Source organism: Neolamprologus brichardi, chromosome 18, assembly GCF_056152115.1.
Source record: "Neolamprologus brichardi isolate AB-2024 chromosome 18, ASM5615211v1, whole genome shotgun sequence".
NCBI classification, from domain to species: Eukaryota; Metazoa; Chordata; class Actinopteri; order Cichliformes; family Cichlidae; genus Neolamprologus; species Neolamprologus brichardi.
Genome location: NC_142121.1, coordinates 20,267,156 through 20,385,200, shown reverse-complemented (window position 1 = coordinate 20,385,200; position 118,045 = coordinate 20,267,156). Strand labels below are relative to the sequence as shown.

Genomic DNA, 118,045 nt, shown 5'->3' with positions numbered 1-118,045 from the left:
ATCTACTGTTCACTTTCTGCACATGCAGGACTCTGCAAGAGTAGCTTCCTTGTATTTTGCTAGGAAAATGGATAGAAATTGTATTTTTCTGTGTTCCTAGTTTCATCATTTTTGACAATATCTTCAACACCACTGACTGAAATGCAAGGCTTTACATAGCTCAAGTGGAGTAGAAACAGGTATACAACAACCAGCCTATTTACCATTCACCAAAGACATTTATGACTTTTTTAAAATCAACACAATAAGCTCTCACCAAATATCAATTTAGTGTTTTATTGTATTGAGTTTTTTAATAAAGGTATTGGCAGTCTTACTGGAATACATCATGACACATTGTGCGTATCGTTTTGGACAAAGAAGATGTTTTTGTTCTTTAGACACGTCCCACCAAGAGATGAAACACATACATCTTTTTGTAATACAGACACTGAGAAGTATATAAAAATATCAAATGCATGATGGATAATCCATGTAACATAACAAGACCCATGTCATAATAAACACAATTACCCACCATAGAAAGTAAATGACAGGCATAACCTGAATTTTTCACTTCCTCTCTGTCCTTGGTCAACAGCAAACTCTGTACACTGGAATAAATCTCTGTAACATTGAAAGATTTGTACTTGAAACTTAAAGCAAGCATTTGGTCAAGGTTGTGTAAACAGTCTGAAAAGGCACTAGATTATATTATGATTTGTACATCTCTTTGTGCAGTAGAAAGAGAAAAGTGGAATACTCTACCAGAAGTAATATGTTGAGCTTCATTTTAGAGAACAACAGTGCTAACATTTAATGATCTTCTCATTAACATCTATTATGAAAGAATACCCTTTGATGTCTGACTTTTGTTTTTGTTTTGATTTTTACATGCATGTCCTCCCTTTCCTTTTTAAGCTGCATAGTTCACACGATATCATGTAACATTAAAAAAAATCATGATCTGATTCCAGTTAGTGAGCTACATTTTCAAGTATTAAGAAATTCATCTCAAAAATTGTCAAGAAGCTTAATGATTTACAAAATACCTCCACCAAGCACATTAACAGCTACACTGTTTTAAAGAGATTTGGAGTATTGCTAAGAAATGTCTGGGCTGCACTGGCTTGTAGGTTTTATTTTGTTTTTTTGAATCTAACTGATGTTGAAAAAGTCAAGTCGGTGTTTTTTTTAAAAAACCTCTGACTCATGTTGTGCCAAAGCTTGAGGCAGTGTAGTTCCACATGGACCCTGGAAATGGTACCTGTGCCACATCACACACACACAGAAACACATTGAAGGTGAGAATTGTACGTCTGAAGGGCATTTAGGTGGTCTAACTTCATCTTATTTAATGAGGACTGAGTTATTTGACTGACTTACATGAAATATTCTGATTTCGGTGTTGTATGTATATTAAACTCCGCCACTGGAACACCTCTGGATGCAATACGAGGGCCAAACATGGCTGCTGGGTAAACAATAGAAGATGCTCCCACCTATAGGAAAACAACAATCAACAATGACCTCCAGTGGCAACTTTTATGAGAAAAACACAGGTCGAGTAATTTCTTAGCAAATATTGTGTTACATGACAATACTACACAGGAAGAATACAGTATTTATCACACGTGCATATTGAAATTAAAATGACTCACCACAAGACAAAGATCACAGGTTTCAATTTCTTTTTCCACCTTGGTAAGAATGTGAGAGTCCAGCGTCTCCCCAAAAAACACCACATTGGGCCTCAGCAGACCATTACACTCTCTTTCTGCACACCTACAAAGAGCAGTATAAAACCTCATGTCCTCCAGTATAAAGTCCTCATGTTAATGGTCTCATACCTTTTCAAATTCTATCCACACTGACAAAGATGTGGCCAGAAAAGCCAAATGCTTGATAATTAAAGATGATAAAATCTAAGAATTTGCAGTTTTCTCAGGAGATGTCAATGTGCAACTTTTCAGCCATATTTTCAGTTACACCTATAAGCAAAACTGGATTTGAAGTATTTATAGCGCACTGCTGCCCCCCAGTGGAAGAACTGATCTGACTAACAGGAACATAGGAGTTGAGTTTAAACTCATTCAGCAGGAAAAACCTGCAGGTCTGGAGCAGCTCAAAGAGATGCAGGAGGTGGGTGGAGATGATGGGTAACCTAAACCTTCACAATAATGCAGATGGCATGCTTCCCTTAAATGTGCATTTTCGTAGCTTTTGTGTTTTCTTATTAAAAAGATTCCATGTTTTCAATATTTGTTTCCTTCCTAACAAGCACATGCTTTTCGAAAGGGGAGAAAGATTTCCCGGTGAGGTTACCCACACAGAATTACACAAAAATATGTAAACGTCACACAGTGCATAAACAGCAAAGCTGACAATTGCTTAGTGTTTGCATAATCATATGCAATTAGAATAGGTTTGCTTATTAGACTGGTGCAGAATGCAGAATTTGAGGAAACTAATTTTGCGTCTGACCGACTACAGTATATGCAAAACAAAAAGCTTAGCAAATCTGTCTGTCAGTGTTATTAATATGGCATGAAAGTAATCCCACCTTGGCAGCTTATCCACAGGAATCTGGGCATCAGGAACATCTGGGCCAGGGTCACTGCACATTAATACAGCAAAGACTGTGGGTTAAAGAGTGATCCATCCATGCTGGAGGTTTATGTTGATTAGTGTAAGAGTTGGTATTTCAAAGGTTCTGTTACTTACCCTTTGTTTTTTAAGGGAGCACATATGGGGCTTCTCTTGTTCACTGACACATGACCGCAACTCATACAGCGCGTCTCCATCAGACTGCCTGCAGTTACGCACAGAAAACACAGCTGTTGCACATTAGAGTGCTGGGATCACAGAAAACATCTCGTGGGAACAGACAGAAGAACGATTTTAGCAGGTGAGTCAAACGTTTTAGCACTCTGGCCACCCTCAAAACAGTATGAAAATAGAGAAGCCAGACAAAATGTTCCTCTAAAAGGCCAACTTAACACTTGAGCAGGACACTTCTTGGACTTTTCTCCACTGACATTAAATTACTGACTAAATCTGTGGGCTTGAGAGACCAACCACTATGAATCAGATTTTTCCATATCCCACCAAAACCACAACAGCGCTGTCAAAGTTTCCACTAATATCTGCACAAGGAGTTGTTTTAGGATGACTGTACATTGTTAACACAAACTGGAAAAGTTGTTCAATTTCAGAACTTAAAACTGAGTGTGAAACTGAAGATACCTATAGGGTGAAATTCTCTTAATATTAGCACACAAAGCTAGACATGGAGGTAATGAGTCACAAAAACAGCAAGCCCATTCTGACAGTGCAGTTCTCTGCCAAGGCATGCTGTCATGCTCCAGCTTGCAACCAAGTTTCACATAATTCCTCCTGGTAGTTTTTGCATAATCCTGCACGTAATGAAATTAAACAGCTGCTATTTGCATTTTGTATCTGTTGTCACTTGCTCTGCTCCTCACCGTGAACGTTGAGCACATGTTTGGACCCAGCCTGACGGTGCAGGTCATCTATGCACTGAGTGATGATGACCACAGAGCGCCCCTGCTTCTTCAGCCGAGCCTCGCATTCTGCTAAAGCCAAATGGACAGCGCTGGGCTTCTTGTTCATCACAAGCTCCCTTCTGTAATGGTAGAACTCCCAGACTCGAGACGGGTCGCGAGAGAAGGCCTCTGGCGTTGCAAGGTCCTGAGGACAGATCCACATGGTTGTGTTTTAAGCACAGACTTTAAAGCTCAGAAGGCTGCCATCAAAATGCACAATCCAAAGGCATATTTTACTGGAAGTGAAAACACAAATACAACCTAAAAAACAACAAAAAAAAAAATGAAATAAGAAAAGAGAAAAAATAAAATGCATCCATGTAAAAGTGTGTGTTGCTTCTTTATCAGTTACCTGAGACAGCCACTTCCTCCACTTCTCATTCTTTCCACGAAAGGTTGGTACTCCGCTCTCTGCGCTTACACCAGCTCCTGTTATGATGGCTATGTGCTTGGCTTTGGAAAACACCTCACGGAATTCAGACATGTCTAGGAAAATATAATAAAAACTACTTTTACATCGGAGCAGAAAGCACAATGCAAGCGTTGAAACCCTCCAGACATAATGATGATACCCAGATGAGTTAAGAAAGAAAACATAATCATTTTAATTTCGATAGAATCAAGCAGCCTGTCTTCTCTTCAGTTACCGTGATGCACTTCCTACTTCTTAATTAAGTGCATCAGGATTTAGTTGTTTGCTTTTCATGAACTCACTTCTTACTCGGGTTCTATATGTCACCGAATTATGTAACTCAAACATTGTACTATGTAGTAATATGCACACGTGTTCATTTTACCTGAGCTGTGTTTCACTGCATCAGCCAGCGGTCCTTTGGTCACATGAGAGGAGCACATTCGAAGCCCAAGAGCAACGACAGCTCGATTTCGGAGAAGCATTGTCACTGGAAGACCAGATAAAGATAGAAAAAGGCTGAAAATCCAATGTGTAACCTCCCGCATGCTCAAACAAGTTGTTTGAAGGGACAGTGTAAGAGTCACCGTTTAAGCACAGTATAAAAGAGAGGTTTTGATCTAAATCATAGCACATCAGTGAGTGGAAGTGTATGTGTAGCTGGTGGTTAAGTGGTGTAATCCACGTAAACATGGATTACAGGTCAGCAACAAAACAGTATGATGCAACTTTGGGAGTCCTGGGTGGTGTGACAGGGTGAGACATCCTCTGTGATGTGTCACAACACATGATGAATACATCTTACTGCCATCAGGAGGAAGGTCTTTTAGACCTTGTAGCATAACTCTGATGAACAAATCCAGTTGATATGAGTGTCGCTCACTTTGCTGCAGCACTTATTGTTTTGCTTTAGTTGTATTTATCTGACAGTCGCCACAAGACACAAATGGCGCTTCCGAAAGGGCAATAAATGCAAAATTCAGGGCCTGTCTTGCTTTATATGCTAGTGAAATATAAATACAAAAAAGGCACGTAAATGAATGCAGCTGCAAAGTAACTCAGATAGCCTGCCTTTTTAGGCCCCGATAAGACACGCGAATGTCGCGTATTAAACCCAAAGAAGGTTGCCAGTTCTTCCTACTTTGAGGCCAATGGAAAATAACAGAAAATGACAAAAGTGAGCGCCCCTTAACCTGAATAAACTACCTATTACGTTCAAATAGGTTTAACGAGATGTCCAAAAAACATGTCAAAAGGTGCTTAGGCTAATCTAGGCGTTAAAGGCTACAAAGATTTTGCACAATCCGAGTACGCGTTACAGCTACTTACTGCTGCGGCTCTTTGTCGCTCCGTTTCTTGCAAAAATAACCCAAAGAAGCGTTTCAACCGAGGAATTAATGAAAAGAAGACGTTGTTAACTGCAGCTAACAAGTTGCAAACTCATTAACAAACTCCAAACATCAGCTGCGTCGACATGTACTCGTTTTAAAGTCGAGGGGAGGAGTAGCCACAGGGATCAAATCATGCTCGCTGTCAAATAAGCAGGAAGTAGCCAGTCCATCCTAACATGTATCTGTTGATACTACAAATATGAGCGTGTTTTAAATAAACTTGCTACAATACATTTATTGTGCTCACCTCGCTGCGATATAAACCTTCTACCAGAGCAGAGTGCCACAACGAGTTTGCTTGTTTACCTGTACGCTTGATTATCGGGAGCAGCCGCAAACGTATCAAACTGTCGTAAATAGTACTCGCGAGCGTGAGCGCCACCTGCTGGCGCGTTGGCGAAATTGCAGTTCATTCAAGATGATTCATTCATTCTCAGGTTTAACGATTCAGTGGTTTCAACTTTTTGCGCTTAAAAAATAAAAGCTCTGACAAACGGATAGAGATTTTATCAAATAAGATTATTTCAGATATATTATTAGTAATTATTTTGGTTCGAAAATTTTTTTTTTATTTCCATACAGCACAAATGTATTTAACCGTAATATAATTGTATACATCGTAACCTATAAAGTCCTAATCTCTTCTAATTTGAGATTATATGTTTCAGTTTTTACATGTGAAAAAATCTGAATTGATCAATGATAATGAAATGATCATATCATGGCTTTATATATCCCTTCGCACTGTGTAGTGCATGCATGTCATAACCCACCAACGCCTCTCTCTCTCTCTCTCTCTCTCATTTGCTCTCTCTCTCTCCCCCTCTCTCGCTCTTTCGCTCCTTCCCGTCATCAATAGCTACCTCCCAACGTGTGAGAGTGGCCGTGGTTCTGCATCTGCCCCCAGTCGGCCAGAGCAGTCTCCACTGGACACTGGGTGAAAATTGATGGCGACCACTCCAGCCAACAGCACAGACCGCAGACCGATAAGGAGACTCCGCTCCAAGAGTGAAACACCATATCTTATAGAAGCACGACTCTCCTCCAGCATGCGGACAGGTAAGAACACATCCATCCAGCCGTCATGCTCTCAGATCTTCTTGTTGGATGTTTTTTCTCTCCCCCTTTCCAGATGTCGTTGAATGATGTGGGTGGAGTGAGGAGATTACGGTCTAAAATACGCTCCTGTTTTTATGCGAATGAGCTTCCACAGAATGTGTGGATTTGTAGGACAGTTTTTTGGGGTGTGGGATTTAATCCTCAAAATCTGTTAATGGGTAGCTTTAGATATTTTTTAAAGGGAGGGAGAAATGTGAGTGAAATGTTATGCAACTTTGTAGACTAACGCTGAGGCATGGTGTCCGCTGCAAACTCCAGAATACAGAAAATATACAGATTTTTACATTTTTATTTATTTATTTATTTATTTCATAGCTTTAAATAGCAGTCTCGTGTGGATTTTGATTTCGTCAGCGTTTGGTAATTGCTACCACTGTAATTCAACGCAGTTACATAACAATGAAAAAAAAAAACATCTTCAACGTGACCCTGTAGTAGCCCCAGCTTTGGCTGTGGTGCACAAAAATCAGGTGGGATGTCCGGAGTCTTGTGTATTTCTCTTTCTCGGATTCTAATCACTGCGTTATTAACAGCTGTCATTGATCTGAGATTGTGCTGGTGGTGAACAGCCTCCCGTCTCCATCACCCTGTGCGAAGTGTGTTGCATCCCCTGTTACCATGGTGATTTGGCATTTTATGCTGACTGAGTCAACCGGATTCAGATCTTCTGCACTACAGTGTGATTATGATACACTACAAAGATGCATCCAACAGTCTGTTTCGGCGACAGATCTCATCACAGTCACGCCAGTTAGCAGCCTACTATGAAGGATGTTTGATAGCTTGTTTTGTATCACAGCCAAAAAAATGTGGTTTTCTCTTATTGGTCTCATTAACTGAATCACATGCCCTGCTGTTTTTCTTTTTTCATAAAGCTTCTATAATAAGCTGGCGAAGTTCCTATTGTCCTGCTGTATCAGCTTGCTGGCATCACACCCATCATCCACTCAGCAAAATGTATAGGGTGCTGAAGCTGCCATGTCTGTAGTGTGTAAGGTTTGGATGTTGTCCAGATGTCCATGTATTGTAGCTTTCAAAAGATCCTTTCTTTATTTGAAACTACCACACAATGGCACATATTTTCACCTGAATATCACATATATCTTTTTAAAGGATGGCTTTAGATGAAATTACTGTGCTAATGAGAAGAAGTTTGAACAGTGATAAAGCAGTGTCGCGTCATTATGAAATCATGTGTTAGTAATTCATCAATGAATCATTTGGTTGCAAAATGTCCTAAAATGAGTGAAAATACCCAATGTGGCACCTTTAATTCCTCCCCCATCACCCCGAGCAACACTTCCAAATCTCAAAGAGTAAGACATTCATAAAATACAGGAAATTTGCTTGGAAGAAAATCATCTACACATATTATTCACATATTATTATCATTATCATCATTGTTTCCCAAATGTAAGATAAATAAAGTGTTTCTCATCTCATCTCATCATCATAGTCCTTTACAAGGAAAATAAGCAGTAAAATGCTCCCATAAAGAAAATCTTTCCTGCCTAATACCACAACCCCTGAAGTCCTTTGTTAGATTGTATTATATTTAGATTTTGATTTGTTCAGATCTTTACTTTTTCTTTTTTCACTTAAATTAAGCTTTTTCTTTTCCCACCTTTCTAATACTTGCTTCAAGGCTGGTTTACATGTTTTGGCTGCCGCAACAAAGTCATTTCCCAGCTTTTTGGGATAAACAAAGTACATATCCTATTTGAAAAGCCAAACCTTGAAATCAGTTAATGATCGCTTGTTAAGAGTATTTTATGCAGTTTTATGCTTGAAGAGCGGAGCATGTGCAGTCTCACATCAGGACAGCTTGGATTCCATTGCAGCTTGTCATTGCACGGCAGCTGTATTGACAGCTCCCAGGTGTGCAGCGCGAGCCCAAGCAGCACCGGATGCTCACTTGTGTTTTTCTTGACATATGAAAAAGAGGGGAAAAAAGAAACAGTTCGAGTCTATTTTGCTTTCACCAGTGAGTGTTTGGCCTGTGGAGACGAGCCTGTTGTCAGTGACAGGACACTGTCAGTTGTCTCTGTGCTTCATTTTTATTTTCCTACTCTACCATCGAGCTCACACAAAGCATAAAGATGGTACGGGGGCGAATTGTACAACAGTGCTGTTGACTCACTTCCACCTGTAGAAGTGGAGCAGGATTTAGCTTGCTTATTGCCAAGGAAACCAAAAGTCTTGTGCTTGTGCACCCAGGTGCTTAATAAAGATAAATGACCAGGGCTGCCAAGTATGTGAAGCAAGTACTAAGCAATTATCTCTCTGTAGTTCACAGCAAGACATTGAATAGTTACCTGTCATGCATTTAAACTCTTATAATGGTTTAAACACACCCCAGTTCTCTGCACAGAAAGCAAATATGGCAAATGAAAAACAAATGTTTTGGCTTTGTTGTTGTTTTTTTTGTTTCCTTTAATAAATGAAAGAGAGCATAATGAGATTATGATCAATACACCACTAATCCTGTGCGGCATTATTATGCTGATTTGTGTTCATTCATGTCTGCAAAGTTTATCTGGGAAGGTTTATCTGTGCAATCATTAGAAGATGAACTGAAGGTTCATAGCTTGTCTTGCTTTATCCCCTAAGACTAAAAGTAGGTTTAGCTAGCCCATGCATGGATCAGGCATCTCCAGTCTTTGCTGCAACTTTGACTTTTACAGAGATAAGGCTGAGGCTTACAAATAAGAGGTACTCTAAGGGTTTGTAATGGAATTAGGGTTCACGTATGAAACATGGCTTTATTGCACTGACCTGTTTAGAGCCAGCACTTATCTAATTTGCCCTGCAGTTAAATGGCTCTGCACACAGACATAATAACATAAAGGCATCAGTCACCGCGTTGCTGTCAACGATAAACCACGAAAGGGGGTGTAGGTGCTGACAGACGGCTGACCTATGTGTCAAGACTGATTCCAGTCTGTACCGCTTGTCATGATGCTTTATATTATTAGGACACACACACACATACACACACACACAGACATGCGTGGTGTCTGGGATAGCAGCTGTGAGCTGACAGAGAATCATCACTGTTTAGCTAAGCATCCTGTCTATGGGTTTTTAACAAAAAACAAAAAAAACAAAAAACTAAACAGAGATTTGTGTTTGTGCATTCGTGTCACTGTAAACTTTCGTGAAGACAAAGTGTGCATACATGTCAGTTCTTTGTTAGCGCTTTGCCAGCTGACACAGCATTGTTTAACTGGAAGAGCTTGCCTTGTTGGTTTTTTATTCGCTTATCATTCAGCTGCTCGACTACAGCCCCATCTGTTTTCTGTCTGCTTCACACAAGAAAGTCTCCCAGTTAAAAGGAGCTGGCGCTTCTGATTTTCTACTAAAATATCTCTGATAACTGATCAGACTTCTTTGGATTTTCTCACATCTTTTCCATCACAATTAACCTATCATTCTGTCTCAGTCCCTCATTTCTCCATCATCTTCCCCCTTTTGTTGAAAATAATTGATCCCCATATTTCTATTGTCAGATACAATCTGTATTAATACCAGAATACATTGATAAAATCACAATTTGATATTATGGAGCAGATAGATTTTTCACTTTTCTTAATTTTTCACACTGTTGAGATGTGTTGAAATGTTATCCACACAGAACTTGCCTCTAGCTAATCATTTCATAAACACTTAGAACAAAAATCCTGCTTATTGCAGTTTGGATTCCCGCTATTATCTTTAGATATTTTTGTGGGTGGACTTTGTTTGTTCTGTTTTTCTAGACTTAACGCACAGTCCAGCTTCCTCACCTAGTTTTCAAAGATTTTTATACCCCACAATAGTCTCAGCACACCCACTGTACAAATATTAGTTATGCCAAACAGCTGGATGTTGTGTGGGGATGCCTGGAGGCTGGAGCTCCCGCTCTTATACCTGGCTTGCATGTAAATAAACTCAGACTTGGCTGCACTGCAGATGTTGGTATACTTTCCTCGGCTTTTGTGCAAATTTTATTTAATGTTTATTTGCAGTCTTACCTGTGCACAATGTGCATGCTGAGGCTTTTCATTCTAGACATTCTTGCAAATTCAGATGTACAGCCAAATGTGGAAAGACGCAAAGAGAAGCAGCGTTAACATTTCACTTGGACATGTTCTGTCTGTCTCACAATTTGATGTTTGAGCCTGGTTTCTGTGCTGCAACCACATTAAGCTAAAAAAAGCCAAATTCAACTCATTCACCACCCACCGCTCTCTACTTCTCTCTTTCCGTGTTGCAGTGCCTGCTGTCCTAAAGAGTACAATCAATACACAGATGCATGGTGGGACGGGGCAAATTTTTGCTGCAGAGCTCTGCTCGCCAGCTGGGTTTACATGACAGCTTTTACAGTATGTCTGCACTGGACTGGAGAAATGTAACTGTAGTTTTCCTTGCAAGATGCCAGCAGTTATTTTGTCTTACCTTTTGCTATTTCAGCATTTAAATATGCATATTTGTTTCCACAGTAGAAGATCTAAGCCAGTTTAATGTAAAAGGTGACTGCAAGGACAACTTCCACCAGAACTAGCAATCATCAATTCAAGCTGTCAGCCTTTTTTTTTTTAAAAGGAAAAGTGAATTTCTGATGACCTAATGGGGCTGAAATAAGTGCAGAGGTTGTAGAATTTGAAATGCTTCAGCTGTCTGTAGAGACGTTAGAGGGAATTAGCGAATGTGTTTAACAAAGTAGTGATAATAAGCAGCAAGAAATCTATATCAGTTCTCAATCTCTGTCTTTTGTGATTTATCGCATAGCCCCCATTGCAATTTCTGAAACGCGAGCATACAGAGCGTGGCTGACATTTTAGACCATCTTATGAGAGACTGAAAAAAACAACAGGCACCCATCTTCTCTATTTGGTTGCAAATGTGCCTTCTTGAGCTGAAGCATCTCGGGTCTGAATAATACATGAGTGGGTAAATGAGAGCAGAAAATAGCAAAGCTATATCCAGAACTCTTACTGGATGTTCCTGCTCCGTGAACCATCAGTGAACCATCAGTGTCACCTGGCCTGAACACCTGCCAACCTCTCAAGCAAAAAAATAAATAAATAAATAAAAAAATTAAAAGACAGGCAGGTGTCTTCTACGACAGCCTGCAGGAAGCTGCAGCTCTCTCTCTCTCTCTCTCTCAACAATCTTTCTCTCTCTTTACTTTCTTTTCATCTCTCTCCCTCTCCGTGTCACACTTGGAAGTGTGGAAAAGGCTTCTGGCTGTGATATGCTTTCCACATGCCAGCTGAGAAATAACGCATTTTTCTAAAAGCCTCGCAAGCCGAAGAACGCTGCACGATGATGTACTTATGGGCTTTATTTATAGTAAGTGTGTATGCACATTGGATAGAGATGGGTAAGGATTCCGCTGCAATAAAAAAGGCAGCATGGCCAAGGACCAATTATTACTAGACTCGAGAACCCTGTCTGAATCACAATTACTCTCTAATGCTGCTTTGAAAGAATGTAAGGCCACATGCATCGACTGACTTTGCGTATGAAGGAATAAAATGCAAAACACAAGCGTAGACTGCACAAAGGATCCAGGAGATGGATGGGTGGATGATATCCCTGTTATCTGCAGTGACAGTAAAATGTATGTTCTCAGCAGATGGTGTCAGCCAGTTGAGAGACATAAATGTAATCTGTTAAGTGGAGAAGGCGAATGTATAAAGACAGAAATTTGATACAGGTGTCACAAATGCAATTCCCAGAGTGCACCAGCCCTTTAGGATCTTTCTGCTGAGTAAGTGTCTTCACAGAGTAAGAATCCCCTCAACACTGCCGCAAACCTGGGACTCAGTTCAATCAAAGCTGCATTGCACCACTCGCCCTCCTTTAAGATTGCATCCTTTTTCTAATGGTAAACCTAAGCTATATTGTGACAAATATTTTTAAACTAGGTGAATATTTATTCCAACAAAAATATTGATGGAATAATTTTTATGATTATTAGTTGTTATGTAGTCCAAAAAAAAAAAGGCATCCTTTTAATTTTTGTGAAATTAATATTCAGCAGTTACTTTATGTTATAGTGCAGAGCTTATTTTGGAATGAAACTATTCGAATGGAATAAAAAGGTGTTGTGTTTTCCTTAAGAAAACAATATTGTAAATCATGCCTGCATTTTCCAGGCAGTTATGTAAGTCTCTGAACAGATCGTCAAATAGCCCGCGGGATAAACTGCTGAGATCTGAAAAAACAAAAGCTAAAAAAACAGAGCAATTCTATAAAATTAAGCGATCGAACTAAGGGAACAGTTTACCTCTCTCCTTTCTCCGGCGGTCCTCAGAGATAAAGTGGAAATTGAATTGAACTGAACTGAACTGAATCACGTCACATTATAACTGCAGCGACAAATGTTCGACCCAGTGTAATGCAATCTGGCATTATATTGTTTTCTAAGGCAAATATATTCTTTTAAAACATCAACTGTCAACATCTGTATATGTTATATATGTGTATATGGATATACAGCCCAGCTTCAACTTCCCAAATGTAAGAAGGATCTCTTATAGCTAAATAATGCTCCTTTTTTGATTAGCCCTTTAAAGCCTGATCCATGAAATAAGAAAATGTTTTTTTAAAAGTAATTTTTTTGAAAATGGATTGTTTAGTGAACCTTCTGACTAATTACAAAAATGAATATTAATTTGCATATATGAGTTTCAGTTCGTTCAGTTGGGATCCTATTTGCTATATCAGGCAGTTGATTTCAGTTTTTCAGGCGGGGGAGGATCACGCTGCTGACGTAGAAGAGAAAAACTCACAAAATGTCATGAATCAAATATGATACACTTGGCTTTAAAGGGTTAGGTTCATTGGCAATTTCCAGCGTTAACATCAAGATGGGTACTGTACCACCTCATTCTCTCCCGGCACAGCGAATTCAAATGACACCATGAATAAATGCCTCAAAGCAGAACATAGACTGCATCATTTTTTATTTGTTTATTAACAACAAACAGCTACAGTATAATCACGTACTAATTCTCAACATGTGAGCTTTAAAAAATTCAAGTACAAGAACGTTACACTTTTACAAAAGCGTTTGTATTAATTTAATATAGACTGCTTTTATCAGTGCTTAAAAAATATGAGACACAGTAGTGGGTTTTTCATCCATACTGTAGTTGTTCGGGGAGTCGTAGGGACGTTTAAAGTCTTCTTCTTCTTCTAGCTCCTCCCTTTATGGGTTGCCACATTATAACATCTGCCTCCATCTCACCCTGTCCCTAGTTTCCTCTTCTTCCGCACTAACCCTCTCCTTCACTAAATCCATGAATCTCCTATGTGGTCTTCCTCTTTCCCTCCTGCCTGGTAACTCTCAACAACTCACCTTCAACAACCTTTGTCCAGTATATCCACTATCCCCTCCCTCTGCACAAACCATCTCAGCCTTGCCTCTCTAAACTTTTCTCCAAAGTGCTCAACCTGAGCTGGACTCATTACTAATCTTGTCCATTGTGTTCACTAAAAAAATAAAAATCGTAACATCTTCAGCTCGACCACCTGCAATTTGGTTAGCACCACCATCTCCAAACCATACATCATACCAGCTCTCTGTACCATTTTGCAAAATCCTCCCTTTCACTGTTGCTGTTATCCCTCTGTTGGGACATTCAGAGTCACTATGATTAATTAAAGATATTGTCCTGTCCCTCAGCCATTCATAATGCAGGCACCACTGTAGTGCGTTACACCTTAAACTTTGAAAATATATGGCAGCGGTCATTCAGTAGGTCATCAGCAATCAGGAAAACTCTTGATGTGAAGTTTTTTTATATAACTGAGCTACCTGTGCCTGAAACTAAATGATATTCGTCTTAACTTTATCAGAGCCAGAAGATGCCAGAGGGGACCAAAGCTCTTTAGCTGAGCGTCCCCTCTGTAGTGCGCTGCTCTCTGAGAGAATGACAGATGAAAGACTTAGTCAGAGAAAACTCCGAGCGTCTGCAGACACAGACAGCAAGAACATCCAAGAGGAGTGGCACAGTCTGCCTGCCACTAATTACTGCAGAGCTCATTGGGGATTGCTTTGATTTTGTGGAATTTCTTCTGTTTCAGTTTCCACTAACCTGCTCTCAAGTACTGTGATGTTTTTACAAATATAATCAAACTGTATTACAAAAGACTCTGTGCTGGTAGTGAAATATGACGTACTCTGTCCTTTTCCTTTCTGCTAGCTTTATTAAATAGGATTAACATCTAAGGTGCTCTTACAACAAGAGATTTTAAACAAAAGCTGCTATTTATCAAATAGCAACATAATTATTTACTTGACAGACAAATTAAAAAAAACAGTAAAAAGGAAAATCTGAAACTCTGGGACAGAAGAGGCTGGTGGTTTAGACAACCAATGCAAGGAAAGTTTTACAAAGTCGTGTGTTTGTCCTGTAAAACCATAAAAGACAGATACAAATGTTCAGTAGCACAATGTGCTGTCCAAATCGTTTGAAATTTGAAAGATGCAATCATTAAAGCCTGTTGCCTGTCTTCATTTCATAAGAGAGGATGTGTGAAAATGTTCATCATTATAATGGAGATGAATATGATATGTCAGTGTATTACAATCTGCCTCTGGAAGATGAAATTAGGGCAGTCCTTGGAGCACCACTGCTCCCTGCTGGTGCAACTTTCACTTTTTGCATAATTTAAATGTTCATACACTCAAAAGTGTTGCAAAGCTCTATTAATGAAAGCTCACTGTGTTAGTTACTGATTAAAAATATGTATATTAACTGAATATGTCATTTACATAAAAGAGATACATTGCTTGCAAGAGTTTTATGAACATTTCATCAACTGACTGATACAAGAAAAATCATTAGTTGCCAAACACAGGTGAACAGCAATTTGACTGTCACTTCTATAACACATTTATTTAACAAAGAGGTGGAAGGTTGTTTTGGGGTTTTTTTGGTGTGTGTGTGTGTGTGTGTGGGGCGGGGGGGGGGGGGGGGGGGGGGTTACCCTTGTGTTTGAGCTGAACTGCAAATATCTATACCATGGGTGTCAAATTCATCCAAGTTTGTTAGTTTTCACGTGTAAAATAAACCCCTCCAAACTGACCCCTTTTCCTTTAGTGTAAAGAAGCCCAAGTCCATTCTAACAAGCATCGCAGGTAATAATAAATAAACAGGTAGTAATGAAACTTATGATAATTGATGTTAGGTCTAAAGTGATTACACAGAAATACTGCTGTTGTAAATCAAACAGTACTTGACTGTTGACTGACTAATTTTCCTTTTTTTTTTTTTTTTTTTTTTTTTTACAGAAAATGTCCTGTTTTTTGTTTGTTTTTGTTTTTTCTAAATAACTGAGGACCCATACGTGTGTGTGTGTGTGTGTGTGTAAAGAAACAGTGAAAATATATTTCTGTTATATACAGATTTGTCTGTTACTTAATTTGGTGAAGTACAGCACGTTACGTGTCATTTAGTTAGTGAGAAGGCTTTAAAACTGAGGATGATTCATAACCCTGGCTCTGATGAAATCATCCATTTTTAAGGACACAGTGCAATTTTTCAGATGTTTTCAGGACCTCGAGTATTAATGTCTCAAATTTACAATGCAGACAATTTGCTTGAAAAATTATTAAATTTACTTGTCGGCTGTTAACTTTTGTTTCTGCTCTACAGTTATTAGGTTTCTTCATGCTGTGAGTAAGTCATTAAAGATAATTCAGCACTTTATAACCCTTGTGGATGTGCACTTCACAGGAAGCAGTCTTTGTGACTTCCCATTTGGAATGAATTCATGTAGAATCACTCCAATTAAGAGTCTGGCTCCGCCTTGTTAAATTATACAGCTTTGGGTTTCTTGAGCCCTTGGAGAAATCTTGCAGAGATCTGCATATTTTAGATTTACAATCCCTGCAGAATGAATCATTCACATTGTCAGACTAAATGTTTTAGTTTATGTGCAAATCTGTAAATGGATTATAAAATTTGTCATGTATATAGTGCAGAAATATTATATGAGAGCTTTTCAGGCATTTACACAAGACGATTATTTACAGATTGAAAACAAATCATAAGTAGTTTCAATACGTCCACAGGACCGACTTCCAAACGTACCTTTTCTCTGTGCTCACAAAGGTGAGATTTTCTTGTAAAGGTTTTGACGCATCTCAGACAAATGGGTGCTCCGGTTCTCGTCCTGCATGTTTGTGCTGATGCCACTTGTATGTCTTTTGATGGCATTTCTTCCTGCAGATATACCATGGGTAGCCCCCCTGTGCACTTCACCATATGTGTATCAAACAGTCTTTTGTACTGAACCGTTTCCCACAGTGAGAATGGTCTGCTTGGTCTGGTGCAGAATTAGATAAGCGAGAGATATGAAGTGTGAACATTTTTCATGATCCTTTAGTAGTCCTGGCTTGTGTAACATTTTGGCAGTCAGCACGCTTTTTTGTTGTTGTTCTGCTGATATCAAACCAATTTGCACGACCACAAGAAAGTATCAGGGATACAAGTCTCTAACTTGACTTGGATTAGTGTCTTACACGAGTTTCTGAAAGTCTCTAATCACACATGGTGCTCTTGATGGTGTTAGCTTTAACCAAGTAGCCCTCTGCAGCTGCTACAGTTTCTTTTTCATTCTATTTAAATTCATTTTTCTTCTTTGTGTGTCTCACATTTTTCATAGTTATCAAAATCCTTCCAGCAATAAGAACAATGACAAGGACTCTGCGCTGAGAGGTGTCTAGTGTGTCTTATCAAGTTAGAAGTAATTTAACAAAAAATCCCACAAATGCAGCAGGTTTTGACACTGTTGTAACATTTGAAGGTCCTGCTTCACTTAAGAAAACTTGTTGTTTTGGCCTGTTGTTGTTTGGGATGATGAGTTAGGGTAGCAGAACTTTGTTGGTCTGTCACACAAGTCTTCTGGTCTTCTTTTAAATATTGTTGAAATCTGAAGAGTTATTATGTGTTGGTGCCACAGCCACTGATGGTAGCTCATTTTTACTTTTTAGAATAATTTTTCCAAATACAAATCGTTGGCTTAGGATGCAAGTTTATCTTCTCACAAAAAATACTTTGGCTAGGAGAACCCAAGCAACCAGTTCTGTTTATCACTCAGAACCAAAATCTTTTGAACAAAACACTCAAAAAGGTTTCTTGTTGCCTTCCTCTGCGTTTGTAAATGACAAAACTATTCTTTTTGTTTGTATCGTCATTTGACTAGCCTTCATTAAAAGGCTGAAGTGTTACTTCAATGGAGGCTCTTGATGTTCACTCAAAACAACAGGCTGCTGCCCTACATTCCTTATCATTTCCGAATTTATCTTTTCTTTCCTTTTTATACTCACTTCAAAGCGAGTTATGCTTCAGCTGATCCTTAGCAATACACATGAATCATGACAGTCATGGCCTTCATCATTGTCCAACTTTAGTTGCTGATAGGATATGACGCAGCTGTAACCAGCTGTAGAATAAAAATGGCAACCTAACCACCAAAAACATTTATTTTTGAAACTCATGACAATTGAAACACGTGACCTCAACCCAATAAGTTGAGCATGAGCGTGATTTTCAGACACTGACATTACTGAATGCAGAGAGACCCACAAACAAGCAACCACTGCAGTGAAGGTCTAGCAGAGCATGTCAACAAAGGAAACACAGCATTTGGTGATGTACATGGGTTCTCAGATCAGTCAGTTATTGACTGCAAAGGATTTTCATCCAAATATTAAAAAACAATTTCTAAATTTTAAAATTAAGTTAGTCTGTCTAATTACGTTGATACCTCTGGAAATTCGAGACTATGTACAAAAAGTTCTGTAATTCCAACACAGTAAAGCTGAATTTTAATTAAATTCAACTTGAAAGTCTGCACTTCAATCACACCTTGACTGTTTGATTTAAAATCCACTGAGCTGGTGTACAGAAGCAAAACTACAAAAGAAAATGTGTTACTGCCCAAAAACTTCTGGACCTAAATGGTTGTCTCAGGATGCCTTTGAATGGCTCCCAGGGAAGTGAATGAGTTATATTTACTTACTAGTTATAGATGTGACAATATTCAGTAAGCACATAGTTTTGTTGTTGCTTTTTACTCTAAACATGGTTATGTAAAATGTAGTAAGTCGAGTATTGGTTTTAATTTAAAAAAAACAAAACAAAAACCCTTTCCTTGCAATACTTATGCACATTTATAAATACTCTATCCAGTGACTGTACATTTATTTTATTAGGTTTATAGTAAATAATAGGAGTTTTTTTTCTGTTGACTGCTTGAACTTTTTTTTTTTTTTCCAAAATCTTCACATATTCTTTCTCCATGAGCCCTTTCAACTTGATGAGATTCCCAGTTTCCAATGCACTGAAGCATCCCCACAGCCTAATACTCCCACTGTCACGGGGCCGAGTGGCCTGTACTGAACAGGACTCAGCTGCAGAAACCCAGAGCAGAGACAGCAGATGAAGTAACAATTATTTATTAGGCTTAAGTGCAAAAAAAACGTAGCAAGGACAAAAAAAAAAAACAATAAGACGTGGAGTTTGACGTGGCGTGGCCTGGGAAACGTGGCTAGGGTGAGGGAATGGGACCTGAGATGCAGAGTGGAGCTGAGCAGGGAACAGTCACACTGAAGAGAGAAGATAGTGGAGTTAGGGAGGTAGTGGAGGCAGCTCTGAAGTGGCAAGTTGTAAGAGTAGCAATTCTTACTTGCAGTAGGGGACATGGAGTGTTGAGAGGGGGGTGATGAGAATCCAGGGGAGGCTGAGTGGCGTGGAAAGGCTGACCTGAGATCCGGGGCTTCAGATGGAGTGTGATGGCAGGAGGGCAGGCAGGTGAGGCACAGAGAGATTTTCAAAATGATTGCTTGGTATCCTGAGTCTGGAGGTGGAGCGTGAGCCAAGGTGAATACAGCAACTGCAGCATAAGAGAGTCTTGTTAAAAAGATAACTCACAGCAAGAACTTGAAGTATAAGGGCCTGTTACCAACATGTGTTGATGACAAACTGGCAGTGAACAAACATCAACATGTGGCTTAAATCCCTCTGGCTTGATTGCCTGCAATAGGCTCCAGGTGTGCAGGAGCTGGAGGAGTTGGCCCTGCCCAGGGGCGGATCCCAGGTAAGTTCAGGAGCCTTATGGAAATTCCAGCCACCCACCGCAGACCATGACACCCACCACCATGTTTCACTGTAGGCACCCTGTTCTTTGGGTGGTATGCCTCTCCATTATTTCTCCAAACATATGCAGTGTCTCTGTGGGTGAAGAGCTCTAATTTTGTCTGCCCAAAGGACAAGCTCCAGGTTGTCATTAGCATACTCAGTCTGGCTTGAACATGCCTCTTTTGCAGAAGTGGATCTCCTCTTGGTCTGCAAACTCACAGTCCGTTCCTGTGCACAGTTTTAATGATTGTCTGCTCTGTAACTACAACTCCTGAATTGGCTAAGTCATTCGTTAGTGTCTTGCCAGATGATGTGGGGTCTGTAGACCCATCTCTCACTAGTTTTCTTTCAAAGACTTTGATATCTTTTGCTTCTTACGTCTGCCTGTCTTATTCTGTACTGTGTGGCTCTCTTTAATTTCTTGATGTTACTTCTCACTTCATTTCTTGACACTCAGAAATGCTGTGATAACTTTCTATATCCATTTCCTCCTTTATGAATGTCAACAATTGTTTTTCTCACGTTCAAACTTTGGTTTTTGGCACAACGCTTTCTCTAATCAAAGGTGAAACCTGTGTGTCTCACGTTTCACAAGCTTTAAACACTTGAAGTTAAAGCACATCACTACTATAAAAATGTCAGTTTTTCAGGGGGGTTCAAAATATTGACTATGGTCATTTTTCTTTTCTGAAATAATTCTGTTATTGTGTGCAAATAGAAGTAATTTATGCTTTCTAAAGAAAACTACCACGTTTGGAAATGCTATGCTGAAAATCCCTTCCTTTATTAAACTAGCTCTTGGGAAATTTTAGACAAAACCTTTTCACTTCATACCTGATCATCTTTACTTGGCTCTGGGTTGATTTATACTGCTAACAAGCATATGGCAAGACATATGTATTTATATAATAATTTTATTTTTTGACATTGTTTATTGTTTTTCAGGTACTGGCATCAGCTTCTTCAGATTAAAATGTGACTTTTTTCAATCTAGCCAGCAGAACTGAGTTATCTTTAGGGCCAAGCTCCATTTGGAAGATTTTCTAACAACAAATTTACAAAGAGAAAGATATAAAAATATAAGACAGACAGATGTTTAACAAGAGCCTCTACCCCTGAATCCTGCTCTGTAAAGTGGCTGTTCATTCTGCTCAGTTGACACTGGATAGTTTGTGGGAAGAGCAACTGGATCTGAAATCCACACTGAGGCACATCTCTGGCACCACCTGGTGGCATATGTTGTTCAATTTTAGTTGGCTGAGGAGGTCAAAATGGAAATGTGCATGTTAAGTGTGAATGTGTGAAATGCGTGCGCTGGTCTAGTTCTCATCTGGCGTGAAAACTAATTATCCTTTCACTTTATATTTATGTTTAGACACCATGAACAAGATTCAGGAGAAAAGCAGAGAGGCCTGCTTTTGTGCTAATGTGCATATGAAAAATGTGCAATGCGCTGTGGTAGCGCAGTACGTGATCGACAACGCTTGGTCTTGTGCCTTTGAGGATTATTGCTTCTTTAGTTCTAATAGGTCAAACTATCAGCCAAGCGGTTGTAGAAAAATTATTCAGACACTTAAAGGGGAATTACTCATTGCCAGTAATTATGCAGAATGGCTGCTTGATTATCATTACTGATCACTGTTACGTTTATTACCAATTAATCCATTCAGCCAGCCATCTTTCCCTGCCCTTTCAGATGCAGTAGACAGTTTAGGAACTTACTTATGAAGGTAAATATGTTGCAAAGTGGGAGGGCTTGGTAATGACTGCCAGTTATCTTTTATTTGTCCAGTTAGGTCATTTTTAATTGGACCCCTTCCACGTTTTCATCAAGATTGGGTATTATTATTTTATATTCGTATTTAGTCCTTAACTTGCACGTACAGTGCATGGTAACTAACTGTACTCTGTGTGTGTGTGTGTGTGTGTGTGTGTGTGTGTGTGTGTGTGTGTGTGTGTGTGTGTGTGTGTGTGGACGTGAGGAGCTCAGGCACTATTTCCAGCACTGTGGTAATGAATTCCTCCAGCAGAGCGTAGTACATCACAGCTCCCTGCTTCACTATCTCCCACTGAGCTGCAGACACAAGCTGCAGAGGAGGGACGATAAGAAGCATGGAACAGGGAGGCAGGGAGCCGAGCAGCACAAATGGAAACAGCAGAAGGATTTTGGATACTTGCAAACGGGGGAAACTCGCTGTAGTGCTGCATCACCTCGCACAACTTAGGCGTTTATTGATGAAGCGGTAATGCTTAGTTGGGTATTGAACACTCACCTTTAATATCTCGCTCACTGCGCTGTAGTGGACAAAAATTTAATTAACAAAACCTGATTTAGCAATGAAGATGGCTGCTTGCTAATAACGTCGTAGCTATGGCAAAACTGGAATATGGAAGCCGGTGGTCAGAAACACATCGCTTCTCCTTCGGAAGTAACTCTGCGCACTGCGTCTTGGCGCACAAACGTGCACGCGAGAGGGTTAAATCATCATATTTCCCCAAATGACAGACAGTGTTCGTGATATTTTAACATTTGGAGTCCATAAATGTCGCTGCACAGTGTAAATGTTTGGTGACTGAAACTGAATATTTTTTGTGCTTTGAATTTAGAGTTGGCAAAATGCCAACTGACCCCACTAGATGGCAGCATTGCAAAGACTATTGCATGGAAAAAGCTGGGCAGCTCTGCAGTGGATGCCTCCTACTGCAATGATTTCATTTTAGGTTCTTCTGTTTTTGTTTTCTAGCAGATTGCAGTGTCAACACAGTGCAGAATGTAACACCTGCATGTGCTTTTCTAAAGTCTTTTTTTACTGTGAGTAATACTCATATTTAAGCAATTACCCAGCTGCTTTTGTTAAGTTTATGCAAGTGAGTAAATTATATTTAACTTCACCTACCACATGTAGCATATCCTGGCAGCACCTTTCATTCAAAACTTATCAGTTTAATTAACAATAAAGAAAGATTATGGAGACATTGCATGATAAACAAGACAAGAAGGGAAATGAAATATGACAGAAATGAGAAGTGAGCAGCTTTTTATTTTCAGTTTACTAGAGGGTAGTTACAGGCATGTTATCACAATCCCTGACACTTAGTGACCACTTCTATGAACACTTCTGTCGGTTTAGTGGCTGAGCTGGTTAGTATGCGTGCGGATCTGCACAATTATTACAAAAACAAACAAAATAACAAGTGCTCGTGTTTTAAATAAATTAACATTGTTTCACACGTGTTGCAGTCTGTGAATTTTTACATAATCATGTCACATTACTCTGTTGCCTGCGAGAAAAAAGATATGGCTTAATTCTGAAGGTGGAGCCAGGAACTTCATAAAAGAGTTGAGATTCGGTTCCATAAAATCCTTCACATTTTCCCCGTGGCAAATTAAAAAAAATGTGCAAAAGCCAAAGCGTTGCACTTTTACCATCTTATCTTCTAGATTGTGTCAAGGAAATGTGGTGCTGTCTTACTATGAGTGAGCGAGGCAGATAATAATGCAGTGAGAGAATGACAGATGGGAAGAGACAGAGAGATACGCAGAGAATGGGAACAGCAGATTTGTAGTGACAGGCTGCTCAGTCGGAAGTTGTAAGATTGTTTAGCCTAAAATCTGCAAAGCAGCCATGGAAACCAGTTTGAACCAGAATCCAAAATATGAAATAAACAGAGTCACAAAATTCTGTCTTGTGGAAAAAAAACAGCAACTTAACAATTTATACATCTTGTAGAAAGTGTTATAGAAACATCATTTTTTTAAAGTGAGGTTGTACTTCTAAAAAATAGTTAAGAGTGCAAAAATACTGTGTTTTTGCTCTATTACATTTTGAAATTTTATTAATCCTGAAAAATATTAAATCAATGTGAAATTAATACCAGCACTATGGTTAAAAATAGTTTGGGGTATGTTTATCTCTGTGGTCTTCTTTAAAACAAAATGAAACAAAAGTTCAAAAAGAAGCATGAAAAGCATGAAAGAACCAAGGAGACCAATGATGTTTAGAAAGCAAAATGTTCCTATCCTTTGTAGTGTTCTTTGGGCCGAAGCTTTTTCAGTGGCTCAGAGGTCTGGACTGCAGGACAGGTTGTGTCCAGTTGCAATAAGAAGGACTTGTTTAGCTGTTTAGCATTCATGATGCGCACCTTATCCCTGTCATTTTGTCCATACATTCACAGATGCTGGCTTTTTTAACAAGCCAGATTGACCCTCTCCCCTTCAACCCTGATGAAGCATTAGCTGTGATTTCCACACAAAAAAAGGTTGTACCAACAAGGTGACTCCCAAAGACATATTAGCTGAAAACTTGTGATAGCTCAGCATGTGTGGTGTGCAGTGTCTTTAAATTATATATATATATTTTCAAATTGGCAAAAACTGGAGACGTGGAGGACAAAAGAAGAATTGGAAGGCCTGAAAACTATCTATAGCAGATGAACAGTATCAAAAAGTCATATCGTAAGAAACAGGAATAAATCCAGGAAATACCTGGCACAGGATCTGAGAGATACATATGGACCTTCAGTTGATCCATCTACTGTTCACTGAAGCTGCTCAGAAATGGTCTCAGGGAAAGGATCGCTGTCAAGAAACCATTCTTGAGAAAGGGAAACAGGGAGATAAGGCCATGCTATGCCAAATTACACAAGATCTAGGTTGAAAATTAGTGTTTGGCTGCCACTGTACCATTTGTTTGAGGGTTGCTAGCATTAAATTCAAAATGAGCTCATATTCTTCCCAAAAACAATGATATTTTTCACTTTAAACATCTGATATGTTGGTTTTGTACCTTGCATTGGCAGTTATAAATAGTGTTTGAATGATTTGCAAAGCATTGCATTCTGATGTTGTTTACATTTTACACAGCCTTACAAGTTTTTTTGGGGAAAAAAGCAGATAACTAAAATTTACTGAAACTCCTTGGCAAACAGTGCTGTGAGCCAGCATTTCTATCAGAAGGAGCATGAGTCGGAATAGACTGGCAGACACTTCTCAGCAGCTGTACCTGAGGTTATTCTGACAGTTGAAGTTTATTGTGAGAGTTTGTGACAAGTGTCAGGTATGTTGTCATCAACATGAAAGTCTTTTTCTTTTAAGACTCACAGTCATCTTGGAGATTTATGCTGAAATGCATGGAACACTGTGTTAGTGTCCTACGGCAGCTGGGATAGGCTTCTGCTCCTCGTGACCCTGAACTGGATAAGCGGTTGAATGAATGGATGGAAGCCAAATAAAAAATTAAAAAAGAATTAAAACCCTATGGTTGTGGTTCAGTTAAAGGAATGAACAGTAAGCAACGTGGTGTGTCATTTTTATTGAATGTCACTGCTAACACTAGTGGGGTTATGCAAGAACAAGTCCCAATAAGCTGAATATAACTATGGAGCCAATGCATACCCAAGATCCATAACTAGAGTTATCATAGACAGCGACCAGTGAAATGAAACAAGTGAAAAAAATCAAACATTTAAACAACAAAAACTTATGAAAGATAGCAAAAAGACAACCCCGTCACAAAAGGCATGAACTGTGGTCAGCTGATTAAAAGTGAGTCATGTGAAGCCCTGACCAACACTGCGTCACACAGTAGTTACATAACAACACTGACACACGTTATTATTCTTTCCTTGCAGCCGACATATAGCCTGCCTTTGATTTGTTTCTTGTAAGACAAAAGCTGAGGATGAATTACACAGGCTAGCATGCATGAGTCTTGGCACACATCACTGTTGATTAAAGCGCATTTTGTGTTCCTCTATCAGAATTATTTGGCTGGGCGGCAGTAAACAGAGTGAGTGCTGTTATCAGGCCGGCACAGGAAGAAAGCAACACAGGTTTCTTGAGTCTATCAGGGCTGTTGCTCCTCGTTCTATAGCGAGCACGCATGTACTGTACAGAGTCCCACTTTGGTGCAATGTTATCTTCCTTGCATAGTAAGGGAGATAATTTTGTCCCTGCTATCTGCTAAACCCTGACTCTTTGTTGCAAAATGTTTTGTATATTAAAAAAAGAAAAACTCTGCTTCATGGGGTCCTAAAGTTTAACACATATCAGTGCAAACAAACTTTGCACCAAAGAGAGGCAACTAAGAGCAACTACTGCATTGCACCGTGGTGTGAGTAAATCTGCGTGACTCTGTCCCTCATTTCAGAGAGCGCTTTGATGTCAGTGGAATAAGCTGCAGCTCATTGAAGGAACATCAAAGATACCCCCCACCCCACCCCAGCTTCACAACCATGCGCTGCTTTGAAACATGTTTGGAAATGCCGTGGGGTTCCCGTTATCTTTTCCACAATTAAAGGCTTATTAACCGCCCATTAATACTATCAATTATTCCAGAATGTGAACAGTAACTTTGGGGATCAAGGGCGTAGCTATTTGGAATTTGTGATTTGAAGAAAGGGTATCATAATGCCTCTTTTCTTCAGCTTGAGCCCTCTCATTCTGCTTTCAGATCACCGATTAAACTCCCTTTGTTTGTTTCTTTAATTTGACCTCTCAGCACTTGTCTGGTATCATGCCCGCATTAGATCGGTGTTGGGGTTTTTTCTACAGTCATCTTTGCTGCCCTTCAGTAAGTGTGCACATAGGTGTGATGGAAGCAGCCTTAAAGTGCTTAATTTGCATGGTTTGTTACATTCCATTGTTTCACTGTGTATTTAGTATCGGAAGCTCTCTAAGCTGAATGATGTCAGCATGGCTTTTAAGCTATTACATTTGATGACATCATCTACTGTGTGTGTATATATATTGTTGTGTTTTACAAAGTTCTCCATAGCTGTGGGATGCACTGACTATGGGAATCAGTAGCATTGTTAGCATTTGAATCACTGTGTCTAACATTCACTCACCCGTCTAAGTGTTTGGACCCATTACTATTCCAGTCTACTCAGTTTGTGAAGTAATTCTAATAATATTTTGATTAAAAACGTTTGAGATCTTCTCAGTATAAAATCAATATGTCCATCTCACCCAAACACACAGCACAACAAACTGTTTTATACTTAATATGCTTAGATGTGTTACTTAGTTTGTGTTGCGGTTTTTGCGGCTGCTTCAAATGGCACTGTCATATTAGGCAGCTTAATAACAGAAGAAACAGTTAACTGTGATCTTGTGGATGGAGGAGCAACTTTTCCTGCGTCCAGGCTGGCCTATTAGAAGCGCGTACCTAGCAGCCAATCACAGGCACTCACTCCTCAGCTCCTCTAATCGTGGATTAGCCACAACCGACTGCAGTCTACAGCACTGGGAGTGAAAGGTAGTCACTGCCATTCAGGCTCGGTTTTATTATTAGCTCTCTTGGATTTGGCAGCAGATTTTTTCCCCTCTCTCTCAGCAGCAGCGACTTCTGCGTTGCGCAACCAAGTAGGCTGCAGATTTTGGGATCTCAGGTAAAGGTGTGGGATTACCGAAGAGACAAGCGACCAAATACTTAGACGCTGCTGTAGTAGGTCAGGTAGGACTCGATCCATGGCCCTTTAATTTAAACCCACAACGTAGTAACGCCGCTCCGTTTAAAGCACCGCTCCGTTTTCGCTTCCCGATGTTCAAGACGGCCAATTACCCGAGCGTGGATCCTGCGCCCACCATCATGCACGGCACTTGGTTTACCACGGGATGCCGAGAAAACACGCCCGTGGCGGTGGAGAAACCTAAGAAAAAGGCGTTCAGCTTGGTCAAAATAATGTCTCTGAACAACAAGAAGGGGCACGGCCAGCATCCGCACAATAACAACAACAACACCATGCCTTTTACGATCCACTGTCATATCGGGAAAGAGATAAAGCACATTTGCAGCAATTGCAGCCGCGGAAACGACACGCAGGACGGTGAGTAGGCTCAAACCTTGTGTGGTTTCGCCCATAGTAGGTTTGCGGTAGCTGTTACCATCCAGGATGCACACATCTGAAGATGGCTACGTTGCTTCTGTTTTTTTTTGTTTTTAAAAAATATGCGATTTGATAAGCAGGCTGTGTGAAGATACAGTTGAGGATAGTGTTTTTTTCCCCCTCGAGGGACAGAATATATTCTTTTAGTGTCGATGTGCATTGAAATGACACCACTCTCCTGAAGGAGAGTGAATCACTGTTGCTGCTGTGGAAACTGCCTCTGACTGGATCAGAACTTCTTACAGGGTTGGGCTGCTCATATTTTGAACTGTTAATTGTCGTTTGACCGCAAAAATACGCTGCGTCTTTTGTTTTTTAATTGTCATTAGATCTCAGTATTAACCTCTCGCACGAAGCTGTGCAGGCTGTTTGCACAAAGCCTATTTTTTCCCCCCACTTAGGTGTCATTACATCATCACTCAGCCATCTTGGCATGCAAAAAAGTGTTGTTAATTAAAACCAGCAGCATCAGTTGCTCGTGTTACAGTGGTGGAGAATGTAGGTTATAATGATTCTGCCGTACAATCAGACTGATGTCAAGAAGAGGAAGAAAAGAGGAAAATTCCAATGAATTTGGACACTTGGAAGAGGATTTCCTTATTTTTTCTTGTGCAGATTTTAGGATTTTCTCACAATTACAATTGCATCATCACACATTTACAGTGTAGACTTTGATTCTATGTGTACTGGTTTTAAATAGTTCAGCACAACAACATAAAAAAAAGAAAAATATCTGGTAGTAAACACTGTATTTTGGGATAAGAGGGCTTTTGAGTGCACACTGAGATACCCACACCTGTGGGGAGATAGTATCCAGAGGTTTTATCTTCACAGGAAGGCCCAACTGCTTTACTGCAGTTTCTATTGTGTGCATTTGAAAAAAAATTATAATAAAAATAAAGTAAATATATATATATATATATATATATATATATATATATATATATATATATATATATATATATATATATATATATATATATATATATATATATATATATGTATATACTTTATTTTTATTATAATTATTTTTTAAATATATATATATATATATATATATATATATATATATATATATATATATATATATATTTACTTTATTTTTATTATAATTATTTTATATATATATATTATTATTATTATTATTATATTTTTTTTTTTTTTTTTTTTTCCCAAACCCATACTCCTTTTTGAGTTAAGGTTGTGGTACTTAACACTAAGTAGTGTTTAATGTTATGAAGCAATGCCTTAAGCACTGAAGTTGCTAACAGTGAGTCATTACCGCCACTCTCTCTGTCATACAGTACAGCAGCTTGTTACTTGGCTCCTGGATGTGGCTCAACTTAGAGCTCGTTGTCTTCCTGTCTCTATCTGGCCTTTAGGCTGCTAATAAAACCATTTGAATCTCTCCTGGATTCAATTAACACTGACTGCTGGGTTATTTATAGAGTGCTGTGGTGGCAGGATTTCCAAGGATGCTGCAGAGCATTCAAATAATGGTCCGTGGGACTGATTTCAGCACTGCATTATCGCCACATTTATTTACTGTCTCATTGCCCCAGGGAGGCGGCTGTCCTGTTAAGCGGTATGTCTGTGTTGGCAAACATTGCAAAAGTGATGCAATTATTAAAAGAATAAACAAACAAACAAACACCCTCAGATTCCATGACTGCATGTCACGGGTGATGATCTGATGCGACGGGGTGACATTGACAACAGATGTGACACGATGTGCTAGAGGGTCACCTCGTGCGTCCATGCTCTGGACTTTTGACACTGCTGATTTTAGGGGGTTTCTTTGGTGGTTTTTGAGTTTTTCTGTTTGCTTCTATTGCGTGCTCATAAGATACTTTAAAGGTTATTTGTGTCATCTTTTTAATAGCTTCCAAGAGTTTTGAGAGAATTCTAAGACATTCCCAAGCGATGCTGTTCATTCTAATAAAAAAAAATGTCTGTTTATTGTTTGTCTTAATCGCTCTCGCTGCAAGATTGTGTAGTTTCTGTATGGGTGCATGTGCAAACTGATTTGAAAAGTCTGCACATTTATCATTCAGTAATGATGTATTTTGGCAATTATAAATGCAGAGATGATTAATTTAAACAACCAAGGCGAGCTGATCACTTGCTGCTAAGATGCATGCAGATGATGAAATGCAGCTTAAAAACATGCGTTGTCCTGACTAATCAGCTGTTCTTGCACGCAGTTGCATTTGAGATATTTTGCTATTCTGATTAAATGTTTTTTTGACTACATAAAAGACTAAGTTTAAAGATTAAGTTTTAAAGTAAGGAGAAGAGAGAAGAGCTTTTTGGCATTGCATAATTCTTTTTTCTTTTCTTTTCTTTTTTTTTTAAAATCTCACAAGCTGCCAAGTAGGTTTAAGTCAGATTTTCAGCTTGAGTCCCCTTCGTTATTAATCATCCGCCTTTTGTATTCTTATCCAGCAGCCAGCTTTCCTCTCGGTGTTACATTTTAAGTGCTGTTTGTAGCCGTTTGCATTCGCAGTTATTTCTTCGTGTAATATTTTGTGTTTGAGCAAATTACTTAACATTCTTTGGTTCTGAAGTCAAACAGTACTTAAAAGATTATAGGGCCGGGCCTCGTGAATATTTGATGAAGAGCTGAAAGATTCCCCCTTAATGAGGTGCTCATCAGTCAGTCTACAGCCTAGAACTGTTTAGACCCAGAGCAAATCCTGCATAATGCCATATGATGTGCAGGTTTGTTTATGCTCTTATTCAGCCTCATCTAGTTAGTGCTGAATTCTGGAGGCTGCTTGGCACAGATTATTTCTGCTTGGATATTAAAAAACAAAAGTGTTTGCTGCCTTTAGTTATCATCCAGACTATCCATCACCTCCTCTGGATCCTCACCTAAACTAAATCTGTTTTGTTTTCTCTCCCCCTTACAGCGGAGGAAGTAGAGAGGCTTGCCGCCATGCGCTCGGAGTCCTTGGTCTCCGGTACCCACACTCCACCCATCCGTCGGCGGAGCAAGTTTGCAACTCTGGGGCGGCTCCTCAAGCCCTGGAAATGGAGAAAGAAGAAGAGCGAGAAGTTCAAGCAGACATCAGCTGGTACGTCACATCTTTTCATAATTTATCTGCATAATAGTGACACAAGTATAATAACTCCAATGCTTGTAAAGACTGTACCCTGTGTGGTTTCCGTTTTTTTTTGGGGGGGGGGGGGGGGGGGGGGGGGAGGGAAATCAATGCATATCCTTTGGTCAAAAGAAAAATTGATTAAGTTTTTCAGTCTCCAGGGTGAGTCACAATGCAGCAAATTGATTCAGTGTAGCGCTGGAGTTTCATGTTTTGAGGTCTCTTTAGAGTTGCTTTGATCTTTCAGCTCAGTGCTGTCAGGGTCGAGTGAAGGACGTGGTCTCTTCAGATCCGGCTGTATTTATTTTCCTCGACTGACACATCCTGAATTTTTCTGTCAGCCTCTTGGAAAGGAGGCACTTTGTCAGACTGTAGCTCCCAGGCTCGAAGAAGCATCCCTGCTTTTATGGACGGGAGCTAAATCCAGTGTGAACAGAACAGGATGTTCTCATTTAGTAACATTATTCAATTAACATTTTCTGGTGTGAGTTTGCTGAATGATTCAGTATCTGTCGGGTTTGCTCATGGTTTCTTTGGCTGCTGTTTCAGTCTTGACCGTTTTAATTTTTGCGACCTCTTTTCGTCAGCTGTACAAGATGTGTGCTTGACTTTTCTTTTTTTTTTTTTAACTGTAGCTGCCTTTGAGTTGTTTAATACTTAAAAAAAAAAAAACTGTATTTTTGAAGTGTGTACTTGATAACACAGCCACAGAGATTCTGTCTGTTCACTGGTACAGTCATGTCAGCCCTGTGATAATAGCATCTCTCTTGTTGTGGTTAAGGACAGTAATCAAAAGCTGAGCCAACAAAAGATGATTTCTGTTTCAATGGTGGTAATGCTGAGTGGAGCTGAGAGAAATGACGCTTTTCATTGCTTTTGTTATCCACTTGTTTTGTGTGCATAATGCTTCTGTCCCCAAATAATGCTGTTGCTACTATTGTTCTATTCAATCCTTTTTGATGGGCATTTTTGAGCTGCCATACCACTGATGATCACCTTGTTAAGTTACAGGTGGTACGCAGTCTCACAAGAGACTTCGATGCTCAGGCAGGCACATTGGCCTCAGAGAGACCACAGCTCTGTCTCATCCTTTTTTAGCGTGAACCTAACTCTGAAAGTTCCAAATAAGTGGAATGTGGCCTGAACTTCTGCAACTGGCAGTGGTAGAATTGAAGCCACAAGCGTGCAATTGTGCAATAAATTGAAATGACAGGAGCTGGCAGAAGGATTTTTAACTGTAGCAAGAGAGCGTCTAAGAAAACTCACAGGGTCACGTCCTTATTATTGAAATGCACATTTGGTTGTTATTAAGATAATTACAAGTGTTTCCAGGTTAACATTAATGAAAAGAATTATACACCATGAATCATTGAGTTTTAATGACAATAATAATGTGTTCCAGTGGCACATCGTGGTGCAAGTTTGCACCAGGTGTTCACAAAACATCAATCTTATGGTCAGAGAATGATTAATAAGTCATTAGACGTATTTTAGAGAAGGCCCAATGGCTGGTATTTTGTCTTAGTATAGTCACTAGATGAGAAATTCTGCTAAGCTTGAGGAAAGTAGGTTAACTGTACGATGCAGAGGAATCCTGTGATTACTGAAAATGTATTTTTGCTTCATTGAGAAATAAAAAATATCCAAGAAAAAAGTTTTATTTAGAAAAGGTAACATTTTCTTGGCGCTTCACATACAACATGACAACGACATCACTCTGCTCTGTATTATTTCCTATGGCTCGCTGCACACAAACGTTGTTCTCGTGGCCAGCCATGTATTGAACTTCAGCCATGACTGTGAAGTACAATTATGTAAGGAAAATGGAAAAAAAAAGTTTTTATAAGCCTTTATGCAGTTGTATGAAAAGTTAGCGCTTCCACTGGAATTAAGTGGGTTGAGTAGCAGGTTAGTAGCCAGGTTCTTCTAATCTAATGCTCTTTATTAGGTGATTATCAGTAAGTGTGAGCACCTGTATAAAAACATGGGTTTTGGTCGTTTGCACAACTGGAGCAGGTGTGAGTTCACACAGTGCCACAATCTTCCAAGGATTGAATGTCCAGGAAAATTCACCCCAAGATCAGACCATGCTTAGAAAAACGGCAAAAAACTCGAGAGCTACATCTTAGTCTGTACAGCTTAGTTGGCATGGGAAATGCTGAAGTTCACTGCTGTACAATTAGAAGAAGACTGAACAAGTATGGCATGAAGTTTATTTCAAATTTGGGCAGAAACAATAAAAAGTCAGTAAAACCTAAGTGAAACGGATCACTTTTTTAAATAGTTTGCTCTTTTCAGACAGATTCTGAGAAAGACTCTGTGCAGTATAACCTTTAGCAAGTTTGTGTTTAAAGGAATAATTTTTCACCTTATCAAGGAAACTGTGTTGTATACTTGCCCTCATTTAATTAGCCATGCCAACATGACAGTATTTTATTACTGACCTGTTGTCAGCAGGTATAAGAACGCTGCTGCCACATGCTACTACCAGCTATTGACTTGTTTTAGTACACTATCATTAATAGCTGAAAACTGCATTTGTCTGCAAGAGTATTAGAGTATTTGTCTGTTGCTTAAGCAATCAGCAAAAATGTGCAATGGTTATAGTTGCATTGCTATGGTCTTGGCCTTAGATGGTCCTTGTTTGTCTTTTGTGTCTAAAGTAGTCTGTGCTTACCTTATTGTTGATTACAACTCCTGTATCAATAGGGAGTAGACCAGCCACTGGGCAGGAAGATGTTGTCATGGATAATTGGACACTGAGCACAGTAGAGGATTATGAATGTGTTGTGATCTTAAGCAGATGAAGGCCAGCTCTGGGAGGCTGCACTCTTTACCTCAGGAAGGAATGAGGGAGGAGAAGCATCTGACAGCAGGATGTCTTATCATGCTGTCTTATTGTGCTTGGTAAATTTTTACAGCCAGCTTGTATCAGGAAGAGATCTTAGCGAGAAGAGATTTATCAAAAGAACATGCATGCTGTAGTCTGATGTTATCAGGGAGTCTATTTTTAATCTAATTAGCACATTTCCCTATGAACAGCAGTCATCCAATTGCACTACTCATGCTGGATGTTCGCATGATTTTTAACAAAAAGGACATATTTCATACGTGTCCATTGTACACTGTATGAAGGGAGAAGTTGATTGCCTATTGCATGCCTGTTGTGTCCTTTATAGGTGTTAAAGTGTATTTTAGCCATACTCAAGCCTCTGAGGTCTGAGGTTTAACGCTTGAGTTCCTCATTGATAGAAGACACCATCAAAGTTTTATTACAGTTTTTTGTGAGCGTCAGACTGAGAGAAACGCCTCAGTAAAAGACTCCACTTTAAGCTACTGTGCCTCAGGGTTTGTAGGATGTGTTCTGACTATCTGGGTCACTTCGCAGTGGAATTTACTTTTTTTTTTTTTTCTTTTTTTTCTTTCTAAAAAACTAAATGTAGTGTTCTCAGATCAGTAGAGGCTGAACTTAGATATGCCAGTTTCATTTAATATGCTCTCAGCTGAGTCTCCCCAATGAGTGTCTAATCTTCTCATCTTGGTACAGATTGAGTGGTTGGAGTGTTGGCCCATGATAACACTTTGGGCTATGGTAGACTTTTAAAATAGAACTTGGTTGATATTCAAGGTGATTTTGAAGGCTACTGCAGATTCTAATATACTGATATGGAGGTTTGCTTTGTACCCTTTGGTAGTGATAAGAGTGCATCCTGTTGGATGCTTTTAACTTGAGTACCTCAGCTGCACACTAAACTTATATAATAAACATTGTTACAAACTGACAAGTGATGACAACTACTCTGGTGTCCAAGTCAATAGCACTCTGTATCAAAGTCAGGTATTTTGAGGGAGTGGCATTTTTTCCCACTAAACAGACACTAAACAGACACTAAACACACACACACACACAATTGCGTGTGTGTGTGTGTCCCCTAGGACCTTCCTGATGAAATGAACATGAAATTCCACTTCTTGCACACTAATAATGTGCTGATTAAATATTAAACAGAGTGGGGGGTTTTAGGGGGGTTTGCGAGGCTGGCCAGAGTTTCATCTCCTTACTTCATGCTCGGCACACGTTCTGCACGTGTCCACTTTAATTTTACCAGCTTCCACTTTTGTTTCGCAAACATTCGTCGCCTGTCAAGTCTGAAGACATAATATCCTCATTAAGGCTTTTGAGTTAATGGTATTGCATAACTGTGTGCATCCCGCAGAAGAGCTCTTATGTCATACAGCTCTGAGTAATTGCTGTTCGTTTTGGATGAAACAAACTGGCGTAGTAATGACCTTTAACCCCAGGTTTCCCCACTCTGGCAACAAATTGGTGCTGTACTTCTTTATAAGGGTTAGGGTTAGAGTTTCATTTGAATGTTTGCTCTGTTAAACAAAAGACTAAAGAATAATTACTTGTGATGGGGATTTCAAAGTCTAAGTTAAACTGCAATGCAAGAGTTTTGAAAGTTTTAAGGAGAAAGCTTTTAGAGACTGCATTGTAATACCTATTATCTTTTATTATTAGATCTGGCAGAGGCAAATGTCTGGCAAAGATATTAACTTTCCGATAGATAGATAGATAGATTATCCAATAACTTCACAGTGCAGTTGTTACCACTAACCTAAAGTTGGTTGTGGGAGTTTTATGGAAATTGCTTGGTAATGTGCAAATATTTTATTTTTGATTAAATTTGTAGAGTACTCTGCTCATTAGCCACATGTTACCCAACAGCTGGAGATGATTGTAGAAACCCCAAAATATGGATGTTTTTAAATTAAGGAAAGGTTAAGAATGACTACATCTATTACATATTTGATCATTGTCAGTGCCACACATGATGTGCTGTGCAGCCTCAGCAAGCCTTAAACACATACTAGTGGGCTGAAAGAACAGGAGATACGCTTGAAAACGTAACCAAGTATTGATGTGCTTGGCTTCAACATTAGAGCACAATATGGTATCAACCAACGTTACCCCCCAAATAGCTCAGACCACCATCCTGCTGCTTTTTTCCTTAAACTGAGAATGGAAGAAACAGTGGACCATCACCTCCTGACTCATGGTTAATGTACTGCCTATGTGAGCGTAAACCAGGGACTCGCATTCCCATCCAAAATCCAATTAACAACCTGTGGCCACATCCACTCTTCTGTTCCAAGTCCTGCATTCATTGTTGAGCTGACATTCCCACGTGGCGAGGCTATGGACTAAGCATATGAAAGGATAAAAACTCCAATATGCCAACTTGGCAGCTGAAGTAAAGGAGTGTGGCATATTGGGGAATATTCGGTCATGTATGCTCGCTCCCCAAAAAATATGTTTAACTTTTTAACTAATTCCTTGCTCAGGGCTGATCAAAAAGCTTTGGAAAGCTTTTGAAGTAAGCATTCATGATGAACATCTGGTACCATAGAGAAACTCAAAAAGAAGCGTAGTGATTTTGACTTATTTTGAGCAGTGGGCTTAAAGTGTAATGTGCTGTGAACGATGTGCAAGGAATAGAGAGGTCAAGATGCCAGTGTATTTTTGTCCAATGTGCTCTGAATATGTAGTAGCACTGAACATTTTTGATTTCAGAAGTCAGGGCTTCTGATATGTCAAGGACTCATACCAGGTACAGGGTGTACGAGTCTCCTGTGCAGCGTGCTCAACTGTTGTTGTTGCTCATCCTCATTTCACGTTCTTAATTAGCTTCTGTGCAAGATTAGATTTTAAAATGAGTAACAACTTCTTTTCTTCTTTTTTTTTAGTATTTTACTGCTTTCGTTCAGCCTACTGATAGAAGATCTTAAGTGCCTCAACTCGCAAAGCCTAAAAATAGAAGCAAACAGTAGCTATGGGACATGGCATCTTTTGCATAATAAATTACTATGAGAAGCATTGCTGGAATATCTTTTTTTATCCTTTATCTGTGTTACACGGGGAACAGTTTCTAATTGTTCTAACTGTTCAGCAGAGACGACTGATTATCTTTACAGCAAAATCTAGGGTTCAGTTCTGCTGTTTTCTTAAATGAAGTTGCTTAGATTTGTCCATGATAGTGCCTCTGGATCTGTGTAATGAAGATAAAACTAAAGGCATACAATAGTGACTGATATCCATTTCACACAAAAAGAAAACCTGTGGGTTTTTTTTTTTTTGGCTAGACCAGATGTTTGATTGGTCATTTTTTTTCCTGATTGCTGAACACTTTGAGTAAAGGAAACAAATAAGCAAGTAAATAAATATTTCTTTGACTTGTGATGCAAACGAGAAACTGAGTTGCTTTAGCATCACTGTACTTTTGTTAGCATATTGCTAGTAATTTTGATGTTTGTTACTTATTTATTACATTTCTAGGCATTTGGAAATGTTACATCAAAAGTGGTTGATGTGAATGCGTCTTTAAAAAAAAAATGTTGTGAAACACATGACCACATCCATGTTGTGAATTGTTTAGCCTGGGTTAAACAAAGAAATAACGGTCGTAGTTTTTTGAATGACAAGTTACAGTGTTAAAACCTTTTTATCACACTCCTTTTCTTTACAACATCAGCTTTGGAGAGGAAGATGTCAATGCGACAGAGCAGAGATGAGCTTATCAAGAGAGGAGTGCTGAAGGAGATCTTTGAAAAAGGTGAGCTGATTTTCTGCAGTTTCTCTCTGATTTAACAGATGGAAACTGTTTCAGATTTAAGTAGAAATTACAAGAAGGGTAACGGTGGTGTACCAAACTGAAAGGTCCTCAGTTATTCATCTCCTTATTAATCAGTAGCCTCTGGTGTGCACTCTTCAAGATTTGGCACAGAGCTTCAAGAGATAGAATCTTTCATTATAGAAAATTTGTGGCTTTAAAAAAAAAAAAAACCCGTTTGATCTGGATTTGATGTGCTTTACACAACCTAAAGATATATTTTATTATGTTTGAATCAGACAACAGGGGGCTTGATGCCGCAGGACATCAAAAACAAAGTCAGAGAAGCTCGGCTGACTCTTGCCAAGATGTGAGGAGAGCAGATAAGAAAAAATGATAGCCTGTATATAAAAGATAGACACAGCTTCTGGACCTTAAAGGTGAAGCCAATGCATTGAACCTTTTTTCTTTCTAATGGCCCAAAGGGGGTGGGTTGGAATAAAAAGAATTGTATACAAGAGTGTGAGAAAACAGTGCTACTGATCACTTGATCTGTGAGTATAGTAAACAGTTTTTTGACAAGTTCAAGATCATAATTGCTAGTTTCATGTGTTACTGATTACAACATGATATTCATTACACTGAATACAACATGATATTCAAAACACTGTATGCTTTTGGGTCCATGCTTACCTCAGGTTTACCACTTCTCAAACCCAGTTTTAAAATATAAAGATGGCAGTCATGAAAGGGCTTAATTAGGATTGGACTTGATCAACCAATGACTGATGTCACAATAGCTACGTCCATCTTTTATATACAGTTTATGGAAGATTTTGGCTTTCATTATTTTTTTGAAAAACTGATTTTAATAGCTAAATGTGAAAACACTGTATGCTGTGACAGTGAATGAGTACACATTGCATAAACTCAACTCATGGAAAAAGAAGAAAGACAAGACAGGTGAAGCTACTAAGCAGTGGTGACTAAAACAACCACTCATTACAGCCAAGGTGTGCAGAAAAGCATCTCCAAACATGGAACATGTTAAATGGTTCAGTATCTCCCATCACAGTGTTGAAAGCTACTGTATTGTATCATAGATCCTTCCTAAAGCACCGGCTTCAAAATGAAAGCCTAGAAATGATGCCTGAATAAAGAGCTTGATAAACTACAACAAATTATTAGTTTATATTTAGTTAATAATAAAAAAATAACAACAAGTCCCCTTGAGGATTTTTTTGAATGTTAAAAAGATTAGAGGAGTGAAACGTTCTTGTGATTTTCTATTTAAAAAAACAAATTCCATAGCTAAGATGGAATTTGGGAATATGGGAGGCATGCTGTATAAATGCACTGGCAGTCAGAAAATATGTGATCAGCACTGTGACTTGCACTGTCAGCCTTTAAGTGTGATCATGCAAAAAACAAACATCAAATGGATGAGAACTATAAAAGAATTAAAATTCAAAAGTTCTGTCAAACTGCTTGTCTGCTGCTGTTCCACGGTCTGGTGTGTGCTGATAAAAAAGCTCTCGGGTTTGTAAACAGTCCAAGCCCCCAGTGTCTCAAAAACACCTCAAGTTCATTTTAAACTTAGTTTATGCAGTCTTTTTAGAAAGTGTCTTTCTTGTGTAGTCAAATGCATTTTTGACTGTTTACAGATTGATAGTTTCTTCCTTCTGTTTTAGCAACCGTTGAATTCCGATCCTCAATGGATGGCAGCGTCTGCACTCAGGAGCCCTCTATGAAATCGTCGATGGTCTTGCCCACTAAGAAATCTGTTGGCTATCCAGGTGACCATCAGGACAACCCTGCCAAACCACCGCTTTACCATAAACAGCCTCCTGCTCTCCCCCCAAAGCCTTTCTCTAGGATCCCAAACCACAGCACAGGTCAGTTGTCCTAGATTATGGTCCGTTCCATGCCTGTGCAGCTTTAATCACTCCAGGCAATATGTTTTTTTTCTAGAACTTTTCTTTAATCCAAGCAGAATAAATACAACATAATATACACTTGATTTAATATTTTTCCTTAAAGTGCACATTGTTGGGTGTTGCTTCATTGATTAATTTTTAAAGTAAATACCAGGTACTTGTGTTGATAACTGCTTTGGCTTTAAACTGTACCTGTACAGCCACACATGCTCATAGGATTATGCTAGTCTCATTAAATCCCTCTCTGGTTGGGTCAGCTGGCTTTATCTGTCATTGTCAATCTGTCAGGAGAGAGAAGTGGCATTACTCTGGTGTAATTCCCCCACTCGGGGCTGATGTTTGAGCCGTTTCCACTCATCTGTCTTCTTTGTTTATCTATCTGCACCATAAACTGCAGTAGCTATGCCATGCATGACATTCATATAATAAGTCCAATGAATCTTCTTTTTGTCCTTTTTTTTTTAATTTAACAATTCCCTAGATTCTTGCCAGCCAATGAAGTTGCCCTGCATGCCTGGGGGAAAGCACTCTCCACCTCTGCCACCCAAGAAAGTGATGATTTGCGTGCCTCCAGGGGGGCTGGACTCCTCATCCTCCCCTTCTCCATCCCCCAACCCCCTCAACTCTCTCCCACAAAAGTCTGCCCCTCCCCAGGGCATGCCTTCCCTACATGGCACCTTACTGCCCTCCCAGCTTATCGGTCTAGCCGGTCTACACCAGAGCCACGGTCACCCGCTCCAGCTTCAGTACGGCAGCTTACACGCCCCCAGTCGGATCATCGAGGAGCTCAATAAAACCCTGGCACTCTCCATGCAGAGGTTTGAAAGGTTAGTAGCTCTCAGTTCTGGTCATTCAATCTGATTGTGGGAAGGCAGGGAAGGATTATGGCTCAGTTTCTGTCTGTAAATCACATGTAATATCTTAAGTAAACTTAAACAATGCTGCGTGTGTATGTTTAAAAATGACACAGATGGATCTTATGTAACAGAACTACACTCATCAGTCACAACACGGGGAGGGCCACGATAGGCAGCAGGAGAACATTAAATTACAGAAAACATAGAAAGAAAATGGACAAATGTAATAAACTGATCAAATTGTGATGCTGACCAAGACGTATCAGAGTGAACATGTTGAATATATCTGGGACTCTCCACCATTTGGTCTTAGAACTGAAGAAGCTTTTTGGATGAGAGGTGAAACATCTTCAAAAAACTTGAAGGAGTCCAGTCATTTTTCTTTCCAAGTTAGTGTACCATGACCTGGATGACTGAGAACCTTCACATGCATGAATATACCACCAAAACCTTCCCGGGGAGCAAAACAGAAAGGCTGCCTGGTCTGATGAGTGACATTTTCTTTTACATCATGTTGACACCTGGGTGTGTGAGAATTGGTTATCCGTAGAAGACATGAGTGCAAGATGCACCGTGGGAAGAAGATGAGGTGATTCTCAGGGAATGTTATGCCAGAATTGCATACACGTATAATATGTCATGGTAAAAACAAAGTACACCCAAACCCAAGGTTTTAGAATGTAATAAAATAATCATAATCATATTCGAGCCCTTAGCAGGTCTTAAAATTAGGTAAATACAACCTCAGATGAACAGTAATAAAAGACATGGTACAACATGTCACTATTTATTTAAAAAAATAAGCAAAAATGCAAAATTAGTAAGTGAAAAACAAAGTACAGCCTTACTGATTCCATGGGAATTGAGGGGGTAAGTAGCAGCTAGGTGCTGCAAATCAAATGCAATTGATGAATTGATTGGGAGCAAGTGTGAGGACCTCTATAAAAACAGCAATTTGGGTGGTAATGAATCTTAAAGAAGCACTTATTGCTGCATCAATCTGGGAAGGGTTATGAGGCCATTCCTAATTTGAAGTTCATCATTCTACAGTGTATAGAGTATGCAATATTCAAGAGAGCTGCCAATGTTTCCAGGAGTGGGTGTCCTATCACATTCATCCCAAGGTCAGACCATGCAGTGGTCAGCAAAAAGAAAACCAGAGGAATAAATTTCAGACTTTACTAGCCTCCGTTGGCATGCTAAATGTTAAAGTTCATGACAGTTCAATTAGAAAAAGACTTAACGAATATGTTTTATTTGGAAGAGCTGCCAGTAGAAAGCCTCTTTCTATCTAAAATAAATAAATAAATAAATATATATGGGAGCAGAGCTTAGGTTTGCAATGTTGCATGTGAAGAAGACTTCTTAAAAAATGTCTTTTGGACAAAGAAGACCAAAATAGAGATGCTTGGCCATAATGCACAGTGCCACATTTGATGAAAACGAAACAACATATTAGGACAAATACCTCATGTAAGGCAAGGTGGTGGAGGGGTGATGATTTGGGCTTCTTTTGCAGCCACAGGATCTGGCTACTTTGCAGTCACTGAGTTGACCATAAACTCCTGAAATTTAAGAGTCAGATGTGAGGCCATCTGTCCAAAAGCTAAAGCTTGGCTGAAATTGGGTCAAGCAGGACAATGATCCCAAGCACAGCAGAAAATCCACAGAATGATTTAAAAAGAAAATAATTAAGGCCCAGTCAAAGTCCAGACCTCAGCCTGACTGAAGTGTATCTTCAGAGAGCTGTGCATAAACAAATGCCCACAAGCTTCATTGAACTGAAGCAAAATTGTAAAGAAAAATGGTTCAAAATTCATTCAGCAACAATGTGAAAGACTGATAAAGTCAAGCAGAAAATGATTACTTCAAGTTCTTGCTGCTAAAGGTGGTATTTACCTCATTTTAAAACCTGGCAATACCTGATAACTTTTTATTATGTCCTTATATTTAAAACCTTAGAAATGACAGAGAGTTTAACTACATAGACAATGCTGCAGACCACGTCCACCCCATTACTAAAGCAATATTTCCTGATGGCAGTTGCTTGGAAATGGTGTAAGTAGCATCAAAAAGATCTGAACTTTTTTACTTGGCCTCTAGATTTTCAGTCCAATCAGTGGTATTTATTAAAAAAGTCTCATCCATACAGGCCCTGCATCACAGTTTGTAGAACTTAATGCATCTGATGCTAAAGTCCTTGTGTCTGATAGGAGAGGACACTTTCCAAGAGGTCTTATGGAGTCTGTGCACCAGAAAAGAGCTTCTTTTTTTTATCTGATGAGTTTCTGGTCATTATGGAGTAATGAATGTCTTGTTACTAAAAGCTGTCCCTAGAACAGGTCTAATCAGAGTAATCACTGAGAAATGTCATTAGCATAGAGTGTCCTCTTTTATTAGTATTTGTTTTTGTGGCACTGTGTCTGCTACTTTCAGATATGCTCTTGTGTTATTGAGGTCGCATCCTGCCAGCTCTGTAGCACTACCATACAGGTCTAAATCGGCACACTGCCTCACAGGGCAGCATGGCCTAATTTTGAAGTAAATGTGTGTATGTGTGGGCACAGGCGCATGGAGTAGGCGTCCCTCCAACAGTTGGCCTGACATAACATGACCAGCTGCTCTTTACAAGAGCTGCATTTCTTCATGTTTGGAGAAAAGGGACATGATAGCGGATTGCACATTATGTAACCTCTTACATTAGGATCTCTTTTTCACCAAAGCTATTCGAGTAGGGATAAGGAAGTAATGGCCCTGATGTTGCTCACAATTAGTCTGAAAGCCTGACGTGGTTACATCACAGTGTCCCATTATAACAACCTTCAGCTAGGCCGTTATTAATGAATCTGTCAAATATGTCACTGTTGCTTGCTAGTGCCAACCGGTGACTGCTTGTGAAAGTGAAGTTTATTCTCGTCAGGCTGCTGTTAATAATGCAAGTTGTATAATCCGTTACTCTTTTTTTCCTTCTGTGCAGCTCAGAGAATTGCATGGTATTGCGTAGGGCTTCGCAGAAATGCAGTTAGTTGGTATTCAGGCTTTTTGTACTGAAGTTTTCTTTCAGCTCCAGTTACACAGTGTATCTCCCCTCGCTTTATACTTGGATTAAAAACCCACTAAGCTATCATTATGTTCTGCACCAGAAGCCCAAAGCCAATTTATTGTTTTTGAGCCATTTTCATTTTCTGGGTTTTATGCGGGCTATTGTTTTAATAATACTGTATGAATTTAAGAAAAAAAAATGCTGAAAGATAATGGAGATGAAATATGATGATCTTCCCCATTTCAACTGGATTTTCTGGCTCAGGGTTTTCATAAATTCACCCTTTTAGCAAGGCCAAATAATATGGCCATCCTCCTAATCTGTCACAACCCTGTTCCAAGAAAAGTTGGCATGCTGTGTAAAATGTAAACAAGAGCACAGTGCAATGACTTTCAAATAATCTATTTTACAATGGTTCTAATATAACACTTTCCAGATGTTGAATTATGTACATTTTTTTAAAAAATATATATTTAAGGAGACGATTTTTTACTGTTTTAAGGTCTGTTTTGCTTGTTAGGGATTTCAATTTTCAGCATTTCAGTGTCATATTTTTTCCCCATTTCATAACCTGCCAGCTGTTTTCAGTGTGTGATAGGTCTAAACAGCAGGTAAGCTGGCCAATTTAGCACATGGACTCTTTAGCTACTGAGCTGTGGTTTTGTAATATGTGTATATGTTGTGATATGCCATTGTCTTGCTAAAATAAGCTAAGCCTTCACTCAAAAAGATGTCTGTATTTGGCAGCACATATTTCTCCAAATTGGAGTTGGCTTTTGAATTGCATGGTGAGGTTGACAAAGTATTTCTTATTTTAATTGGTCAGACAACAGGGCAGTTTTTCACTTTACCTTACTTCCCATTAAATGAACGTTTTGTCTTTTACATGGTAGAAATCACATTCTTGAAGTGCTGTTTGCATTGATGAACCATGCTTTCTAACAGTGGTTTTAGAAATGCTGCTGAGCATTATTTATCGGTTTTGTTTTTTGTAATATTAATATTATTATTTCATTAATACATTTTTTGCAATCCTATCTCAGGGGCTAAAGGTGCTGTAAAAGCCATTCAGTCTTAATTTTTGGCCTTGTACTTTGTGCAGAGAGATTTCTCTGTATTCCGTAAGCCTTTTAATGATATACCCTGTTGATTTTTTTTTTATTTTTTATTTGTATTGAGAAGTGACTTTAACTTGTTGAACTTATTAGCTATTGGTAGTCTTTCACAGAATAGTGACGCCATCCTCATGTTTATGGCTGAAAGTATAAACATGAGGATGGCGTCAGTTTATGTTCCCAAATTTTTTTTAGGCATTACACAACAACCCAATGTTTGTGATACGCACATAAAATATCATCTTTTTGTTATTTGTTTAGCATTCGTTTTTTTCTTGGAAATTGTTCAGTCTATTAATATTCATACTTGGCTCAGAACCATCATAACTTATCTCCCTTTCGCTCCTCTAGCTCTGCTCTGCACGGCGGTGGTCAGTGTGTCCCCTTAGAAAGAAGAGAAGTGCCATCTGTGATCATCGACTACGAGGACGATAAGGAGAACTTGCCTAATGAATCTGACTATGAAGATCTACCCAGCATGTATAAGGATGAGGATGATGATGTGGATGACGATGAAGACGATGATGAAGATGACGACTCAATATTTACAAGTAAGTGGCAGCTGTCATGGTAACACCAAGTAGTGAAATTGCACTACTGCACTATGCTCATCAGCAGATGCCTGATCTGTCCCTTAAGCTATTACTGTCTGACTTTTGAGGATGTTTTTTTGATTTAGTTTATCAAGTACGGTTGGTTATTTATTTATTTATTTTTTAAACTATGCACCCAAACAATTTCATTTAAAAATCCCTGTTTTTTGTTTTGTTTTGTTTTGTTTTTAATTTAACTATAAAATGTGATCTGTTTTATACTTGGCAGGTATAAAGCTGGGGATCTAGTTTGATTATGTAGCTCACTTTAGGCTTCTTTTTGTGATAATTAACTGTGACGCACACATACACACTGGGGCATGCCTCGTTTAGTTAGTGTGTGTTATATAAAATACCAAAAATAACAGTAAATGTTAAGCTAAGGATTAATGTCAGTTGAGATAACTATAACATACCTGTGCTACAGTATTGCTTGGTCTGTGATTTTTAGTTGTCGTCAGATGGTTGTTAGGCAACATGATATCATAATATGTCATGTATAATTAAACTTTTCTAGACATACAAATTAAATCATACTATGGTTTTATGTAGCATTGTTCATGCATAAACATAGGACCAATTCTGTGCAGCTATTGAAGCTAACTGCTGTTGGTGGTGTGCATGAGCTGCATATTTTGTTAACACACCCCATTCCTTCTGTGAATTGCTCACTCGAGCTGCAGTGTGACCTCTCCAAACATGTACATTTTGTTCTGCACTAGTTGTAAGTCAAATTAAAGTCGAAGGTAGGGCATTTGAGAAACAGGGTGCCTTAGCAACAGAAGTGTCTTTCTCTGTTTTTGTTTGGACAGCTCATGTTTGCAGACATAGAGACTGTTTGTTTGACTGATCATAATTGTCAGGGCTCCTTATTTCACATGAAGGCTCTTGGAACTCAGATTTAAACTAACCTTCAAAGTAGGGCCGAAAGATTCACAGAAATGTATCTAGAATTGAATTATCAGCCAAAACTTAGTTCTCATTCTCTTGGAAAAACTGCTGAACTGTGCAGAATGCATGGAAGGAACATAATGTGAGCGAGCTATTGTTTTAAATCCATGGTATAAAATATTTCGGGAAGATCCAGAAAACAGAGGCCAAATAGCAAAGATCAGTACATTAAACCCCATTTTCGCGTACTTATTTTTACCATACCTACTATACCAATACCTATTTACCATAACTATTTTAACATTTTGCATTTCAAATTTAGGTACACTGGCTCAGAAGGTACTAAGAAAAGACTCTTTGGCCATCAAGCTGAGTAACCGTCCATCTAAGAGGGAACTGGAGGAGAAAAACATCCTGCCCATGCAGACAGATGAAGAGAGACTGGAATCTAGGCAGCAGATAGGCACCAAACTCACAAGGTGAGAATCATACGCACATGCTTTTCTTCTTAGTCTGAATACAATTACAATACAGCCACAATTTCTGGGACAGATATTTCCAGCAGGCCTGGCTGATGTTGCTGTAGCCAGCCCGATAACAGCTGTTGGGCAACAGCACTGGCTTTTCTCAGCCATCGCAAGCATTTGTTTTACTTTGGGCTGACAATTCCTAATGGCCTGGCTTAACAGTATTGTGACTCAGTCCAAAGCCCATGTGAGTCTTATTTTTATTCAGTCTTTTCTATCCTTTCAGTTTTTTCCTTCCCAATATCCGATAAGGATAAACGCTTTATTTCGTTAAAACAAGTCTCTGAAAATGGAGCTGACCTAATTTCAGTGATGCATCAAGCTCCCCCCTCCTCCTTTTTTTCCTGCTCTTGTCTTCTCTCTCGAGTGCTCTCTCTCTCTCCATTTCTCTCTCTAACCCTGTCTCTCTCTCACTTTCTTCCTCTCCTGCCTGACTCCCTGCCTCGCTCACTGAATCACCACAGTGATGCATGTGCCAAACTATCTCCACCCGACTCCTCCACACAGCAGCACCGCGCAAGCCGCTTCATATCAGCAGTTTACACACACTGCAGTGACGCCGTGTGTGCAAGTCGTAGGAATGTATATACATATGTTGAGGTCATGAATGTGAATTCTAGTAACTGAGCAGATCAAACGATGTAATGCTTGGTCTCATTTGATTTCACTGGGCTTTATGAACATGCGCGACTAAATAAAGCGGATGTAATGATGTGGTAAGGGGGCAAAGAAACCACCAGCTACTTGGTAAAAAGGAAAATCTGAATAGTGCAATTCGATATGAGATGCGGCACTGACGGAGTATTACCTAGAGACACTGGCACTACTCCTCACTGTGATGGCAGCACAGTACATGTTCTCAGACATACTGTCTGCTTAGTTCTCATGTTCCAGCTCTGTAACAGCGTCCTTTATACAGTATCACCTAACAAACACTTTCCCATTTCACTCTTTATTACCAGCGGCATTGTGTCCTTTAAAGTAATTGCTTGTGCCAGGCCAGTTAGAATTGATTATGATAATGCTGATCTAGGACACGCTGACCTCAGCTTAGTTCTGCTGACCTGATTCACTGGGAAAAGTATGGAAAGTAAAATGAAGGCCTTTTACCCTTCATAAAGTTAATAAACGCACAGTTTTATCCTGTTTTTTTTTCTTTCTCCGCTGGATTTAATGACTGTATTCATATTTTCATGTAACATGTATTTTATTCCTTTTTAAATTTTCCTTTTTTTCTTGGGCAGATTTCTTAGGCGTTCTTATATCTTATTTGTGTATATTGAATTTCTGGATGTAATTACAATGATGTTTGTCCTTCTAAATGCTGCTAAATAATTGGTTGGTGTAAGTCAGCAGCAGCTCAGAGAGAAAGAAACTAAATCAATGATTAAGTGATTTCTCACTTCCACACATCATTGATATCTGGAAGGGTTACAAATTTTACTTGTTCAGAAGGAATTTGTATTCTCCGCAATACTTGCACAGGGTTCAGAAACAAGCACTTTTTAAAATATTAATAAGGCTGAAAATGTTTAAAAAGATTTTTTTCGGGATTGTCTGAAACTGACAACTTTTACTATTCTAGCCATGTATCAAAACATTCAGCTGTAAAGAATAAAGAGCTTAAAGCAAAGACTTGGGTTTAATTTGAGTGGTTAAACAAAAATATAGCACTAACTATATATTTTAATGCCATCCACTCCACCATGCCTGTAAACTCTTCTTCACCTCTCTTATAATAATAATAATAATAATAATAATAATAATAATAATAATAATAATAATAATAATAATAATAATAATAATACATTTTATTTGAGGGCGCCTTTCAGAAACCCAAGGTCACCTTACAAAAAACACAATTAATAAAAGGAACAATAGTCATAAAATACATAAAATAAGTTAAAATTACAAAACAGAGCGTGACAACAGATAAAATCAGCATTAAAGCGAATAAGCCAGTCTAAACAGGTGTGTTTTGAGCTGTGTCTTAAATACGGAAAGGGTGTCAATATTTCTTAGTGCAGGAGGAAGAGAGTTCCAGAGCCGGGGAGCAGACCCTCCTCTCTTATGCACCTCACAATCTGCATTTTCTTTACATGGTTGACCCCAGGTATTTAAACTCATCTACCTTCACCATCTCTATTCTTTGCATCACTTAAACTGGTAAAAGGTTCAAAAGTAAATGGAGCTTACTACATAATCTTCAATCCATGCTGAGATATCCAAAAACCCAGTCTGGGATTTAGGGCCTGGACTTTTCTTTGCACAGAACTATGTCTGGCTACAGTATCTTATTTTGATGAGCAGTAACGAGTCAGATCTAAAGAAACTGAGTCAATCATTTCCAGTCCTCAAAGACAGATCTACCACCACTTGTTTTGGATAGATTGCTATTATAAGAGTCTCCAGCTGAAAGTATTTTGAGTGACTGCCTTTGTGCATCTTAGTACTTCCAGCCACTTAATAATCATACTAGAGATAACCTGTACACAGCATATCTACTCTGATGTTGTATAAAATAAAATAAAGCATATTTGTCTGTTCTGTTTTTGCTGTGTAGGTGCTGTATGCAGTAAATTTGTAATGACCTTTTTACTCAGCAGCTGAAGGTGTCACAGTCATATTTTCCTGATACAGCATCAGATAAGAGTTTGGTGGTTTGGGGTATCTGGCTTTGCTTTTAGCCTTATTCCTGCATTCCATCACTGCTTTATCATTGAGTCATTGTGGGGATTGGTGATCATGAATGAGTGACGTTTTTGGATTTTCACCTGTCAAGCTGTCATGAGGCAAGAGCTTAAATAAGATAAAAGCCTTTCAACTAAAACAATATACAACTCTGTTGCTCATAAATAATTTCTACAGGACACAAGGACGAATGAGAATTGAGGTAATTTGTATTCAGTTCAGTTTGAGAATGCATTTTACTCTAAACTTACTCGACGCAACTTATTCCCAGCACTATATAAAAGTGCTCGTTCTGTGAGCCAACGTGTCAATAAGATAAACATGTCGGGAGTCGATGTCAAAGCTGGGAAGTGAACGCTCTGCAGAATGTAGGGGAGAAAAAAATGAGCTAAGCAGCTTTTTCCTGAACTATTCTGTTTTGGAGCACTTCTTGTCCTCTCAAAATACCCTGAATTTTCGTGTGTGACGTGACTGCATCACATCAGTTCTGCAAATTTGGCAGCTGCACATTCACATTGCGGATCACCCCTTATAAAACATCCCAAAGGTGTTGTGGATTCAGATCTGGTGACTGCTGAGGTTATTGAGGTGACTGTACTCACTGCCACGCTGATGTGCCCAGTTAGTGGTGACTTTAGCTTTGTGACAAGGTGCATCATCAAGCTGGAAGTAGCCATCAGTAATTTGTAGGAAGAAAAGATCAACTTGGTCAGCAATGATACTCATACACACAATGGCAGTCAAACAGTGATAGTTTAAGGAATCCAAGATTTGCCCATTTTTTTAAATTTATTTTTTCCCCAAACCATCACACCTCCAATCCACAAAGTAAGGTTGGTCCACGGTTTGATGATGTGGATCAGAAATTCTGATTACATTTATTTCTTAACTGTCTTTGCGTTTGTGGTTAAGTTTTTGTGAGCCTCTGCCCACTGCACCCTCAGATTTCTATTGTAGCCTGTTGGCCTCAAAGTTTGAAATTGCATTCTGAGGTGCTTTGCTGCTCTCAGCTGCACTTGCTGGGAGTGGATTTTCTGTACCAGGCTAGCTGTTCTGTGGCCTCTCGTCACCAAGATGTTTCCCCTCCTCACTGGGTTTTTTTTCCCCCATACTGTTCTGAACTCTAGAGACATTTGTGGCTGAAAATCCCAAGAGATCCACAATCCAGCTTGTCTGGCAATAACAAAGTCATGTTTTCAAAGTCATTCCGATGTTTGATGCGAACATTAATTGAACCCTGTGACTGTTAAAGTCATCTTAATGAGAAAAACCTGTAAAATATTTGGATGTATTTTCTTTTCTTTTTTTTTTTTTAAATGTGATCATCTCAAAACTGCTCCCATATTGGTTCAGACTTTCCTCGCTGACCTCCTTTTTCTGATTGTGTGCTGACTGTGGATTTCTGTTTTTCATCAGACGCTTGAGTCAGAGACCCACAGCTGAGGAGCTAGAGCAAAGGAACATCCTCAAACGTGAGTATCTTAAACTTGTTTATTTAACATTACATAGCTAAAAATGTGCAAAAAGGTCCTTCAAACATTGCTTTTTAGCAACACATGGCTCACATTTGTAGCTGCCTTCTTGGTGCATGCTGACTTCATGAAGTGCAGCGTTGAAATTTTTTATTTTATTTTTATTTTTTTACATTTTTTATTAATTTTTTAAATGATTATTATGAGACCCTGTTATGTGAGTGCTCATGGTCATGCATCTCTTTCTTTTGTTCCTCCTCGATCTGCCTTTTCGTGAAAGTCATGCAAGGTAGCAGGGTTCCCCGAGGAGTCATGTCCACAGAGACTGCTTTCTTAGCTCAAACACATGCAGTATCAGAGAGAAGCAGTTGTGTTTCCTGGGACTCTGCAGAGCTCACATCAAAGACTGATTTACCATCAGTTCCTGCTTTCCCAGAGGCTCTTGGATGATTGGCAACAGTACAGGGGGGAAAAAGACAAAGTAACAATGACTGACAAGTCATGTCCTCCCTGTCACTCACACACATACAAAACCAAGGTTAAACAAACGGGACTTTATTTTGTAATGAAGCAACATCTAAAATCCCAAACTGCATGTAGTACTGGAAATGGAGTGTGTGTTTAGTACAAGCATAAATACAGACTGACTGGTGAAGCTTTTTGCAAACAGCAGTGTCCCAGTGTGCTTCTTGTTTACTCTTGTTTCTCGTTTTAACTTATCTTTTTGTTTTGTTTGTCATTGTGATTCCGGTGGAATCTGCAGGACAACACATACAGGAATTTAGTGAGGAATAAGAACTTGACTTAATCAGCAAAAGAGAACTATATACATTTGAAAAGCTCTGGGACAATGTGAAAGAAACAAAGCAGTCACTCCTCATGCTTAACCTCTCCTAAAAGCATAAAAACAGCCAATGATGGAAGCTTTTTAAGCTTTAAGGGACTTTTCCAGTTAAGTGTGGAACAAATGAGGCATTTTAAGCAAGCGGCGCGCTTGTACTTATTTCAGAAAGAGCCCCACTGTATGGATGCCTGTATTCAAAGGTTAACACTTCATCCTTTCATTTTTTCAGCCCGCAATGAGCAGGAGGAAATGGAGGAGAAAAGGGAGATAAAACGAAGGCTCACGCGAAAGGTGAGTCCAAAATAGCTCCAAAAGTGTGAACCCACACTTGCTCTTTTGGCACGTGGAGGGGGTAAGTTGTTGGCCAGGATAAACAAACACTATGACAGTGAGTCATCTGATGAAATGGAGTGTGTGTGTATGCGTGGGCCTGGTGTTGGTACTTCTCAGGTTCCCTCAGGAGACACTGATGCCCTTGTTGCCCTTGTCCCTTCAACATGTTGGATGCCAAACTCTTAGACCCCATAGGGAGGTGTTGAGCATGTTCCCATCCCTGTCAAATTAAAGAATAACACTTTCTGCTCACCTGCAGATATGCTTCTCAAAACAAAACCTCTCAGCTGTTGGACAAATGCCAATGATGATATATACTTTAAAATATGCGAGTTATAGAATAGAATAGAGAGGTGTTTTTTTTTTTAAGTTGTAATCAGAAACATGGCTGTAACTGAAAGCGATTTACTCCAAGGTGAACCAAGGTCAAAATAACCAACATAACAGAGCTATTTTTTCAAAAAGTAGTGCTACCCAATTCTCAAGAAATCAAGTAAAAGATATGTACTCTAACCATGACTCCCTAGAATATGTGAACGAGGAGGAAAAACTGTAAAATAAAATGTTATGTCATCCCTTCTGCTTCAGCGCTATATGCTATTAAAGGGAATTAATCTAAATCTACTTCCGGCTGCTCCCTTACTCACAAGGAGTCGCCACAGTGGGTAGCTCCTCGTGTTTGATTTGGCAGATTTTTACGCCAGATGCCCTTTCTGACACAACCCCAAAGGGATTTGTGTCTCCTTCCAGGATCAAACTGTGGATCTTTCACTTGTTATGCAAATGTGTAAACCAAGTAATGGAAGAACCAGGCTTTTTAAACAGCAGGGTGTTGTAATACTTCATCACTTCATCAGGCAAGGACCTGAGTCTAGCCGTTCCGAAAGACACCTCATAAGTAAGGGAGGAGACATTACCTCACAAAAAAATTGATCTACACTCAGGCGTAGAGCCACAGCACCCATTTTAAAGGTTATATATGAGATTCTACATGAGGCAGTGGGAGCTTTTCATTATGCTGTTATGGTTCCATGTTCCTGAAATATTCATGCCTCACTATGTGTGTGCAGCATGTTATAAATAACTTACTTTGCTGAAGACTAACTACATAAAACCACAGATTTCCAATTTGACAGCTTTAGTATGTCTGCCCTTGCATCTTTCTTATTTTTTGCTGGGTGTACCTGAGAGGAGAGAGGTTAGAGTAATGAAAAGCACCCTGTGCAGCTGAAGAGAGACATGCAGGTACTCTAATCTAATCCATTGTTTGTTAAATTTTGCTTATTGCTTCTTAAACTAAAATAAAGTTTTCTGGGTTTCCTTTATAACCCCACTTTCTTATGAGAATTATGTTCAGTATCTGAGTAAAGTAATCAGTGTCAAGCAGAAACTGAAATGTTAATTTGAGACTTTTTCAACACATTAAAATATCAGGACTGGTTTCTTGACCTCCTCACTCTTCCTCCTGCATAAGAAAAAACAATCCAGGCTGAAGACTTTCTATAAGAAATGTAATATATGTTTTTAATTTTTCTCATTTTGCTCCAGCTGAGCCAGAGGCCCACTGTAGAGGAACTGAGACAGGCCAAAATCCTCATTCGATTCAGTGACTATGTGGAGGTGTCAGATGCCCAGGACTACGACAGGCGGGCAGATAAGCCCTGGACCCGGCTCACTGCAGCTGATAAGGTCAGTTTACTAATCTTACTGTTAAAATTAGATAATCTCTGATATTCTCAAGATCCCCCCTTCCCTAATTTGATTTGTCACTCATAAGCTCTGCTTATGTGCTTCTTATGACACGCTCATAGTAGCAGAAGGGTGTGTTCCTCCTCTTTCATAATGAAAGGTCCAACTCTGTTGTTTGGTTTGCCTTTGTGAAACAGCTTGAAGCAATCCTGCTGCTCACTGTCCTGTGATCTAAGACTTTTAATGAGCTCTAGAGTTTGCTGAGCAGATATTCTGCATCGTCCTAAACACTACGGGCACACCTGAGGTCCACTCATGTGAAATGTGAGAAATCATAAGGATTCAGCATTTTGGTTATGCAACGTCTCCACTTACATAAGAGTGTAATTGGACAACAGTGCCTCAAGAAGCCCCCCAACGCTGCTGTGCTGATGTTTTATTTTGTTGTTTTTTGTTTGCTACTTCTGCCGTCCAACACAGAATTTTGTTTGGTCTCCTGCCAAGACATCCCCTTGTGTCACGTTGAATAGTAGAAGCAATCACCTGACCGGGGTTCTGTTACATGCTGTGACATTGTAGAGGGGATGTAAGGTCATTAAAAAAGATTGTATCGTACCATTTTTATATACAGAAGCCATGATTCACTACCCACTGGTTTGGACTCAAAAGCTTGCTTTGGTAAGGCCCAATTGGTGAAATTACACCACAGTGCCCCCTGCTGATGCATTCAGATCACTGCAGGCTTTTTTTCCCCACTCTGAAATCTGCTTTATTTGGAGCTTTGGATCCAAAGACTGTAAAAAAGTAGATATCGCTTTGATGTTCTAAAAATACATCTGTCATGGTCAAATCTAAAAATTCCATTTAACTGCAATCTCTTTATCTGTCCTATATAAATCAATGCTATCAAAACTTAATGCTATTTAAAGAGGAATCTATCCAAGTAAATCATCAACAGATTATAAATTATGTTAGGGCTGTTAGAAGTCTCAAGAGGGGGAAATTGAAGGTTCCTGTGATGTGAGAAAAGAATTCAGAAGACTCATTCATGGCTTTGAGATGAGCATAAATAATGCATGAAGCATACTAAAAGGAGTCAGGGCTTAAAGGCTGCCGTTTGTGAGCTAAGCCTTTGCAGCTTCGCTCAGTCTTCTTCCTCTTTGTCCTCTGCAGGCAGCTATAAGGAAGGAACTCAACGATTTCAAGAGCAACGAGATGGAAGTGCACGAATCAAGTCGCCATTTAACCAGGTAAAAACTACCAGCTTGCATAATTGATATCACTTCAAATGCAGCCAAAAATATTGGCACGTGCGTGCCGACTTCTTCTTGAAACTTCAAAACCTCTCTTTTTTTTTTAATATATATCTTTCTAGGTTTCACAGACCATAGTAGACCACCACTGTCTCGAGCAGTGCCCAACCGGCGCTCTCCTCCACTGAGAACCTTAAGTGCTGGACAGCAAAATGGTGCCCGTTTCTACAATAAGGCCATGTCTTCTGAAATGCCTTTTCAAGTCCCACACAACTGAGTCGGTACTACGCCACAAGACGCAGACACCCACTACTCCATCCATGTAGTAGCACACAAAGACTCCAGCCGATTCACATTGCCCCCGCCCCGTGTGGAATTTGCTCGACTATCTCTAAAACCTCTCTGCTGAGCTCTCAGGCAGGCACTCAGTTCTGTGGCGATTGGATAGCAGACCAGTTTTCTCGTTTGCGATTGATTGGCACACTTGTGTCATCTACCGAGGGCAACTGTACCTTGGTATGTCAATAACACCAGTAGACTTGTCTCAGTGGACATGTTTTTATTCCTCTTCTTTATTATGCTGTCACACCAGACTCCTTTAGCCCTTACGGACAGCTTTTGTGCCAGGATGCAGGGTTGATTGTTCTGAGCTCACTATGTCATCAGAAGCTCCATCATTACTACACCTGCTGGGACTTTGGAAACAGCTTAGAGAAACAGGAGGAAGGGTGGGAGGGAAGGAGGCGTCCAACATTAAAAATCATGTGCAATACGTTTTTTTTTTCCTTCTGCTTTTCTTAGACTATAGCACCCCCTGGAGTGTCCTCTATGTCATTACTATGTAGTCCTGACTTCTTTCATGCACTTCTCACTGTACCGAAAATGCTGACATTTAATTGCTAACTGTGAATTTAAGAGTTGGGGCTAACGCCTGTACTGTCTCTCTCTTTAAATGTATATTTTGTTTATACTGAAGAAGGTCGAATTTAAAGAAGAATCGCGTTTAACTACATTTTATTCATGTCGGTCTTATAAATTTACTGTCAAAATTTGCAGCTGGCGGATATTTTCTGGTTTCCAGTGTGTGCAAGAATGACCTGTTTTGTATTATTTTGACAGTGTTAACTGTTTTTGTTTTTTTTTTGTTTGTTTTTTCTAGAGGCGCTCGGCTCATAAACGATTAATTTACATCTTTACATGTCAGTGCTTTGATGTGTGTGATTTATATCAAGAGATGACTCACCACATTGTCTCTTTTTCTTTTGCAGAAGTGTGTGAAATGATCTTTGCTCATAACGTGCATTGTATTATACACTTTACTTTTATACTTGTGTCACCCAAGCTTTTGACGAAGCAATACCCAGCGTTTATAGAGAAAAGGTTAAACTGCAGGTGTACCCCCCCCCCACACACACACACAAACACACACACACACATCATTGTTTTTTACTGTGCGTACATACTATGCCTACACTTCAGGGTTTAAAGTTTTCTTTTATACCTTACTTTAAAAAAAAAAGAAAAAAAAGGCTTTATTCTGGGGGACTTTTTCAGCAATTTTCTTGACTGAGCCACCTGAAAATCTGCCTCTTTGACAGCTTTACCGACACATTCGGACAAGATTTGATGGAACTCTCAACGAAAAAGGATGCATTCTCTATTTCAAAAGATTTGAGCACTGATTTTAGTGTATTCACTGAGTCAGGATTTTTAAATATTTTTATTCCTAAATATAGTTTGCACTGTTAAGAGTGTGGCTTTAAAGTGGCCGTTGTTTCAAGGTAAAGTCCAAATGTGTAAAATATTGTTGGATTTCTGAGGTGTAACCAGTGTGTCTCTTCACTTCAGTGGTCTTTGTTACCTGATCAGCCACCCTTCACCAGTAGTCCAGTGCTCACGAGCTTTATGTGCACAGAATATTTTCATTATTTTCTACTGTATTGCTTTTAAAGTTGCGATATGAAATTGTCAGATGAAGAAACAGTGGAGTTGAACGGCTGCCGGTCGCCTTTTACAATACATCTGTCTGCAAATTAACAGGGTTTCCCCTTATTTTTAAGGACAGCGATAGATGACCTAATGAAATCAGGGAATTGATGACAAAAAAAGTTTTGCACTGCATGGTTTGTATGTGAATGGATAGGGGTTTGCTAGATTTCTGAAGAAGTTCAGATCAGAATCAAAACACAAGTATTTTTCTTGTCACCCCCCTCCACCCCCCCCCCCCTCCTTTTTATTATTTTTTTTTTTTTTAAATGTCAAAATTTCAATGGATCATCTAATTGCAAACACTTTAATATCTGTGGTATTTCGTGTTGGGAGCAGCTTCTGTATAATTCAGCCATCTCAACATGTTCTTTCATGTTTTTAAGTCCAGAGGTTCAGTACAAGCATAGTAGGAATAGGGAGGAATTTATATTAAAAATACACTCCAGTTCTCATTTTCAGCTCTTTAGTAACAACCTGAGCCAACGGGCTGAGCATGAGGTCTTTCCATTTTGCTGGAATCAAGGAACATGATGTCAGCAATAATCTGATTCCTTTTACATGTCTGTGGAGCAACTGAACAAAAACTGAATGCAGTCCTCTTTTTTTCCCCCATTTTTAATCTACAGAATACTATGTAAAGGATACATCATGCCAATTAAACTCCATTTCTGAATGCATTTACTTTGTATGCATTATTATTTTTGTACATATTTTAGGCTTGTTCTTTAACCTTGTAGTAATTACAGTCTGAGATCACTAAAACACACTCTTCTTTACTAACTTATAGGGTATATACAGTAAAAATTGTGCTTATGTTTTATTGATAGAAATGTTTACTAATAGTATTTACATTTCAGAGCCTTCTTCTTATGATCCAATAAACTACACCATTGAGACTAATTTACATTCTCAATTCAGGTGTAAAATGTACCTCAGTTTAGAATATTACAAATCAGGTTTGGCCCATTAGGTAATTCCTTATGAATACTTTAGAGGCATGTGTATATAGGGGAAGGGCCCTTATAAATATACCTATCCCATTTTTTGTTAAAGGAGGAAGAAATGAAATGAGAGAGCCATTTAAATGCATCATTAAAGGTTTCGTCTCACAAGTTAAATATACATCATCAGACCAGGGAACATTGTTAGTTAACTATAGCCTCCATTTCCTGTTCTTAGCTGACTGGAGTCACACCCAATGGGCTCTTCTGCTACTGTAGCTCATCTGCATCGAGGTTCAACATGTTCACATTCAGAGATGCTTTTCTGAATATGTTGGTTGCAACAATTGTTTGAGTTACTGCTACCTTCCTGTTAGTTCAGACCAGCCTGGGTATTCTCCTCTGGCATCAACAAACCCTGGAGATGAGTATGAGGGAATATCCTAGTAGGTAATCCAGTCATCTTGTTCTGCTTACCAAAATTCAGGGTCGTAGGGGGGCTGGTGCCTATCCCAGCTAACATGCAGAGAGAGGCAGGTTACATCCTGGACAAGTCGCCCGTCTGTTACAAGGCAAACATATAGAGACAGACACAGTTTAGATAAACAGTCTCTGAAATACTCAGATCAGCCCATCTGGCACCAACAACTATGCCTTGTTCAAAGCTGCTTAAATTACCTTTCTTCCCAATCCTGGCGCTCTGTTTGAACTTCAGCAGGTCATCTTAACCATGTAAACATGCCTGAATGCACTGAATTACTGCCATGTGATTAGCTGATTAGATATTTGCCTTAAGGAACGGTTGATCCTAACAAAGTTGACAGTTTAAATAAACTATAATCCTTTAAGCATTGAGACTTCTGATATGTAAAAATACCATTTTTCATTTGAATATGTATGGCTATTCAAATGAATAACCACTCCTCCTAAGCAGTAGACGTTAATGACATAATATTTTTAGTCTTTTTTTTGCAGGATCTTTAATTCCACACAGGTAAAACGTACTTTTTTTTAACCAAATTACATTGTGTGACTTTATACTGCTGTAATATATGCGGCAGAATGTGAACAAGTAGTCTGTCTGATACAGTAAGGCTCGCTGTGGCCTCAACGCTCCACTAGATGGCGGAAAATACAACAGAATAAGTCGACGTACACTGAGCCGGACTGTATGGCCTTGTGAAATGGCGTCCTGATGAGATGGTGCCGAAGTTATTTGCTTCGTCACCACTTGTCTAAAACATTTAGACCTACAGCGAGGCTTAGTTTAACCTTGTAGCATAACAAAAACTTTCTCTTTTATTTTTAAGATAAATAACCGCCGTGTAAGCTAGCCAATGTGCAAGGAATCCTCGATAACAGTTGAAAGTTTCCTCACATATTCAACAGTTGACATTGACAACTCACTGTGTGACTGCGTCTTACAGTTTTACTCGCTGTTAGCGTACAAGTAGCAAAGGGTGAGTTTGCCACAGTAAACACAGGACGCGCTTCTGTAACGCGACACCAAACATTTTATAGGCGCTATGTTTACGCCTCTCAACTGTTCACCGCCTCACTTGACTGAAAGTGCAGAAAGGCTTGCTGGGAAATGTATTTTTTTAACAGTTTCGTCCCGGTAGCAGCGACTACAAGACGCTAGCTAGCACAATACTCTTCCCACAATTCACCGCGTTGTTGTTAGCGACCCCCATCTTGTGTCGTCCTCATGAATATATATTAGTCGGTATTTGCGTAGGAGGTCGGCCGACGTTCATTTCATATTCTAGCGCTGTGTTTTGGTCCAAATGGGACGCACAGTCACGTCTCCGCCCTGATCTGTCCCTGCTCGCCCAGCCTCTTTCCCAGCGAATTTAATCAGTAAGATGTTTTTTGGGAGCAGCGGAGGAGACTCCGACAGGGAAAGGAAGGCGAGGAGTGAATGACTACTAGTGGAATAACTCAGCAACACCGCCCAGTTGGCGGACATTTAGCGCGGCGGGCACGTATTCGGGCTTTTAAATGTAGAGCTTTTAGGCATAACCAAGTGCGCACCGTTATTTATTTAGAGCGGGGGACTTTTCATTGGCAGGGATGGAAAGTGTACAGGCTGTCGCTGAGGATGGCGCGTCAGATGGAGGCGCGACCAAGTTAATGAAGAAGCCCAGCGGACTGTCTGTCGCCCAGGGGACTCCAGCGGATGATGGCGGTGGACGTTTGGCACCCTCCCGCGCTGAGGCAAAGAACGGGAATAGCCTTTCTCATTCCGCCTCTACAGCGGGGACTAGTGCGTCAAACCGAGCCGTGGCGTCTAATGGCCGGAGCTCATCCAGCAACTCCAGCTCGCTCCTGTTGCGACGGAGGCGCTTGAAGAGGAACCTCTCAGCTGCAGCTGCAGCCACCACTACCACCTCAGCTGTCACCGCCGCTTGCGGCGCGAAGATGAACTCGGCCCTGTCCTCTGCGTCTTTACATACTCGAAGTCTGGATAGGAAGACTCTGATGAAGCACCGACAGAACATGCAGCTGCAGTCCGCAGATCGCGAGTGGGTGAGAGCAGATCTCCACCGGGGCGCCATACACGTCCACGACAGACTGACGCCCTCGTATCCCAGGCCGGTGCTTTGCACTATGGACACCACAGCCGGCGAGGTGGCCCTCCGACTGAGTAAACTCTCCAGCAAGTCGAGCTCTGTAATGCGCATTTTTTGTAAAGACGCCTCCAAGACGGACCAAAATGGGAACTGTAACGTGAATTATGAATATAATGATAATCAGGGCAAGGTAAAAGAAGACTCGAGTATAAAATGCAGCCACCTGACCCCACTGGAAACCACAGATTTAAGGACCCGTCCAAATGACAGGTTGAGACTGCTCCTCATGGAGAACGCAGATGTCAGGCAAAAGCAACAGGACGTTGATGGAAAACTTTTCACCCCGGAGTCAGAAGACAACATAACCTGTTCGCTGTCAGACTTGAATTCTAACTCTAACATGGATACCCCCAATGACGATGATTCGGAGCACAGGAACGGTGTGGACAGTTATGGATTAAACTCTGGCTCAGATGTGGAAAGCAGTGCATTTGACGACCTGAGCTCCGGGGCCCGCCTCAGTGAACACAGGGACTCCCTGAGTGATGACATGATCCTGGGAACTGAAGCATCCATCCTCAGTCCCTCCTTTGATAGTGCCACAGAGGGGCATGACATGTACGGCAGCTCGTCAGACGAACTGGAACTCGACTGTCCAGCATCGAGCTCAAGCATGGACCCCATCTCCCAGCATCATACTAATGGCATCACTGCTGTCACTGCCAACTACAAGCAGTGCAACGTGGGACATTTAAGCGACGTGACAAGCGACGTGGGGCCAGATAGCAGACTCAGCCCACACAGTCTGGGCAGCCTCCCACCCAGCAGTAGTTCCGGCTCATTGTCAAGAGCTGGTTCTACAGGTAACACACCTGACATCCAAGATCCGGACTGTGGCCAGGGGGCTGTAAAAACAGGGCTCACAGCACACCAGAATGGAGATTCTTATAATTCCAGCCCCACACTCTATGTTCAGCTGCATGGTGAAGCTGTTAGGAGGCTTAGCCCAGATGAGAGGCCTCTGCAGATCCAGAATGACTTTCTCTTTAAGCTTGGATTTAAGAACCCGTGGAGAGTTCAGGAGGAGGGGCTTAACACAGAAATTGGCTCCTTGTTACGTTTTTATGCAGGTAAATGAAACTACGTGTCTGTGTATACATGTGTAATATGACTAATATCATTATAATATCATCCTATTGCGATCCATGTGTGTTTTGCTCATTCTGACACTTACTGAGGCCTTTATATGAAGCCTTTGTTGTTTGGAGTAGAGATCCGTAATGTCGTAGTGCTTGGAACAGGTTGTTAACCTGTGAAAGAATGAATCTGGTGGATTCAGGCATTTGTATGGTATGACACAATATCCTTTTTGCAGAGGCAGGATAATATTTTCCCAGGATGAGCTTGTGCAGTATGAGTGCAGCACAAAACCTGATAACTGCGACAACAGTTTTAGAGGGTCATTATTAAAGGTCTGATAGACTAAGCCTGTTTCCCAGTGATGGGTTGCTATGTTCAGGTTATCCGTGTGCTTGCATTAATGGGTCAAAGTGAGGTCACGTTCCAGAAGGATGTTGATTTACAGATCTACCTTGCATTACAGTCTTTGTTTTTGTTTGTTTTTTTGCTTCTTCCGGCTTCAGCTATCTTTGTTGCCCTGTAGCAGCACACTTTGCTCCCATGGACACACATGCCATTGGCTACAAAGCCATCACCACAACTTATGGTGCTCAGACATGGGGGCCCTTTCCGGCTTTTGCCCCATTATCATCCTAATGAAAAGCCTGAATTCCTTTTTGGTTGGATGGAGAATAGGGGTGGGAGCGGTATGGCTGGGAAGACCATAAACCCTCTCTGTGGACTCTGTGAATTCTGGTCATTGAGATGCTGCACACTGCCTGTCCTATTGGCATCCAGCACAGCTACTGTCACACTAACTAACTGCTTGCCAAGCTGGGTTAACGTGCTTCTCCAAAGCTCAGGAAGCCCTTTTCTTCACCATGCCACTGCCTCCACCACTGCTGCTATTGCTGTTTGCTGCTATGGGAAGTCGAGTGCGTGGGTGGCGGTGGTGGTTGAGGGGTGATAATGTGAGTTGAATGAGGACAGTTGAGGAAACTGGTATGAAGTGTGCAGACTCTAATGCTCTGTAGCTTCCTGTCCCTGGAGGCTGCTGAAATAGAAGTTATTTAATAAGAAGCTGAAAACGGCCATAGAACCAATTGTTTCCGATTGCTAGGATTATTTAATTACATGGAAGGCTGTACAAGCGTGCATACTGGGACTCCTTAATCAATGCCCATTTAGAGAAAATAACAAATCAAATCCTACATGAGCCTGTGCAGTCATCTGAGATGAGCCAGTAGCAAACAGCAGCTGTTAACTGCCGGCAGAGGAAGCCCTCACGGCCCTCTGATGGTGACGCCTCCACATCTCATGTGAGACAGCTTAACTACGATCACCTGAGCTCTCCTCCGGCACGCCCCCACCACCACCACACAAAGTGCCACTCAACAACACCCAGGCTGCAGTCTGCAAACGAGGCTTGCCTCTTGTCCAGCCACATGTAGAACGACATTGAAGAGCACTACACACACACACACAGGGATGCACTGTAAAGAGAGACCAGTGCTGATGCCCTTGGGACTTTACTAGCCCGCTCTTCTGCTGTTTCCTTACTGCACTGAAGCACGTGAGGAATGTACGCTGGCTCCTCTAGAATGTCAGGCACGTCTTCTACAGAAGGGAATGAGGGCGCTGAGGGGGATGGGACGTATGAAGGAATTCTGCGCTGACACATGTTGAGTTGTCTTCGAATGGCTTTCTTTTTCTCAGATAGCGGCGATCGGACTAGCCCCAGCTGACTTGTTGGCTGAATCTCAGCCACAGCTGCCACAGCTGTAGGTCTCAGTCACACTGAAGACCTTTTTGTTTTATGTGTCTGGTCATGCAGAGTGGCCTTTGATACAGGAAGTTTAGTATCTAAACTATGTTTTCTCACGCTGTTGCACAGTACAAGCTCTATGCAATTTGAATCGTAACCTAGATATTAAGTATGAGAGCAGCCGCTATGCTGTGCTATATTTTTTAATAAGAGTGACATATGAAGTACTCAGCAACTCTGCATGATTAGGGAAGCAGGAGAATGATGGGAAGGGGCTATTAAGTCGAGGAGTTGCCATGGAGCATCTCGATAGATCCTTTGGACAATCCAGAGACCAGTTTGACTTTGAAGGGGTCAGGTCATGCTTTGAGAACACAGACTCTGCAGTGGTCAAATGAGAAAACTCACTTTGCCCTACTAGACACACAAGCACACACATATAGGCTGACTAGATCAAAGGGCCGCTGTCCTCTTTGGCAGGCTGATGAGTGATCCTTTCAGAGCTGCTCACACAGGAGTCTCTTGTAATGCCAAGCCAGCTTTATTAGAATTTGAGTATAAGGGAAAAAAAATTATTTAAAAAATACAGAAAATACACACGATTTAAAGGCCACTTGGACTTATTATTAAACTAAAGTTTAGTGGAATCAAGAAAAATATGTATCTGCTTTGGTTTGCATGTTATTGCCACTTCTGTGTGTGTGTGTGCGCGTGTGTGAGAAAGAGAGAGAGCTGTCTGAGCCCCGACTACTGTAAAACTCTATCACAGATAGCAAAGTGTCTCATCTTTTTCAGAATAAATTCCTTTGAACTCGAGAGGCAGTGCCTCCCTGGAGCACATGTTTGGTGGATCTCTGATCTATCTATTTATCATTCTTCTTGTATTACCATTCTAGAAACTTATTCAATAAAAAATACACAAATATTTATTCTTTAATTATTGCTCTTGAAAATGTTGGTGATGGATACTTTCCTAGCTGTGAGCCATGTAGCAAAACAGTCTGTACCAGTCATGCTTTTTGGTGGTCTATCTTTCTAACTGTAAAGTAGTTGGTTACACAAGTTACCAGTGTTAGCTATCTACTATTCATCTAAAGATGATAAACTACATTCTGACTTTATTCTTGTTTCTAAAGAAAAACTAAAACAGACATTTCTATCGCTTTAGACATAAAGAAAGATGTTGATTAAATAACAGTGACATTTGGAAGGTTAGTGAAGTCGTGTTTAGTGGGAGGAGATAAACACCATCGTATGGCAGAAAGAAGGTGCTGAAAAAGGACCAAACATAAGCCAAGAAAACATTTCAGATGAGCCCATCTTAAATATTTAAGCATTTAAATATTTGGTGTTCAGGAGACTGTGAGCCTTAAAAAAGTTAAAGGTTTCAAATAGCATTTAAGTAGTGCTATCTGAAAGCTGGAGATCTAGAGAATGAACACTTATTATTTTGAGGGAAATTGTTTTATTAAATAAGACAAGGCGCAAAGCATTACAACATGTTGAAAAGACAACAGCCTCAGTCAGTGCAGTAGATGCTTTGACCTGGAAACAGGGCTGATGCATCATCGCTTAGCAAGCAAACAGAAGTTCTCTGTTAATCGACGGTGCGGTTTAGTGAAAATTGTAATATTTCAGATTAAAACATATTTTTTCAGTGTTACTCTGTAACCCAGTTTCTTCTCTGATGACTGCAAATCTCCAGTCCACCAAGCTAATGAAGTTACCTACCCCCTACTGGGATGCTTCTTTTCCATTACCCAGAGGTAGTAGTGTTTGTCTCTCTCTAGATATGTGTGTGTGTGTGTGTGTATACTTGTTTTAAAGAGAAATGGCATACTGAACCCTAACATGCACACACTGGCACAGGGTTTCTCTAGAGGCAAAGAGCCTGAAGTTCTTAACTAAACCAAAGCAGCATGCTAAATTATTTAGATTCATTAGCCTACGCGGCGTCGCAAACACTCTCATCTATGCACTTAAGCATACCAGCTACTTTTTGTGAGCTCTGCCTTCGTACTCTATTAAAGTTGAAATGTTTGAAAAGCAGTTTCCTGTAGGTCTAAAGTGGGAAGATTTGGTGTGCCTTACAAGTGAAATTAATGACCACAGGCCTAGAAACTATCAAGGTATTAATTCCTTTCAGTTCCATGCAGGTTCATAGCTCAAGCTTCTGTGGAAGTCAGTTTTGGTAGCCGTTTCAGCACACTGCACCCAATTTTCAGGTAATTCCCATGTCGTCATTGTGCGCCAGGAAGGTGAAATTGGCAGGAAGAATCAGCCATGAAGAACTAATAAAAGCAGAGATAATACCAATAATGACTCTGGTTTACGAAACACAATATCTTCCTGATTAATAATGTTTGTAGCTTTGCAGGTTTATGGTAGCCGTTAACGTTGTAATCTGAGTAATATTGGTTTTTCACAATGGCATTTTATAGTGCACAATTTTAATGAAATGTAACATTTTTATTTCAGTTTATTTTTGCAAACCCTCAAGACCAACTGAAACATGGCCTCACTGATATTCAGGCGTTTACTTGCAACATTCGGGCAATAACTTGACTACTTTATTGCTTTGGGATCTAGCTACAAGGCCAAGGCTAACACTGCACATATTCTGCATTTTTGTCATCACCTGGGTTAATTCCACTGCATCTAAAAATGGCAGTAATATTCCTTCAGCGTCTTACAGAAAGCTTTGTTTAAAGGGGGGAGGGGGTTTTCTGCACTTATCCGGACCTTTTCAACACAAGCCTTCGAAGTTCCACAACTATTTAGTTTTTAGTTTTTCCTCTGTGTTTGTGTGTTCATGCTGAGAGATGTGTAACAGACAACCTGAGAACTATAAATGTAATTTTACTAACTAAAGCACAAAGGAAAAAATTCAATCTAGAGTATGAGCAGGTGGCCTGTTGTAAAAAGGTTTCCCTTACCCCAAACTGCTATCATTTTTTTTCTTTTACCTAGCCAAGGAGCTTTGGTGCCTAAAATAACAAACAATATATGAACAAAGTGTCAGATTAATTGAGCCCAATTCTTTTGCCGCCATACATTTTCCTAAAGAGACTTCTTTGCTTTGTAAAGGAAAATCCTGCTCAGTCTCTTGGTAACGTGTCTAATAGTCAGGAAAATGTCTTTGCCTGTGTGTGTGCGTGTGTGTTTGTTCATGGACACAAATTCTATAAGTAATGCATTTCAATATGAAATATATTTTGTGTCAGATTCACAGTTTTTTTCTTTTTGTTGTACAGAAAGAGCATGTGGCACCATAGCAACCAGGAAAACAAAGCTCTAAAAGCTGTGGCAACTGTTGTATTTCAGCCAAACCACTTTTTTTTTTTTTTATTAATGCCTAACCTTAACCAAGTAGTTTTTAATAGCTAAACCTAAACATAACCATATGACATATCTGTAACACATACCCTACAAATGGTGTGTGAAGAAATGTATGGGTCTCTGGTGTGAAAGTCAAGAATGACTTACTCCTCCACCACCAGTCATGTTCAGGGACACCAAATAATGTTGGGAAATTTGTCATTACAAACATTAAATAATGTACTGTGAGATCAGCTTGAACTGTTATATGTCATTTCTCCAAATTTTGATAGTTGTCATCAGGTCATCACCTCTTTTCATTTTGGTACGCAGATGTGTTGAACCCCTGCATGCCACCAGAACCAATGTACCTTGGCACTGATGACCAATTTCTTTCAAAAGATATTCTGATGTAGAGTGAAGGAGGTGAAGAAAGTTAACACTCTGGTCCAAAGTCTCTCGTGAATTTTCAGCTGGTATGCATAGCATATTAATCATATAATTTTCATGCTCAAAAACTCTTCAGTGACCCCTCATGTGGTTTGTATGTGGGCACAGTCATCCTGTAAGACACCACTCCTGTTCTTGATGTAAAAAGTTGAAAGTGATCCCTTAGAACAACTCCCCCCCCCCCCCCCGATACAAGTGGACTCAAATGATCCATGGCCTCCTAAAGCAAAGCAGAGCCACCACCTCTTGTTGTAGAGGTGTGTGTGGGGGGCAAGTGTTCACGCTCAGCCGCCCTTGAATTTGTCACTCTTCTTACACATCTTTAAAAGATTTGTGGCTTTCTATTATTATATTTATCATATGATAATAAAGTCTCGGTGGTATCTTGAGTAGGTTGTTGCCTACGGTGTGAGGAACATGTTAACATTTCATAAAGATTGCAATAGTTTGACTACTCTCAAAGCTTTGTGAAATCTCTTTTCAGGACAGTATATTTCCACTGTTACCTCGGGCCTCTCTGAGGCGGCAGCGGCTAGTGACGTGATGACTTAAAGGACTGTGCAGGGTTTAAAGGCTTAATGAAGCTCCCAGCTTTCTCCAGCAGGCTCTGTGGCAGCTATCAAGCAGAAAACCACTCACTCTGTCTTGTCAGTGCCACGTTGCTCCCTTCGTACAGTCAGCGCGCCAGATTGCTCCCACACTCACACTTGCATTTCTATGAAAACATTTTCAAAGGCAGAAGGAGGACAGTCTGCGCGATTCTTGTCATTGTTTTGTTTTTTTGTTTTTATGAACGATTACTGGTTATCATAATAACAGTAGGAGGATGCCTTCCAGCGGTTTACTTTGGGTGAATTTTGTTATTCAAATGATGTTTTATTGGTGCTCGTCGATTTTGATCATTTGCAATATTCAAGTGTCGCTTTCACTTAAACCTATAAAACGCAGCCGAACCAAAGGATCTCCGTGTGTGTAAAGGCTCCTGCATCATCTCTGCAGAAGTGAGGCACTGGGGCTGCCTCATCCTTCCTCACATTCACGTTCTCGCCTGACAGCTAATGGTCTTTCTAAATGGCCCATTGCTGAGTCATTATGTAATTGTGTAACCAGATTTCACACGTTCCAGAGCTCAAATCCAATACGCATGTGTTGGTGTGCGCTGAGGTTTTTCTGGCTTTCGCTAGTGTATCCGTGTACCCAAGAGAAAACTGAGCGATCAAAGAGTAGATTTACTGTATGCATTTTACTTTTGTTCACATGCGAGCCGCACGTGCGCAAGCGGTCTTAAACGAATAGTGACCATAGAGTCTCAGTGCTGAGCTGGATGTTAGTATCTCGGAGGATTCACGTGTGTGTCTACTGAGGCAGACTTGGAGAGGATGGTGGTGTCAGCTCGTAGCAGTTAAAGCAAGGGGAACTGTGTTCTGTCTAATATAGATTGCCTTCTTGGCTGACATCCACCACCCTCCCCTTCTCTCCTCTCACGCCGAATCATCCTCCCTCTCTCAATTTCTCTCATGATCGATCCTCCTCCCTTTCCTCTCGCTATCTTTTCTCGCATCTCCTCCTCCCTCACACCATCTGACAGTTTGCATTTATCTTCCCATATCTCTACCCTTTCCTTGCTTATTGCTTTTCATTCTGACAATTAGTGGTCACCCTCCTGGTTGTCTTATTAATAAATGACAAAAACCAACAGCTAACATCATTGCTTTTAGACGCTTAAAAGTCTCTGTCTGATTGCTGTCTCTGTGCGTGGATTTGCTTGCTTGGGTATATAGCATGCCCACTGTGTAAACACTGTAAGTAAAAAAGAAACAGGGTTGTATGCAGCTGAAAGTGCCTTTGTAAACAGTTGAATCTAGGCTGAGCAATGTCATGCTGATATGTCACTGTTGTCTGCCAGCCGGCACATCTTTGATAGGGAATTGGGAAAGGGGGTTGGGAAGGGCAGCGGCTTTTCCTGCCCTGTGGGAGAAGCCCATCCTCTTAGCTGTCTGTCAAGCTGCCCTTGCCAAATGCTCCCCGGAAATCTCGGAGGTTTGGAATAGTCGATGTTCACCAAACAAAAAGCAATGAAAGGGTTCCCCCTTCGGCAGGGTCACGGGCTCGGCTGACTGTCCCCGAGCTGAGCACCACCCCCTGGCCCCGACCACATCCATGAGCGGGGGATTAGAAGCCGGCCAGCAGGGGCTGACTTTATGCAGCTTTGATCAGCAGCAGCATAGCCTAATACCCAACAACATCTGCAACTCTCAGCATTAAAGAGGCCCAAAAAAAGCGGCCTGCTTGCCTGCTAGTCTACTGGACAGAACTGTATCAATTTGGATGTTTTTTTAAATACCACCACTCCAGTGGTGCTTAGACTGATTTGTTTTACAAAGCCCACGTCTCCAGACAGGGTAGGTTGCTTTGTGTTTGAAAATCCAGAGTCTTAGCTTTTTGTTTTCACTAGAAGAAAAGATAGGATCACTTTGCTTTTTGGGGTGGCTCTGTATTTCTTTTTTTTTCTTTTTTTACAGATACATTTTCCTGCTTTGCAGAAACAGAACAGAAAAAGCTAAGGAGGTAGAATGTTTTGCAAACATTATTGTGTAAAGAATGTTACCAGGCGGTCTTTGAATCTTTGTATGTGTCATCTGGACACAGTTAGATAAGGTGTGTTTGGGTGGAGCTGAGCTCATTTCTTTGGACTCTGCTCTAATAGAAAGTGGACAGAGTTGTCATTTCATATCAACAACATATCTGTTGATATGAAATGACCTATTTTGAAGTTCATCTCTCTCAAAAAAAATGCTGAAGCACAATGAAAGTACTTCCTCATTGGTGAGCGAATGAAGAAAGAAAGGTTATTAAAAAACAAGAAGGATGCCACCACACGCCAGTGATTTACTGGAACAGATTTGCATGATTACTGCGCAAGACACGTGCACAGATATTATACTTAAAATTCGAAAATGTTATATCCATAGCGCTCCATTCTTCTTTTAATCTGATCACACTTGGCTATAGTGTTTTTAATTTATTCTTATAGCTTTAATTGCGCTGTTTGCTCCAAAGCAGTCCCTGTATCCAGGTGGGATACACCAAAAACCCACTCAGTGCCACCTGCCTGTCACCAAACACCAGACAGAAAGAAACAAATTGTAACTACTTGATAAAACTGGATAGTTAGCAAAAAGAACATCTTAAAGGAAAGTGAATAATTTACTGGCATTCATTAATTGGCCAGAAACACATCTAAGAGTTAATAGAACAGGTTACTGTCGTTCTTTCTCTATTTGGTGTTTAGAATATCAAAATAAGTAGTGTAACAATTTCAGTTTGTCCCAGTTGGATTATTACAGATGCGTTACATTTCCCAAAACTGAACAGATTCATCAGCAGCTACCAAAACATTTATACAGGTAAGATTTGTTATAGGCGCCCTAAACTGCCAAGTGGATGTTAACAATTAGGTTCATATGTATTTTTGGCATTTCAACTGTTTATCAAAATATATTTTAGTGACATTTATATCTTTAATTGAACGGGATTACGTCAAAATTCATGAATCACAACTCTTTCTCAAGTGACTGCTTGTCTCAGACCCCTTTTTGTAGACAGGTGTTGTCTATTCCATCATTCTCGCTGTAGCATTTGCTTTTTGAAGTCGCTGCTGTGAACCCACTGCATGCTGTTGAGGAAGCAATACATGCAAATAAGAAATGCATCAGAGAGATATACATTAGCAATTGCAAATGTTTGAGCATGCATTTTAGCTGCTGGCACAAAGAAAAGGGGCCAACAAACAGCATTAAAGGATTGGTAGAGCATCAGAAAAGAGGAAGTCCTTTATTTTATTATTTTATTTTTGTTTGAGTCCATGGGTTTCAAGTATTTAAAATACGAATTTTAAATATTATTGTGTCCAACCATACAGTATAGGTATACCCTCCAAGTATTTCTTGGCCTAACTGTATAATAGTGGTGTGTCTGTATAGGTGAAGGCTCAACATCAGCCTTTAGAGAATGGACAGGTGAAACTGTGGCCTGTGTGCAGCCTGTCTCAGTCATGAGCAGGGCAATTTGCTTGTCTCTTTCTGTTAGCTGTGCAGTTTGATAATTACCCAGGTCCTGGAAAAAATGTGAAGGCGTCACCTACTGCACCAGGAAGTTACCCTTCACTTTTCTCTCGTGTCCTTCCCCTGTGGATTTTACTCTCTTGCGCATGCTTATTCTGCCCAGTGTCATTCTGTCAGCAGTTCCTGTTTCATTTGTGGTTTCTTTCACATAAACACTTGGTGTCTTTTATCAACTCTCACTTGGCCTCCACTTTTCTATTTTTCCCAGCTCCTCTGATTAAAGACTTTCCCTCTTTTGTTTTCTCACTACCCCCCCTTCTCTCTTGCTCTCTCCCTCTCTCTCCCTCACTGCCCTCCCACCCTGGCACCCCCTCACCCCTCCTCCCTCTCCCTCAGTGCCACTGTGTTCACATGGCCCCTGCATGTGACATGAAGCTGAGCCAAAACACCCCGGATGCCCGCTTCAGCCCTTCGCTGTTCCAGACCTTGTTAAATTTTAAACAAAACAAAAGGACAGGGGAAGGAGGGAGGAGGGAGAATGAGAAGAAAGAGAAAAGTGAGCACGTGGGGCCAGGGGAATGTGCAACAACATCACAATTTCATTCATTCACTCGTTCTGTCCCTCTGCATCATCACAAGAGCACAGCCCTTTAATTCTTGCCCTCTGTCCATTTACTGGTGTGAAAGGCTTTCTCTTGTCTCTGTCCTCTCTCTCTCTGCTCTGGGTCGGACTAGTTGAGGCTTCAGCCAAAGATCTGGAGTCTGATTACTTCATGGACTGTCCTTCTTTGGTATTAAAGAACAACTGGCTTTGCTGACTTGCAGTCTTCATTGACAAGCTTCAGTAGCCTATCTAAAAAAGTAGGCTTTTTAATAGAAATAGCTAGAAATATGGATGAGAAAAAGCAGAAATCACTGGTTTATTAGTGCCTGAGCACAGCTTTGTGAAATGCAGTGACTTGCAGACAATATCTGAAAAGTTGGGACAGGGGTATGTTTACTACTGTGTTGCATCACCACTTCTGTGTTTGGAAAATAAGAAGAGCAGTTGCTGCAGTTTTGATAGCTAATGGATAAAAGGGGGTTTCAGCTGGTTAGCAGTTCTGGGCCTCCTTTGATGCCTGGCCTGGTCAGGCCAGTTTATCAGCAAATTGTGTAACTAGAGAGTCATACTGCTGGGATACGTGCAGAATGTGGTCTTCCTTATATGAGCAGGGCCTTGTGTGCTGCAGGGCTAAATACAGCAGCCTGACCCATGCCTTCCTCAGGCTCTCTCTCTCCCTGCTTCACTGTCTAATCTTTACTCCGCTATCTAATAAAGCTGAACCCCCCCCCCCCCCCCCCCCCCCGACCCCAATAGATAATTAATAGATCACTAAAAAAGTCATCATGTAGATGCTCTCTCTGTATTTACACTATGTTGTTTAGTGTTAATGGTGCCTTCACAGCTGTGCAAGTAATCCATGTCATACTATGATACAGTGGCAGGTGCTGGCTTTTGAACTATATTGGGTCTATCTTCTCTATAAGAGGATGTCCAGTCTGGGAATTTCAAAAACAAGCCACGCAGACTGTGCTAAGCTTTATTCTTTTTAAATGTTGTCCCTTATATACAGAGTTTTTGATTTCTTGGTCATTTTTAGACAGCCACAGTAGAGAGTAGACAGGAGGGTAGTGAGAATGACCTGCAGAATGTCCTGCACCTGCAGCCTTTCAGCATGTGGTTTTCCTGCTCAACCAAGTGAGCTGTAACAGCAGCCATACAGAGAGTACAGAAAGGGTCTGTTCGCTTATATTAAATACCAAATAAGTGTTTATTTAAAAAAAACAACAACAATACAATTTCTTAGTTTCGACATTTGTTTATATGTTTATATTATTTTAAAATCACATGCAGGTCACCAATCTGTTGTGGCTCTAACACAGACAACCATTCACACCTACAGCTAATTTAGAATTACCAATTAGCATACTGTTGGACATAGTGCTGCACTTTGGGTGAAACTACCCGAGGACTCGAACCTCGAAAACGCCATACAGAAGGGTCCCAGCCAGCCAGTGGATTCAAATCCAGCACCTTCTTAGTGTGACGCCACACATCCATGCTGCCAACATGGCAACCCTTAATGTATTTGATCCCAGAATAACTTGAATGCCTGCAGTACCTCGGTGGATATGTGCCAGATTTAGCCAAGCTGTGAGGGTCATTTATAGCTTCTGATAATAAATGGCGGTAAAGGTTAAGTACTTACTATAAGAAGTGATCTTGTTATCTGTATGTCTGGTTTACCCGCTGGTAATGCTTGGAACTGAAAGTGATTTGATTGTGTTTCAGCTTGGTTTAACAGCTAATCAATCAGGAATGAAAAAGTTGTCTTTGCCACTATGCGCTGCTCATATAAAGACAGGGCTAACTGAGCTTGATTTACAGTTTTCTTGCAGTAATGGTCAAAACACGTCAGCTCAGTGTATCTCTGCTATCAAATGGCACGTTGCATATGAGGAAAAACAAGTTCAGACAGGAGCCTCAAGCAACCTGCAGTTTTCAGTTTGCCGAGCATAATATTAATCCCCACCAATCACACATGCTTTCTTTATGATTTTGTACACTGCTCTGGTATTCAGCCAGTCTCTAGCTCACTCCAGTGCTATTCTAGTTCTGCACGTATGAAAATGTTGCTGCCGCCCACTTAAATCTGCCTCTTTTTTCTAAGCAGGAATCTGTCTACACTTTGATTTGTAGCACATGCTCAGTGCACAGAGTTGATAATATCACATCTGTTGATGGTGATCATCGCTGTTGTCCTCAAAGCATTTTGTGCAGCATTTTACAGCACAATGATCTATACTTACTTGTTAAGCTGCATTGCTATGTTGTTTAAGCCAGCGGTCCCCAACCTTTTTTGCACCACGGACCGGTTTGTGCCCGACAATATTTTCACGGACTGGCCTTAAAGGTGTCGCGGATAAATACAACAAAATAAAACTAGTACCGGTACCGAAAAAAGAAGATTTATTCATAACACACGTGAAAAGACCCAGGAAAACTGAGTTAACGAAAAAAAAAAACGATAACAAAATAACGCTAAAAACCCTGAAAACCATACATTTCACACCCGAGTCTCACTTTCGTGGCCCGGCACCAAATGACTCACGGACCGGTACCGGTTGGGAACCGCTGGTTTAAGCCAATAATGCAGCTAACAACATCATACTTGGCTGTAGAGCAGGGCGATATGACCAAAAATATTTATCATGATATACATTTGAAAATTTGTGATAACAATATAACTAACGATATAATTGACACTAGACAAAATACTTTACAACTCCACAACTTTATTAGTGCAAAAAACCCCATCAATGTATTTTCACTTAAACAAGCTGTTTTTTATGTGCATTAAAGTTATATAAAAATGTAACAATGCAAATTCCTTGCTGACAGTTTAACTAAAAGGCATTTCCAGTGGAAATTGGCCGACATATCCTCAGCATAACCATGTATAATATCCACAAAACTTAAAATGAGGTTTTACACACAATACGGTAATATTATGTTGAAGAACAGTACGTATCACTCCGCGAGGCGCCTGCCTACGGTAGCCGTAATGCTCCGACAATCCATCAAGCGGTGTGGCTTTGTAGCTTAGCAAAGTCATACTAAAACATTTGACAGATTTTTGAGCGCCGTGTAGCACATAAAATCGTTTCGAGGTCAGTAAACACAACCAGAATTCATACATAAGGCACACGGGATTATAAGGGGCACTGTCGATTTTCAGAAAAATCAAAGGATTGATTTTAAGTGTGCTGTATTTTCCAAACAACATGGTAATAACGACAGCCCGCTAGCATGCTCTTCCAAAAATAGTGCTTTGTTGTGTATCTGACGGACGAAAGCTAAACCAGTTCCACACCACTGAAGTTGCAGCATTTTTACAAACCAATTCTGATTCATCCGTTTCATTTAACGATCCGCTTTCGCTCTTCTCATTCTGCGTCGCCGCCATGTACGTATGTAAACATAGGCACTGCGCATGCGTGTTTTACCCATATTCTATCGCGATATTTCATTTTCCTATTGTTGCCCAAAATTACACCGGTATTACCGTGAATGGTATGATATAGCCCAGCCCTACATGGCTGTAAACTGACATACACTAGAGGCAGATTAATCCATTTGCCCACTTTATTATGCCTTCAGCCTTTGAGTTTTAAAGGCATCATGTGCGAGTGGCTGACAGGTACACACACAAAGTCTCGGTCATAACAAAATATGAAGAAAAGGGATTTAGCTGCCATGCAGGAGTTAACAGTGAAATATATACATAAATGTACTGAGAGTTGTCGATCCTCCTGCTCCTGTAATTATGATTTTTACTTATTGTCACATTAACTTTTTAAGGTCTTTGGAGCTTCATTATGAACACTGTCCATTAGGGCTGCACGATTAATCGTTAGAAAATCGCAATCTCAATTCATACTTATGTGCGATCTCATTTCCAAATGACAACGATTTAGAAAGAAAAAAAAAAAAGATGACGACGACAATTGTACCGCATTTTGATCCGGGACGTAATCTGTATGAAAACAAGCGCTCACTCTTCCTGCTCAACAAATGGGCGGAGCCTTATACCACGTGATACAGAAGCTGGCTGCTAAAATTGGCAGGGAAAAAACAACGGAGAGCACGTCAGGGATGACAAGAAAGTGACTGGAGAAAATCCGTCCCGGTCAACTACCCAAACATCAATAACGGGAACCTTATACAGCGCTTCCCTATACCCGTCGAACTCCTGCAGGCACAAAGAAATTACGGAGGCTATTACTTATCACCTGACCAAAGATATGGCTCCCATCAACACTGTGCAAAACGAGGGATTTAGGAAAATGATCAACACCCTAGACAAACGCTACACAGTGCCGTCCCGCAACTATTTTTCTATTGTTGCACTACCTGCTCTATACACGCAGTGTCGAGCAACGGTGGAGACGGAATTTCAAGCAGTACAACATTTTGCGGCAACGACAAAATGTGAGACATTTGTTGTTTTTATATTTATTTATTGTTTTTATGTTCAGTCTCAACTGTTACGAAGTTAATGTGCAGTTAATAAGCGCAATAAATATTTATACTGGAAAAGAAAATCGTGAGAGAATCGTGACCTCAATTCTAAGCAAAAAATCGTGATTCTCATTTTATGCAAAATCGTGCAGCCCTACTGTCCATAAATTAACAAGTAGGTTGTTTATGCCTTTTTAGAACTCTCCAAATGTCATGGAATCGCAGTCGCCAGTGTTGCCATGACTCAAACCATCCACCTGATTATCTGTAGCAGTTTTGCTCTTTTGTGACCTTTAAATTTTCTTCTTCTAATGGGCGTCCGTGTCGGCCTTCAGGCTGTGGAAGTGAAGTTCTGGTGTCTCAATTAAAAGCCTCTATTTTAGATTGCTAATTTAATTAAATTGGTGGCTTACAGATATGAAGTAAGATTATTATTATTATCATTAATACGGGAGGACCGTGCTGAAATGCAGAGGGGGATTTCGACTCTGCAATTGACTTTGATGGCTCATTCTGGTGTTATTAAAGTTTTTTTTTTTTTTCTTTTTAGAGCCATGGTGCTCTGTGCCTATACCACATACTGTTTGACTGTGTGTGTGTGTGTGTGTGTAAATATCCCAAATGTCAAGTTTGTCATCCACGCATTACCATTATTTTCTCGTTTCTCGCCATTTGAAAGGAAGAAATATTCGTTTTGCTGAAAAGGGCAGTGGCATGATGATGAGAAGAGAAGGGTGGCGCATCAGAGAGTGTATGTGAAATGTCCCATCTTAATTACTGTCAGCATTATTAATGCTGTGGTACAAATGAACAGGGAAGCCCAAGGTGACAAACACATGGGAGTCCCTGTATGCTAATTAGTCACCGACGTAAACGCAAATGTGTGAGTGTGTGTCTCCATGCTTGTGCAACCCACCGCTTTCAGTTTTAACCTTTTGCTCAACATCAAACCTTCGCTCGCTTACCAATTACTATACTCATCTCGCCTCTTTAGCCTCTGTATCAGCAGGAGGTGTTGTCAGCCTGCTCCTTATCGCCGCTGTCTCTTCATCCCTAGCTCTCGTATTTCACCCTCCCTTGATGCACTTCCCAGGGGGGGTTGAGTGTGAGGGGGGTAAGCCTAAACCTCTCTGTTTGGATGGGTGTTATTGTACTGTGCTTAAGATGACAGTACCCACCTCCCCACCCCTACCTCACTTTCTTTAAGCCCCACATACAGTATAAGGCACTGCACTTTATCAAGGCTGTATAGAGTGCAGCAGAAACAGGCTGCTGCTGCTGCTGTATGCAGGCCATTAGCAACTGCTGAGTGACAGAATGCGGAGGCTGAAGTGACACAGTGTTAGCGCTGATGAGCAACCAGTGTTGCGAACGATAACATAATATGTGTGTCTGTGAAAGCTCTTGCATGATTTGGGTAAATCTTAAAAATAATGCTCCTAAAGGAGAGCATTTTTTTCTGATTCAGTGATGAGAAAATTTGCACTCAAAACTTTTCTAGAGGCCTGGTCAATATCTTTGTATGGTTTGTTTGCTTTTGTACATGCATAACTGGAGCCACAGTAAACATCTTGCCTCTTGAGTATAATTTGTAAAGTAAAATGAAAATGCACCACCCGTTTGAGAAGCCAGAAACCAGAAAATGCTTGGTTTTTTTCCCAAAGTGTCATTAATGAAACATAGTGGTCTCTCAGCTTGTGAAAACAGTAATAGCAGCTTTGGAGAGACCTTCCTGTGGTTTAAAAAAAAAAATCTGGATTCAGGAGACAGACACCCTCTCTACTTTTAAGATTAGGCTTAAAACTTTCCTTTTTGATAAGGTCTATGGCTAGGGTTGGATCAGGTGACCCTGAGTCCTCCTTAGTTATGCTCCAATAAATCTAGGCTGCTGGGGGATTCCCATGATGCATTGAGGGTTTCTTCTTCAGTCACTTTTTTCACTCATTATGTGTTTATGCACCTCTCTCCATGTAATTATTAGGTATTATTAATCTCTGACTCTCTTCCACAGCATATCTTTGTCCTGTCTTCATCTGCTCACCCCCAACCAGTCGTGGCAGCTGTCTGCCCTCCCTGAGCCTCGTTCTGCTGGAGATTCTTCCTGTTAAAAGGGAGTTTTTCCTTCCTACTGTTTTCTTTGTATTATTGTGGCGTCTTTACCTTACACTATAAAGCGCCTTGAGGCAACTGTTGTTGTGATTTGGCATTATTTAAATAAAATTGAATTGAACTGGATTAAAAACAGAACTTTATTTTTATGACAGAAAACCTTTGTTTGCTAGACTTTTTGGCACAGCCCGAAGAGCATGTTGTCTCACATTTTAACGTACCCCTCATGTACTGAGTTCTGATGGTAATTATAGCCAACATAATAAAGGAGCTTGTGAATGTATGCTTGAGTTCATATTGGGTTTAGGTAAAAACTCCTCGAGGCAGATGCTGTTAACACGGCATTGTTTCTTTGCTTTGGGATTTTCTTTAATTGCAACTTCATACTACACTGCAGTCAGCCTTTGTTACATTGTGCATGCATTGCCTGTGTGCTAGCTTTCCTCATGTGTTTGTCGAAGAGCTGTTAAGACCAAAGGCAAGTGCTGCATCATTCATGAGTGTGTGCCACCCTGTGCCCAGACTGCAGTGACCCATAGCTGTCAACAGTGTATCCTTGAACATAATGGCACAGGTTGTGCTGAGGACACACTGCAGAGACCACTGGCATGTGGAGGTCTGTGGGTGGGGCCAGGGGATAGGTGGGCTACTTGGGGTTGTAAATGGAAGTTGTAAATGGAGAGAAGCGCTGAATAAGGCACTAATATAAATGCAGTCATTTCTCTCTTTTTGTTTTAATTCTCTTTTTTGCTTTCGGGTACTGCCTGTACTAGTATATTTTAAAAGATGGCTAAGGTTTTTATAGGTTTGCAAAAAAAAGAGAGAGCAAGAGAGGGGTCAGGCTGTGAGTAACCTGGGCTAGAAATCATTCCCTACCCACATGAACAGCCACTGAACCACTGGACAGAAGAAAGTGAGAAAAAAACAAAGTGTGAATAACAGCTGGAAATACTGAAACCTGACATTATATATACAAGGGAATGGTTTATGGAGAAAGATGTGTAGGAAAAAGGAGGAATTTTGGTCCTGCTGAGGGCTTCTTGTCCTATAAAATATTTCATATGCACGCGCACACACACACACACACACACACACAGAGCTGAAACCTGTGTGTGTGTGTGTGAGAGAGAGAGAGAGAAAGCAAGTAAGACAGAGACGCATTACATAACTGGACACCATGGCTTTCCTGCCAGTTTACTATCACACAGCAGTAACTCAGTTCACACGTGTGCAGGCTTGCTTTATTTTGTGTGTGAAAGCTTAGCAACCTCCCGTTTGTTTCTCACGCGTTCATGACCTGCTGGTAATTTATGATTTCCCTACTTAGCCAACCTCTTCCACACCAGAGGACAAATTCATCATGCAGTGCAGCTCCACATGAAACAGCATTATCTTATATATATTATATAAAGGCTAGAAGAAGGGTTTGACAGGAATTACATCTGACTTTTAGCTGGCAAGATATTAGACAGCTATTGCAAGTGACTGAATCTTGATTCTTCTCGCCTCATTTCTTAAACAAAACATACAAAAACACACACAAAAGAGGTTTTACTTCTGTTTGAAGCAATCCGCCAATACTGACTGAACATGTGTTTTTTTTTTTTTTAGGTCATTTGTGTTACTAACATAATAATAACAATGATGATAATAATACTACTACTAATAATAATGATAACTTGAACTGATCATTTACAGAACAGATGATGGACAGTCACTGTGACATGTTCCTCGTGAGATGTTTATTACAGTTAAATTATCACAGTGACAGTTTTTTGCGGAGCTATTATTACTTATTTTGTTATTCAAAAAAACTTTTTTGAGTATTTTAAACAAAATATGATCAATAAAATGAATACTCATCGTCAGCGGTAATCATCCACTGTAATTTACAGACATAACTCATCCGAACTACAAAACCTAGCTCACTGATTTTATCACTCAGTTTCTAAATCTGTCAGCTGGAAACAACAGTATTTTGTGTATTTTCAGGTTTACTGCTGACTGAGATTTACTCCCATAACATTTTCATTGCACTTTCCTCTTGTGAATCTTTCTGCCTGAGGTGACAGAACATGCCACTAGCCAATTTATCCCGTCTGTTTATATTGTGCATCTGTTTGTCTTTACATCTATTATCGTTTCACTTCTTCACCTTAGCCCATTTTTATCTTGTTCTTGTTAGCGTCAACTTTTCTTTCCGTCCATAGAGCTCCATTTATTTGAATCGTTCTCTCTGTTGCCTTATACTAGACTGCCATGCTTCCACTATTGATGCTTTTAACATGCCTTTTGGCCCTCATCTTTTTCTGCACTTGTAGAAAAAGATGATGCACAAGCATACTAATAATTAATTTGGGAGTCCAACAAACTTCCACAGCCTTGGAATTATACTCATATACTCATAACACCCATGCTTTCAGTTAATTTGTAGTACACGCTCCCATGCAAAAAACTGTATGCATTCACTTGAATACAAAAGAAAAGCTAATAAATGAAATAAATGAGCTTTTGTGTGTCTGTGTATGAATGTGTGAGCTAGCTGACCGGGAGCCCTGTGTATTTCAATGTAAGGTTTCATAACACACACTCATTACATAACAGCAGCAGGAGTGGAGCTGGGAAGAGAGAGGGGGAGCACAAATGTACGTCAGTATCCAACCCTTTCACTGGCAGGAAATCACTGGGGAACATCTTTTTTTTTTTTCTCACCCTGATGCCAGCACCTGAATTTGAAGCATCCATAATACAATTCTATCCACTGCACCTAAGTGGCATTTAGTGTTTTTTAAATAACGTGATGAAGCATGTTACCAGTGTAATGGGTGACTTGAAGGACTGTGTTACTTTTATTTAAAGGCACAAACATGATATGTTTAATATTTAAATAGCTGCACAGGATGATTCGCTAAACACTTGTTGAGCCTTTATAACTCCTCGTGCCAACGGTCAGGCGCATGTTACACATTCATACATCGTTTGCATTTGCAATTGCGTCTGCCTTTCAGTACTGATTTATCTCAGGTTAATATGATCTGATATGGAATGATATTAAGTGGACTGAGGTTTTTTTTCTTTCGCCCAGCATACATTAACTAACGTTAGAAATTAAAAATGCAGAAGTGCAAGTGAGTGTGCAAATGGGCAAAAGCGAAGTGACAAAAAAGGCAGCGTTAAAGACAAATTCATCTTCAGATAAGACAACCCTTCCTTTATCCCAGTGCTGCTCTGCATCCGGGCATTATCCCTGCAGGTGGTGGGTGGTAATGCAATGACCTGATAACTGGAGTTGTACAATGCCTTTAATAGCAGAGGACTGTTTAGTTCCCTTCTTCCCAGGGGCAAAGGGTAATAATGGTTTGATGGAGAAGATATCGCAGGCTGTGACCTCATTTGGATTCAGGATGTGTTTCACTGGACTGAGAGTTTGAGAGAGTGATATTTTGTGTAGTGTCTGCGTGTGTGTGCATGTTGCCCTCCTTGGTGACAAGTTTAAAAGAGATGAGCTTTCAGAATTTTACGGCATCCTTCACACTAATAATTGTCCACCTCATCCTCTCTGTTGTGATAGAGTGATGTCACATGGGCACCTGGGTCACTACAATACCCTAGGCTCCAGTTCTCATCTCTCTGGCTCTGCTGTGCTACTGTTGGGGGGAGGGGGCATCACCTCGGCTGTGCTGTTAAGACTGAAGGATGTCCACTGACAGCAGACAGGAGCTCGAAGCTGAATGTAACTCAAACTGGAGCCAGTAATTAAAGCACTAAAAAAAAGTGAACACAGACAGTAGACTACCTATCATATCCTATATCCTTATAACAGAGTACTCATCAAAATGACAATTTTATACTTATAGCAGGCTCTCTTTCTCTGATTTATAAGGTATTACTAGGTATCTGAATAATTCAGAATGTTAGAAAAATATAGCTTTATGCTAGCCACAGTAGTTCGATCTTTTACATTATTGCCCATTAATTTTAGGCTTTTAATTTTTTTGATGCATTCATAAACGAGCTTTAAACTAGACTAGAACAATATTGTTTTAAAAATGCATTTTTTCTTGACTTTTTAACTCGAACTTTTTCCAGTTAGCTTAGCTTAGCATAAGAGACTGCCCCTATATGCTAACAAGTTCACAGTGCTAACAAGTTAATATTGGCTTAATGTTTTTCAGGTTAATCGTAGTACAGTATGTTGTCACACTAACATAAAGTAGACAATAGTGTTCCCATATACTAATAGGCTCACATATGTTAATGTCTATATTTTTGTGTTTTTTACGTTCATCTCATCATCACATTAGCTCACCATGTTATCATGCTAAGTTAATATGCTTAGCATGATAACGTTGCACGATAACACTTGATGTATGCCAACATGTTATCATACATAATTTACAAGACATTGGCCTCATATCTCAACAGGCTCACGACGCTAACATGTTAATATTGAGAATGTGTAATATTTTTAAGGTTTATCCTATTAGTTTAGCATGTTACGCTGATAACATTTACATAATGTACATGATGCTGAGGGAGGATCTTTTTTTCCTCATCTAACAGCAACTAAATTCTTAACAGTTTCATATTTTGACCCTTGAACATTTTATTAAACTATGCCTCCCTTTAAAAGTTAAAATTATTCAAACTTGAGCCCTAAGACAACAGGGAAATGTAGGACATTCATGCTCAGCGCAAAGTAAAGTAAGAATACACAGATGCTGTATTTGCCCAACTCTAAGCACTTGTGCAAATTTAGTGTCACGCAGTGATAATGCAGGAACACTTATTTCCCATGCAAACATCCACCTCATCTCCTTATCACTTTTTACACAAAGGACAGCTTGACACATTTCACACATCAACACCTCTTTAGTCCCTGAGGCCAAAGCAACCCCTTCTGTCTGTTTGGACCGGTTTGTGCAGTAACATCTGGAAAGTTTTAAAGAGCGGTTTGTAGGATTACAAAGTTACAAATTAAGGGTTACTCATTACAAAAACGATGAAACTGTGCGGTTTAAACGGGTTTGAGACCTTCCTAAAAATTTCCATTGTGCACTATGTTTTTTTTTTTTATCACTTCCGCACATTCACAGTTCAGCCTGTGTATATCTCTGAAAGGTACAGAGAGGTAAAAATGTAATGTAAGGGAAAATGTGGAGTATTAACATGAATACAGCAAGCAGTCTGTCACCCGCGATGGCTTTTGCCACCTTCGAGCATGGCTCATCAACCACTGCCTGTCACTTTTCATCTGAGTAATCACCTCAAGTCTTCCACAGAGCAGGAGTACTGCTGAAGAAATAAAGAAAGGAATAGCAAGACTCAGACTGAGGGACACAGCAAGTAAAATGTAGGACAAATATCACTCTCTTGCCTGAGACAAGTCACCTTTGAGTAGGTATATTTTGAATTGTTGTGTTTATATATGTTTGAAGCAGAGGCATCTATTTGTGTTGGAGAGTAACAGATGGCTTTTCTGTTTTACATCTCCATGTACTTTCTCCAACAACTCCTCTCAACTCCAGTTTGCTTTTTGTAAATGTATAAGACATCTCATCAAAGTCTCTTTTAGTCAGTTTCCTATGCTGTTAAATATTTATATGATTCATTTTGGTTGCATTTAAAGAAGTAATATATATATACTGGCTTGGAAGCATTTATATATCACCAGAGTCTTGCCAGTCATTAAATTGGATTGGTCATTGCTTATAATAAACAAGTGTGTCTTTACAAGCTCATGCTCGGTTGTGACTTATGTGGGTCATTGATGCCCTACGGTATGGCATGCCCAGTCCTTTACAGATAGTGTGCTAATGTCAGGTTGTATTCTTATTATTACCGAGAAGATCCACAAGAAAGAAGTGTTGATCTGTTAAATAGGAGATGGATGTAGAGAGGCTGGCCTAGTTGACTGATTGCTAACAATGACGGATGACAGGGACATAGGGGGAAAGGTAGTCAGATTTTCTAGTGCGCCAGAGTCAGCTCAGGGCTCTTTATTTCATGTCACTGGACGTTATTGCCCAAAAAACTCACTATATACTTTGCTGGTAGATATCATACAATATAGATGTCTGTATTCAGAGAGGGCAAGGTCCTCAGTGTCAGTAGTAGCTGTTACATCTTCGTGCTTAATCTTAAATTAAACATTAATGTGTGTTTCACAGGGCTGAAGTCCTGAAATGAACTGAAGAAGTGGAAGTGCTACCATAGCAGTAGACTAAAATGGTCTTTGGCATGTATAAGTTTATCATCTGGATATTTTCTCTCTCTTATCAGTGATTGCATTTCAAATCATTGGGACGCAAGACTAGTGGGACCATTATTTGACCAAAATTTGCCTTTGCAGGTTAACTCTCGCTCTGATTGTTTCAGTATTTTTAGGATGTACAGTATTTTCAAAGGCTTCTTGGAGCTGGAATTTACTGGAAGATTGTGCAGTCAAAAATAGAGAGAAGTGTTCTTTAAGAAGAAATTAACCAGTGGTGTTTTTATATGTGTTTTATTTTTTTCCAAGTATTGTGATAGCATTCTAGGGACTCATTTGTATGTACAGTAAAAACAGAACAAGTATTTTTACTAATGATTAATTTTTTTTAACTATACTCAGAGGTGCCGAGCCCACAAGGGCTTACAGGAAGAAAGTTATTCTTACATAGAGAAGCAATAAAACTATGGGGAAGTATGCAAATGCTTAGCACATTATGCAAAATTGGATAAGCTGTGCTATTTCTTTCCATTGCATCGTATACCACATAAATAAATATATGGCCGTCTCAGAAACCGATGAATTGAGTAGCTTCTAGTGAAAGATCTAATTGAGTTGCAGATTTCAGAGGGTACCTGTAAGCTTTTGCAGAAGTAAGATTTTCAACATTGAGAGAAAGTCAGGTTTCTAATAGTGTCGTTTGTTCTTTCATCCTGTGAGTGTGTGCATATTTATGTTTGTGTTAAAGCAGTAGTGGTGCACACACTTGGATATTTGAGCCTAATGTGGAAGGGAAACTGTTATTTCCTGAGCCTGGGGAAAAGGAAGGAAACCATCTTTAGATACCAACACACACACACAAACTGTACTACTCCAGCTCCTACATACAGTAGGGCTAGGAATAGACTGACTTCTGAACATGAGCACACCCACCTTAAAGAGCCTGACTATCATTTTTCAAATTCACAGTCTTATGCATTGGCCATATAATACGAGATAGCTGACCACAGTGAGTAACACCATCATTGTTTATCATGTTTTCACTGCAAGTGGGATGTGGTTCATGCATTTGGAATAATGACAGATGTCTCCTATAAGTTCCTTCCCCTACAAAAACCAGGAAAAGACCCTGGTTTTCTCTGATCTACCTCTGTAAACAGGATGCTCACGTCAGAGTCGCACCCATTTCTCTGTTTCCTACGTTGTGCATTCCCATGGCTAGACTGAAATGTACTTCCATCCAGTCATCCCACGTCCATGTGAGATGGTTGTAAACGGCATTGTCAGTACAGGAGTAGCTATCAAACTTAGCACAAAACCAGCCCACTCAAGCTGACTGTATTCTTCTCCTTATGAGGGGAAAAAAACACTTTCTGATTTTGGGTCAGAATTGGATGGATGCACGCATGAAGATGGTTAATCACTGTCACACTGTGTGTGTGTGTGTGTGTGTGTGTGTGTGTGTGTGTCTGTGTGTGTACGTTTATGTCAGCGAGGATAAGAGTAGGAGGAGGAGTGGGGTGTATGAGTGCATGTGTGCACATATGCTTGTGTGGGAGAGAGCATGCTCCAACAAAAGACCTAAAAATAGTAAGACTATGCTCATGTGACATATTGAGGCTAAAAGCTTGTGAATAATTTGTCTAATGCAACACATTCTCCTCCTAAGCTCTGTCATGAAAACATGTTCCTGCTAGTAACCTCTGCCAGCCAGCAGGTTGGAAGGGAAAGTTGTATCCAGCCTGTTTCAGTACCTCAGTTGGGTTTTCTGTCTGTTCATGGATGGCATTTGGATCATTTTTATATGTTTCAAGCAGGTACAGTAGTCGAGTTAAGTAAACACAGATACCAACCTGATAGTAACTATGTAATAGTCTTAGTTTAACTTAAATTTTCAGTCTTTTAAGTTGTTAATATATCTTTACGTTATCAGTTCAGTTCCTTATCTAATCTTCCCCTTCCCCACGCATATCTACAGTTTACCTCGCTTATCCGAACCATTTATTACAAGCTGAAATTGAAAATAGACACCTGTTATATTTGTCTGTTGCCTTGTGAATATATTTGTGTGCGCCACTCGACTGGACTGAAGTTAAATTGGAAACCAACTTTGCAAAGTTGCAGATATGTGAATGAGGCATTAGGATTTCGAAATGCGATCAAGGTATAAACAAGTGTTTGGCTTGTCGTGTCTTGTCTTGCCAAGACGACTTGTTGACTCATTTGAAGCTGTGCATGCAATATCATTATATGCAATTATATGCAACAGGAATGATGTTCCAAATCTGTGAAAAGAATAAAAAGGGAAAGGGACCGCTTTCCTAGCGTCTGGTATTTTCTTGTCTGTACCTAAAATACTTTATACACGTAGTCACAATAATACAAATCATTAATGGTGTTTCCTGCAAAGTGGATGGTGTAATAATGTCTCTTTAAAGAGAGATAAAACCTTCAGTTTCATTTGCTCCTTTCACACTCCACTTGTTTCAGAAGTACAATTAAATGAGTGTGGAGATCAACAGTGGGGGTTGTGGGGGGGAGGGGGGGTTTGCACAGAGGGGACAGTTTGTGTTTTTTTTTTTTTTCTTTTTGGAGGCAGCATGAATGACAAAAACAGAACATCCAGTGATGTTCACTTATGCCTTATTCTCAAGCATGAAATGTCACAAAGACAGTTTGTTGAGTTTTTGTTTTTAACAGATGTATTATTTTAACAACACCTACAGTGCTTAATAAATCTATTGACCACCGCCAATGTAAGGTTTTTGCTACAGCTGCCCTAAATTAACAGTATTGCTCACTGACATTTTTTGTTTCTGTAATGGATCTTACTTTTTTTTAAAAAGTAAAGCACATTATTATTATTTTTTTAAATAGAAAGTACATTTGTGTGTTTCTTGTTTTTATGACAGTTGGTCTAATAAATTTAAGCACTACACTTAACACAAAAGAGCGAATCTTTAGCTCCTTGAATCTCGAATTCACCATCTCAGGCTGAGTGAGATGTAGTACAGATGCCAGATTCATGATATTACATATTTGGTTAAAAAAAATGCCTGTGAGGATTTGAATAATCTAAAACGTACAGAGATAGCTAATCTCTTATTCACATATTTGGAAAATATTGGTAATTATCTAATTGGATTTATGTATTAACCTAAAGTAAGAAAACAGAGAAAGAATGTTACATATATCTTTTAAGCTCATTAAAGCATATTTATTCGCACCAATAGGCTGTCAGCTTTTAATGCCTACTGTGAAGTCAAAACTGGCTGCCAGAGCACTGAGAGGAATTCTGAAAGAAATGTTAAACATATTGTCATATACACTGGACAATAAACAAACAAATCCTTTTGATCATAATGAGCTTTGTGCACAGTATAAACCTTGTTTAAGCTGCCGTTAAAGGCATATCTTCACATAAGTAGTCCTTCATTTAAAACAGTAAGAGTCATCTTTTTTGCCTAGAACCACAGACCCGATATGACTCATAATATGCACATAAATAGATTTTTTTCCCTGCTTAATACATATTTCTGTCATTTCTGAAGTGTGTGTTAAGCTGCAAACGTGGGGTGTGTTTACCATGTTTCACTTCATATTTTGCTCACAGACGTTTTTCTTCTCTTTAAAATCGAGCTGCTCCTTCATTTCTTATCTTAAACTTCTTTAGAGCCTTGCCCTCTGTCAGCAGCCCTGTAGTTTTAAGAATACCGATACAGCTCTCCACTATAGTTATGCACGGCTCGTAATTGACATTTAACAACAGTGTTTTGTGTTACATACTCAGCATTCTGTCAGAGCAAATATCCTTTTGCAAACGAGACTATTGATTCTGCTGTGAGCACAAGATTAGCTTGCACCACTGAGGAGATGTTAGGGCTCAGGCGCTTTGCTAATTTCAATAAATAAATAAATATCCTGGGTCGGTTTGAAACTCTGCGTTTCTCGCAAGATAATCTGATAATCATCAGATTAAAATGTGTATGTATTCTCGTGACCGTCGTCTTAACCACGCCAGCTCATGCAGTGCCACACAAGATACAATCTGCATGTGAAAGACCTGAATTATTTAAAGCCATGAGAGTGTGTGCAAGTTCTCACTTGCTTACCTTACTGACTCTTTCTTCCATAAACTCTCCACTGCCCCTCCCCAGCCCCTGCTTTGCTAAGTGTTTAGAAGGAAGTGAATAATGTGTGAAGGAGACGCCACAAGAAAGATGTGGATAGTTTACAGCGAGCCACAGGACAAAAGACATTTTTCTATGACCATCTGTCGCTTGGAAAGGAAAACTTCTTGCGCCATGCCACGAATCTCTTAGCCAAATTAGAAAGCAATGAGGTTAAACATGCTGCGAAAGCAAAACATTGAAGCTGCAGATAGCAAGGGGGAAATCCAAAGGCAGGCAAGTTGGACAGATAGAAAGGGGAGATGATAGAGGGGAGGAGGACAGCTCACGCCAGCCCAGGGAGATTTTTGCGGAGGTGGAGGTAGACAGAAAGCAGGTGGATGTTTAGACAGAACGATAACACAGCCTGGCTGACAGAACGCCTGATAAGCAGCCTGACTGTCAGGTTTGGCAGGCTAGCAGTGAAGTGAGAGATCCATGCAAGGGGGAAAGGCAGACAGACGGGTGAAACTGAATAAATGAGACCCAGATATTGTAAAAGCATCATTTTAAAAGAGGTTTACCTGGGGTTGAATTTGAGACTCTAATTATGTGGGTTGCACTATTTTGAATGCAAATCTGGACTATTCACATCTCATTCTAAAGCAAAGCATCCAATGGCGACAGTTGTGCCTAATATGTTTAGACTTCATGCTAAGCCTGCATCGTGATGTTAGCTCTCTTTGGCGAGCCGGATAAATATTGTCAATTTTGAGCTGCCTGAATGTTCATTGTTTGCTGTTTTTTTGTTTGTTTGTTTTTCGTTTGGTTGCTTGGTTTTTGAGTGACATCTTGACAGCTTGGTGGCGCAGTGGTTCGAGTCAGATGACCGTAGGTGTAAACTTGCGAACCTGAATGTCTCACCGTATTAGCCCTGCAACAGACGGTGACTTGTCCAGAGTGCAGACTCCAGTGTCCTTGTGAGCTTTTAGCACAGAGCAGTGTTATAACAAAATATAGACTCAAATAATCAGTAGAACGGTTAAAGCCTGTTTGCTGGGTTTGACTTTATATTCATGGGAAACTTTCACTATGCCTTGCTCGTACCAGACAACTCTGACCCTCCGATCCGAATGTTGCAACAAAAATCAAGGCTTATCAGACCAGGCGATGTTTTCCAGTCTTCTGTTATCGAATTTCAGGTCAGCCTATGCGAATTGTAGCCTCAGTTTAATGTTCTTAGTAGCACCCAGTAGAGTCTTCTGCTGCTTCAAGGTTTGACACATTGTGCATTCATTGATACTATTCTGCATTCCTCGGTTGGTTATTTAAATTACTTCTCTTTAAGCTACTTCTCGTTCCTTTCAGCTTAAAGAGTTCAGGCCAAGCTCTTCTGACCTCTGGCATGAACAAGGCCCAAAGAACTGCTGCTTGTTGGATATTTTCTCTCCTTTGGACCATTTTCTGTAAACCCTACAGATGGCTGTGTGGGAAAATCCCAGTAGATCAGAAGTTCCTGAAATACTCAGACTAGCCCATCTGGCACCGGCAACCTCGCTATGTTCATAGTCAATTAAATCAGATTTCTTATCAATTCTTAGTGTGAGCTTGGACAGGTCATCTTGACCATGTCTGCATGCTTAAATGCATGGTGTACCAAACAAAGTGACCCATTAAAGTATATGCTTGTGAGTGGTGTTGTATAGCTGTCTTCACTACCCTAACTTTCTCTGATTTTCAAAAAGTTTCTTCAGTGGTTTCATGTGGATTCTAACTGCAGCAATAACTGATTCTGTCTAATCTGTATTCACATCAAGTCTGCAGTGCTAACTGGACAAAACATTTCTTTCTCTGTTTCAGGGAAGCCCCAGAGCATCGAGAGCTCAGAGAGGGTCCAGCTGTCTGGAACCTACAACGTTCGGAAAGGGAAGCTTCAACTACCAGTCAACCGCTGGACCAGACGCCAGGTCATCCTGTGCGGCACTTGCCTCATCGTCTCCTCTGTGAAGGAGAGCCAGACAGGGAAGATGCACATCCTGCCCCTCATTGGAGGAAAAGTATGTAAAAGTCACACCATGACAGGGCGTTACTGTTGTCACATAATCATTTTCTTTTCTCTCTCTCTCCCTCTTTTACCCTGGTCTTTTTATGGTGATGTTATATAGTTTATGCCTCGGATCATAAACCTATAACATGATATCATCAGAGAATGACCTGATAAAGTCAATGTTATTACCCTCTTCAAATGCCTCCCTGTGCAGGCAAGTTTGTCCTTGATGAAATGTCACCTTTAGTTTGACATCAAATACTGCTTCCTGCTTTGTTCATTTTAGCTCTCAAGGTCAGACAGGAATTGTGCAAGCCAGCACTGATGTGTGTTTTTTTTCTTCTTTTCTAATTTGGAGTCGAGACATGCTTTAATATTTACTGTAATGGATCATTATAGCCTTAAAACAGCTTTATGTCACTGTAGTGTTTTAAATTGCCTTCCCAAAAGCGACCTTTATCCATTTATTGCTTTATGTGCGCATGTGTGTATCTGCTAAACAAGCTCTAAGGGCTCTTCTGAAAAGCCTTATCTGCTTGTCTGCCTGATACAAAGAACACTCAGTATGTCACCACGCCCAGTTTTTAAACATTTCACACACAACACATTGACCTCGAGTCAACCCTCTTTTCTGTTCCTCTGTGTTTGTCTATAGTGAGTTTGTGTGCACGCCTGCTAGTATTCTGTTCAAACAACATAAGTAGTCAGCCATTCACCGAGCCTGCTGGAGTATGTGAGTGTGGATGACTGAAAAGCAATTTCACATGCACACGTTTTGTTTCTAATGTCAGTCACGTGTGTGTGTTATTTCATTATACGAACGTGCGTGCTTTTTCTCTTTTTTTACAGGTGACTGAATCTGAGTAGCCTGCAGACATTTAGTGTGTTATTTGTTTCAACTGAAGTCCTTTATATATATATATATATATATATATATATATATATATATATATATATATATATATATATATATATATATATATATATATGAGAACTAACCTATGTAGGCCTCCGTGTTTCATGTTTTCCTTTCACTTTTCTTTTCTGATGCCTAAAGATGAGCTTTTTAATTTATATTCAGAGGTGGATAAGAGATGTCAGTATTTTACACTCCAGTGACATTCTCGTGTGTGTCTGTCTCCAGGTGGAGGAGGTGAAGAAGCACAATCATTGTTTGGCCTTCAGCTCAGCAGGGCCTCAGAGTCAAACCTACTATGTCAGCTTTGACAGCTTCACGGAGCACCTGCGCTGGCAAAGACACGCTGCCAAGGTATTGTGTGGGCAAAAGAGTTCGAGAAAGAAAAGGAGGAGCATATGCTCCCTGGGCACTACTTTCGGGTCAGCTGCACTGTACGTTACAACACGCTCAACTGCACTACACCCACCACAATGCCGCTGTCGTATGAACCCGGTAAAGTTAAAACTTCACATATTTCACTGCTGTGCAGTCTGTACTCTATAACCTGTCTGGGTGCTCTCACACACATAAACACCACTGATGGCTCTCTCCTCTCTCTCATTTGAACTCAAGTAGGCCATAGCCAGAAAACCTCTTTTCTAAATATTAACAGGGACATGCATGTCACCAGCGCCCTGAGGGCCACTCAGAATAGAAGCCTGGATAGAAGCAGCACGTGCTGCAGTGACGACTGCTGAGCCTCTAGCTAAGTCAACTCTGAAAGGCTGCCGTTCACAGACAGTAGACTTTCTCCTCCAACATGACAGATGTCGTTTTGGTTTATATCATCCACGTTTCTTTGAAACCGACTTATCAAATGGACACAGACTAACTACTCTCTACACCTGCAGTTAACTAGATTACCCAATGTTATAACTCGTGATGTCAGGTTACCAAGCTGTTGGACTGTCCCTTGACTTCTTCTGACTCTCTAATCCTAAGAAGATTGCCTCTGAATGACATTTGAGCCCCTATCAGCAGGCTACAAAGACATCATGAACCAGTACAGTCTTATGTGGTCGGGGTAATCCTTTTTAACTCCACATTCTTTTTCTCTCCCTGTTACCTCTGCTCTCCTCTCTTCTTTGCTTTCCACTCCACCTCTTTTTTAGATGGTGTCCCAGAGAATCCACTCAGTTGATTTGTCCTGCTGCAGTCTGGAGCATCTTCCTCCCAATCTCTTTTATAGCCACGACCTGACCCACCTCAACCTAAAACACAACTTCCTGCCTGCAGATCAGCGGCTGCAGCAGCTGCAGAGGTACAGTGCCATTATAAGACTACCGTAAACACACCTGTGAATGAAAGAACAGACCTGAAGATTCACAATAGGTTGAGGAGGTGGTCTGGATGGGCCGGCTCGGGCAAGATGAAAACTAAAGAAAGATATGGTTTACAAAAGCTTAGCGTAACTTAACAACAGCTGGAGTCGAGATAGGCTTTTGTACAATATGGAGGAGACAAGACACCGACACAGTGAGGCTTCAATGGGAACAGCAAGTCACGGCTGGCTGGTTTTGGAAAGCTTTAGCTTTTGCCTGCAATTTGCAAGCCATCGACCTGAGCAGTCTAGGACTGGGGCCATTGGCACACAGGGACCAAAGAGGCTAGCCAGGGCTGTACCAGGCTAGGCCAAATCAGCCCAGAGCCCAGAAGGGTAGAAGTGTCTGCAGGGAAGCTTTTAATGTGCCTGGCCTCCCTCGCTCTTTCTCTCTGTGGGCACCATCTGCTGCATGCTTATCATGGTCGCAGATTAAAGACCACAGCCAAGATGCTGTATATGTGTCTCCACGTGTGTATGTGCACTTATGCATTTACAAATTAATATATTTGCACACTTGTTTCAACGTCTCTGTGGAGAAGATTACCATAAAATTGTTACCATTTGAATAGTGTGAATCTGGTGCCTGAGTATGTGTTAGCTGTGTGGAGTGTCGGTGTACGTGAGAGCTGCTTGCGTGTTGCATGCAACAGAAATAGTGGCTGCAGGCTACTGATTTGGGGTCAGCGCATACAGAGTCTTGATATAGTATGGCGTGTTCCTTCATTTTAACATGGCTGCACTAAAGGAATCCGCATGTGTGTGTGTGTATCTGTGCATCTATGATCTTTCTCACTTTTGTGTCTTCTTGATAGAATATTGTGAATGAATGAGGTCAGGATTTTATGTTTTCCTACCACAGTCATTTTTTTGAGTCATCTTTTTTTTTAATCCCTGGCATAATGACTAATATTTAAAAAAAAGATGATGTGAAGGGAAAATAGCTAGTTTTAATATCTGAGTGAAACACAGCTCCCCTGCTGGTCAAGTGAGAGACATCAATTTAGCCCTGCCAAATCTAAGTAGGCTCATCCGCATTTGACCCAGCATGACAGAAAATGAGGTCAGTAATGAGAAAGAGATGAATAGTTAGCTGAAAATAGCGAGGTTCTAACAGAACCGCGCAGCAGAGTTACTCGAGTACTCGCTTTCCCCAGAGAGACTGAAGTCCAAAAAGCTGGACTCAAGAACAATAATACTCTGTATGCAGCCTCTATGAATGTGGGTGTGTGTATGTTTTTGTGTGGACTGTTGTGTGAGAGTCTGTTTTGGTTTCTGTATAAACACTAGCTTTCCTCTGACATCTGACGTGGGGTTATATTATAGTGTCTTTTATTTTTCCAAGAGCAATGGCACGTGAACCTGCCTCATGGCTCCTCCCCCCTCCGCCCCTTTCTATTTTCTTTCTGGCCAAATACTAACTGGTGGGTGATTTGCCAATCAGATATGCATAATCAGTTGTCTCAGATACTAGCGCTCTCCTCTGGCATGGGACTGCCTTCCCAGCATGCATCTCTTTTTGAGACAGAGGTTACCACTCACTGAGGGGAATGGCTGATGTTCCATGAATTTCATTGAACCTTTGGCCTTTTTTATTTACATATTTATGATAGCTTATCGAGTTATGAAGGACATAAAAGTCATTGAAATGAAGCGATGAAAGGCCAAGTGACCGGATTAAAGTTCCGACTGGTGCGCTCCTGCTGATGAGTAGCAAACATATAATTAAACGTATAAATAGCTAACTGTATAAACTGATAATTCTCTTTGAGGACACGACTTTTAGCAAAAACGTATTGCAAACAGTTGCTTCACTGGCTTTTTAAAAATAATTAGCGCTGCTTTAAATAAATAAGAATGTAAGTAAGGTCAAAGCAGAGTAACATGAGAAGACAGAATGTCACAGCATGACAAAGACGCGTAGGGACTGTGAGGAGGGGGTGTGAGTGTTACTCAGCAGATTGCAGGGGCTGATTTAATGGTGGAATGACATTTTCCCACATGCTCCGCATCCCCTGCCTGCAGGAGTCACCCTCAGCTGGAAATTCTCTGTCACTCTAATCAATAACCCGACGTCTAGGCTGGCTGCCCCCCCATATCACTGTGATATACTGTGTGTATGTGTGTGTAACCTGTATGTGTATAGCGCGGAAAATCAAGTGCCACTGTTAGCAGCTGCTCCAGCGTGCGGTGCTAATATGGCACGCTTCTCATCTCCAGATGCCTAGCTGAGCTCTCCATGATAGATGATAGCAGGTCGCATGCGTGTGTCGGCATGTGTGTAAATGGATAAATAAAGACAGAGCGAGCCAACTCCTGTGAAGGTCACTGATCTGCCAAAGGGCCAGCACGCTGAAAGCCACTGGTCACTGGTGTTTAAACGAACAACAGGCGTCTTTGCTGTGTTTGTTTGCTAAACATTCAAACGTGAAGGTTTAGCTGTACTATGAAGGAAGGGTTTGTTTATGGGTGTGTTGAATCTCACTCTGTGCTCACTTTAATTAAAAAGCATGGGTAAACTACACTTAGTTGAGATGTACAGATTTTTCTCTCTTGCAAAACTAACAGGATGAAACCACACTCTTCAATCACCCTTGTCTTTTCGTTAATAATTTTATTCACTGTCTCTAGATTTTCTCGTCTTCGGAGCCTCAATCTCTCCAACAACCACCTTGGCCAGTTCCCCCTGGCTATCTGTGACATACCCACTCTGACAGAGGTCAACCTCAGCTGTAACTACTTGGCCTCTGTCCCCAGCTCTGTGGGTGCCATGACCAAGTAAGTAAAAAGAAGAACATACTGAGAACACAGAAGTTTTTTTGTTTTGTTTTTTTACCAAAACTTTGAAAACCAAGGGTAGTCATGACTGTAAAATCAAAATATTTTATAGAGTCAGAACATGAATATATCTGAGTTTTAGTTCAGAAGGATTTTTTTACTTTTGCTTTTGCTTTTTGTGTTTACCTTGCTTGTTAACTATATGCACAGCAGTGCATTAAGTCCTTGGGAATTGCCCAACTCTGTTCTGTACAGAACCGAAGCTTCTGACTTGGGGCAAAGCTTACTTACATAGATGCCATTTGAGTTTGACTAATGAACCTTTTCGTAGACCAACCACATTTTTGCCTCTTTAAGCATTTACATAGTCAAATCTTAAAGTTACCTGGCAACGGTCACGTGACATGGCAACCACAATGATATATACATTCCTACTTCCAACATATAAGAAAACACCATAAGCTGTACATGTGATTCTGTGGTTTTTGCTGTAGTTCTCGAGTGTTCCCAGAGTCTTTTACTATATTATTGAGCAGATTTGTCATTATGAATGCCGTTTTGTCCGTGTCTTGTTTTGGTGAACACCTTAAGTTTTTTTTTAAAAATTCCAAGCTACTTACGTTTCTAAGAAATACTTTTTTTGGCTGTACAAAATTTCATAATTCTGAGCCAGCATTTTGAAGAGGATGGAACATAGGTAATGTTGTTAGCTCAACTGCACTTTTTTCTCCTTTTCTTTCCTTTAGTCATTCCCTGTAGAAAAAAAAAACATTACTGGCTCTTTAAAGCAGTGACAAAACATATACTTAAAAAATAAAGTCAGGACTTTGACCTTTAAAATCCTTGCACGTTTGGTCGATTTTACTCCACTTTGAATTTAGGGATTACAGGAATCAGTCTAGTAACTAGGGCAGAACTTGCAGTCTGGGTAATAATAGAGGTCCTTTAACTCAGCCTTTCTTCAAAACCTACAGGTATGTTTGCGCATAAGAAATTAATCTCTGGAAATTATCTAGCATACCTGTAAATTCCTGAAGTGGCCAGTAGTGCATTTATGCAGCTACTGCCATCTACTGGGCATCAAGTTCACTGAGTTTTGGAAATGGCAATTGTTTTTTTTAGTCCTGCTTGATACAACATGTCACAACAAGCACACTAACTATATATAGACATACAATTGTGGTCTTTCTGTGTGATCTGTGTGATTTTTCATTAATTATGCCAACTGTCTAATCACATGTATTTGTCTCAGTTTGCAGACATTCCTACTGGATGGAAACAGCTTAAATGAACTGCCCAATGAGCTGGGTTCCTTGCAGAGGCTGAGTTACTTGGGCCTTTCCTTCAATCAGTTCAACCACGTGCCCCAGGTGCTGGAGCGGCTGTCCTCCATGGAGAAGCTCTGCATGGCTGGCAACCACCTAGAGACTCTTACCCTGCAGAATTTCAGACTGCTCCATGTCAAACACATCGACCTAAGGTATGACATGGTGTCCTAATTATTACCCATTTATTCACTATGAAGACGAGAACAGCATGTCCTAAGAGTTTGTCCCAGGGTTACATGTGACACTGAGAACATGCACACACTCGTAAATACTAGAAAACAAAAATAAAAGGAGGAAGCCAAAACACAAGCAGATTGCCAGACAGCACAAAACGGGGAAATCATTTGCCTACCGCGTCTCCCGTTGTCTGAAAAAGTGCAGAGCTGGTGTGACTTGCACTATTTTACAGTTAATACTTTACTTTTTCTTACTTTTCTTGGCCGGGGTTTGTAAATTAGTTGTTTTCTGTCCAGCATCAACACATTTTTGGACAAAGATCACTCGGTGTCACTGATGAGCTTACATTTCACACAACATTGTGAAACTCTGCTTTCTTAACAAAGAAGTGCAGTTATGAATGATTTGATGTTCTGAAAGGAATTTCTGTTTAATAAATTTAAAAAGCTCCTTTCGGTGGATTTGAAGTTGTTCTTAAGTCACATATTTATGCCTCTTTTATCTCTTATTCATTCTTGGGTTCTTATCGATTGAGCGCAATTCAAGATAAACTGTTAACACTCAGGACCAGACTACTAAACAAACTGATGAAACTGCACAATATATCAGCAGTCACCCCAGGCATGTTCCCTGCTGTAAAGGCCAAAGCCTGTGCACTTGGATGAACCTTTACCTCCTTCATGCCTCCTCTTGTCAGGTTGAATAAAATCTCCATCATGGTGCCGGACGAGCCTGACCTACTGAGGCACGTGACCCAGCTGGACGTGAGGGATAACAGGCTGACGGAGCTGGACGCCTCGGTCTTCCCCAGGCTGGAGGTGCTTCACTGCGAAAGGAACCACATCACCAGCCTGAAGGCTAAGGGCTGCTTGCTCAAAGGCATCTACGCCTCCAACAATGGTGAGTTTGGCTTTAATGTGACCTCACACATTTCTAAACTGAAATCACTGATTTGTATCTTTCTTTTCTGAATTTTAACACATAATATATGTGTGTGTATGTGTGGATATGTAACACCTCACAGACATCACCATGTTTTTATATATATTACTTCCATGTCCGTCTGCATACACCCTTAATCCTCATCAGTGCAGCAGTCTCACATCATTCCTCTCTAACATGTCATCACCGTCCTCCCCTGCCTAATGCTTCCCCCATTTTCCATTTACCTGCATTTATAATAGACCTTTGTAGGAGACCTTGTCTGTCCTTGCTGTAAGTTAATGTGTTTGGATTTCTCCCTACAGAGCTCCGACTGCTAGATGTCAGCCCTGTGCCCTCCAATCTGAGTTACATGGATATCTCGAGGTGAGAGAAATTCCAGAAATGTACATGAATTTAAAAAATTAATAAATAAAACAGAAGTATTTGGAAGTTCCTTCTGAAAGTAAATGCATCTTATTTACAGTACATCTGCCCTACAAGAGCGGAAGGGCAGCAGTTCAGTGTGATGCTTTAAAGATTGTGCAACTACACGAAATTAGGAAATACACGGTCTCTGCAAGTGGAGTGAAATATAAACTTAGAGAGGTCATTTTTAACCATGCTAACCCTGACCTACTGTAGCTGTAGTCAATAAAATGCACGAACTAATCACTGCACTTTAAAATACCTTTAAATCAAAATGCTAGTCTTAAAGAATTTACCCATAAGTCACACAGAGCTTACTTCTATTCACTTTGTCTTTAACTTCTTAAAAGGGCATTGTCCATGAGACTGTCACACTTAAAAAAGATCACATCTTTTAAAAGTTGTATTTATCTTTTTTTAAATCTTTTGTTTAGCTGTTTATCTTTTGGTAAACTGAATCTGAAAGATAGTAAAATGTAAACAAACAAACCAAAGCTGAAGTTTAATATATGGAGCATTGCAGACTGCTAGGATTCATCATCATCGTCTCTCCTTCTCTTCCCTCAGGAACCATATGGAGTCCTTGCCAGACTGGCTATGTGAAGCTAAGAAACTGGAAGTCCTGGACGCGAGCCACAACCTCATTGCTGAGCTACCGGCACGGTGAGTGTCTCACACAGCAAAACCTGTAAATGCTGTACAATGCTGCATTATTCCCCCTGCCCTTTGCTGGCCTGTCATTTATCCCCCAAAAGGCCTCATAAATCACACAGATAGCCTATAACCTCCGCAGCATCCATCCATTCTCTTCTCCTTTATGTACCCTTTTAGAAGGTCAGTTGAGTTGCACCTCTTCGTCTTTTCTATGTCTTACATCGGCTGTGTCAAACTTGCTCCACTCCTTTTCTTTTTCTTCCTCTCTCTCTCTACCTCTGCCCCCCTCATTGTCTGTAGATTTATTTTTTACCCAATAAGTGTCAGGATGATGAATTTCAGCCGCGGGCTCCACTAGAGGCACTGCTATTTTTTGATATATTTTTTTTCTCCCATTCTTATCCATACTGTCATCATCCTTCTGCACTATTGTCATTTTTAATACTGTTTCAGGCTTCCCCGGTTACAGTCGTTCAAGACCCGGTGTGGAAAAAAGTGTCACCTTATCTATTTACCAACCAGTCTATCGATCTATCGTTATCTATATAGCCATCTAGCTATCACTGTGTAACACTTTTTTTTACACGTTTTTACGAGGGCCTTCCTGACTGTTTTTAATCTTCTAGCAGTGACCTAACCATCTATATGTTCTTCTTGCTGCAGGTTGTTATGCAGCAACAGTCTGAGGAAGCTCAGTGCTGGACATAACCAGCTGCAGAAGCTGCCTGAAAGAGTTGAGCGCCCTCTGCTGGAGGTTTTGGATGTACAGCACAATCAACTGGTTGAGTTGCCCTGCAACCTGTTCCTCAAATCTGACAGGTAGCATTTATTATCAGCTGAAACTGATTTTTCTTTGACTAATGTTCACCTGACAAGAAGATTAAATGTAGGGACAGTGCAGGTAAATGAAGATAAAGCACAGAAATTCTAATTAGGAGTTTCCTGTGAAGGACAAGACCACCAAGGGCAAGGATGACAGGCAAATAAAAAACAATCAGTCTGTAGAAGGACATGTTTTTTACAGTGAAGTATTAAGTAAGAATTTATGGAGTAGTTTGCAATTAAAATGAATCATCTCAGTGTTGTCTGTCCCTCTCTGAAGGAGATTTTTTTTCTCCTTTCAGCTTACGATGCGTAAATGCATCAGCTAATAAGCTGGAGCACCTGCCACCATCCAGTCTGTCAGAGGAAAGCCACAGCATCCTGCAGGAATTCTACCTGACCAATAACCGACTGACAGACAAGTGTGTACCCATGCTAACAGGCCATACACACCTACGAGTTTTGCACATGGCCTACAACCATCTCCAGACCTTCCCGGCCAGGTAAAAAAGTCATATGTTAAAGGGGACTTATTCCTTTCCTTAATCTCTGTCATATATACTATATGCACAAAAGCAATGTGACACCTACCTACACACAAACTGCTCACCCTTATATGCCCATGCTATAGTGATGCCTGTGCACAGTTTTTGGGCTGATGCTAATGCCAGAGGAAGTTGGGGACTCTGCAGTCATTGAGTCAGCACAACATTTTTAAAGATTTTTATGCACCCCAATCCACAACTTTGCATGCTCTTAGTTGCTGTTGTTCCTAAACACTTGCACTTTGCAATAACACCACTTACAGTCGAGTAAGTATCTGGTAGTGATATAGGAACAAAGAAATTTCACCAACTGACTTGTTGCAATTAAACATCCTATTGCAGTGCCTTGCTTGAATTCAGTGAGCTCTTTAGAACGACCCATTCTCAAAGAAATTTTCTGTCAAGTCAGACTGCATGATTTACGTCCTTGATTTTGTACACCTGTTGCAATGGAACCGAAAACACCTAAATTCAGAGATTAAGACGTGTGGCTTAATGTTTTCACATGTACCATTTCTGCTCTGGGATCAGTATGATGTCACTAACTTAACATATGCAACATGAAGGTCAGATGACTGCCACAACCAGGATCATTATGCCATTTCTACTGGGGTTTTTTTTTTGTCTTTTGACTAAGCAATTGATTGTTTCATTACTATTTTACACACTTGACTTCACCTACTGCTCTCTCTGATCTTTCAGTAAAATGGCTAAGCTGGAGGAGCTGGAGGAGGTGGACCTGAGTGGCAACATGCTGAAAACTGTCCCCACCACCATTATGAACTGCCGGCGAATGCACACACTCATAGCCCACTCTAATGCCATTGAAGTCTTTCCTGAAGTCATGCAGCTGATGGAGATGAAAGTAAGTCAGGGGCAATAATGCATATCTTCGATGTCCTGTGCAATGCATGTGCATTTGTGCGAGTATTGACATCTGCCCTTTGTTGTTGTCAGTGTGTGGACCTGAGCTGTAATGAGCTGAGTGAGATCACTCTACCAGAGAATCTACCCCCAAAGCTCCAGGAGCTGGACCTCACTGGAAACCCTCGCCTAAACCTGGACCACAAGACCCTCGAGCAGCTAAAGTATGTCTGGGTTTTTTTTTGGTTTTTTAGTCCTGCAGTTGTTTTTTTGTTTTATATGCGCCATCATAGCCCCGGCTTCAATTTGTACTTTGCATAGAGGGAATCTGAGTTACCACATGATGTATGTTTAGTATTTTATTTCACGTATGGCTGTTAGAAATACTTCAAGTGGTTTTCGTTTCTTTTTGCCCCCGAAACAGTGCGGTGAATTTGACCTTGTTTGCGTTTCCTTATTTTTCAGCAATATTCGCTGCTTCCGTATCGATCCACCTCCGACCTTTTCATCGAGTGAGGCATCTGGCGGGCCTGCTGTGTGGAGTCATGGTTACACAGAGGCCTCGGGCGTCAAGAACAAGTAAGCACAATTCAATCAATGATGAAATGACAACCAGCACCACCACAGACGCCCATTGAAGCCGCACTAATCGCAACCTCTTGAGAGTGCACATCGTTAAAGCCGTGCGACTCAAATGAAGGAAATGTTAATGCGGTGCTCGTTGAAAGCAAGAACTGTGTACATTCACATCCTGTGTGGACTAAATTGCTAATTCAGCATTTGAAAGTGCGTTCTGATGGCAAGTCTTCTATATCAAGGTTCTGCTTTACAGTCAAAGGAGTCATTTAAGGCATTGCTTATGCATAGCATATGGAGTGACATGATAAATAGTTGCACAGGGGAGTTGTGGTCCTCAGAGCTCTCATTCTTTCCTCTTTCAGACTCTGTGTTGCTGCCCTTTCGGTAAACAGCTTCTGTGGGAGTCGTGAAGCTCTGTATGGTGTGTTTGATGGAGACAGGAATGTGGAAGTGCCCTACCTCCTGCAGTGCACAATGAATGATGTGCTGGCGGAAGAAATTCACAAGACAAAGAGCGAAGAGGACTATATGACCAACACCTTCCTTGTCATGCAAAGGTTTGCAATAGATTCTACATGCCTCATCTTCACTGTATGTAACAAATTTCTCATTTCTGTCTCAAAAACCTAATCCTCTTCCCGTCTTTCCTTCTTCCACCCTTGCAGGAAGCTTGGAACTGCAGGACAGAAACTGGGTGGCTCGGCAGCTCTGTGTCACATTCGCCATGACCCCACTGACCCTGGTGGCTGCTTCACCCTCACAGCTGCTAATGTGGGAAAGTGCCAGGCCATTCTGTGCCGTGATGGAAAGCCGTTGTCTCTGTCACTCCTTCACAATGTAGGGCTGGAGGAGGAATACCGCAGGATCAGGCAGCACAAAGCTATCATCACTGAGGTAGAGATCTTTTTTTTTTTTTTTTTCAGAGTACTGAAAAATTGGTGTAAAGTACATTCATGTAAATGCAGTATTACTTGCATCCTGCCTGAACACTGTATTGATTTGTATCTCTTTCTTTTTTTTTCTTTTCTCCACAGGACAACAAAGTGAACGGTGTAACTGATTCTACACGAATCATGGGCTACTCCTTCCTCTACCCTTCTGTCATCCCTTGTCCCTATGTGCAGACAGTCACTCTAACCCCTCAGGATGAGTTCTTCATTCTCGGTAGCCGTGGCCTGTGGGATGCTGTGTCCCCCACAGAGGCTGTGGAGGCTGTTCGGAATGTCCCCGATGGCCTGGCTGCTGCTAAAAAGCTTTGCACATTGGCGCAGGGCTACGGCTGCACCGACAGCCTCAGCGCCGTCGTTGTGCAGCTCAATGTGAGTGAAGACTGCTGTTCCTGCTGTTGTTCTGACCCTCCCCAGCCACCTCCCAGTCCAGGCTTGGGACCTTATCCTCCATCGTCCTCTGCCATCAAGGAGAGACCCTCAGACGGCTCCCTCCCTGTTCCCCCCTCCTCCTGCAGTGAAATTAGCAGTGAGATTAGCACCAGCGAGATGAGCAGTGAGGTGGGCTCTACCGCCTCATCCGACGAGCCTCCACAGAGCTCCTTGGTCCTACTGCAAGAGCAGTCCCACCACCCTCACCTTCACTTGCACCATCAGGCCCACTTGCTGCCTCTACAGCACCAGCAGGCTCACACAAGTACCCAGCCCTGCCACTATCTTTTCCCGGGTTCAGAGCTGCCTTCATCCCGAAGCTGCTGTGCCCTCCACCCTGCCTGCTTAGCACACTCCTTTCAGAGGCAGCTCTCTAGTGCCACTTTCTCCAGCGCCCTTTCTGACAACGGGCTGGACAGCGAGGATGAAGAGCCCATCGCTGGGGTTTTCTCTAACGGTAGCCGTGTGGAAGTAGAGGCTGATGTTCACTGCCTGAAAGCACAGTCCTGCTTGTCCTCATCACCCAAAACACCGGTACCCTCATCCTCCAGTCAGGAACGCAACCTGCTCACACTTCCCCCACCTCCTCCACCACCGTGCACCCCAGAGCCCCTAGAGGAGGGGCTTGACATGAGCCAAGGGGAGGCTGAGAACGGGCTTGAAAGGGATGAGTCATGGCCGGGAGCTGGAGTGGGATGTGGGGATGGAGGGAAGCTAGCAGGCAAGAGAAGGGTTAATGGGTCCGTGGCACAGCAGGAAAAGAGCCACAACCTTATTGAGGTGGCTGCTGATGCTCCCTCCAAGAAGTCCGGGGGTTACTTCACAGCTCCAGCCCAACCTGACCCAGACGACCAGTTCATCATCCCACCCGAGCTGGAGGAAGAGGTGAAGGAAATCATGAAGCAGCATCAGCAGAAACAGCAGAAGCCTGCTGGGACAGATCAACCCACAGACTACTATGACACCCCTCTCTGAACAGCAGTACCAACCTTGGCCTCATCTTCTTTACATGAACTAAACTGGTCTGATTTTCCTACACATGGACACAAACAAATGAGATTCGGCGAGAGGCTGTAAAATGCACACTGAAAAGTTTCATCAAGCTTTTTCTGTGTAGTCTCTCTTCTCCACGCAGCCCTGTCATTGGAGAGAAATGCACTGTAACCCGCTCCAGTTATAGAATAAAACAAGCAAATGAGCCCTTTAATGATACTCAATCCTCTTGAAAAGCCTATGGACGCAGCTCCAAGTGTCCATGGTCGTGCCCTTCTCACAGACTGTGGAACATTTATTTTTTACATTAGACAACCAGCTGAGTATGTAATCAACACTAGTCTCTTTGCTATAGCATTAGCTTGCCACAACACTTGTTAATATAAATAACAATTCAATGGTTTGTTTGTTTGTTTTTTAAAGAACTTACCATATCTTTTAATGTGAAGGCAGTGAAGTTTCTGGAAGAACTTTTTAAAAGCAGAGACACATAATCTTTTTATTATCAGTGAACTATGTTGAATGGTACACCAATAATACCACATCTAACTGTTGTAGATAGGGCACTTACAATACTGTATTTCTTCAGTAAATCATGGCTCTTGGCCTGTAAAATGGCATAGAAATTTTTTTGTAGAAATTTTCAATACTAACTCCTAGGAGTTGCATACTCTTTATGGTGACTCAGTCACTTTTACTAATCTTCTCTGAGAGAAATGGTGATTTTTTTTTCTCCAATGATTGTAAATAAGAGAAATGTTGTATACTGAGGCTTTTAAAGGAACTGTATGTCGGTGAAGGTTTTAGTGGCGGGGAGGATGCGTTTGTTTGCAGTTATGGAGGTGTCACCCTCCCTTTCCCCTTTATCTTACAGTGTAAGCCCACACACACACACACACAGACACACAAATGTAAATGTGCAGTAGCAGGTCAGAAAACCCAACATTCCATGCAGTATAACTACACTAAGTGGCTCTGGTTTGCTCCACTCCAATTGTGATGTCCTGTAGTCATCACTGCATCTACTGAACACTAATCGACCGATCTTTGCATGCACACACACACACCCATGCAGACATGACATGCATACAAGCACACATACACAGACACTTGGTTAATATTAGTCCCACCTCCCTCCTACAGTAACTGTTATCACCGGCATGACTGTGTCAAGTTCAGTAATACAAACAAATATATCCACATGGAAAAGAAACAACACAAATGTTCCTGTCTTTGGTATAATAAATTTTAAATTTGTGAATATACCTCATGTTGTCTAGGACTGTTTTTTAACAAATGAATTCATACATAAAATCAGATTATCATGATTTTTTTATTAATTTTTTTGATACACTAATAATGATGCATCGCTCTGCTGTGTTTCCACTGAATGACCAGTAAGGGGCAGTCTAATGTAATATTTTGATCCAGTACAGAATACAAAAGTGTTATTTCTATATCATCAAAAGCCTTGTTTTTTACAGTATTTAGCAGGGAAACAAATATTTTAAACATTTTCAACTATTTTACTCAATTTTTTTTGTTGTTTTTGCTGTGTTCTTCTGTTCACCAAGTTGTCATTGTGAAGTTCAGGGTCTGCCTCTTGAAGTCTCTAACTAGCATGTGAGTTCAGGATGACGGCATTATTATTATTATTCATGCGTTTTTTATGCTTTTTCTTCACGCAGATGACACTGACTACTGTAACTACCAACATTACTCCCAGTACAGATAGAGAAGAGGCAAGTGCAAGGGTGGTTTTGTCACTGTTGGACCCTCTGTGCTGACATCTGTCCCCGTAGTACCACCAGTCGTCACCCACGTCACACCTGGACACCAGAGGAAAAGGATGAACATGAGAGACAGAAAACATACTTGAAGGTTTACCCAGTATTCACCACGTAGCTGATCGTGATGGTGGAAATTAGAGAAGGCTAAAGGTACAACTGAAACATTTATGTGTTATTTGTATTTTAAATGTTGAATACCATAAGGTCTTCAAGGGATTACAAACAGACATTTTGTGAAATACGCTCATACATTTACAAGGAGTTACATGAATCTGGTACCACTTTCATGACCACATTGTAAATATGTAACTAGAATCAAAGAAACAATGAGTGACATCTTCATGAGCTCTGTCCAAAGGTAAAAAAGTTAACAAGTAGAACTAGCAAAAAAAACAGTATAAAACTTGAAATGTGGCATGACATATAATTTTGATTTGATGTGTAACAGGTTGTTTGACTGTCCAAACTAATCAAGCGCTTGACACTCTTAATGTGCTTGCTGACAGGACATAATTAGTTCACAGTGATATAAAACACAATATGAGAGGTTCAGTAGCACCTCTCAATCTTTTTTCTAAATAGGTGCACTTACAACAAGTGTTCAACTGTTGCCAAAAATGGCCAACACATTGATATAATATTAAAGTGTGTTAACGTCCATTTTTTGGTAAATGCCGTGAAGTTAGCATAGTGGATGACATCAAAAGTGCTCACCTGCAAGCAGGTTTGCCTTCATCCACGACACAGACACCGCCATTCTGGCATTGCACATTGTAGCAAACTTCAGAAGGTGTGATGGTGACAGGCTGTGAAGTTGTAGGAGGCAGGGGCTGGCTCACAGTTAAATGGGACACATCTGAAGAAGAGGAGCAAAAGAGACAGCAGGTTAAAGAAACCCACGTGAAAGAGCTAATTGTTTGGATTACCTGCTGTGACCTGACCTGAGGGTTAATAAATCCTAGATGTGATCATGTATGCTGAATTACATAGTCCTACTTGTGCTGCTTGCCGAATTAGCATTACAGAATATGTTCGGATTTACAAAAAATGGTACATTTACAAAATTAAAATGCATCTTGTATATCTGGTGCTTTTACCCTCCATGGTGAGGAGGAAGATGGCATCTCCTCCCTTTATAAAATCTCTGCTTTTAGCTCTGAGGTGGGTGAGATACACTGCAGTTCCTGAGCCTAGCCCTCGGAAATACTTTGATCCGTCTGTATCTGTGACCTCAACGCCGACCTTACGAGGATCATCCCAGAAAAATCCATCAGAGCCTGTTAAAAAGAATATTAAAAGAGTGCAAAAACTGTAATACAGCAAAAAGCCATGATTTCATGATTTGTTTGTAATTTGCAAACAATTTCTGTGACTCTTTTTGAAAAAGGTTAAAATGACTGTACCTGCTACCTTCATGTTGGGGTCAGTGGTGATGCTGCGCTGGTTGGACATGCGCTTTTGAATGTTTGGGTGCTGGTCCATTAGCATCATGGTTATCTGTTTCCAAGGACATGGCCATATCTGTTCTGTGTCCCCTTCACGGGCCACCAGATGAGCATAGGCTGACAACTGCCCCTGGTAGCCCTCTCTACCGCTGGGGTAAAGCATCATTTGGAAGGTATAACCCTCTTTAGAGGTGAGTAGGGGGCTAAATATAGGTGTGTTTATTGGGGTGTTTTCCATAACATGACTGAAGTTTTTAACTCTCCAAATAAACTCTGGGCAGGTGGTCTCTGAAACGTTGATGTCATCCAAAGACTGTCCACCTGATGGGGGCCCAGCTTCCACTTTGGTCCCTTCAAAGACTACGCGGAATTTCATTTTAGCATCTAGACTGACGTGGTGCAGTTGCCAAAGCTCCTGAGGGGACCCTGTTATGGCACATGAGGTAAATGCACTGAATGTATTAAAAAGCAAGTGTACAAACCTTATATTTCAAGCAATATTCTGACAGTAGATTGTGAACAGAAGTAAGATTTCCAAAAATGTCACCTTCTATGGTCTTTATAAGGCGCAGACTTCCATTGGGGTTAGCTTTGTCATACTCTCTGACATAGACATTCAGTGTGTCACTGGGCCCAGCACTGTTGTAATAGAAGAACTGCAGACATTGGTAGCCTCTTTTGGGGTAAAGCAATCTACTTTCCAGCAGAGCTTTGTCCCCGGTATTGGCTCTGCCGGTGCTGAAGTGCATAAAATACCCAGAGCCTAAAGATATAAGTTTCACTACATTAATAGGTTCGGTATCTAAGCATGTTTGCACAGTGGATAATAAGACATAAGAGTACTCAAGCCAATCCAAAGCTACAGTGGCTTGCAAAAGTATTCGGCCCCCTTGAACTTTCCCACATTTTGTCACATTACAGCCACAAACATGAATCAATTTTATTGGAATTCCACATGAAAGACCAATACAAAGTGGTGTACACATGAGAAGTACATGGATACTTTTGCAAGCCACTGTAAAACTGAAACATAAACTAGTTTCACATTTTACAAGTCTGTCATAAAAAAAATGTTTAGTGTGATCTCATAAACAAGAGACCACACTAAATATGTCCACATGTTCCTATGAAGATATTTTTTCAAATGTTCTATGCAGAGGATATTTTGGTACACTAAGAAGTATCTGAACATTGTTTTAAGAAAGAATTGTAAAAATATGAACCTATCCTTTCATACATTTCATAGTAGATTGTTCTCACCAGTGCATTTGCCCAAGTTGGAGTAATCAGTGTCAGGCCCTCCAGTAGCTGTTGTAACCCTGTCCCAATCTGCCTGATCCCCTTGTCCCTGTATCATACCACAGATGTTTTCACGTTCAAAGTCGCACGAATCCAGAAAGGTGGAACCTTGAGCTGCAGAGCAGATTTCATAAACGCACATAAACAAGTGTTGCAGCACTTTGAACCACAATAAACTAGAAAAAAATCAAGGGACAAGCCATGTCATGAACATCATTATTGATGAATGTAACAAAACATGAAGTTGAACAGATCAGTACTGCAGGTACAGGACAAGTTGACTTTTATATTGGAGAAAATAAAATAATACTTGTGCACTGACTGCTGAGTCTTACTGCAGTTATAGAGGCGGTTCAGCTTGAGCAGGTCACTGTCGCTGAACTCCATACGCTGGCCAATGATGTCACTGAAAGCAGGGATCTTGGTGACAATGGTGGGCTCCGTGCCGTTCTGAAAAGCAGTTTTACTGTAGTGCATCATGGAGCTGTAGTCGTAGGGGACGCCCAAAGAGCTGGAGGTGGTGTCATCATAGGTGTTAAAATTGTGTCCTTTACCTGCAAATTGGACATACATAAAGGCTCCATTGTAGTTTCATCCATTGTGACATTGCATTACTTATTATTGTATCATCCATATGACTTGGACCATAAATGCTGCTTGTCAACAGGTGTCAGAGACTGCCGACTTATAAAAGTACTCATATAACAATACTTGGGTAGACAGGTACGTCATGAAGAAATCACCACATAAAGAGATAAAACTTTATGAGAGGATGAACAGCCAGTGTTTAAACACTGTAGTTTGGTTGGATGAATAACAGTAACAATACCCTCTGTAATGCGGTCCCACATGATTTCGACATAATCATCACGGTCTGCCCTGGACTGCTCGTGCCAGAAACCCAACGCATGAAGGAACTCATGTTCAATGGTGGCAATGCGATCACAGTTTGTTCCTATAGACAGTCTCTGCTTCCCAACATGCCGGTTGCCAACAGAGGAGAAACAGCTTATGGAAAGAAAATGAGGCTTTTGTGAAGATCAGATAAACTCCCAGGGTCTTCTCTCCAATACTTTTCTGTATAAAAGTATAGAATAAATACACTCACTGGCCTCTCTGTTAGGTACAGCTAATCATCTGCTTCTTAATGCAAATATCTAATCAGCCAATCAAATGGTATCAACTAAGTGCAGTTATGCATGGTCAAGTCAACCAGCTGAAGTTGAACTAAACATTCGGATAAGGTAGAACGGTAATTTAAATGATTTTGAGTGTCCTGTGGTGGTTGGTGCCGGATGGGCTGGTATGAGTGTTCCAGAAACTGCTGATCTACTGGGATTTTCCCACACAACCATCTCTAGAGTTTAGAGAGAAGAAGAGATCCAAAAAAGAGAAATACCCAGTGATTGGCAAAAATGCCTCCATGATGTCAGAGGTCAGAGGAGAATGGCCCGACCTGTTCGACTTGAGAGAAAGGCAACGGTCACTCAATTAAACAATCAAATTATCTCTGAATTGACAACATGTTGAACTTTTAAGCAGATGAGCTACAGCAGTAGCACACCGAGTACCGCTGCTGTCAGCAGAGAACATGAAAATAGAAAAAACTATGCAAAACATTGGCTGGTATGATGAGTCTTGATTTCTGATATTGCACTTAGAAAGCCAGGAATATTTCTAGAACCTTATTGAATCTATGCAATAAAGAATCAAGGCATTACTGAAGGGCAAAGGGGAACCAACATAGTACAAGCAACCTAAACTTAATAGAGTGTCCAGTGAGTGTATATAATCCATCTAAAAAGAGATTTTAGAAGAATACGTTCTTCTTGCCTTACCCATCCCCTTTAAAGACAGAAATGTAGTTTGCTTCTCCGCTCCATGGCTTAAAGTCGATGCAGGTCTTGAGCCGGTACTGCTCAAAGGCCTTGAGAATCACACCTTTTGCATTGATCTCTGTGTACAAAATGAAAAATCAGTTTTATTATAGTTGAAAAAAGTTCTTTATGGTACCTTTTTTTAAGGACAACTGTAAGCCCCTGCTGAGTTATGATTACAGATGACACCCATACCCATATATTTTTGTGAAAGCACAAAAATATTGATAATAAAATGTGTTTAAATATCCAATTTATGACATTTGTTTTTTTGTCTAAATTTTATCATTAATATTGTTTCCAAAAGCCATTATTAACATTGCATTTAGCATCATTGGCTTGTTAAGTAATACAATAATACATAATCTGAAATTATGTTTTTTTTCAAGTGCTTGAAAACAAATAACAGGAACAAGATTCATTTTAAAATTAAAATAAAAACATTAAATACTTGTAAACACAGAGATAATAAAAATAATGCACATTTTCTCATTTATTTTGCTTCATTTATGCCACATGACTGTATATGCAAATATACTGTATATATATATATATATATATATATATATACTGTAGAGGCTTAAGTATGAAGCTAAATAATTTCAAATTGTAAAAAAAACCCCAAACAAACAAGAAAAAAAACAAACTCGCTTTTACCCAAGTCATCTTGCATGTAGTATGGGATTGTCTTTGGCCACCTGTACTCTTCCCCTATTATAGAATTTCGGGGTTGCTTCTGCCACAGCCACAAAGAACAAACCACAAACAAAAGAACAAAATATTGAGCCATTGTTGAACTTTAATCCAATCCATTCATTTGTGTTGTTGGGGAAAGAAGTTCAATTAAGTTACCTCATCAAGAACCATGTCCCCTTCTGCAAGGTTCAACCCTGCCTCTGATCAGATTAAAGCACAAAGAAAGTTTAAGAGAAGTGAATTTGGAATTTGCAAGAAAAAGAGAACATTTTCTTCTGGGTTTTTTTTTTTTTCTGTTTCTTTTCTAAAATACCTTCATTGATATCAAAAATGTCAAGGTCCCGTCCACCGTCCACATCATAGACTGTAAAAACAAAGTAGTCATTTAACATGAAAATTAGTAAAAAAGTAACAAAAACAGTTAAAGTAGCCTTTGCTTGTTTGAGAAAAAAAACTTACCTAATAATTTTGCTGCTGGCTAAATATTAAAATAAATGAAAAAAGAATAATGGTTATTGATTTTCAAGTGTATAAAAGTCAACTTTTAAGTTCTCGTAAGACCACTTCTGATAATAAAAACAATTTCTCACCAAGCAGAGTGTGGTACCACAAAGGAGGCATGCAGTGTAAAGGATGAGCACACCTGTAGGTTCCCTTCCTGCCATGCCATAGAATCTCCCTCTACAAGAGTGTCCAAGTAAGACGTACTGAGCCAACGGGCATTCAGGAAGAAGAAATCAGAAAAGTGCATTTGGGGTGGAGAAATAAAATGTGTTCACAAGTCAATAACTGACAGAGCTATAATGGGCTCAAGTTAAACTACAACTTCAATCCACTCTGGTATCAGCCAATAAATCTTTGCACATTTGCGAGCAGCAGGCCTGATATAAGACATGTTGAAATGTATAGCAACCACCTGATCTATGTGTACATTTCTGTTTGCAGGACATGTACTGTTATTATCGATTTCTATCTACACTGCATTAAAGTCAGCAACACTGTGGAGTGCTGCTGACTTCAACTGAGGATATTGTTGGGTGATAGAAGGAATACTTTGAAGATCTCCTTAATTCCACTGACACGTCTTCTATACAGGAAGACGTGCCAGGGGGAAGACAAGTGTTCTGACTCATGCATTACAGAGGGCAAGGTCACAGCGCAGTTAAGCAACTCCTACATACATACAGGATACAGGAGGAACAATGCAGCTTTCGTCCCGGTTGTGGAACACTGGACCAGCTCTTTACCCTCTCGAAAATATTTGTGGATGCATGGGAGTTCACCCAACCACTCTACTTGTGTTTTGTGGACTTAGAGAATGCATTCAACTGTGTCCCTAAGAGTATTCTGTGGGAGCTGCTCTGGACTGTTGTTACGAGCCATTTGGTCCTTATACAATTGTTGCAAGAGCTTGATCCACATAGCTGGCAATAAGTCGGACTCATTCCCCCTTGGGTGATGGACTTTGCCAAGGCTGCCCTTTGCCACCGTTTCTGTTCAGTTGCAAAATGTTTCCACTTGGGTGGTCTCAGGACATCGTCTCTGCTTTTTGCAGATGATGTGGTTCTGTTTGCTTCACTGGGTGGTGGCCTCCAGCTTGCACGTGAGCGGTTTGCAGCCAAGTGCATTAGCACTTCCAAGTCTGGGGCCAGTTGGTCCTCAGCTGGAAAAGGGTGGAGTGCCCACTATGTGTCAGGAAGAAGGTATTGCCCCGAGTTGAGGAGTTTAAGTATCTCAGGGTCTTGTTCACCAGTGAAGGAAGAGAGGACCAAGAGATCCACAGACGGATTGATGTTGCAGCTGCAGAGATATGGACGTTGTCCCTGTCTGTTGTGGTGAAGAGAGTATTGAGTGTAAAAGCGAAGCTTTCGATTTAGCGGTCAATCTAAGTCCTTACCCTTACCTATGGTCATGAGCTCTAGTTAGTGACCAAAAGAATGAGATTGTGGATACAAGCTCAGAAATGAGCTTTCTGCGAAGGGTGGCTGGCCTGTTCCCCCAGACAAACTGGAGGAGGTGGCTGGGGAGACAGAGGACTGGGCTTCACTGCTTGGGCTGCGGCCCCCGCGAACTGGCCCCTGTTACGGATTCAAATATTGAGGATGGATACAAGAGGAAAACCAAAATAACAACACTGGTCCGGCCGGGTCAAGTCAAACGATGATTTAATGAACACACGCGTGGGAGATGGACACCATACACAGACAGCATCAGATCTCAAAATGGTGGAGCCTTGATCAAACTCTTATAGCCTCTAGTGGCCCCCTCCTAATCATCAGAGCCTAAACATTCTTTCTCACACAGCGCCTAAGCTACGACCTTGGCTCCCTGTTTATCTGCTCCTGATGAAATGGGGCAGTATGCTCTGTTCTCTTCTAATCAGACAAATGAGACGATGACTTTCTGTGAACAGTATTTCTTATAACTCAGCAGTATAATGCATCATAAAACAATATCATTCATTCACAATAAATCAACAGTCTAATGTAATGCAAATCAGTTTACCAAATGTAATAATTATCACCTTCTTCTAATTCAGGAGCATAATGCAAACTGAAACTACATAATAATTCACAATCTTTAATTAGGGGTCTAACATGGCATAAAATAATATCATAATCCCACAATTCCCCCTGATGAGCTCTTTAGACATAAAGAGCTCACTTACACCCTGCAATCTAGTGTTGCCGGGTTCATTTCTCCTTACTCCTGAGGACTTTTGTCCCCCTGTTGGGTGAACCATATGTGAGATGACCTCTGTGTTTACGCAGTTCAGATGCAAGAAAAACTTTTATTACAACAACAACAGTAGGTACAGATGATACTCCTATCACTCCCCAGTTCTCCCACAGCTTTATTTCGGTGCTACCTTATACCCTCCAAACGTACTCAGACTAGAACCTCTGTCCGAGGAGCTTTTAACCTTTATTTTATTGCTGTAGGCACCAGTGTCTTCCAGTCGGGTGATCCTCTGCTCTTGTTTCCTTCAACCTCAGGGGTTAGACAACCCTTCAGTCGTTGCACAGATCAGGGGATTATTCTGCCCCGATTTCAAAAAATGATCTGTGTATTCTGGGATCACAGCTGTGTTCCCCAGGAAAAGGAACAGAAAGGTGTTCTCCTTATGACCAACAGCCTCTCGAACGTCGTTGGTGTGGTGTTCCTGGATTTCCGTCAACCCCTTCGTGGTTATCGCTGTGTTTATTTGATCCATCCTTTTTAGGTGACTAACTGGAGCCCAAAATGCCATGACACTTGAACCCAGTTGATGTTTCCGCAGTCACCGTAACTGTCTCTGCTGCCAAGGATCCTCGTATATCTGTGACCTCGTCTGGTGTCTGTTCCTTTCTCTGTAAGAGACAGAAAACCAAAACACCTCTCTTCCCAGCTCTAACAATCTAATGTTGCTGTCTACTGATCTTTTGGTGATTCAGAATTGGTTTAGAACATTCAGAATGTCCCAAGGACTTATCCTAATTTAGTGTATGTGTGTGTAAGCGTGTTTGCATTTAGCCTGCTGCACTCAAGGCATTTCCTACACTTTATCAGTCCGGACTATCGCCGAACGAAGCTTATGACCTTCAAAAGACCGAGTGCCAACTCATTATAAGCACATTTGCAAGATATGTATGAAAATGATTAAAACCACTCATTCTAATAAAAGTCATCAAAGACAAAGCAGCCATTTCTAATTCTAACATGTGTCCATTCAATGAAGCTAGAAAATTAAAAGAACAGGTTAGTGACCTCATATCTTAGAAAGTATCAGACTTTCTCCTATCCAGTGTCGTTGCTCCAGTCTTGTTATCCTGTGTTAGGGAATGAAATCAATTTAATTGTCATGTTAGATCTGTTCAACTCCTGGCTCCGCCCAGAGCCTGCGTCTTCACAATTGTCTACAAACAAAACCGGTATTAATATGAACTTCACTTCAACATGAACTTGTTGACTACTTTTGACACCTGTAAATAGAAGATTATCATGGGGTTATAACAATCACTGTAATACAAATGTTAATATGTCAATAGCTTCAATAAATGTTCAATGCAATGCTTGTTATATGATTCTAATGTAACAATAATGCTGATGCTAAAATAACAGTAAAACACACCCTTTTTATCCCTTACTGACCACAGCAGGGGCATCTATGTTTTAATTCAGCCATGAAGCTCACCTGATTCATCACTGAGCCCCGCCGGCACTGGCATTTGACAGGGTGGTGCTGCATATTCTTCCTTTAATGTCACTATTTTCAATCTGTTAATTAGAGTACTTAAACATGAAGTAGACTACGTCCACAACAAGTCAATACAGCTATAAATGTGGCCAATTATCAATCTATTACCAATCAATAACAAAAAATAGCTTTTATTTTATGCATGCTTTTAGTCAACCACTCACCCACAGGATCTCCAATCCCAGAAAATTCCTTCTCCTCATTTAATGAGTCTGTCCTCCTTCCATGCCCTGGTAACTGGTCCATCCAGAGCTGTATCATTATGAAATATACATACAACAAGCCAAACCACACCTTGGTCACACCAACCCTTTTCCGCCCTGAAGATGTCCAACGCCATCTTAGTCTGGACTGTCAAAGGTGATTTTAACGCTGATTGTTCCGACAATCCATTTATAACATTTCCTGGTCAGATTAGCCAATCCCTGCACACTGGAATAAACATAATCAACATGATCAACATTTTCCTGCGTGTTTTTTCACCATCTTATTAATTCCAACGCTCCATCCTTACGTGGTTTGCTACATTATGTTTATCTAGAACTCCACTCTGTCTCTAAATGTTTGAAGAATTTTTCATGTTTGGGATCAAGTTTTAAGAATTTGACCATACGTGAAATTAATGGTGTTATTGTAACATGGTAGACTAGTGTGCCTGTGTTAATTCAGCTCCATATTATTGTGTGAAGTTGCACTGGGTTGGGAGTGGTTTTTTGTGCGTGTGTCACATTTTTGGTTAGCCAATGGCTGGAATGGGGTTGGACTAATTAGAGGCAGGTGTACTTGATTGCACTGATACACTGGTCTACTTATAGCCCACACTACAAACACTGCTGTGTCATTTTGTCTCTCTGTGCATGTATGTAATGTGATAATCTGATATGTTTGGGTTTTGCGCTATGAATTTTATACTGAAGGTGTCATTTTGTCTCTCTGTGCAGGCCAGGGCCTGTTATATGCCACAGCCTAAAGGCAGCATAGTTGCACAGGTTGGAGTGATCACTGGCTATATGCTTGCAGGGTGGTGGGTCTCCAAGGACAACTTCTACCCCTGTTAAAGGCAACATGTGGAGTGCAACTGGCCGTGTGGCATAGCTGGCTCTGGCCTTGGGACTGTGTGTTTTTATTTGATTCATGAATGGGACACTGGACTGTTTTATCTTTTATCTCTTGATATTTTTTGTCACTAAATTATCTTTTAGAATTTTATTGACTGTCATCGTTTTGCCCACGACTGAGACGGTTGGTCAGACCTAAAATCTTTCTTTGGGTGTGTTACATTATCACCCCCATCGGGGCTTACCTTTCCCACTTCTGATGATATTCCTCCCTATTCTTTGCAAGTACCCCGTTTTGGTGGCGAGAAACTGTTGGTGTGGTCAAGTGGGCGCTGTAAAAACAAAAGCTCAGGACAGAACAGTTATCAGTCATGTACTTCATACAAAATTAGCATATATTAAATTTCATATTGATCCTCTGAGTGTAATGGTACATTTTAATTTTAATTTATCAAAGCTAAACACAATAATTTTTCTTTATTTTGCTCTTGTTCTTGTGCAGCACCACATCTCAGCACATGCCCCTGTCGGTTCTATCTTACTTTTCTAAATTATTGACTATTTCAATGGCGAACCTAAATGACGTGGACCAAGGTTTGTCATTACATATCTCTATTTTGAATGTGACAAGTCTATCATTCCCCTGTTATTCATAGGTATCAATAGAGTTTTTTCTTGCTTTTTCTATCAAAATTGATTGACTTTTTACAGTGGCCCGCTATGGTTAATAATAACATGTTCAGTCATGAGTGAAATCAAAGCTTCTCTTCACTTTAGCATTTAACATTCCCAACAATATAATGTGCTGCATTAATCGAAACACAGCTAATAAAACACAATTTTCTTGATGGAAACATCAGTAGCTCAAAATTAGCAACCAAAGGGTTAAGTCTGCAGTTCACACTCATGTGAAGCTACAGCCTCCCCCCCTAGTCTCTGTCCTCCTACTCCTGCAAAAACAAAACAAAGCGAGACAAAACATCCACCCTTCTTTTACAAGCTGGGTGAATTGTTTGTAGACATGTACTAATCCTAAAGTCGGTATCGTTTTTGTCTCAGTGTCAAGTCAGTTTAAACATTTAGTCGTCAGTCCATCACAGTCCAGTCACATGCATACATTCACACACATTCATACCAGATATTGCTGATAATGGAGTCTCACACGCAACCTATTCGAGGCTCCATCACCAGCAAGATGACGTCATCATTTTAAAGGAAAACAGTTCCTTGTTTTTTTTGGACTGGATTGACTCGCTGCAATCCTTTTAGGCTCAGGACTTCTCATGTGATCAATGTCCCATATAAGTGAATTTCTCCAGAGCCCATTATAATTATGGAGAAAAATACTTTGCGACTGTTTCTAGTAATCATGTTTTATAGCGCTTTAAAGTTCAATCTCTCAGGCCTGGATTAAAGAGCTGATTTATTAAATCAATAACTCACAAAATACCAAAATATCACCACCGGTGGATCACTCCTCTCAGATGTTCTTATTTCAGTGCACTGTAACAAAAGCAAAGACAAACGTAACCAATAAAATACTCATATAATAACAAATACTGGGGCCCGTTGGAAACATGTCCAAGCATAAAACCATCTTTCTCTCTCTTAGAGAAAGAAAACAATCCAAACCTCACTGATAAAATCAACCTAGTGTTAAGCAAAACCCAAAATCAACC

General features: G+C 40.4%; 4 protein-coding genes across 8 annotated transcripts; 2 read left to right on the top strand and 2 right to left on the bottom strand.

The window, feature by feature from the left end:
• Window positions 1–262: 262 nt before the first annotated feature.
• LOC102784512 (NAD-dependent protein deacylase sirtuin-5, mitochondrial-like) lies at window positions 263–5,696 on the bottom strand. 4 transcript variants are annotated; one of them, XM_006786428.3, is made up of 10 exons: window positions 5,596–5,696; window positions 5,287–5,312; window positions 4,343–4,447; window positions 3,898–4,031; window positions 3,465–3,690; window positions 2,704–2,791; window positions 2,543–2,596; window positions 1,641–1,764; window positions 1,366–1,481; window positions 263–1,246 (listed from the first exon to the last, which is right to left on the bottom strand). In XM_006786428.3, coding segments are annotated over exons 2-10 (921 nt in total). In that variant the 5' UTR covers window positions 5,288–5,312; window positions 5,596–5,696; the 3' UTR covers window positions 263–1,173. The 4 variants fall into 4 exon arrangements, with proteins under 4 accessions (XP_006786491.2, XP_035762062.2, XP_006786493.2 ...); XM_035906169.2 differs by having other exon boundaries at window positions 5,655–5,673; XM_006786430.3 differs by lacking the exon at window positions 5,287–5,312 and having other exon boundaries at window positions 5,596–5,683.
• Window positions 5,697–6,196: 500 nt separating this feature from the next.
• Window positions 6,197–57,116, top strand: LOC102784041 (phosphatase and actin regulator 1-like). 2 transcript variants are annotated; one of them, XM_006786427.3, is made up of 12 exons: window positions 6,197–6,407; window positions 30,409–30,573; window positions 37,134–37,214; window positions 38,903–39,106; window positions 39,630–39,975; window positions 44,515–44,714; window positions 45,970–46,126; window positions 50,282–50,337; window positions 51,411–51,472; window positions 53,063–53,203; window positions 54,377–54,453; window positions 54,579–57,116. In XM_006786427.3, the coding sequence occupies exons 1-12, from the start codon at window positions 6,296–6,298 to the stop codon at window positions 54,592–54,594; spliced, it is 1,617 nt and encodes a 538-aa protein (XP_006786490.1). In that variant the 5' UTR covers window positions 6,197–6,295; the 3' UTR covers window positions 54,595–57,116. The 2 variants fall into 2 exon arrangements, with proteins under 2 accessions (XP_006786490.1, XP_006786489.1); XM_006786426.3 differs by lacking the exon at window positions 6,197–6,407 and adding an exon at window positions 26,834–27,436.
• Window positions 57,117–58,707: 1,591 nt separating this feature from the next.
• Window positions 58,708–105,229, top strand: phlpp1 (PH domain and leucine rich repeat protein phosphatase 1). The gene is made up of 17 exons (XM_087831447.1): window positions 58,708–61,089; window positions 90,030–90,226; window positions 91,361–91,486; window positions 92,287–92,435; window positions 95,127–95,273; window positions 96,526–96,753; window positions 97,476–97,678; window positions 98,026–98,086; window positions 98,696–98,791; window positions 99,446–99,601; window positions 99,907–100,107; window positions 100,852–101,014; window positions 101,107–101,237; window positions 101,479–101,592; window positions 101,955–102,149; window positions 102,258–102,486; window positions 102,627–105,229. Exons 1-17 carry the CDS (start codon window positions 59,460–59,462, stop codon window positions 103,944–103,946), a joined length of 5,346 nt encoding a protein of 1,781 aa, XP_087687573.1. The 5' UTR covers window positions 58,708–59,459; the 3' UTR covers window positions 103,947–105,229.
• Window positions 105,230–105,576: 347 nt separating this feature from the next.
• mep1bb (meprin A subunit beta b) lies at window positions 105,577–111,784 on the bottom strand. Its single transcript, XM_087831651.1, has 14 exons — window positions 111,662–111,784; window positions 111,531–111,549; window positions 111,385–111,435; window positions 111,228–111,271; window positions 111,033–111,111; window positions 110,337–110,454; window positions 109,328–109,506; window positions 108,834–109,052; window positions 108,460–108,612; window positions 107,747–107,962; window positions 107,158–107,625; window positions 106,852–107,031; window positions 106,469–106,610; window positions 105,577–105,793 (listed from the first exon to the last, which is right to left on the bottom strand). The coding sequence occupies exons 1-14, from the start codon at window positions 111,734–111,736 to the stop codon at window positions 105,577–105,579; spliced, it is 2,160 nt and encodes a 719-aa protein (XP_087687777.1). The 5' UTR covers window positions 111,737–111,784.
• Window positions 111,785–118,045: the final 6,261 nt, after the last annotated feature.

Excerpts from the sequence above, each read along its gene's own strand:
- phlpp1 (XM_087831447.1), top strand. The coding sequence starts at position 59,460 with ATGGAAAGTGTACAGGCTGTCGCTGAGGATGGCGCGTCAGATGGAGGC. Across the intron at positions 96,754-97,475 it reads GTCAAACACATCGACCTAAG|GTTGAATAAAATCTCCATCA; the intron begins GTATGACATGGT and ends TCCTCTTGTCAG. Across the intron at positions 101,015-101,106 it reads TGCAGCTGATGGAGATGAAA|TGTGTGGACCTGAGCTGTAA; the intron begins GTAAGTCAGGGG and ends TGTTGTTGTCAG.
- mep1bb (XM_087831651.1), bottom strand. The coding sequence starts at position 111,736 with ATGGCAGGAAGGGAACCTACAGGTGTGCTCATCCTTTACACTGCATGC. Across the intron at positions 109,507-110,336 it reads TCTGTCTTTAAAGGGGATGG|CTGTTTCTCCTCTGTTGGCA; the intron begins GTAAGGCAAGAA and ends TCTTTCCATAAG. Across the intron at positions 107,963-108,459 it reads CAACTTGGGCAAATGCACTG|GCTCTGGGTATTTTATGCAC; the intron begins GTGAGAACAATC and ends TTATATCTTTAG.
- LOC102784041 (XM_006786426.3), top strand. The coding sequence starts at position 27,151 with ATGTTCAAGACGGCCAATTACCCGAGCGTGGATCCTGCGCCCACCATC. Across the intron at positions 37,215-38,902 it reads GAAGGAGATCTTTGAAAAAG|CAACCGTTGAATTCCGATCC; the intron begins GTGAGCTGATTT and ends CTTCTGTTTTAG. Across the intron at positions 46,127-50,281 it reads ATAGGCACCAAACTCACAAG|ACGCTTGAGTCAGAGACCCA; the intron begins GTGAGAATCATA and ends GTTTTTCATCAG.
- LOC102784512 (XM_006786428.3), bottom strand. Across the intron at positions 2,792-3,464 it reads ACATGTGCTCAACGTTCACG|GCAGTCTGATGGAGACGCGC; the intron begins GTGAGGAGCAGA and ends GCGTAACTGCAG. Across the intron at positions 1,482-1,640 it reads CCTGTGATCTTTGTCTTGTG|GTGGGAGCATCTTCTATTGT; the intron begins GTGAGTCATTTT and ends GTTTTCCTATAG.